We start from the raw sequence: 144179 nt of genomic DNA, 5'->3' as shown, positions 1-144179 counted from the left end.
TTTTAGTTCATATTCTTATCATTGTTGCTAGTTTTCATAATATTTTATTTTTGCACATTTAGTGATGCCAATAACATACTCAACTTTCTTATGCTTGAATGATGTTATGCATGTCATTTCGAAATATCCAACACCAAACACACTATATAGAATATGCTTATATCACTACAAGTCTCTTTGCTAATAGTGTTTAGGACAACCAAAATAACAATTTCTTCTCACTTGCTCACAATAAAAGAAAAAACAAAACAAAGGACTTTCATGTATGTTATCAAAGTGAACTAGCACCACAAATGTGGTGAGATTCTAGAAGTTTGAGCTCTAGTATCATAATAAGTGATCAAACATTGTTATACATGCCTCATAAACAACATCTTTTTTCAATCATGATCTATTGTTTGCATATTTTTAATAATATGAACAAAAATACCCATCCCAATATGCATAAAGCTCAATTACATACAAACTTGTTTATCAAATTTATGGTTTTTCTACATTTTCATGTATAGTGCATCATTTTTAACTAAGACCTAAGCTAGTACAATTAGTGCCTTTTAGAAATTGCAAGAGTCACACACACACACACACACACACACACACACACACACACACACACACACACACACACACACACACACACACACACACACACACACACACACACACACACACACACACACACACACACACACACACACACACACACACACACACACACACACACACACACACACACACACACACACACACACACACACACACACACACACACACACACACACACACACACACACACACACACACACACACACACCAACACACATATTTTTACGCACACACATAGACTTGTGTATGTTTATATATACATAAATGAATGCATGCACGTCTGGTTATTTATAGGATATATGCATTAATTTCACCTCAAATTTTAGTCCTTTCATAAGGTGAATTCACTAGGATCCATGACCTAAAAACAATAGTTTCTTATTGTCTAATGTATTGATGGGTCTTCATAATTAATGTTTTAAAAGATTTCCTATTGCTATTCTTTCCCTAAAAGCCTTAAAAACAAGCTGCTTTTTATCTATGGGGCTAGGGAGCCACAAAATGTCGACATTAGTTTGACTCATTGAACATTTTATGGGAGAGTCATGCAAGTTGCTATCCATTGGATGTTTGCTTTCACACTTGTTGTGTGTGTTTGTGAATATGTACAACTACATAAATTCTACATATTTGTGCACATGTCTATACATGTGTGCATGCATGCATGTGTGTGTGTATCTTGCATAATTGTCAAAACCATCAACATTTTATGCTCTTAAGGTCTTTCACAATCAAATCGATGCATCTCAAAGAGATATAGGGTATGAAATCTTGTTAATAATAGTTGCCTATTATTTGCATTCATGAATTGCTAAGTGAGTTCAGAGAGAGAGAGAGAGAGAGAGAGAGAGAGAGAGAGAGAGAGAGAGAGAGAGAGAGAGAGAGAGAGAGAGAGAGAGAGAGAGAGAGAGAGAGAGAGAGAGAGAGAGAATGGGGTCAAATTTGGAGCAATGGTTGAGAGTATCTTTAAAGGCAATGTGTGTGGCATGGACTCATGCTTGACAAATGTTTCCAAATGCTTGTAGAAATCCTTATGTTGTAGCTTATATCTCAAGGATATATCTCTTCTTATATGAACGTGTTTGATCAATATTCATATTTAAAAAAAAAAACATGCCATGAAGTTTTATCCCTCGTACATTAGCAAGTTAATGAATAATATTTTCATAAAGAATGGGTATCGACATTATTGGTGGGGAGAGAGAGAGAGAGAGAGAGAGAGAGAGAGAGAGAGAGAGAGAGAGAGAGCCCTTTGTGTGGTGTACAAGAGATTTTTGATCTACTCCATTTCAACCAAGTATTTCTACGTTTCTTTAGTTTTAGCACACAAGTTATGTATTTTAAAGTGGTGAAGAGTTTGTTTTAGGAGTAGTATAGAGTTTTTTCTAGTTTGAGGGCTTCATGATGGCCTATTGGCTATTTTCTAGTGTTTCATAGAGCTACAAGAGGCATTCTTTTTGCTTTCTTTGTTCCTTACATCTTTTTGATACCTTGTGCAAGGATCTTTCTACAAACCTCCAATTTACAAGACTGATGGTCTTGATGGTTCTAATGTTTATGGATTTTGTGGATTTTTAGAAAGTGGACACATTTACAATTCAAAGTGATGTTGTGACTCTAGACAACCATGAAGGTGTTATGTTTTTCTAGTTATTAGTTGAAGTTTCATTCAGAAGTCTAAGATGTTCACTATAGATTAAACTTTGGAGATACACACACATGCAACACACACATATATACATATGTTTGTTTGTTTGTGTGTGTGTGTGTGTGTGTGTGTGTGTGTGTGTGTGTGTGTGTGTGTGTGTGTGTGTGTGTGTGTTTATATGTACATATGGATATTTACTTGTCCATCTCTGTTTGAGCTTGGAAATTCATAGAAAGTTCTCTACTATTGGGAGTAGGCAACATTCCCTAGCAATTCAAGGTTATCTCCTTAGATTAATCTTGGATATTATTGAAAGAATTTGAAGTTTTTGGTTTTGTTTCATTCTTTGGATATGTTTTCTATTTAATTGACGTGTTGATATGCTTATATGGATAAACTATAGTTGTTGAGGTAGTTGCATGCCAATGATGAAGAGGTTGTATGCATACCTTAGTTGTAACCCTTGCATTGAGTGTGGATGTCTAGAGTCCTAATTACAATGATAGTCTTCTAAAATTGGTTTCACATGTGACAATGCATTGATGACTACTGATTCTTACAAGGTACAAAGAGCAATCTATTTGAAGCATTGGAGTTGTAGTAAATAAAGTTGTTTAGGTCTTGGAAAGAGCCTTAAAGGAGGCTCAATTTAGTTAAACAAGGGGTAAAAGTGAAAAGAATCAAAGGAGCATTCCATGCTTATCTTCAATTGTTTGAGATAACAACAAAGATGCCTACTTGGAAGACATTTTTTGGTATGAAATCATATCATGACGTAGAAAATTTTGTTTGATGCTTTGAGTGTGAATGTTGTAAACCCAAAATGACAAAGGCTGCAAGTCAAAGAAGAAGAAGCTAGTCAAATGTAGTCAAAGTAAAAGGTCAAAGGAATCAAGAAAAAAATGATTACTCAATGAAAAGAGTAGTCTCAAAGATGAAAGAGGCAAGAAGGAAGAGCCACCACATCTCAAAAAGTGACAATGTAAATTTTTAAAAATTTTGGGAAGAACTGTAGGCACTAAATTTTTCTAGGTAGGACACCTTGGTCAAATATCTATATCATGTTGAAATATTTTGGTAAAATTAAGAGTCAAGTTCACTGTGCACATCACATTTATCTCTTGAATTCAAAATTGAGCTCATGGACATATAGAAAAGTCCTAGAAAAAGATGTTGAACCATGAGAAAGTTAGTAAGTCTTTGTAGAAGCCAGTGACAAGCACTACTCTACCTACAAAGGCCTAAAGGGCATTCTAAATAGGTTGCATGAATGAATTAGAGAGGAAAAGGGACGAGGCCACCTATCCATTAACCCCTAGAGGGCATTGTAAAATAGGTTACATGAATGAATTAGAGAGAGGAAAGGGAATGAGGCCATCTAACCACCATTAACCCCCAAATATTTCAAGCTCAAACTGAAAAGAATCTTTGTGCATGTGCAACTTTGTGAGCCCTCGCTTCTCTATCTTCTTCTCCACCTCAGAGAGAGAGAGAGAGAGAGAGAGAGTGTGTGTGTGTGTGTGTGCACGCGCGCGCATGTGTGTGCGCACGGATGTGCACACATGCATGCATGTATGTGTGTGTGTGAGTGTGAAAGCTTGATTGAGAACTTGGATTGAAACATTTCCTCCCATTCTCTTGTGTTTATTCTCCTCACTTGATCCTCTACATTACACTTGGGAAGATCGTGAAGTCATTATCATTGCTTGAGTGAGAGAGAGGTTGAGAGGGAGTGATTGAGAGAGAGCTTAAGAGTGGAAATCCTTTTCCTCTTCTTCCCTCTATTCTTATCTTTCTTCATTCTCTTTGATTGTAGTGGCAAATGAAACTACAATGGTAGACATGTAAGTTTAAGTGAGTATATTACAACCTTTGAGCCTATATTTCTTTTTCTCATTCTTGGAATAGGGTGTAGGACTCATAGTTAATTCATAGTAAGGGTACAAGCCATCTATATGAGAGGTATTGTTGACCATCAGACGAACAAGGTGGAAATTTTGGAAAAGCTAAAGCAGAAGACAAAGGCCAAGGCAAAGTGAAATGGAAGACGAAGGCGCGACATGAAAAATATGGAAACACAAGAAGTGCAGAAAAGTCCTAAATAAAGGAAAAATGCACACAAGAAAAAGCGCAAGTCAATACTTTTGTAAAAAAGCACAAGGCGCACCATGATTTATTTTAAGATTGCCAAGCTCTCACCCGTGCAATTTGTAAAGGTAGATGGGCGGTAGAAAGAAAGCTAGGAAGATAGAAGGACAATGGGAAAAAGAGCCTAGGCCACGACCGGCCATGTAAAAAAGGGGATAAGGGGATGACCACCCAAAAGGGATTTAGGGTTTTGTATACAAAGTTGAAAAGTGAATGAGAAGCTCATTCTTGTGTGTGGCCAAAAGTGGCTCTCCTCCTCTTCTTCTTCTTCTTCTTCTTCTTCTTCTTCTTCTTCTTCTTCTTTCTTGCTTGAGCTTGTGCTTGAGAGAGGGAGTGTGAGAGTGTGAGGAAGTGAGTGTGTGAGGGCGAGGGACCGGGGAGGAGAAGCTCTCCTTCTTCTCCTCTCTTCTCTTCTCTTCTCTTCTCTTCTCTTCTCTTGCTCGCGGCTATGAAGCTTGGAGCATGGAGCTTGAGGATGGAGCTTTCTTGAAGCTTGCACTTGGATCGTGGAGCTATCGAAGTGCGTGGGAGAGGATGTAACTCGATTGGCATGGAGGTAAGCTCACTACACCCGTAGATATGGATGGCACATCGACAATGTGAGAGGTAGCCATTAGTGCTAGGCTTGGAACGCTTGAAACAATAAGTGGTCCGTGGGTCTTGGCGGTTGAGCGAAAGCTCCCACGGGTATCTTGAGCCATGAGAGAGTGGAAGCCCTTGAAAGAATAGTAGTTAGTTTTAACATTGTGTTGAGCCCTTGTGAGTACCCAAATTTTTTGTTTCATTGTTGGGAAAAAGGCAGTATCTACTCTCTTTTGGTTGCTCTATTTCACCATTGTGTATTGGGAATAGGAGACCATGCTTGCTTGAGGAAGATGGAGTGATTTGTTGCTTTCATCTCTTGAGAAGGCATAGCTAATTGAAAATACACATATTGTTACTTTAGGAAGGCCAAATTAGAAGGAAATTGGTTTGATGGAATAGAATGAGCAGAGATTAAAGATGAGATCAAAGTATATTAGATCTCTTTCACTTGTTAACAAACCCAAATAACCATAAAAATAACCAAACTGCAATCTAGTTTAGATCAATATAATGCATATGGGATTTTGGTTACTTGTATGGGTTGATAGAGCACATTGTCATATTAGCTTGAAGATCAAACATGGAAGCATAAATTCATGTATTTCATTGTACTATTTATTTTTTCTTCTATAATTAGTAGATAATGGTAGGATTTGCTTCTCATTCTTGTGGCAATGGTTGGAGCAAAGTTTGAATCTATGTTGCCACTACAAGTAGCAGCATGCAATACATGACCAACATGACTGAATTCTCACACTACTAGGTTGCAAAATTTAGGAGTAAATTCACATGACTATGTAAGGAGAATGCTATAATGGTTGAGACCATCGTCTTGAGTGGGGTGCATGATCATCTTGACCATTCACACATCACCTTAAGTGATTGGCATCCAATGCAAGTGTTTGGCTTCCACCAACATGAGTGCATGCTACACCATGCCACACCAAAATATGTTGGTTGTGCATTTTCTACCACTATGATAGACTAGGAATTAGAGGGCTTGTTGACCACCATCACCTCTTTTATGTTATGATTTTTCAGTGCTTTTTTCCTATACAAGACCCTTTGGACAACAAAAAACAATAAAATCTTAATGCCAAGTGATCACCGCATCTAACTTGAGTGTTTGTAAGAACACCTCCACCTTGAATATGCATCACCTCTACACAAAGTAATCGTAGTGTTTTACCTAGAGTATCCACCACCTCCACCATGAGGATCATTGATTCTTTATCTTGAGCATTCCATCACCTTGATTCTACTCCTTGAGTGGACTTTACCTCCATCTCGAGTGTGAATTACCTCTACCCTTAATATCCATCTTGAGTGTCGAAAAAGCATTATCATGACTAGCACATCATCATCTTGATGGGAAGGAAAAGGATCACCTTGATTGTAACAAAAAGATCCACCACAGCTCATGCAAAAAGCATAAGATCAAGACAAGTACTCCAAAAAGCTTTATCATGACCTCATCATGACTAGGGGAAAATAAAAAGGAACACCTTGACAATGATCCCCCCATGACAGCATAGAAGCTCCAAGTAACATGCCACAAAAGTGTGGCTTCTTTACATGGCTCCCCCTGTTATCTAGTGCTCTGCCATCAACAGACAAGTGGTGGTAGACAATAAAGTCCAAGGGTTTGAGCGAAAGTGCCTCAAATACAAGATGACTAGCATCTAAGTACAATGGGGGCTTGCACTCACATGTCAAAGCAGAAAAAAACATGGAAAGGGAACACTACATTGCAATTAGGAAATAAATAACCCATTGCTCTATACTAGAAAAATATTGTCAAAATCTTTGAATGCTTTTGTCACCTCCAATGTAGCACCTACTAGCTCCACATGTCTATATGGTGAATGATGCAACATCAAGACACAATGGCCATATTTCCATACTAGATACATGTGCATACCTCTTTATCCATCCTATAGAAGGACCTATGAAATAATATTGTGACAAATGAATACATGGCTCATTAAGCAACTTGCAAGAAGCATTTGAGAAACACAACACCTGTGGGTAGAGGATATTAAGACATACTTCAATTCCATGTATAATGCTCTAGATTTCTTTCACAACCAAAACATGACACATCATATAAGCCCACAATGGATAGTTTGTTCCATCCACCTTGTCCTCAACATCCAACATACAAAATACATTTTGCTAGCCATGGCCAATGACTATACTTAATGCGAAAGTTATATGTATAAACCAACCTATGTAGCCTACAAAGTAGATTGTAAGGGCCTTTACCTACAAAAATGATTGTTGTTAAAAATTTTGTATGAAAGGATGAAATATCCTATGTAATAGTGCCAATAATGCAAATAACAGCTAAAGTGGACCCAAATTAAAATTTCAGTGACATCAAAGCCATGGGCTAACTTGCAATATTTGTCAATATAAAAATGCTCATCAAATCTCATCCCAAAAGGAAATTAAGCAAAGAATGTTGGCAAATTTTCCCACTACATTGAACCACACTCTAATACCAATTGTTGGATTTATGGTTGAAGGAATACACACATAGAGCTTGGGAGCACACAATAGAAAGTGTATTGACTACTAGTAGATTTATAAGACCACTTATGCCCTAGAGTGTGAATAGGCATATCTACAAGGCTAGAGGAAAAAAAACCTTTTGGAAAGATAAAAGTGCCCCAACAGTCCTAAGTTGATTCACACACATCACTATCAAAATATGATAACATGTCTTTTGTCCTTCTTACAAGGTCAAATTCATTATAGCTCTTTCTCTACTCAGTGACCAATAGATAAGCCTTCCTTCTTAAGAGCAAGATGTAAGGCTAAATTCTTCACTTCTTAGAATATGGTTTAAATCACCTATTTTTTCTAATTCAATGGTCTATCTAGTCTACACTATGCTTGAGCTTGACAATACACAATTGGAGCTCTTTTCCAAACTTTCTAGAGTTAGTCCCCTTACTAGCACCAGCACATATCTCTTCCCATTGCCCTGAAAGGGAGCAAGCAAATGGAGACAAGGTTGATTAGAGATGCACTGAATGCGGAATCCCACACCTCTTTATTGATTGCCCTAGTCAAAAGCCATCCTCTAACTCGGCAAATAAGCCATCAGCCCCATTGGGGTTGTTTGGTATCGAGACACTTGATGGGGAGGCCACGCCTATCTCGTTGCATGTCATGACCCATGCATAGACAAAGTAGGCTAGCATATCATTGCCAAGGCCTAGCAACTTAGACACAACCTTAATTGGGAAAAGGAGCTATAGGAGAAGAAAGAAGAAACCAGATGCAAGGGAAAGTACCACAACGTTGCATGCAAGAAAGAAAGTGATGGATGCAGAAGCAAAAACGTCAGAAAGGCGGCTGAGAAGGAAAGTCCGAAGGTTGAGGAGTACCCCAACCCAAAGCACCAACTCGAAGCCACAAAAAAGGTGAAGGAGTGGGTGAAAGAAGCCTAGGAACACCTAAAAGATGCCCAACCCATATTGGAGGGCGAGATTGATGTTCTCTCAAGTATAAGCATGCCAGTGTCGCCTCCATGACCAAAATCGAGAGACGCGACTACACCACAAGCAATGCCACATAAACAAATCCTAAACGCTACAGGCTAGCAAATTAGCTAAGGCCATTGGCTGGGAAACACAAGGACAAGGAGAGTGGCGAGCAACTAGCAATCTCCTCACCTCACTAGTAACCACCCCCATGATGCTAAGCCTAGGAGATTTTCTTACGTAGCATTTGCCGTTGTGGCAAGAGCTGAAACAGTGGGTTGAAGGGTCAATGGAGCAAGTTGCTCTGCTAACTCGCACCAACCTGGTGATGAGACATAGATACCGAGTCTAACGCTACACTCAGTGCCAAAATCTTTACATGTTAATGCTTTTTGGGAGGGCACTGAAATACATGTTGTCTTGCCGGTCTTAGCCTTGGGCGATACCACAAGGAAAGGAATTGTAGACACCAGAGTGGGAGTTAGTGTGTTGAGCCATGTAGTGCTCCAGACCTAGGGTAACCCATCAATTGAGACAGCCAAGTTTAACGTCACACTGGCTAATGGGATGAAAGTGAAGCCATTTGTCATGTTAAAGAATTGACCGGTCAAGATCGCAAGAGTTCAATTCTCAATTGATTTTATAGTCATGAAGCGAGTGGATTATGACATCCTGCTAGGCCTACCCTGGATGTGTAATGCAAGATTCATATAGAACCGGGGAAATGGTTTGATCTTCCTAAGCGATCGAAAAAAAGCTGTAAGTGTAGAGATGGACACCTTGAAGACCACACCGGTCGACCTAGATGCCATCTCCACTATGCTGAAGGCTGACGGCGAGAATAAAAAATCTTATGGGCCATTGGCTAAGTATATCCCTTGTCGTGAGGACGAGCAGGACTAGATGCATATCCTTGCTACAATCGACCTGCCATTCTCGGACAATGAAGAATGCGAGCAAGCTGCTAGGGCAATTGGCAAGACTTGAGGAGAGTCCTCAGTGCCAATCTGCATGATGGCTCTCAGAGCGAGTAGAGAAGACCCAATCTTGTCATATTCCAAGTACCAGACAACAAGCGAGAGCTCCATGAAATCTTAGAGCACCTGACCAACAAGCTAGCTTGCAACCCCTCCGCAAACCTTAAAACACTTGAAGATCTCTTGAACAAACCTAAGTGGCAATGCACCAAAGTACACGACTTAAACTTAATGTACAATTGGGCCTTAGTCACCGATGAGAAGGATGAGACATATCAATACTTAGGAGATGACGAGTAGTCAGAAGAAAATAGCTCCAACAACAAATATAAGGAATGTTGTTCCTTCAACGACGAGAGTGAAGGGAAAATTGACATGATAGAATATGACACTGAGGGACATGTGATAGAGCAAAATAAAAGTAGACTCCAAACCATGCAAGAAAATGCCTTTAGAATCAAAAGAGGAGTCATGCACATGGATTGTGATTGCACCTAGTTGGAGCATGTAGGTGCAATAGACTTTGAGCAAGCAGGCCTAGCCCAACCAAGTGTCACCCCATTGCTCAGGACGGATTCACCATCAGAGCTACAACCACCAGGAGAGCCTCCCTCTTCTAGCAAAGATGGAGAGTTCTCGGTAATAGGCTTAGATAGTGATACCAAGATACCTCGACCTTCCAAGACTAGATGCACCAAGGGGGATTCACCTGTCCACCTCAGGTGTGGTAGATTAAAGGAGGAAAGAAGGAAGTAGCCTAAGGACGCATAGGCAGAGGAGCAAAGAACACCGCAAGACCTACCAAGGAAATTCACCAAGTTCAAGAAAGGCGATAGGGTAGTGATCTTGTTGGGAGCCAAATGCCAGGGACAAGCAAGTGAACTAATAGAAGGACCCGCCAAGGTCAAGGAGGTCAATTTAGCCAGGAAGGGGGAGACACCTCGACTTGTCTTTATAATCGATGACCTGACCAAGGAAGAGGAAGCAAGTCTCATTGCTCTCTTGCAAGAGTATATAGATGTCTTTGCTTGGTCCTTGGAGGAACTCAAAGGGGTAGATCCAAGTGTAGTGACTCACAATATACCCATGACACCCGATGCAACACCGATCAAGCAACGACCATATCCCATGAATCCAAAGCATGCCCACGCTATCAAGGAAGAAATTGATATGCTAATGAGAGTAGGATTCATCAATGAGATTGAGCACACAGACCGGGTCTCACCCATAGTCATCATACTAAAGAAGAATGGGAAGATCAGAGTCAGCATCAACTAAAAAAAGGTAAACACTACTACGAAGAGAGATAATTATCCATTGTCATACACCGAGCACATGCTTGAGAGAGTGGTTGGTAAAGAGGCCTACAGTTTCCTGGATAGCTTCTTGGGGTACAATCAAGTGCAAGTGCACCCTGACGGTAGGCATAAGACTACCTTTGCCACTAGGTGGGGAGTCTTTGCCTACATAGTCATGCCCTTCGAATTGACTAATGCACCAGCTACCTTCTAGAGGCTCATGTGTGCTATATTCAAGGATATGCTTAGGAAGGAGTCAGAGGTTTTCGTCGACGATTTGTGTGTTCACTCGACTTAGAAGGAGCATGTAGATACACTCCAAACTATCTTTGAATGACGTCAATTATATCATCTCTCGTTGAACCTCTTAAAGTGCCAGTTCTGGGTAAAGCATGCATGCATCTTAGGGCACGTGGTGTCAAAAAATGGCATTACCATTGACTTCTCGAAAGTCTGAATTATCAATGATCTTCCACCGTCAACAAGGGAGTGTAGTGCTTCCTAGGCCATGGGGTATTATCGACGGTTTGTGTTGAACTATGCATTGATTGCCAGACCTCTATACAAGCAGTTGATTATATTCGAATGGACTGAGAAATGCCAATGCATGTATGAGGAGTTGAAAAAGGCTCTAACTACTGCACCAATTCTATGAGCCCTAGACTAGGCAATCACTTTTCATATTCACATTGACACTTCTAAGTTTGATGTAGGAGCGATGCTATGCCAGCCTGGTGAACGCAACTTTAGACTATCTTGTGAGCTTTGCTAGCAAACAACTCACATACATGGAAATGAATTATTCGACAATGGAGAAAGAATGTTTAGCCATAGTATTTGCTGTAAAGAAGTTTCGGCATTATCTTTTGGCCCTTTACATATACAATTCCCATAGCATCTTAATACATTTGATGCATGAACCTTAGACTAGTCGTGAAAAAGAGGAATGTAAAACAATTCACTCCCAACATTTCCCCTCATGGTACAGACATTAGTATTGTCAACACTGCACACCATGCCTATTAAACCTTCATAAATTTCTTCTAGATATTTCCTTTCCCTAAATTGGAATTTTGATTTTTCTTTTTGTAACTCAATAATTTCTTCATCGCTTCATTTCCAATGCCTCATTTAATTCTTTGATTATCTTATTATGATTACCATGATATTCAAAAACAATAAAATGCATCCACTATAAATTATTGCAATAACATGCCTCCTCTCAACAAACACTCAATGCGTACTTGAAGACAACAAACATAGAATTACATTTGTGCAATACAAACCTTGTTTATCAATTAATCTAAAAGCACATCCTTAATGATGTTGCTATATGCCATCCATCTTCTATGTTTGGAAAAAGCATGGCATAAAATATTGGCTTGTATGAGTGATGCAAATTAGACATCGCTACGCCTTTTAACTTCTTTGTTGACCATCAAGACCTGCTTTACCTTGTTAATAAACCGTGTGCTACAGGATGCATAGCTCGATGGTTACTTCTATTTTTAGAATTCGACTTCTCCATGGTCGTGTGTAAAGGAAAGCACCATTATATGGTTGACCATATGTCTTGTATCCCCATGGGAGAAGCTGTTGGACAAGGCATTGCAAACGAACTACATGATGCCCATCTATTCAGTCTATCCAAGGCAAAAGATATATTTAGAGTTGATTTGATGCCTTATTGGGCAGATGACATAGTCCAGGTGCTTGAGCACGGATTCCCTAAACGACCAATAGAAAAAACCCGACTTCGGTGACTCATTATCAAAGTCCAACCTTATCAGTTGATAGCTGGCCAACTCTATCAGCTAGGGCATTATGGATTGCTACACAGATGTGTGTGCGAGCATGAAATGCACAACAGACTTGTAGAGGCACATGACGGAATAGTGGGAGGGCATTTCAACTGAGACATAACAGCCCGCAAGGTGCTATAGTCTCAGCTTTGATGGCGGAGGAGAAGCTCTCCATCATCTCCTCTCGTCTTCTCTTCTCTTCTCTTCTCTTGTCTTGCTCGCGGCAATGGAGCTTGGAGCATGGAGCTTGAGGATGGAGCTTGCTTGAAGCTTGCACTTGGATCGTGGAGCTACCAGAGTGTGCGGGAGAGGAGGTAACTCGAACGGCATGGAGGTAAGCTCACTACACCCATAGATATGGTTGGCGCATCGGCTATGTGAGAGGTGGCCATTAGTGCTCGGCTTGGAACGCTTGAAACAATAAGCCGTCCGTGGGTCTTGGCGGTTAAGCGAAAGCTCCCAATCCTAGGAAGAATCCTTCTCATGCTCAAGGGGGGAGGGGGTAAGGTAAAATCAAATAAGTAATGTGAATAAAATGTGCAAGGAAAACTAAAAAACCTTAGTCAATGCCCAAAATAGATAAAAAATTAATTTGTAAATTGAGGAAAACTGTCATGAAATCTTGGAATGAAGGGATTGCTTGAAGGAAAAGTCTACTAATGGGCCTAAGCATCTCAAGTCAGCAAGCATGAAGTCTTTCCTTCTACGAGTAATCCTTTTGAAAAGCACTGATGGTGAATATGGATTTATGACAGGCAACTATCATGGTAGGCCAAGAAAAGACTGACAGATTGCCTTTCTTAGAAGAGGAACAAACGAAATATGGCCTCTCAATGGAGACGAGGGCTTTCAATCAGTTTAAATTCCAGCATATCTTCAACCTAGAGGATGCAGCCATGCCGTGAGGCAGATTATTGAGCAGTGCAATTTGCAGAAATACATGGAAGTAGTGGGCAAAGGGGTGGATTACATCCATTGTGCAAAGTTCTTACAAACTTTTCACAAGAACCATAGCACTGTGACCGTGCAAGAGGGAGAAGAAACTCATTAGGTGCAGATTGAATCGACCCCAAAGTTGGTAGAAAGAATAGTGAGCCTAGAAAACAAAGTGGAGAGAAAGCCGAAGAGAGATGTATACGCCATGCTGGGGATGGACAAGGTGAAGGTCCACACCAACGATGGCATCATCTTGGCGGATATTCTGGATCCCGAAATCCAAGTCCGAGCCAAGATGGTGTATGCATTATTCTCTAGTCAGAGGTATAACGCAATCATGAACCACATTAATGTCATCACTGGATGAGGTGAACCTCAACAATTTTGTAAGAATGACCATCAAGTCCTTGGCAAAGGCTTTGGCAATAGGAGGATAGCCTACCAGAGGAGAGTCCGCTGCCACCAAGGCTAAAAGGAAAGCTTCATCTTCAAAGGCCTCAACCATTGGATTTGGTGGGGTCCTTACCGCCATCATCAGAGAAGCCTTGGGGCAAGGGCAGGGAAGAGGATAAGGAGCTGATGAGACACCAAGCATGTCGCCACCTCACCAAGAACAAGAGGCACAATCCAACAAAAGGACAATGAGCGAGGATGAAGAGGACATGGAACATGAAGAGCAGTCTAGCTGTGGAGAGGCTAAGAAGACAAATAAGAAAATTACACATGAACAAGAAGAGGAGAGGAGGAAAAAAGAAAAAGTGGACTTGCAAAAGACTCTCAGGGATTCCAAAAAGGCCAAGGCAGAAAGAAAGAGAAAGCAGGAAGAGGAGGAGGAGGAGGAGTTGAGAAGAAAGGAGGAGGAAGACATAGCCCTTGCAACACGTAGATCCATTGAGCAACAGTCCAAGTAGGACGAGCTGGAGCCCACAAGCCCACTTAGAGATGAAGGTCGAGCAGAACTCGTACCACCTGTAATGCAAGAAGGCAAGCGCAAGGCCCCAATCACCCCCATTCCTACTCTCTTGGTGCCCGCCCCTACCACCACCCACACCTAGTTCTATGACCCATGTGGATGCCAACAACCTAATGGCCTAGGTCCAATACTTTGTGAATAAGGAAATGAACCAAGGAGCAGGAGAAGGGACCCCTCTACCAAGAACCAAAAGACTGGCAGGTAGAGTAGACGCCAAGTCTAGACAAGATCCAAAGAATCAAAAGGTGGCAACCTCTACAACCTCCGTCCCCACAATAGAGATGCCACCTGCGGAGTACGATGAGTATGTCAAGGAGCTTCTCTCTCAACTAGAGAAAGCCAAGGAAGAGAACAAAATTGCAGTGGAAAAACTAGAAGCATAAAAGGAGGCCATGGCTGCATTTCAATTGGAGAAAACCTGCCAACTAGCCATGGCCCATGGGAGATCAGTGAGCTCAAAGAATAGCTATAGGCTAAAGACGAAGTACAAGATGAATGGTGGGCAAGATTGGACAAATAAATCGAAGCCATAGTGCACCTGCGAAGACACAATGAAGAGATCGTAGGGCTTTATGAGGACTTGCAAGCGGAAATGGAGAAGATTACTAAAGCCATGGAGGAACTAGAGGCACTGAGGGAGAAAAGAGCACGCAGATGAACAGCACCCTGCCACGGCACCAATCAAACCACGAACCGGCCAAGAGAGGTTGCAAGCACACTTGCTGGCCACAAAAACCTGCAAGAAAACTCTCCTTCTCACCAAGAATCCATGCTCTCCACACACACAAGAGGAAGACACACAAGAAATTGGAGAATTATTCCATCCTCATCCTCTGCCTTTTCCTCACTCTCCATTAAAAATGAGTATGAAGCACAAGAGAGGAAAGCAAGAACAAGAAGGCAAGTGTTGTGCCAAAATGGGAGAGAGGGAAATGAAGCGTGAGAGGAGAAGATAAAGGAAGAGAGAGGTTGTAATCATCTCAACCTCCCACCTCCCCAAATCACCCGACAAGCCTCTTCCTTTTCTTTTCTTGATATTATAAAATTGAATTGCATACATCTTGACTAAGGTCTCTTTAATTTTAGAATGAGACAAAAGGTGTTTGACCTTCCCTTTCCTTTCCATATTTTTAGATGTGAGCTTAAGGACCCACATTGTTACATTGCTTCATAAATGATTTTTGACAAAAATTACATTTGCAATGGATCATTTTACAAAACATGTTTCCATGACAAGCACATTTTGGTGCCTTTATTTGCATTGATTTCCTGGTCATCAGTAGATACGAAAAATAAGTGGAAATTTTGATACAAGAGGCAGCCTCAGTGCAGGAAGAGCAACAGAGAATGAAAAAAGAAATGGAAGATCAAGAACAGAGGTTGACATTTCTAGCTCAAAGGCAGGGGAAAGCCTCAAGGAGATGACAAAAAGGGCAAACGAATGGGCAGCGCATAATGAAAGACGAGTCAAAGCCTTGGCGTGTCGTCTGGCTCAGGTTGAAAAAGATAAGATACTAGCTAAAAGCGGAGTAGAGGCAGCCCAAGTGGGCTTCGAAACCCAACAATGTGCCTTCTCAATGCACTACTCGATGTCACCCGTACGGAGGAAAGGGAGGCTATTGAAACCATCAAGAAAAAGCTACAGATTGCATGCAAGGTCTTGAGAGTAAGCATACAGATGCCACCGCAACATCCTATGGGAGTCAGCTTGACCCTGGAAGAGCAACAGAGATACCTACTATTGGTAGGTCTAACCCCACAAGAAATAGATGCAATTGGGTTGGTGGAAGAAGTCCAATAGGAAACCTAGCAAGGAGATGAGGTTGGCCCAAGCTTTGAGATGGGGCCCCATGAAGAAGAGATAGCCCCACAGTCTCCTTCCCTACCACGGCCAGAAGAGCAACAACAATCGAACACATCCAAAGAAAGAAGGGCCACACAAGGAAAAAAGAAAACAGATAGTGAAGGAAGCAAGGAGAAGGTTGAATGCCAAACCGATACAAGTGCCACTGATGCCTGTTCCACCGAGCCAAGATACTTTCCCAACGAGCTTCCACGTTGATTTGGTGATCTAGGAACAACAAGGAACTTTCAGAAACCCCTTCGACTTGAACTTCTAGTTCCCCGCTAATTTTCACAGGGTTAAACAAATCAAGGTGGTGGAAGAAGTAATCAACATTAGAGGCACGCTCACGAAAAAATGGGTGGTGGAGAGAGAACAAAACCCCACCCTCCAGGGCACAAAGGATGCGGAATTTTGGCAAAATAAGGTTTTTGAGGTCCCGACATTAGTGCCAAGCTATGAGTGCCAGCCTACATGGAGAAGGTGTCTCTTGACACGTAAACATGGACACTTGGGTGGCTTTCTACAACACCCTGCCATTCAAATGCAAAAACCTGACATTCATGCCATACCCCCAAAGAATGAGAGTGGATTTTGACCCCAATGTGCATGGTTGATATGAATTCCCCGTAATCTACAATGCAAACTGTAGTAAGTCAGAGGAGGCCCTCATCTTCACCTCGAAAAATCTGTATGACTCTATAGTCCATTTTGTAGACGAATTCTCCTCGTGCCCCGACCTTACATTCATTACTATCCATAATTACCTTAGACTACTTAGAATACTACTTAGGCAAAATCCCACTCCACAAGAACACAACCTTTTGCCCCTCTCCTTTGATCCCAATGCCATAAATAGTTGCACCATGGCTTGATTGATAATGCGTGCTACTCTTCTCCCTTTGTTTTGTTTATCCCTTCTAGAAGATATGAATGATAGCCACTTTACACGTTGGAATCATCCATTTCTCTCTACCACCACTCTACAAGTCTGCCTGAACCTCAAAGGGTACTTGCAGAGTTGGCAATTTCTAAATAAGTCTATTAGGCCCCCTTCTCCACCCCACTACTTGAACGACGAAGCTTAGCTCTTGTCCTACCTATGTAATCAAAAGAAGAAGAAGAAGAAGAAGAAGAAGAAAGAAAAGAAAATGAACAAGGAAGAGACAAAAAAAAGAAGGAAAAAGAAAGAAAAGATAAGAAGTGAAGAAATCACAATGAGCAGTTTACCCCATATAGGCCATAGTCACTGCACCTAGGGGTTCTCAAGTTAGGTGCACCTGGCTTTTTCCCTAACCCCCTAGCCTCATTTTGATTCCCCACTTCACGTTGTCGGAGGGGTTTGCGTCGAAAGGTCGTATCCACCGGGAATCAAAGAGGTAGAAGGAAGTTGAGATAGGAGATGGAAGAGAAGAAAAAGAATAGACAAGAGGTAAACACGATAAAGACAAAGCACAATGAATCGAATCAATATGTATTGATAGAACCTGGAATCCCTTGTCTAGCACTACTCAGAAGCAATCTCCAAGCATTAGATCTCCTAGAGCTCCCTCGTAGACCAAAAACGTGGATCAAACAACAGCTTCCTCTCTGCTGCTCGAAACCCAAATCTGATGGCTCCATTGGCTTCGAAAGGGGGATAAAACTCCAAGACACCTAGTCTAGGATCTCCTAGTTCATCCCTTCTTCTTCTTCTTCCAGTTCAAAGTGTTGTTTTCAGGCTGTTAACTGCGATGGTGACGCATGTGATTTTTCCCATCTTTCTTTTTTATGAAAAATCCAAAATTGGTTGAAAAAGCAACTTGCTTTTTGCATGCCATCCTAATCTAGAAGCTTTCCTAACTTTTTAGTATTTTTACAATAAATAATACAAAAAATAGGCTAAAATTATCCAAAAATCTAGTATTTTTGGACCATCCATGCCACGGACACTAGCACTAATGAATCATATCACATTGACTCTCTACATCAATAAGAAAGTCGGATGATGATGCACTCCAGAGTTTTTCACACTGTGTCTACGTAGTGGCATGACAACGCTTAGGGCACATCAAGGGTAGGACATGCCTAGAGAGGTAACACTCGCCTATGGTTAAGACCTATTACCCTAAGCTACATCCACGGCACCTCCCTTATGCACAAATTGGGTCCTCAAGTAAGGGACAATACCCAAGCTTGTGGTCAACCCAACTCCCAGTTCCACTAGCACAAGCTTATTTCACACATGGCAAAGCAGGCACACCCCTAGGCAGTGCACCTTCTTTTCTTTTTAGGTACAAACAAAGGCTCCAAGCCCCTAACTTTAGAGGCCCCATCATCCATGTAATGCACTCATGGTCTCCACCACCTTAACCGGGTGATCTGTTTCTTCCCAAGACCAATTTTCCCAAGATTCCATCATCATTTACTCAACGTTCACCCTTTTAAATCATCAAACCTTCATAAACTCAAAACCACAAGTGTCATGGAGCTAGCACTCGTCTAGGAGAGGGGTCATCTTATGCAACAATCCCACCATGCAGACAAAATAAGGCAAAGGAAGATCAAGATAGCCCCAGTCAAAAAGTGAACGAAGAAGCTCATTTGGAACAGTGCAAGAGAAGGCAAGCTCAGAGACAGAGGGAGCTTCAACTACCTTGTCAAGGTCCTCTCAAGGATGAGTGAGGTCTTGTCAAGGATGAAAGGTGCTCTCTCAAGGATGGAGGTAAGCACCAGATATTCTAGAAAGGTTCTCTCAAGGATGAGGGAGAACCTCCCAATGCTCTTGTAAGGAAAGCATGAGGCGCAATGTAATTCATTTTATAAGGCATGCATGTTTCCTCCTGTGTAAAGTGGTGAGCTCTACACAGACATAGGTGAAGGGATAAGGCAACTTGACAGGAATGGGAAAAAGCCATATTAAGATCGCATCGTAGCAACTGTGGAGGGCAAGAAGATAGATCCGTCCACTTGCCATTCTCCAAGCAGGGATCCGTCCAACACGATATTCAATTTCAAGGACCGATCCATCCAACACCATCCCCCGCAAGGGCTTGTATACAAACTCAAAAAAAACCATTTGGCTACACCCATCCCACCTTCCAACCACTACACATTAATGCCATGGCATTGCCACTAAACTGTTGAGATTCAGCAATCACACTCATTAACAGCCTCTTTGTATGAAGCTTCAGGGCCAAGGACATGCAGGCTACACCCATCCCACCTTCCAACCACTACACATTAATGCCATGGCATTGCCACTAAACTGTTGAGATTCAGCAATCACACTCATTAACAGCCTCTTTGTATGAAGCTTCAGGGCCAAGGACATGCAGGCTTACCTATCCCATATGCACAGTGGTGCCTACTGCAGTTTCCTACTTTCCTATAAAGCATTGTACTTGCTTCCTTTTCTTAATGCAATGATAGTACTCTTTTCTTTTCAGTGAAGTGTCAGTGTCATTGTCCACATACACAAGATTGTGTTTATGAGTCCAAGTCTCAATCTTGGAACCTAATTCACTTGTGTAACAAACAGTGTCTTTGTCTTCTCCATCATGAGTCCACACTTCTCCTTCCATCCACCATAACTCACTGCCATGTCCTAGATCCCGCATCTTTCACATGGTATCAGAGCACAGACGGACATGGCACTACTCCTTCAGCTCCATTTCACTTTCATCTAGCTTAGCTTGAGCTCAGTCTAGCTCAAGACTTCATCTTCTACTCTTTTTTCTCACTACCCTGTTTGGCAGCCATAGCTAAACCTGCACCTACCTGCCTTTGAGCTCTTAGATCTCTTGAACCAGGCAATATCTCCCCAAGCTCTCTTCTGGAGGATTGTTCCTAAACTAGCTGAGCTTCCCTCTGTTGCATAACAATCCAACATTGGGCTCCTATAGCTCCAGCATTGTCATTCTTCTGTGTTTCTGTCCTGTGGCCACCATAGCCAGCCTGGACATACCTTTGATAGAGGGCTGAGATCTCCCTCTACAGGTCAAATCAGCCTATGACCTCTTCTTGGAAGATGTTCCCCAACACTAGGCGCAACTCCCTATCACAATAACTGATGACATTGTTGCTCTCTGGCCCCGGCATTACAGAAATCGACTGTGCCTGTCCTGAACTGTACCGATTCTGATCGAGTACTCTGCGTGCGCCGTACTGCCTGCGATTTGGACGATCTCCATGGGGCTTTGATAGCCCTTGACATAAGCTTCCTAGATATGTAAAAAGTTTTGAAAATGATCAAGTATTGAGGTCACAGCAGCTGAAAAACCAGGCCCCTGTCTCAGAAACCCTAATTCCACCATAGCCAAAATCTTCCAAGCTCATTTTTTCTCTCATTTTCTCACTCCTGCCACTAAACCAAGCTAAATCCCACTCTGACCCACTGTCCCAGCACCAAATCAAGGAGGGGAAGGACCTGAGAAGATTGAAGAACGACCCCGAACAAGAAGATTCAAACTCAACATTAGCACAGACATAGTGTGTTTTCACATTGTCATTACCTGTGTCTCTTGACACATTGTAATCTGCTCTTCCACTGATAAAATCTCAGAATTCTGGAGTTGATTTGTTGCTGATCTTGCAACCTTAACATGGGAAAAGACTCTCCAAATGCTCGATTCAAAAGAGTTGGGTTTCACACCTGGCAAACCCGCATCAAGCTCATCCTGATGAAGAAGGGTCTTTGGGCCATCACAAATGGCAAAGAGAAGAAACCTCGAGATGCGGACCTTGCAGTTACTTGGCAGAAGAATGATGACAAGGCACAAGCCATCATTAAACTGGAATTGGACGACAGCTATATCCATCATGTGGATGCCTGTGACACATCCCATGACACTTGGGACAATTTGGATACCTTGTTTGGTGCACAGTCAAAGTCATCTAAGTATGGTCTATTGATTGAATTTTTTCGACTTGATATGAAGCCTCATACATCCCTGGCATCCCATCTGAACTACATGGAAAGCCTGCTTACTCAACTTGCAGGGATAAAGCTAAAAATGGATAAAGATGTTTGTATTGGTGTCTTGTTAAAAAGTTCGCCTCCTCATTATGATAATGTATCAACCACTCTAACCAATATGCCTGATCCTCAACTTGTTGACATTAAAGCCTCTCTGCTAGAGGAAGAAAAGAAACTTAAAAGCAAAGAACAGCCTAGCACTTCAAAGGATGAACAAATGTTATATGTAAACAACAGATACAAAGGTAAAAAGGAACCACTCTTCTGTGACTTCTGCAAAAGGACCGGATACACTGAGAAGTTCTGTCATGCTAGAAAGAGGTCCCAAAAGGCCTATCTTGCAGCTGTGAAAGAAGAAGAAGACCATGGACCAAAAGATGAAGAAGAAGATGAAGATGAAGACCACCAGGATCAGAAGGACAAGACTCATCAGTCCTTCTACTCTCATTACTCTGATAGACTGTTTTAAAAGCCTTGTATTTCCTTGCCCTAATGCTTCTTGTCATAAGCTTTGTAAACTCCTCATGTAACTTGGCATTACAGTCCATGTACACTTTGTAAGGCCCCTGTTACAGCCTCTGGATGTCCATCATGTTTTGGTGCCCACAGTTAGCCTTTTCTGCGACAGCCTCTGGTGTCTACCATGTTTGTGGTGTGCCCACACTTTGCAGGTGGTTCTCATTACAGCCTCTACACACTTTGTGCCTTTCTAGTTGTGATTGAGGAGGGGTGTTGAGTTTCAGCAATCACACTCATTGACAGCCTCTTTGTATGAAGCTTCAAGGCCAAGGACATGCAGGCTTACCTATCCCATATGCACAGTGGTGCCTACTGTAGTTTCCTACTTTCCTATAAAGCATTGTACTTGCTTCCTTTTCTTAATGCAATGATAGTACTCTTTTCTTTTCAGTGAAGTGTCAGTGTCATTTTCCACATACACAAGATTGTGTTTATGAGTCCAAGTCTCAATCTTGGAACCTAATTCACTTGTGTAACAAACAGTGTCTTTGTCTTCTCCATCATGAGTCCACACTTCTCCTTCCATCCACCATAACTCACTACCATGTCCTAGATCCCGCATCTTTCACATAAACTAGGAGGGGGTAATGTTAACCTCAGTACAAGAAGAAAGCAGAAAAAGTGAAAAAGTGCAAGTTGGGTCACCTAAAAGAGGCGACCAAGGAGGGAATCAGATGCAATAGAAGAGGCATGATGGAGAATAACTAAAAGCACAAGGGCGGCCTCTAAAATCAAGTCAAAGGAAAAGTGCATTTTTAAACACTAGGTGCCCCCTAAAACTGTTGTAAAAGAGCGCTAGGCTCCCTCCTGTGCAAATTGTAAAAGATAGGTAGACATAGGTAAGAAAGAATGCAAATAGAAGGCACATAGAAGGAAATGGAAAAATGACCTTGCCACAATGGCCGATCATGTTAAAAAGGGGATAAGGGGATGACTGCCCAAAAGGGATTTAGGGTTTTGTATATAAATTTGAAAAGTGAATGAAGCTCATTCTTGGGTGTGTGGCAAAAGCAAACTCTTTTTCTTCTCTCCTTCTCTTCTCTTGCTTGCTTGTGAGTGCTTGAGGGAGGGAGTGTGAGTGAGTGAGGGAGTGAGGGAGTAAGTGTGTGAGAATGAGGGATCTTGGAGGTGAAGTCATCCATCATCTCCTCTCTTCTTCTTCTCTTCTCTCGTCTCGAGCATGGCTATGGAGGATGGAGCTTGGAGGAAGAGGCTTGAGGATGCTTGAGTTTGCATCACGAATCATGGAGCTACCAGAGTGCTTGAGAGAGAAAGAAACTCATTTAGGCATCAAGGTAAGCTCACTACACCTTGGTAGGATCAAAAGCGCGTCGGCTAGGTGAGAGATAGCAATAGGTGCTCGCTTGAAATGCTTGAAACAATAAGCGGTTCATGGGTCTTGGCAGTTGAGTGTGAGCTTGCCTCTACAAGGTAATACTTCTTTATGCGGTTATCATTGAAGAAGCCTATGTCCTCACCATCTAGGGTTTTGAGCTCAACATTACCAATTCAACTGATGGTGTAGACTTTAAAAGGCCCTAATCCCCTAAATTTCATCTTTTTTTTATGGCTTTTTACTCATTATAACAACATTGGGTTGCCCTAGTCGAAGTCTCAATGCTGGACGTGCTTGTCAAACCAACTCTTGCGTCATAATTTTTTGCAAATTAGCACATGGGTTGCTAGAAGTTAAGTATCTAGTAGGCATTCTAGCTCAACTAGGTATTTCATCATGTCTCCTTTCCATTTCATCTCTCTTGGATGGCCAATCTCAAGCTAGGGACAAACAATTCTACTAGTAGAATGGTTTCGGTTCCATAGGTCAGCTTAAATGGAGTGTGCCCCACAGCCATTTTATAGGCTATTTGATAGGCCCATAAAGCTACCATCAATTTGTTGTCCCAGTTGCTGCAAGAAGCAGAGACTACCTTGGTCAAGACACTAACTAAGATCTTGTTTGTGGACTCAGCTCAGTCGTTAGCTTAAGGGTAGTATGGTGAAGATTTCCTACGAATGTTTAAGAAGGTAGACATGAGGTGGCAATCACTTTGTTAATGAAGTGTATGTCTTGATCATTAACTAGTTCAATGGGGCAACCAAATCATGAGATTACTTGCTCCCACAGGAACTTGGCCGTGGTCTGAGTATCATTTTTTCTCATGCCTTGTGCATTTGCCCACTTTGTGAGGTAGTTTGTGGCGACCATGATGTACTTTGCCTGCAATTATTTTGCTGCAAGACTAATCGGCCCAATGAAATCAATCCCCGATTTTTCAAACGGCTATCTTGTGATGATTGGGGTGCGCTTCATCTTATCTTGCAAACTAGAACTTTGGTCCGTTGGCACTCATCACAGTGCTTCACAAATCATGCTACATCACAGAAAAGCGTGGGCCACCATAGTTGGGACTACAACACCTTGTATGCTATCGTATCTCTGTTGAAGTGTCCTCCTGCGATTCTATTGTGCACCTCTGCAAGTATGTTATGCATCTCATGTTCACATACACATCATCGTAGTAAGCCATCTTGTCCTAACCTATAGAGTTGACTGGCTATCAACTACTAGGGTTGTATCTTGAGGATAAGTCACCTAAGTCAGGCCTTCTCAATAGGTCTTTCGGGTAGTCCATGCTCTAGTACTTGGACTATGTCATCCACCTAGTATGGCATCAAGTTGGCTCTAAACATGTCCTTTTCGCTAGACATGTTAAAGAGATGCGCATATGATAAGTTGTCTATTATGCCTTGTTTAGCGACTTCTCCTGTGGGTATGCGAGACATGTGATCAACCATGTAGTGTTGCTTTCCTTTACATACCACCATGGGGAAGTCGAATTCTAAAAGCAAAAGTAACCATCGAGCAATGCATCCTATAGCACAAGGTTTATTTATAGGATAAAGCAAGGCCTGATGATCAACAAAGAAGATGAAAGGCATTGCCAAAAGATAACGTCAAAATTTCTTTACAGCAAGGACCATGGCCAACAACCCCTCTCTCTCAGTCATGGAATAGTTCATCTTGGTATTTGTGAGCTATCTGCTAGAAAAACTCATAGGATAGTCTAAGTTGTGTTCTCCAGGCTAACACAAAACAACTCCCATGGCAAACTTTGAGGTGACAATGTGTACGTGGAAGAGGTGTGGAAGGTGATGGTCCAGTCTGGGGCTCATAGAATGGGTGTAGTTGTCAAAGCCTTTTTAAACTCTTTTTATGGGTGTTGGCATTTCTCGGTCCATTTGAATATTATCAACAGTTTGTAGAGTGATTTAGGAATTAATGCATAATTCAACATGAATTGCCAATAGCATCCCATATGTCCTAGGAAGCACTGAACTCCCTTGTAGTTGGTTGGCTCTGGGAAATCGATAATAACCTTGACTTTGGAGAAGTCGGTGGCAATGCTGTTCTTGGACATCACGCGCCCTAAGATGCATCCATGTTTCACCCATAATTGGCACTTAAGGGGGTTCAATGAGAGACAATACAATCTGTGTCGTTCAAAGATTTCACAGAGTTTGTCTAGGTGTTCCCGCCAACTCAAGTGAACACACGGATTGTCAACGAATGATTCTAACTCTCTGCTAAGCATGCCCTTGAAGATAGCACACATAAGCCATTGGAACGTGGCTGGTGCATTTGTTAGCCTAAAAGGCATGACTATACAGGCGAAGATGCCCCATTTGGTAGCAAATGTGGTCTTATGCCTGTCATTGGGGTGGACTTACCCCTTATTGTAACCTGAGAGGCCGTCCAGGAAACTATCAGCTACTTTTCCAGCCACTCTCTTGAGCAAATGCTTAGTGTATGGTAGCGGATAGTTGTCTCTTTTCATAGTAGTGTTGACTATCTTATAATTGATACACACTCTGATTTTTTGGTTCTTCTTTAGGACGATTACAATGGGCAAAACCCAGTCCATGTGCTCAATTTCATAAATGAATTCTGCTCTCAACAGCTTGTCTATCTCCTCCTTGACTCCATGAGCATGCTTGGGATTCATAAGGTATGGTCCCTGCCTGATCGGTGTTGCATCTAGTGTCATGGGGATGTTATGAGTCACTATACTCAGATCTACTCCTTTCAGCTCGTAAAGGGAAGCAAATATGTCTATGTGCTCTCATAGTAACACAATGAGATTTGCTTCTTGCTGCTCAGTCAGGTCGTTAGCTATGAAGATCAGTCGAGAATTCTCCCCTTCTTTAGCCAAGTTCACCTCTTTGACCTTCGCAGGCCCTTCTACAGGTTCGTTTGCTTGTCGCCTCTTGGCACCCAACAAGATCACTACTCTATCACCTTTCTTAAATTTTGTGAATCACTTTGGTAGATCTTGCAATTTCTTCTACTCCTCAGCATTATACTCCATAGGTTGCCTCTTTCTTTCCTTCTTCACTCGTGTGCACCCTAGGAGGACTGGCAGGTTCCCCTTGGCATGTTTGGTCATGGTATCTCTAGGTTGCTATTTGAGCTTACTTCCAACTCAAAGTCAAACTCTCCATCTTCACTGGAAGAGGGAGTCTCTCTTAGTGGTCGTAGCTCCAAAGACGATTCTATCCTAAGTGGTTGTGCAACACTTGCTTGGATGAGCCCCACTCGTTCATAGTCAACCCCCCTATGCGCTCCAACCATGTGCAATTGCACTTCATCCGCGTGATTCCTCCCTTGATTCTAAAGGTGCTCTCTTCCCGCAGCTTCGAGTCTACTCATGCTTGCTCAATCTCGTGTCCATCAGTGTCATACTCTATCATGTCAATCTCTTCCTCGCTCTCTTCATTGGAGAAACAATAGTCCTTGTACTCATCATTCGAACTATCCTCGTCCGATTGCTTGTCATCTTCTAGGTTTCTACACTCCTCTTTCTTCTCATCTGTGGTCAAGGACCAATTGTACATCACGTTTAGATCATGTATCCTGGTCTATTTCTAGTTGGGTTCGTCCATGAGATCCTTGAGGGGTTTCCAATTACCAACTAGGTTGCCACCTGGCTTGTCCGTCAAGTACTCTAAGATCTCGTGGAGTTCTCACTTGTCATTTGGGACGTGGAATGTAACAGGGTTGGGTCGGCTACAAAAGCTTCCAGCCATCATGCACAAAGGTATTGAGGGCTCATTTGTGGGCATTTTGGATACCTTAGTGGTGTGCTCATATTCCTCTTCCTTGTCTAAGAATGGCAGATTGATTGTGGCTAACACATGCATCCAATCCCGCTCATTCTCGGGGCAAGGGATATACTTTGTTAGAAGCCTATGAGATTTCTTGACTTGAGCATCACCCTTTAGCATAGTGGAGATTGTATCCAGGTCGACTAAAATGGTCTTCTAGATATCCATCTCTACCCTTACTGCCTTTTTTCAATTTCCCAAGAAGATCATATCATTGCCCTAATCTTCTATGAGTCGTGTGTTTTGCATCCAGGGTCGGCCTAGTCGGATGTTGTAGTCTACCCCCTTCATGACAATGAAATCCACTGAAAATTGGGTTCCTACAATCTTTAATGACCAATTCTTCAACACTTCGAATGGTTAACTTTCATCCCATTGGCTAGTGTGACATTGAACCTAGCATTCTCGATAGGCGGGTTACCCCAAGCTTGGAGCACTGTGTGGCTAAGCACACTGACTCCTGCCCCAGTGTTTATGATTCCTTTCCTCATTGTGTCTCTTAGCACCAGGATGGGCAAGACCGCATGCATCTCAGTGCCTTCCCAGAAGGCATTAAAATGTAAGGACTTGGGTACTGAGTGCAGCATTAAGCTCAGTATCTAAGTCACTACATCAAGGTCGTGTAGGTTCACTGCCCCCTGCTCGATTGGTTCGTCCACCCATTGCTTCAACTCTTGCCACAGTGTTGGGTGTTTGCCTAAGCACGTCTCATAGGCACAAAGTCACAAGGGTTGACACTAGTGTCATAAGAAGGTTGCCAGTTTCCCTCTCCCCCCCTAACTCCATGCTTATTGGCCAATGATCTTGGCTAATTTGCTAGCCCGTGGCATCAAAGCTTTGTCTATATGGTACTATTCGTGGTGTAGATGTGTCTCTTGACATCACTCGAGTCGGCGAGACCGGTGTGCTCACACTAGAGAGCTCATTGATTTCATCTTCTACTATGGGCTCTGCATCCTTTAAGTGCTCGTGGGCTTCCCTCACCCACTCCTTGACCTTATCTATGGCTTTAAGCTTGCGCCTCAAGTTAGGGTACTCCCCACCTTAGCACTCCCTTTTTCTGCAGTCTTCATAGCGGACGTTTTTGCCTCTGCATCTATGACTCCCTTTCATGTGGGTAGTGTCATCACACTCTTCGTCTTGAGCATGACCTTTGCCTTAGTTCTCTTCTTCCTTCGCCTATGGCTCTTTTTTCCTATTGAGGCTGCATCTAGGTTCCTAGGGCCTAGTAGTGATATGCCTTCCTCAATGTTGGTGCAGACTTCAACAATGTCTCTACTTTCCTCATGGCTTTGGTATGCTTTTTGCCACATTGGAATTTATGTCCCTTCCATAATAATTAATACATCATTAGCCACGTGCACCAAATGTGGCATCTTTATGAGGTAAAAGTCATGCACCCCTAATAACCTTCTAAACTTTGAAACATTGGAACATGTATCTTGCATCTTATCAATCCCATCTACCTTCACTAACGAAGGCTTCCTGCAACACCATAGGGCCCACACATATGACCCATAATCAATACCTCTTCAACTCCAAACATAGGCTTTTGACCCAAAAGAGTCAAACTTCCTCTAAGCAAACCAAAATCTTTTCACAACACCTATACATTGCAATAAACTCTTTGTAGCCATGCTCATTCAACTCTTCAATCTTATCATCCTCTGCACAACCCTTTATTGGTACATTGTCTAAGAATGGCATAGTTTACTATGGTATGTAATCCCTTAAGACCTTGTTCATCGCATTCATCACATGCGCATAAACTTTGTTGCATCCTAAGGAAGAATACACATTTGTACCAATCCCAAGGGTATCTTCGTGGTAGTGATATCCATGCTCTCTACTACCAACTAGAACTCATCATACCCAAAGTATAAATCCCTCAAAGAATAAATCGCTCTACCAATGAATGCCTTAGCAGAATCATTGACCATAGGACCTACACCAACATTTCTAATTGCCACTTTATATACTCGATATATGTCTTATATAAATCTCAATGCACTATTATTCTTGGGCAGACTAAACCATCTATTTGAGTACAATGCTAATGATGTCTCCAAAATCTTCATCCATATCTTCTCATTTCACAACTCTATTAGTTTAGGAAAATAATTCAGTGGGACAAGAATTGGCCTAAATTCTGTGGAATATGTAGAATGATAAATATTACCATTAGAGCCACTACATTTGGATCCATGCAACCTACTTTAGCTAGTTGAAATGCAAAAGGCTTCCCATATGTGGATAACATCCACCAAAAACATTCCCTTTCTACAAGCAAAAGAAATGCATTGCAACCAAATTTTAGTTCTTTTAGTGTTTCAACAATAAATTTATAACCAATGCCCTTGGATCTCTGAAACTTAGCTAGTTGTCTAAACATGAACTCATATATCCATCACTATAAGACAATAATGGTATAGAAATAAGCTTGATCTTTTTGTCTAAAATCTTATACTTCATTTTCATAATTGCATTAATCTATTCTTTTAGCCATAAACCTTCCTCTTGAGCAAACTCTTCTATGATGTGGAACATGTCCAAAGAGCAAACCTATAGTGCATTATTTTCAACCATATTTTCAAAATTTATCATTGCAAAAATTTCAGCCATAGTGTCTACAAAATCTAACTCTTCATATAGGCCTAAAATGCTCTCATCTATAGCTAATAAACCATATTCTTTTAGCTCTTTTTCAACTTTACATATGTACACTCTTTTCGCTTTGCACATGGAATCCATCCTCCTAAAACATCTGAAACTATGTGTTATAAATTCAATAAAACTAGTAGAAAATACATCTTTTGTCGCATTAGGAGGTGAGACTTTTCTCTAGACAACATGATTGTAGCCTCGCATTAAAGCAATGCTTACTAAAATCCCGGTTTCAGCACTAAGAGGTGAGAGTTTCCTCTAGGCGGCACTATCGTAGCCTCACATTAAAGCAATGCCTGTTGAAATCTCGATTCCTTAAATTTCTTTGCATTTGGAGGCAACATAAAGACCCTTAATGTATCTCTATTTCTCAAATGGTTGACATATGCAATGAGATATTGAACAACCCTTTTCCCGTCTTTACTTTTGACTTTAGCATTAGACACCTTCATTTCCATATGAGCAAATGTGATATGTGGTTGTACCAAAATCACAGGATAAGTAAAAACTATCATGTACAAAAAAATGATGCTCCTCTTGTACATCACCAATGGTTATCTTAACATTTGGACATGCTATATGAAGATCTCCTTAGGAGTTGTTTACTACTTGCATTCTCCAACCATGGTCAATGTCAACCAGCCATGCATCACTTTCATATAAACTCTTGACAATTACACTAATCTCTAATCCATGGTCAAGTAATGTAATGGACGGAGTCTCAAGCTCCTCAACCTTAACCATTGTTTTTGTTGTTTCCCAAGCCCAATGGTTTTGATAATAATGAATTCTAGGAAAACATTCTAAAGGCTCATCATCAGTATGTTGCATCTCCCTGACTTCCTTTTGTGTAGTGTTGCAAATAACTGAATTTTTCCCCAACAGATCAATATTTTTATCCTCAACCAACTCATTTACAACATCATCCCTTTCCAAAATAGCACATGTATTTTTTCCATAATCAACCTTTATGCCATGCAAACCATGTTGCTCTTCCATTTGTAGCATAGCATTTGCCGGATCACAAAGAAACTATCCTTTCCCCTTTATAATGTCAATAACTTCATCATGAAACTCATGCTTTGCAATATAAGCACCCGGCCAAGAGTAAATTCCACCTTGCTATTGAGAATATGCTATTCAAGTACTTTCTTTATATCCATTGCAGTCTCAGTGTCAGACTCCAACTTGTAACTTGACTGTTTACCCTTTTTCTTCTCATCATGTTTCTTTTCTTGAGCTATATCTTCCATTACATACTGAGGAGTAGACTAAACTGAAGCCTTAGGTTACTTAGGATTTCTACATGTCACTCTTTTTTAAGTCCTTGTAGTATATTCACTCCTCTTTCTCTTATCCTCCACAATTCCATACATATTTTGCAACTTAGCCAAATAAGCATATAGTAGTGAGAAGGAATCAACTAGTGAGTCCCATCTTGTCATGTCATAAATGCTTGTATCTACATTATTTAATTCACTCCTTGATATTTTACATTCTCAATTGCATGCATTGCATGAGACCATACCTCAACTTTCTAACTAGTCATAACATTCCCATGGACTTTCTCTGTCTGCAATCCAAATGTGATAGTATGCACTACTACATATGCATTTCTAGCAACCATAACATCCAATGGTTTTTGCATTCCTCCTTTCCCAAAGTTCGAAGCAAGAGAAATACCTATTTTTTTGCATGAATTTTTCCATCCTTCCAAAATATCAAATACCTCTCTAATGCGTCGCAATACATATCACAATCATGCCTCTCATGTTGACGACTATCACACCATATACAATGATAAATGAAGCCCTCCTGAGGAGGCTTAGGGACTAGGGTTTGCCCCTTTTCATCCAACTTTGCAACCTTCAATTGTAGTCGTGCATCCCCTTCACTAACTCATCCATGACATCCTCTTTCATTGTAGATTTCAACCATGTTTTCCTATTATATATAGTAGCAAAAAAATCACCTTTATGTTACCCCAAAATCGCCCTAGAGTGGGCTCCTCATATACTTCAAGCATCTACTAATCCTTCGTTGATCCTTGTAACCAAATATTCAAGCTAAGAATCTACACATTCAAGCATTGCCACTGATTTGTAGCATTTAAGAAAATGAGTCGGGGGTATAGATGTCTGTTACTAAAAAGGTGACATTGTCTACATTATTATCTCAATACTAATGGATTTTACCTTAGGAAGTTCATTAGCCAAAACTAGATTAAGATGCCTTCCATCCTAATAGCAATACTATCAAGATGTCCATGGGGACTTGCACAAAAGCCTGTTTGACGATCCCAAGTTGGTGGACTTGCCCAAAAGCCCATTCAATGATCCTAAGTTGGCAATGACTAGGAAGGTTATGTGTGTTTTGCTCCACGAAATCAAAAGTAAATTTATACCTTTAAGACTTTTGCTTCAACTTGCAATTTAAGAACGTTGATTTATAAGAACATAAGCTTAAGTTTCATGTGTAAATTGTGTGAAGTTAGGATCACCACCAACATGCATACCTCCCTTCCATTTGTGATCAACTAGGCATAGTTTGATGTCTAAATGCTAGCAGTGAAGAGGGATAGAGCTAGACAGGTTGCTAAGCCCATATGCTAAGGGCATGCATTCTGAGAGAAGGCAACCTATTGGCAACCATTGTTGCAAGTAACTATTCCAATCACTTTTCACTCATTAAAGGGTACCTTGCACAAAGGGAGAATTCCAACTATGTTTTCTATTGTTTTTCTCTAATGTGATGAAATCTTAACAAGTAGTAAGATCAGAAATGGAAATAATTACATCACATGGATATTGCATTCAAAGCTAGTTAGCTCTATTCCTAGAAAGGGGTTGAGCCCTGACAACCTAAGGTGCATGCACAACTTTTAGAGCAGACCCATGATTTACCTATCTCTTATTTTATTTGTTAGCATTTCCCTTTAGGACACATGCTTAATACAATGACAAGGTGGTGTAAGTCCCGAAAAAATACTCACTATTAACTTCAATTAATCGGTCCACTTACCCTTGAAATGTGTGGATATTTTGTTTTTCGAGAAAGAAGAGTTCATTCTAGAAAATTAAAGAAAAAGGGCCTACACACACACACACACACACACACACACAAAGGGCACCCTTGTGTTGCATTATCATTATAGGAAAGTAGCTTTTTGTATTGGTCAGTAGAAGGGGAAGGAGGAGGCAACGAGTGTCCCAAGCATTGACAGCCCAACTCTACAAGAATTCATGCTTAGAGAGAAGGGTGGAAGCACGAGGCATGCCAAGTAGCATTACACAAGATGCTTAATAGAATAAGGATGCATTAGGAGATAATGTGGAGTTCACCGGTGCTATCAAGCAGGTGTGTCTACCACAATATTAATGCCATGTTGTTGTCCTCATGTGAAACATAGTAAGAAAAAGAAGCTAAAGAAGACTATGATGATGGTATGTGTTGTAGGGACTCTCTTGGAGTGCCTTAATTGTGTTCTAGATGTGTTGTCTGGCCTTTGTGAACATGCATGTGATGAACCATTGGATAGGGCTTCCCTTAAGGAAGATGATACCAAGGCTTTTTCAATGGCAATGGTAATTCGGGTGACCATGATGGTGGTGTGCACCTAGGGTAGTAGGTAGGAGGAGAAGAACAAGGAGAAGGGACAAAGGAAGTTGAAAGTAGGGGAAGACACTAAGGAAGAGATGTAGTAGCTTTGCAACAGTAAACAACACCTTATAGAGCTTAGCTTTGAAGCTGATTAAGATTAGTAGACTATCTTCTCTATCTCTCTTCCTTGAAGATACCTTTCATCATTAAAGGACTCCTTTCTCACCTTCATTAATAGCTTCATCTTGCTTCCAATTAATCAAAGTGGTTGCCTCCTCTCAAACATATAATATCCCCTTGTCTATTGGCCCCCACGGTGTCCTTTCCAACAATCACCCCTTTTACATAGTGTCATGCAACCACCTTGTGTCTTCTTCAGTCTTGAACTCTCAAATATATTTCTTAAGTAGTATAGAAAGATTTGTTGTTGCAATATTATCATGCATGATCCAACCATTTTGGTTAATAGGCTACTATGGCAAGGAGATGTAAGAAAAGGAAGTACGATATGTAGTGGAATGAATTTTTTGCAAGTTGCCTCCAGAAGGTTTCGACTTTTCCACCTTCCAGTGGTGGTGCATCTTCTTCAGGGGGAACTTCAAAAGAAGCTGTCTTCTACTCAAATGCTGGAAGAGGTGCAATTGTCCAACTCCATCAATTAGAAATACAAGGCACTTTATTCATTAGGAGAGCTAAATGATTGAGCAAGCTATTCCATTGTCAGCATCAAGGTTGAGGGAACTACTGCAAAATGTAAGATCTCTACGGATGTCATTCCCCATCATTTGGAAATGCATGGGTGCCTATTGGCTTCATCGGAAAGAAAATCATTGGCCTCGGTATAGTAAAGTCTCCCTAACCATGTAGTGGCAAGTGACCAAAATGTGGCCTATCCATCATACTCCTACGGTTCGAATTAGTTATTCTATCATAACCATCCCCAAGATTACCCCAATCATACTCACTTTGACTTTCTGTCAATTTGCCCCTAGCCACACCATGTCCTAGTAGTCCATCTTGGTTTTGTGGACCACTAATAGACAAGTAGCTAGACTATACCCTTCCAAATCGATCCCATGCCTCTAAACTGTAGCCAAAGAGCCCCTTCTCCTACTATAGACAATAGCATGGCTTCCAAATTCATCAACTACATTGTTAGTTCTCAATATGCACTTCCATGCTTCGGTATCCCTTTGACCCTCCTCAGAATTCAAAGATGATAACTTTTCTCCTTGGCCCAATTGAGGCTTTTGGAATCTTCTTCCATTAGCACCATCATTGTGAATGCCACTATCAATAGGCTATGGAGGAAATATGTGACTCAAAAGAAGAAACATATTTTTTCAAGCCACAAGAGTGGACACACACACACACTCTCTCTCTCTCTCTCTCTACTCTATCCTTTGCTTCTTCTTCTATCCTTCCTCATATTTTAGCTTCATGTTCATTATACTATCTTTGTTGCACATTGAATCCATCCCAATAATCTTTTTAATGATAGTCAATGGGTGTGATAGGGGTGCATAGTTCATTTTGTTGTGCCCACTAGAAAATCTAAGCACTTGCAAGTTTAGCAAATAAGGCAAGCTAATGATTCTACTAGAATAACTAATGTGTACTTTGCTAGTCTTGGTTTACCACAAGTACTTATTCATGAGATATTGAAGAGGCTACCCTATATTATAAGTAGCCTAGTGAGGCTACATTGCATGATTCCCAACAATGGAAGTAGCTACAATCTTTGCCCAAGCTCTTATTTGCTTATGTAGGCAATAGAAGATCTACATTGATACATAACCTCAAAGATAGTCCTTGGCTACACCATGGGAGTTGTTGGCTCTCTATGAGGCAAGTTGGGGGATTTTTGGTAGTGCCCAAGTTCTAGTCGGGGAGCTATGAAAAGTGTTTCTCAAGAGTTTTTATATGCATAGTTCAAGTAGTTGACGACATGCACCACAACCAGGAAGGATAAGGGAGTTGAACATGCAATAACTAGATAATAAAGAATATCATGGGACATATAAATTGACCTTCTAGTATGATGTTCATACAAATGCATTTGCATTTATTATACTTGACATTTTAGTTTATAAGTATATTTGAGCAGTCAACTTAAATACTAAGGTTGATGTTAATACATTAGTTACACATATGGTTAGATAGTTAGTTTTAATTAATGTAGTTTAAGTAAATAGTAGTGCAGTCAATAATATGAGTTTAGCTATTTGTAGTTCGTTTAGTTTAGTATAGTTTAGTTAGTTGGTTATTTGTTAACTAGTAGTTTAGTTAATGATATGAGTTTTTGCGAGTTACCTAATAGTTATTTATAATTAGTGCTTGATATTAATTTAGTTATAACTAGTTATTAGTGCAATTTAGTCATAGCAATGGTTTATGTTATCATGATTAGTTGGTTCATTACCATGATCGAAGGCTTAAATCTAGCAGACACAAGCACAAGTTGTAGTTGTTACATGTTATTTCTCAACTTTTACTATGCAAGGTCTTGGCAAGATTATTTCAACAACTGCTCTTACCCTAAAGGTTAACGAAGGTTTACCCATCTCTTCTTGTGATACGTAAAACAATTCAATCATGAAGCGTCAACTATGGATCTTCATGAAGATAGTTTGCAAGTTCAAAAATGACAATTGGTTACATGGGTCTCGAGTAGACCTGTCATGCCAAAAGAAATTTGCTCTTATTTCATGAGGTTGACTGTTTACTGACACTTTAATTGTATGTTCTACAAGGGTTTTGAGACAATAGGGCCTGACATTTGAGCTAAAGAAGGAAAAACAAAAAAAGGCAATGCTCTTGTACGCGATAGTGCACCCTTGTTTTAGCCGCTTGCGTAACTCTATAATTTGCATAACACTAGACGATTACGGGTGGCCATCAAAGGCAAAGACGAGAGCCGCTGGAGTGGGGGTGGATGGTGTGCCCAAGCTCCATTCTGGGCCCCACCCAAGGTCACTCAAAAGCGAGCACGTGTCCCTCCTCTCTTGTTCCACAGCCAATCAAAACGCACTCTATCGGCCTCCAGAAACAAAAAAACGAGATACATACTCTCTCTCTCTCTCTATCACTGTCTTCTCTCTGATTGTGTTCTGATGAAATCAAAATACTGGTCACGAATATCACATCCTGCGCAGGCCAGTGCAGCCATGGCCACCTTCTTCTTCTTCTTTTAGCGTGGCGAATTGGCTTGTGTATTTGCTTCTGACACACAGTAAGCGCGCATCCTATTCACATACGGCTAGCGATTCCTGCTGCCACGATCCCCGTCGAATCCTCTTCCTGTCTCCCGCAGGTTCGAGGTTTGGCTACGGCGGAGGTTTCTAGAAGCACTTGTAGTCGATCGTGTATTACGCACAGCTCAGCTGAGACATGTCAGAGAGCGGCGTAGATGCAAAGCTTGGCTATGGCGGGTGTTTCTAGAAGATCCTGCAGTTGATCGTGTATTACGTGCAGCTCAGCTGAGACATGACAGAGAGCGGCGGCAGCAATGCCGCCCGGAAACGCACATCACTTGCAGAAATAGAAGCAGGCCGCAGAAATCCAGCACGTTCCGTGTGCAATCCGGTCCCCCGATCTAACCCTGCCACACTGAACGAGGTACTTTTGGCTCTTCAAGAGACCAAGGAGGAGAGAGATGTCCGCATCAGAAACCTTTTCGATTTTTTTGACACATCACGGACAGGCTACTTGACTCATGCGAATATTGAGGAAGGCTTCCGTGCTTTAGCCATCCCTACACAGTATAAGTATGCCAAGGACTTGCTGGATGTGTGTGATGCCAACCATGATGGTCAAGTGGATTTTGAAGAGTTCCATCAGTATATGGATGATAAAGAGCTCGAGTTGTACAAAATATTCAGGGAGATAGATGTAAAGCATAACGGTTGCATTCTACCAGAGGAGCTACGTGATGCCTTATATCAAGCAGGTGCTATTTTGTTACTCTGTCTTTATCGTGGTTTGTCATGCATTTTTATCAAACATGTCATATATTGCTGTCATCTGTCATCCTGTAGATGATTGTGCATTTTGCTGCTTCTCGGTGCATTCTTAATGACAGTTTGTATTACATTTTGTATGACATCATTTCTCAGACTGTTGAAGTGCAATTCTGCTAATAGAAGGGGTCTATGAATGAAACATTTTCTTAGTATGGAAGGTTGGTCTTGTGATTCTGGTCAACTAATTGACTTGCAAATTAGGAGTTAAATGACCAAGTATGGAATTTAGTGGCAGCCTTCTCTGAAGTTAGTGTGAACCAATTCCTATGTGCATTGGTGGCTTTAAAAATTGTTAAGGCATTACTTTATTTTCCCCTCATGCTGCAACCACATTCATTCTTTGCATTCTTCCAAAGAGCTTCAGCCTTCAGCTTTCAGTTTCTGTTAAATTATGTTCAAGCCCTGCATATATCCAAGACAGTTAGTTTTAGCAAAGCGTTTTCCTATCTGACATCTAACCTTCCTAATCAACAATGAATATCAGAATCACTTTAGCTCAAAGCTTTGTTGGAAGTGTGGCGGGCTCAAGAGAGGTTCAGAGAGAAAGAGGGAGAGATCGTGTGTTTACATCACCAGGTCATCATGCATGTGCTTAGTAGCAAGACAATGTGAAGCATAAATAAGAGCAATGAGGGACAAACGGAAAGCAACTTGATAATGATGAAGATCACACAACAGCTATCACAAAACGCCCAACAGGTTGTAGCCAAGAGTGAAGCATTGACCAAGAGAGAGTGAACAATGTGTGTAGCACACATGTGGTGTGCCAGTAGACTCAATACGAGCACCTCACTACAGGAACCTTTAAAACACTTTATATAGAGTAGCATACATATTTGTATTGAACAATTTGTAGCACTCGTGTGGTGTGCCAATAGACTCAATACGAGCACCTCTCTACAGGAACCTTTAAAGCACTTTATAGAGTAGCATACATATTTGTATTACCCTTGCCTGATGCTTAGTAAATATTGAGTATAAAGAGACTACAAAGATACAAAGAAGTAAAAAAAATGCTAGAACCATGGATGCTTTAGTCCTATAGAAAATGGTTGTGTCTCGGAGACAGCACAAAGAAGACTCCTCAAGGATGAAGCATGGGATGAAAAACAACTCCCCATAGGTATTGGCTCACTAGGATAGTCCAAGCAAGAGTTGTTCCAAGCTCCAAGTTGAACATGGCAAGGACTAGACTAACGGATCACCTTCAAGCACCATAATTGGATTCCCTCAAGGAAATGAAACAAAAGATACACCCAAGAGATGCCAATCACGAAGCACTCTCAAGGTGAATGTCATATCCACCATAAGAGTGCTCACAAGTAGATGAATCCTCCAATGGTTGCTGAAGGGTTTGCTTTGATGACAAGCCCCTTTGAAGATATCCATTGGATGGAGCACTTGCATCCATAGCTTTTGGTGTAAAAGAGTGGGGATAGATGGGTAGGATACAGGGTTAGCATAGGAATATCCGGTTATGTTAATGGGGTATTCAAGGTGTTGAGAGACTGAATTAGGGCATCAGTTATCAATAATCAAGTCTCTCTTTACCCTTCCTTCTAGCTTTCATGGCTTCCTCTCCCTAACCTAGCCTACCTAACCACTAACTAACTAAGCTACTAACAGCTAACCTACTTACAACTAACTTACAATAACCTACTGGCCAACTTACAACTAAATAACTAATAACTAATCTACCTAACCACTAACTAACTAAGCTACTAACAACTAACATGCTCTCTCTCTCTCTCTCTCTCTCTCTCTCTCTCTCTCTTTCACAACTAAACCTCTTCTTGGCATTCTCTCTTCTTGTCTCTCTCTCTCCTCTCATTAGAGTTGGTATTAGAGCCTTGGTCTTTGGTCCCTCCTTCCTTCTCTTTCCTCATATCCAGTTATATTTTCCAAACCCCAACAACCCCCCCTCCCCCCCCCCCCCCCCCCCCCCCCCCACCCCAAACAAGTCAAAGAGGTACAGAAGGGACAGGAGCTGTAAGAAGCTTTAATGGAGTACCACAAGGTGCTGGCAGCCTTTATTAGAAATCTCATAGGAGCCATGGCCTAGTTGGAGGTACTCAAGTCAAATTTAGCAGCTCATTTTCAACATTGAGCATGTGTGGACATGATGGAGGATAGCTTATCCTCAACTCCAATCCCATGCTCATGGCGCCATGCACCTAATGTGGATGTAAGTCTTGAGCGACTATATAGCTGTTCTCTCGGATCTTCTTCATCTCTATATAGTATTACCAGAAGAAAATCTTGTGATGTGATGACTGAGGCAATCCTGGAGCTGTGCAGCCATTCTACATGAGGAGTTAGATGCTGGTCTACCTGCTCTAGATCTTCTTCATAAAATATCTTTCTAGGAGCTGCAGCCACGCGGTTTGGTCTTTCAATTTGGATCACTATATTTTTATGGTATCGGGCAGGGAAGGGTATCATTGGGCTTAGAGTCATCTTCATTCAGATCATTGAAACCTTTGTTAGCAGGCTTGAGCATGGATGTGCTAATTAGCTGATCATTTTCAAATGGGCTTGCAGCCTTCAGCTTTAATTTACTGACTAGCTCCCCATCGTCTTCATTCTCTTGCTCCGCACCCAGCTGCTGTTGCTTTTATTTCTGGGCGGATTTAGGAACTCTGCAATCGTACCAGATCAGGAATTGTGAATGTTTCTGTATGTTCCTAAAATTGTTCTAACTGTAGAGAGAGCTCTTGCTCTTGGGAGAGTAGCTTATGCCTTGGATGAAGAGATTCATCAAAAGGGATTGATTGGCTGCAATGCTGGCTATCGCACCAGAATCTGTGGTGCTACCTGTTGCACCAGAAAGAGTGTTTCTGTGAAATTTACCTTTGCTTTTGGCCCATGAATCTTCTGAGCAACAACATGATAGGCTTGGGCCACTTCTCCAACAATGTCAAATGTGCCCAGCCAATACTCTTGATCCTTTCTTTGGATCTTGTATTTCTGCTGCCCATTTCCTTTAATCCGACCATGCTAACAGAGATCAGGTTGCTCTCAATTGTTGTGTAATTAGTCGGATCCAAAAGCAGCCAGTAAGCTAGAAGTTCATTTCATTCAGCTTCCTCAAAAGAAGCTCCGAGTAACCATGTTGATCTCTACAACAAAGCCATTGGAAAGGCTGAATAAGGCATATTGAGAGAGGTAATTCCTAACAGCACAGATTCCAGACTGGCTGCTATTACTAGTGAGCACTCTTGCAGAGAAACTTACAGAATGTGAAGACAGAGGTGAGGTTGGAGATAGATGATCAACATTCATATCATTGCAGCTGTGGGAAGTGCTGAACTGGTTCAGTTAAACAAAAGTGTTGTGCCACCAAACGATTGATTTGGTGTGGAGAAGAACAAGCCTAATGCCTGGGCCTTACCAAACTAAGAAGTGAAAGAACTTGTGCCAACATTGAATAAGCTAGACCCTCCCCCAGAGCTAAACACAGAGGCAGGTGATCCAAATGTTGAGGATCCAGCTGCAAATCATGTTCATTATTCAGTGGGCAAACCAATGTAAAGCATTTGTGATCAGGAAACCGTGCATCGAGAATGGCAGGTCTGCAAAAATTCTTGAAATGCCCACTCTGAGTCAACCCAAGGGATTGGGAATGGATTGAGACACGCAGTGAGCCAGTGCTGGCTTGAACAGAAGAGAGCGTATCAGTTAGACTCCATTTTCTTCTCAAACAGTCTTGACAGATTGAGGCTTCAATTCAGCAAAACAAGTTCGAAGGCATTCAACAATGTTGGTTTCTTTAACTATTTTTTCTCTGTCACGAATTGGTCATTAGAGTCATTGAACAGAACACAGTGCTCCCATTTCCAGCCAAACAGGCAGCATCCTCATCCTCGGACTAGTGCTTTGAAGATCAACACCACCACTCTGGGTCCTCTGGTGTTGCATCTCAGAGCAGCTGCTGTTCTTGGCCACTCTCTTCGCCTTACTATTTTTCTTTGATTGTACTGACAGAAGGATCTTTAGAGCAGAGCAAGATGACTGAATGCATGAAGGAGCCACACAAAGTGGTATGATGTAGGCAGGCTCCAAGCAGATCAAACGAGAAGCTCTCTGAACTTCCAATTTATGAGAGGTCTTGCATGGCCACAATCCCATAAGATTTATCATGTCCATCCCCCTATTTTGAGCTGAACATAAGTGGGTTAGAGGTCCTGCTTGCAATGGCAATGACCAGAATCCAATGAGCTGAATACTGTGTTCCAGCAAAAAATAAAGCATGAAGCCACGTTGTGGCTATTTGTAGCATTTTTCCTCGTTCTTGGAAAGATATATCATTCTCATGAATTCTGCACCTTGCCTTCCCATAATGAAATTGGGAGCTACAGATTGTTTGGGGAAACAATCTTTTGGTCCAGCTCTGTAGATTTACAAACCTTGCTAAGTACAATCAATATGCCAGTTTGAACCAGGTCGTCAGCAAGCCTCATAATTTTCAAAGGCCGCAAGTGTCCCAAAGGTTGAAAAAGGAGTGATGAACCTCTTGCAGGTAATAATCCTGCCCTGAAGATGATTCTCTTCTATCCCTTCATCATCCACAAAATTGATGCTTTGCTTGTAGCTCTTAAGGGGGAGCCATTTGAGGAAACTATGTGGTCCACTACCTACGTGCAGAAGTTGATGGTGCTATTATTTAAAAGCAACCAACGATTGAATTACTGCACCAAAGCTCACTTACCAGCTTGTGGTACCACTCCATGATAATCAAGTGATTGAGAAGTTGAAACTGCAGGAAGTGCCATCTTTCGTGGTATTTTAGACATGAGCAGTGTTGCAGCAACTCCCTCTCCTAAGATGTGTTAGTGCTGTATGAGACAACAATGCTATTGTCTATGAGAGTGATGCAAACCCAGGTAGAGGTGTGTTAGATGTTGCTAAATCTGATGTGACCGCTGTTGTCACTAAGGAATCCCTAGTATTGAAGAGGGAGAGACTTGGCTGTAGCAAAGGTACTATATAACTCACAACAATTGTTACTAACAAGTGTTTGACCTGAATGAGGGGTGAAAATGCAAGTGTGGACAGCTTGAAATTCAGATTTGTAGATTTGTCTGCATGGCTATGAAACTGGAGATTGCTTGGAACATCGAGGAGTGGTAGCAGTAGTGAGCAACAACAAAATCAACTTAGTCATGGCTCCTCGTTCTTACTCCCTCTTGGCATCCCAAAATGAATGCATTGAATGCTACTCTATGGCGACGTGAAGCTCTCAGGGCTGCGAGAGACAGCCAACTAATTGAGCAACACAGTGAATTAATGTTTAAGATGGACCGAGTGATCTCAGCCATCTTAGCCACCAATACTCAAGCCAAGGCAACCAATGACAATTGCAACCCTTACAACTCAAGTTACTCAAATGGTAGCACTTAAAAGGATGGATCAGCACGATTATGAGCAACAGCATGGGCATTCTCATGGAAATTACGAGTACCATGATCATTGGTATGGGTCTAATGAGCAAAGGCAGCAGCTTGTGCCTACTTATGGTCAACATGCATATGATGATTGTGCATATTATGAGCAGCAACATGCATTTGCTGACTATGCACGTTCTTATGAGTTGCATTATGGTCACTGGAATGGACAACCATCTAGGTAGTCTTACGTACATGGGCAGCATCATGCAAATGCATATGAGTATGTACACGGTGAGCAACATCACCATCAGCAACGGAGTGCTCTATATCATTAGCCACTTGATCATTACTATGAGCAACATGAGCATCCTTATGAGCAACATGATGCCTCTAACGGACAATGCCATGATGAGGGCATCTCGCTGTAACTTCATGAGAAGGAGCCCCTTCAATCCAAGCCTCTTAACTTTGATGGCCCAGTAGTAGCCACGAATGTAGGGCTTATGGACATGCAATGCCTAGGGGTTGATGCAGTGAGTGTAGTGGTGATTGTAGCCTCATTTGCTCCAGTCCTACGTGGCACAGTGGTTCCTGATGAGTTTATGAACGAGTCAATGCATGCTATCGTGCAGGTCATTGCAGATCTTGTGCCACAATCAGTGCTTGAGGATGACACTATGAGTCACTTATATGATATAGTGGATGTATTGGATCATAATTATCCTTTTGACCTTGGTGGTAGTGTAGAGACCCATGCTTGTATGGATGAGCCTTATGCTTTTGATGCTTACCATGTAGGTTATCCATTTGATCGTGGGGGAAGGAATGGTTCGGAAAAGCCCTACCTTGATCAGCATTTCACTAGTGCAACCCCTACCCTTTTATTTCAAGGGTGCGATTTTGACTGAGGATTAGCTAACTTTGCCCTACTTTGAACTGCAGATAACTTACAGACAATACATTGTTTTAGAACAGTTTCTACCCTACATTAATGACAATCAAGTGTCACCTATGGGTTGAAAGTATGCTTCATGAGTTTCGTTTTGACATGTCACACGCCTCAATCGAAGCTACCCATAGAAAGTTATGACCAATTTTCTCCAGCAGACCTGTTTTGGACAGCATACTGTCCGCTGTTTGTCAGCCCCTAATTGTCAAGAATTGGTGGCCAAACTCATATGCTATCAACTTGCACATGTATGCATCCTATACACATTCGTTGTGCCCCAATTCCATATGAGATTGTACTTTCCCATACCTATATTATCCTTTGAAATGCTGAACAGAGTAGTACTCTGCAACCCCCCTCTCCTATGAGCCACACCCACCAATAAGTCCTCTTTTTGTTTTTGAGGGCAAAAACCTTTAGGGTTGGGATGGAATATAAAAGAGTGGGGATAGATGGGTAGGACATGAGGTTAGCATGGGAATACCTGGTTACACTGATGGGGTATTAAAAGTGTTGAAAGATCAAATTAGGGCATAAGTTATTATTAATAATCAAGTCTCTCTTTACCCTTTCTTCTAGCTTTCATGGCTTCCTCTCCTTCTTTCTCCTCTTCTTGGCATTCTCTCTTCTTCCTGTATTTTCTCTCTCCTCCTAGTCTATCTCTTTCCTATTCTTCCTCTTTCTCTCTCTTCTGCTCATTCTCTCTCTCCTCTCACCCTCCATTACGTATGGGAATAGGGAACAAGGAATAGAGAATAGGAATGAAGAACGCTATAGGAATGAGAAGGCTCCATTCAGGGAATGGGGAGGAAATGTGACATTAAAACATAGGAAAATCTAGGAATTTTTCACAATGCTGAAATAAGCACTTCACAAGTATTCAAATACACTCTAAAAGCATGCTCTAAAGATCACATTGTACTATTAAAAACAAAGTAAATGGTGTATTGTGCATGAAGACTAGTTGATGCTACAAAATGAGTGCATAGTACATAAAAAAGTCATAAAGGTAGAGAAACCTTGAAGGCTGAAGTATGTATCATGAAAGATCCAAGGCCCAAGTGGTAAGGCCAATGGTAGATACAAATGACAATGAACATACTAAATATGATAGATCATAAGACATAGATGGCAAGCTTGAGCCACAAGTTGCATTTGTCAAGCCTCAAGCCTCTAGGGCTGTTGGGCTCCTTCAAGATGTCCATAATAGCTTTCTCATCTCCCCCCTCATTTTTGGCCTCCACGATTGCCTTCTCAATTCCCTCCACACGCTCTCTCATACTTGCTCTTTCTCTTGCTCCATCTCTCATTGAGTAGGGCAAAGGGGCCAATAGAGTTTCATCTAACAATCTTCCATTGTAACTTTTTTGGCCTCATCTCCCACCTCATTTTTGGCCTCCACGATTGCCTTCTCAATTCCCTCCATAGGCTTTCTCATGCTTGCTCTTTCTCTGCATTCCACCATGTTACATGGGTGCATAGTGTCTACAAGGTGCAATGAATGCACAACAGGCTGAACCTATGAGTGGGAAGTGGAAATGAATAATGAACATGGGGTGAATAGAGAAGAAGGAGAAAAGAGAAACTCAATGAAATGAAGTAACAAAATTGACAAAAATTTGAATGATACAAGGTTGGTCTCAATAAGCCCCTACATGCACTATAGAGCATCGATGAGGGCAACTATAAATAAAACAAAATAGGAGAGGCAGCTATAAATAAGACAAAATGCTAAGGCTGCATGTTGGACCATTCTAAAATGTTTAAAATGCCTAATAAAACATAGTAAATGCTGCCCATGATTGAACTAATGTCCACCTTGCCTATGGAAAGGGGGACATTGCTCATGGGAAGAAATGCCTACCCAAAAATGAGGGAAAGAGGTTGGGAAGTGTTAAATGCAAGAGTGTACCTCCACTTAATGTGTTTGGGACAAATGAAATGACAGACAAATACATAGCCAAAGCTCCTAATGTCCTTGTTTGACTCAGATTGAGGCTCACAAGCAGGAGATGACCCATGATGCCTGGGCACAAAGTTTCATGTTTGGTAATGCATTTGCATCCCACGGTGCTTATGAGGCTCAACGAATGAGTGTTGGTCATGCAAATGCTTCTTTTGGAGTTGGTCATGATGCAAATACAAGAAATGTACCCTTTTTGCAATAGCTAATGTATAATAACTTGACACCCGAAAGGGCAACAAAAGACTATGATGAGGGTGGAAAAGGACTAATGTTTGAGTTCTTCAATGGTACACAAGATAGGCTAAAAGCTTTGACTTTCATTCAGCTGTTTGAATCGTCCTATTCAGGAGGCAACTTTGCCAAATCCTCTATGATGCAAAAGGCAACCACTTTCTCCAAGGTGAATGCATTGGAGTGGTGGTCCATGCTCCTAATGTAAGGTAGAGTATGGTCAACATGCATACAATTCAAGAAAATTTTGACATTGAATTGGTTGACTAGTATATTGGAGGTGAATAATATGTAGGCTAATTGTGAAATGTATTTCACTAGCACTAAAACACGAAATATCTAAAACGTTTCAGTGAAATGTGAAACACAAGTAAAATACATGACTAAATTTACATTTTTTAAATGGAAAATTATTATTATTTATTACTCTTTTGAGAGTTTTTAGATACTCTACATATAGGATAGACATCATTTGTTGACATGAAACAACTTGCATGGTATAAATATGTAAGTTGCAACTCTTTATTCGTAAAGAAATCTATCTCATATATATTATTCAATCGTTTTACTTGGCGTTTTGCTTGGGACTTGCTCAAAGGTGAAATGTTTCAATTTGAAATGCAACGTTTCAGAGATGAAACATTCCGGGGGAGAAACATTTCGCGGTTACCTTGACATTATGACAGCTTGAAACAAGCTTGATGCAACACAATAAAAAATTAAAAGGAGCAGTTCTGAAAATCACGCTGAAAAGAGGTCAAAACAGTAAGAAAAGGGATGCCCAATCACACAACATGGGGAATTAAGGGCTGCAAATAAATGCTTTGTTTGTGAACAGGAGAATCACATGGTCAAGAACTGTCCCAATAGACAACAAGTTTGAAAATCACAAAATCAAGGAGATCGCAAAGGAAAGAAAACTAAAACATCAATTGGATTGATGCAGATGTTGTTATTGATCAGCCCAATGATAGTACTACTGAGTTATATAGATCTTAGGTCAAAATCAATGATAGCCAACTTTATCTCCATGGACATGGTAGTCCATCTAGACCTCAAAGACGATGAGATGGGACCCATGGGAGAAGTTGGTATGGCGTACAAGGGCCATGCAAAGCCTATCACACCACTCATTGGGAAGCTTCGCTTGCAAATTCAAGGATAAGTGGACAACAAAGAGCTTTTCATCACATCTCTTGAGGGTTGTGATGTCTTGCTTGGTATACCTTGGTGCCATCATGTGCATGCAGTGATTGATTTGCATGCTAAAGTGATAACTATTCAGCATAAAGGCAAAGCCCATACCTTGGATGTCAAATTGAAAGGGAAATCTGTCCCTGTTGTATCAATTGCAACTATTTCTAAAGTAATGAAAAATCACCTTTCAATATACTTGGTTTTCACTTAGGATAAGGTTGATAATGAAAATGTTGGGAACATGTCCATGTTAGAGAAGCATTGCATTTCATTTCTAGAAATGTAAGCTAATTGCTTTCTCAGTCACTTCCAAGGCAGCTACCGCCTCAAAGGCCAAAAGATCATGGCATAGAGCTTATCCCTAGAAGTAGTCCTCCTAACAAGCCACCCTACAAGGTGAGTGTAGTCGAGTAGTAGGAGATAATGAGTCACACATGATTGCTAACACTCCTTAGATCTTGGATGTGGCGGATGTTATGTGCACGGCAAGTGCTCTTCAAGAGCAAGGAGGTCACTCTCGCAACTTATAAGAAAAGAACTGGAAAGATAAATTGAACTAGAACTTGATTGCGGGATAACTCGATTACAAGAGAATGCTTACAAGAGCTTGGCTTGATTACAAGACAAGGCTTGATACAAGACAAGGCTTGATACAAGACAAGACTAGAATAAGACAAGAATTGGAAGAGAACTTACGTCGCAGGAGCCTCACAATTGGTGTTGGCAAGACTGAAGGGCTTGTAGCCCATGACACATATTTATACTATAGCTTAGGGAGGTTAAGCAGAACACATGTCGTTACAACAAGATGCCACATGGCATGACATGCATATTGACACATGGCATGTTGACATCAGTGATGACATAAGCAATAATGCAGATATCTTTTAGAATGTTCTAGAATCTTCTAGAAACTTTATGGAACCATGGGCTGTCCCAACTTGCATATGAACCAAGGGTTGTCCTTGCTTGAGTGTTCGTTATATTTCCTCCCCTTCTAGCACCAAGTTCCATGAGGGGTGGCGGTATGCTTTTGAATAGGCCTTGGCTTGGTTGGGTATTGAAGATGAAATTTGCAAACCTTAATAGGAGCTCTTTGAAGATGTGAAGCTGGTTCCCATGTTCATTCACTCACATCATAATCCTTCTAACAGACAAGATACTGCAACTAGGATTTTGTCTACTTATATTCTTGGCGATCTTCGATTATGATTGGAGGCAATGGCTTTGGTACTCTTCTAGGGATATTGGATATGTGACATGGCTCCAAGACCGATACATGGAATATAGGATGGATTTTCATGGATTGGGAGAGTTGGAGACGATGATTGGATTTACTTGGCCAAGAATCTTGAAGGGCCTAAGGTGTTGTTACTCCAGTTTTTGGGAGGGTAAGGAAAGCGTAGATCACATCGAAGTATCCAAACTTGATCTCCAATTTTGTATGATGGATGTTGCATTCAAAGCTTATTTGCATTTCTTTTATATTTCTCTTGAGCTTGTTTGATTTTTGCTTGCAACTCTTTATGAATATCAAAGAGGTGTTGAGTTAAGTCTGTAGCAGCTAATTCTTCTCTTGTGATCTTACATGATAGTCTATCCTTGAATGGTGCTAACTGAGTGGAGGCATGGGAGGAATCATTGTATGCAAACTTAGTAAGGGGTAATAGATCCACCGAATTGTCTTGATGATAGTTGATTGTGCATCTAAGGCATTGCTTAAAGACTTGATTCACTCTTTTTATTTGTCTGTCACTCTGTGGGCGATTGGTTGAAGAAAGGTTCACTTGTACTCCCATAAGTTTAAAGAGGTTTCTCCAAAACCCAGACATAAACTAGGGACCTTGATCACAGACAATATCATCAGGTGACCCGTGGTGCCGATATACTTGTTTGAGGAAAAACCTTGATGTCCCTTCTTCATTGATACTCTTGGGTGTTGGGATAAATTGTGCCATTTTTGTGAATCGATCAACCACCACCAAGATAGAATTATAAAGACAATAACATGATGTGACATGCCTTGTTGTCTTATGACTTTGTGAGCTTTTGTGTACCTTTGTGACTAATTTGTGTCATGATCACTGTATCAATCTTGGGATAAGGTAGTGTAAAGAAATACTCTGACACAGAAACGCAAATAACAATCGTACGATAAAGCATAGATTGATAAAGGAACTGAGTTAGGGTTAGGGTAACTCAGAGACAATGAACACAGAAAATAACTGAAGTGGTATAACTGCTGAATATACAATGCTCATGCAGCAAACACACTATACAGTGAATGAATACTAAACCTCGAACTCTTGTATCTCAAGGATCAAGGCAGGGGTAATGAGCTGGAGAGTGTGTCGCACTCCGAACGGATCTTGAATTGCAGTAAGACAGCCTCCGGATGTTGAACACAAGCAAACATAGCAATGAGAAGCTAGATTTGATGCAGATAACAATGAGGAGAGAGAAAGACTAAAAACGCAGGCAAGACAGCTTGCAAGAGAGAGAAAGACTAAAAACGTAGGTAAGACAGCCTGCAGGAGAGAGAAAACTGCCAAACGCAGGCCGGACAGCTTGCAAGAGAGAGAAAACTGCCAAACGCAGGCCGGACAGCCTAGCGATAGACTGTAGAAGCTGGGCGACAGCTGGAGGAGAGAGTAAACTGCCAAACGCAGGCTGTAGATGACGTGGCAGGCAGTACGGTAGCAGGTCTGTGCAGGAACAACAGTCGCCTGGCTTGGATCAGCTCCAAACTGTGAGAAGAGGGCTAGAAATCAGGCGCCAGCTAATGTAGACAGCTTTGGCTAAGATGTCCTCTGTGAACAGTGTGGGCAGCAATCTGAAACATCTAAAATCTGCAAAAATGAGATTGAAGGATGAATGGAGGGCAGCATACGTATTTATAGAAAGTTTGGGCTCTCCCAAGTGGGTTTGTACTTATGGGACACAAAAACTTTCTAGGATCGCGTTTCTTTCAAATAAACAAGGTTTCTTCATCAATTAAGCAAGTTTTGGGGTTGTTTAAGTAAAGCTAATGCATTTTTAGCTCAACAGGTAGTTCAGCAATGAAGACCATGGATAAGGATGACCATGGCTTACTTGGAGGAGGTAATGGTTGAAGAAGGCCATGAGGTTGATGACGAGGGACTTTAGCTCAATTGCACGGATCACAAGAACGCACAAAGTCCTTGACTAGTTTCCACATTTATGGCCACCAAAAATCCCTCGAAATCAGCTCAATTATCTTGTTAATCCCAAAATGCCCTACTAAGGGGAGATCATGTCTCTTTTTGAGTATATTCACTTGCAAAGGACTGGAAGGAATATAGAGGAGTCCTTTATAATAGATCAGCCCATCAATATTGTGGAAATCCCTTTGAGTTTGTTCTTGGCCTTGATGAAATTGCCTCTTTGTGTCCTTGGTAAATGAGTCTTTTGTTATTTCCTTTTAACAAGAACTCAAAGTCTTTTGGGGCTTTGCTGATAATTGCCGTTAACTTTAGTTGCTTAGGTTTCAAGATTACTGAATTCTGTTGGTCATGGGCTGCTTCCCTCGCTTCAATGGATCAGCATGGATGAGAATGGTGTTGGGATGTAAAGGTCCTTTATTCACCTCGGTGTATTGTACACATGTATCATTATATTGTTTATGTGAATACACCCTTACGTACCCGAAGTATAAATACATTTTATTCTTTGTGTACCAACACATTGTTGGTACACTCAAATCAGATCGTACTCTCTCTGTCACTCTCACTCATTCACTTGCACACTTCTGCTCTAGCGCACTCTCAACAACTGGTATTAGAGCATAGGTTGTGCACGCTTCCCAAGACCAGCAGGTAGCAGGCGACTAGTAGGTAGGCTGTAGCTCAACAAGTCATGTGTGGAAGACCAGCGGGCAATCAAGCTTAAGACATGTAGGTGCAGTTGACATACGACACGGAGGTAGCAAACGAACAAGTCATAAGAAGATGCGTGCGGTGTCGCAGTGCATAGAGTTAAAGGTCACCACAGGGGTTTGGCAAGAAAACTAGACAAGATAGATAGAGATGTGTCTTCAAGAGATAAGCAGATTACATTGAATGTTTAAAGGTTTAAGAGGTACTTCACGGTCAATCATAGGGGTTTGAGAGAGAAGAATGTATGGGGGTTCAAAAGCTTAGACTCCGGAGATGGTAGAGATAAGAGAAGGGTTGAAGGTTTCAAGCCAAGTTCTTGAAGATGTTAATAGAGCTTCCAACTGCATGTTCTTAGAAAAGATCACAAGAGTATTATGTCATAAGTTCTAACTCAAATCAAGCTTGTTTTCTTGACTGTAAGAGCAATCACAAATCATAAAATCAAGTACAATATGGTGTCATGTATCATAAACAACTCTGCATCCCATCATTCATACATGATGCCATAGCATGAATCAACTTTGCATGATTACATTCAATGTAGACTGTTAGGGACAAAAGCTTATGAGTCAATTACAAGGCTTGTAGGGCAAAGAGACCTGCTTCAAGAGAGCTTCAAATTGAGTTTCTGATAAGGATAAGTTACCATAGCCAAGAAATAAGAGAAAAAGCTCCTCTTAATTTAACTCAAATCATCTATGAATGATTTACAAACATTGCCCTGCCATAGGGGCACATAATTCTTGTATATTTTGACAAGATGTCTTCTGTAGAGTAAGAAATGAATTAAAATAACACTATTATAGCTGATTCTCTGAATATGACTGAGGATATTGGCCCCAAATCAGCCCAAATATGTTCCGGAATTCACCTCTTATGATAGCATAAACTTCCCCTAACACGGTGTCGATGCGTTTGGTGTCGAAAGTCTACCACGGGGATAAGAGATAGCAGGGTGAAAGGAGATTCAGGGAGAGGAGTAGACGGAAGAGAAGGGGTTCGAAGAAATAGAAGATGTAGAACACAGAAAGAAATAGAAAATGTAGAAGAATACTAGTAGAGATGAAACCTGTCAGTTTATTTTTGCATTATGAGAAGATAAAACTATTGTAGACAAAAACGTGTATAAAATAATACCTTCCTCTATGCTGATCAGATTGCCAATCTGATGCTTCCATTGGCTTCGAAAGGAGGGTAATATATCAGCACACCTGGCCAGAATTCTGTCAGATCACTCCCTTTTCATCTCCCACTTCAGAGTGTTGTTCATTGACTGAAAACAGCGATTGCACGTCATGCGATTTCGCTAATCTTTCTTTTTACATAAAATCCTCTCAAAATAGCTGAATGTTACATGCTTTCTTTTACATGTTATCCTAATCTAGAAGTTGTCTACATTTTTATGAATTTTTACAAGAGATAATATCTAAAATATCAAAAATTGGCTAAAACTTGTCCAAAAATCTAATATTTTTGAACCACGGATACTAACACTAATGCCTAAAGTGGCATTGTCTCTCTAGATCTATAAGGAAGCCGCACTCTAGAGTTTTTCACACGATGTGCGTGTAGCGGCACGACATCCACCCCCTCCTAACCTGCACATCCTTTGGCATGTACCAAAGTCTTACGGATCTGTAGTGTCAGAAGAAGTATCTTCTGCTATGTCAATGTTTTCATCTTCTGCCTCTTCTTCTTCCTCTATGTCTTCATGCTTTTAAATTATATCAAAGTCTTCTAACTCATATGTTGAACTTTCTCTTCGTTTGAAGAGCTTGATTTTTTTTCCAGCTACGGGTATCTTCATGCTTGTCCCATCCAATTTAGCCAATGAATATGTGGCATTGTCATGAACAACCTTTACCACATACGGGCCAAACCAACGCTTTACCATCTTCCTAGAAGCAATGTATTGATTATCTAAGCTGCTGTCATAGACAAGCACCCAGTCATTTTCTTGGATAGCTCTTGGCCAAAGTCGATGTTGTCTATCAAATCTTCTTTTGTTTTTTAGTCTTGCTGTTTTTAACTTCTTAATAGCTGCTTGAACATCTTTAGGCCTTCTTTCTAGTTGCCATATACGCAAAGTCAGTAACTCTTCTCTACTGATGCCTTCCTCCCAAGGTAGAAGATTCCATGTGAGAATAGATTCTTCAATTGGCATAATTGGTTGTTGTCCATACATAAGTTCAGCTGGCATATAGCCAGTCATTGTACTATGAGTAGTCCGGTCAGCCCATAATGCAAAAGGTAGCATTTTAGGCCATTCTTTGATCTTTCCTCTACAAGACTTTGCTAGAGCTTTGAGAATAGGTTGATGTTCTCTCTCACTCTTTCCATTGCCTTTAGGATTATAGACTGATGTCAAAGCCAAGTTGATACCCAATTGAGCAAAGAAGTTGCGTGCCTCATCGGCATCCAATTCTCCTCTATGTGCGGTTACCTTGCCAACACAACCATATCTGCAAAATACTTCTTCAGGCAAAAATCGACAAACAGCTTGAGTGGTTTTGGTTGTTAAAGCTTTACCTTCAACTTGATTGGTTAGATATTCTCTTGCAAGTACTGAATACCGCATATTCCATATCCATGTAGGCATGGTTACAAGATCAATAATCCATCTATAATGTATAGACAAGGGATAAGTTGGTTGTAACCCATCTCGATGCTTGACCATAGAATACATCTGACACACATAACAGGTTTCAACAAAATGCTCTATATCTCGATACATGTTCTACCACCAGTATTTTTCTTTGACTTTAATAAAGGTTCTCCATATATCTCTATGGCTAGCCCACAAGCTTTCATGAAATTCCTTCATTACTTGTAGTTGCAACCTTTTATTACCTAAAACTTAGATAGGCGCTCCTTCTTCTTTGCGTGCTTTCATAGATGCCCATTTGTAAGAAAGAAGCCATAAGCTTTCCTCTTAATATGCTTGAACTCTTCATCAGTCCAAGTCTCTTTCTCTTCATTGTGCTCAAATATTGGCCGATCTTCAACCAATCCTCTTCGTAATCTTCTTCAAGGAAACGAACTAGAACTTGAGCAATGCAATGAGCATGCTGGCTTCTAGTTGACCACCCTTCTTTCATAGATAAATCTTTGATCTTTGTTACTGTATGCTGATTTACAGCAGTATCTTTTCCTATTCTTACTGTACTTAATGCTATACTATTAAAAAGATTAGCTTCACCTGCAAGATTTAGCTTTGGGTTTGTATATGCAGCAAGTGAAAAGGTACTTTCAGTAGCCATGGAATGAAATTCAGCAAGTATAGATTCTTTAGCTTCATCTTCTTTCATCAGCTCTTCTTAATTGTTATATCTTGCACGTGACAGCATGTCAGCAATTGTATTCGCCTTTTCTGCAATATGCTTTAATTCGGGGTTGAGAGATTTAATATATGCAATCCATCTTAGCATAGCAATATCGGGTGTAGAGTAGTTGGCAATCATGCCCAAGAGTGGAAGACAATCGGTTTCTACCACTATGGAAGCACCTATAAAGTATTCACGATCACACTTTAATGCTGTTACAACTCCCCACAATTCCCTTTTTACTTGTGCATACTTTCTTTGACGTTCATTGAGAACCTTTGCTCCAAAATGAATTGCATACCTTTTATCTTCAAGGTCTTCTTGGCCAACAGCCCATCCTATCCCAATGGGACTTGTATCCACAGTAAGGATGATGGGTTGACCATTTAAATAATTAGCCCTTTTGCGAGTAGGGGCTGAAATTAACAACTTCTTTAGTATGCGTATAGTGAGAGTATGCTCTTTCCCCCAAGAGAATCTTTAGTCTTTTCATAATAATTGATAGAGATTTTCGGCTACATGAGCAAAATGTGGTATCCATACGAGATAGAATACACATGCACCGAGAAACCTTCTCACCTCTGAAATATTTGTGCATTTTTCTTGCATTTTGCTGATGGCATCTATCTTGATTAGTGAAGGTTTACGTCCGTAGGGGCCACACAGATGTCCAACCACTAAAACTTCTTCTACTTCAAAATCGACTTAGCTTCAGAAAGGGTAAGATGTACCTCTTCTAGCCTTGTCAAAATCCTGTCACAATCATGAATATGGTTAACTACAAATGTCCTGCAGCCATCTTTGTCAAGCGCCTTATTCTTTTCATAGACTTCATATCCCTTGATAGGTACATCATCAAGAAATGGAAGAGTAAGTTGTGGAATAAAGTCCCTTAAGACTTTGTGCATGGCATTTATCATATGGGCTACGGAGTTTGTTGCACCTTGTGGTAGAGTGTACATGCGGACCAATCCAAGAGGTGTCTTCATTGTGGTAATATCTCGGCTTTCTAATGAAAGCTGAAATTGGTCATATCTTGAATATAGGTCGCCCATAGAATAAATTGCTCTACTTGCAAAAGCTTCAGCAAACTCATCAACAATTGGACCCGAACTAACATTTCGGATTGTGACACGATTAACAGGCTGTGGATCTTGAATGAATCTTAAGGATCCATTTTTCTTGGGCACGGTAAACCATCGATTTGAATAAGGTGTTGAAGAAGATTCTAAAATCTTCATTCTGATCTTCTCATTTAGAAGTTTCAATAATTTGGGCAAATGCACCTTTGGAACGGGAATGGGCTTGAGGTTCCAAGGCACATGTGGGACTATAAAAATGACCATAGGAGCCATAATATTTGGATCCACACAGCCTATTTCACTTGGCTGAAATGCAAAAGCTTTTCCATGTTTCATTAGCATTTGTATAAAAGAGTGTTTTTCGGCTGGCGAAAGGAAAGAATTTTCACCTATTTTGAGCTCTTTTATACTTTCAGATGTGAACTTGCTTGACGGGAGTTTGCACGTGGAATCACAGGCTTCAGATTTGTGCAAATTTGAGCCTGGAAATTTGGTGCTTTTTTCAGATTTGATGCTGTTTATACTTGACAGTGACATTTGTGTCAGAAATTGCAAACATTGTGCATGCTGACCTTAGTTACATTGGGGATTTTGCCAAATTTGTTGGAATTTTGCTCATTCGAGTAAAATTTCTTGACATTGGATCTGAAAAATTGGGGTTTTTCATGTATTGATGAAATTTTGCTTAGCTGGGTCAAATTGGCTGACTTTTACGCACTGTTGGACTTGGAAATTTGGGATTTTGTTCAGATTTTGGTAAATTTCTGCAATATTTGCCCGTGTGGTGGTTGGTTTATGTAAAAACAGCAGAGATTTATTTCTGGTTAGGCAAGAACAACAGTGTATTTGTTGGTTCAGCTTGTGCTCTTGCAGTTCAGTGCATTTACACTTGTGTTTGTGATAAAAATGGCAGTAACTTCTTCTAGTTATGACATTAAGAGTTTGATGGAAATCAAACGGTTTGATGGTCAGGCCTTTGACCATTGGAAAGATCGTATGCATGGCATATTGATCTTAAAGGATTGTGAGGATGCTTTGCAAGAAGATAAACCCGCACAAATGTCTGATACAGATTGGGTCAAAGTCAACAAAAAGGTTGTGGCTTATATAAAGATGGGTGTCACTGATGACATTTTGACATACATTAAGGGCTTAGATACTGGTCATGCAATATGGGAGAAGTTAAAAACTACCTATGAGATCACCACACTTGTTAATCACGTGTATTTAATGCGCAAGTTGGTACAAGCCTGCATTTGAGAACTTAGAGTGCATTTACTGGTATTTTAAATCAGCTCAAGGATGCAAATTTGGATTTTGATGATAAGTTGAGGGCGATCTTTTTGATCATAACACTGCCTGATTCCTGGGGGACCTTGGTGGTTTCTCTTAGTAATAATCCCAATCTCTCGTACGATGGTGTAAGGGGTTCAATCTTGAATGAAGAAATTAGACGTAAGTCTAGTGGAGAAGGCTTGCTGATTCAGCTTACAATGTTAGAGATAGGGCTGAAAAGAAAAATGCAAATGCTGAACAGAGAAGCAGAAGCGTGATGTTACTTGCTATTAGTGTGGTCGGAAGGGCCACAAGAAACCTGATTGCAGGTACTACAAGAAGAAACAAGAGAGAAAGAAGAATGCAAGAGACAAAAAGAACAAAGAGGATAAGATTGATGTATATGAGGCAGTGGAAGGCAAGGAAAAGCCCAATGTGGCCTCTAGTGTAGTCATAGATGAGCTCTCGAATGCAGAGGCTGATGTATTATGTGCAGTAGATTATGATGCCCTTGTATATTACATGCATGATATGCAGATTACCAAGGCTGATGTGATTGATGCACTTTTGTCAGTTGATAATGGTGTCATTCAGACTTGGATTGTAGACTTTGGTGCCTCTTTCCATGTAACTCCTTACTTGGAGTGTTTTACTATGTTCAATGCAAGCAATTATGGAAAAGTATATCTTGGAAATAACCATGCTTGTAGCATTGATGGGATAGGCAGTGTACACATGTCTTTGGATAATGGGCAAGAGCTTGTGTTGAAAGATGTTAGATATGTGCTTGGCATCAAGAAGAGTTTACTATCTGTTGGACAGCTTGACTTGCATGGTTATACTATATTGTTTGGTGGTGGTTTGTGGAAATTGAAAAAGGGTTCCATGTTGATTGCAAAAGGAACCAAGAAGGCACTTTGTATTGTTTGCACTGTAAAGCTTTGAATGGCAAGTTTCTTGCAGTTGCTGAAATTGGCTGTCATTTGGAGTTGTGGCATAAGAGATTAGGCCATATGAGCCAAAAAGGACTTGATGTCCTTACCTCTTTGAAGAGGGTTGATAGAAAAGGCTCTAAACTTGATTTTTGTAATGACTATCAGTTTGGAAAGCAAATGAAAAATTCATTTTACTCTGGTGTCTCCCGTAAGTCGAATATTTTGGACTTGGTGCATTTTGATGTATGTAGTATGCCCGTGAAATCGTTGGGTGGTGCTGCATATTTTGTCTCTTTTATTGATGATTGTTCTAGGAAGGTTTAGGTTTATTTGTTGGAAAAGAAAAGCGAAGTGTTTGCTGTTTTTAAAACATTTCATGCATTTGTGACCACTTAGACAGGTAGAAAACTGAAATGCTTGAGAATTGATAATGGGGGTGAGTTCACATCTACTGAGTTTAAGTCTTTTTGTGACTTGTATGGAATCAAGAGGGAGCTTATAGCTCCTTACAACCCTTCTTCAAATGGGGTGGTTGAAAGATACAATAGGACTTTATGTGAAAGAGTGCAGTGCATGTTGTCCACTGCTAATCTCCCTCATGAATTTTAAGGAGAGGCACTTAAAAGTGCGGTTCACATTTGTAGCCGCTCACCAAACAGGTCCTTAAATAATGGCATCCCTGAGGAGATTTGGTTTGGCAAATCGGCCTCATATGACCATTTACGAATATTTGTTGCTTTTGTGTATGTTAGAGATGGGCTGAGAAGTAAACTTGACCCGAAATCCACCAAAGGTATTTTCATGGGCTATGGTGATGAGGGTGAATTTGGCTATAGAGTGTGGTTACCATAGTCCAAGAAAATTGTTCGCATGCGTAATGTTGTGTTTAATGAGGCAAAGTTGCTGAAAAGTACTTTAGCCTCTGATGAAGACATGAAAAAGGTCAAATTTCAGAATTTATAGCCATCTATCACTTCAATTGAGGAGCCTCATGATGCTATACCACAGGCTGAAACTGATGATCAGCCAGTTATTTTTGAGCTAGATGATGATGGACAGTAAATAGAAGCACAAGAGGTCATGGACAGCAAGATAGATTTTCTGATTATGAAAATGCAGGTGTTGGAAATGAAAATGAAGGTGTTGTATAGCATGAACAGCATGCTGAAAATGGCTTATAGCAGCCAAGAAATGCTGAAAATAACATAGCCAAGAAATGCTGAAAATAACATACCTTCAGATGTAGACCCAATTCCCGAGAATGTAGATAATTGGGTATACAGGTCTACACACTTAAGAAGGCAACTGCATAGGTATGACTCCTCTCTGCTCTATGTGATGCTTACAGATGAGGATGAGCCTCTTACATATAAAGAGGCCAAGTCATGCAACTTCAGTAGTAAGTGGGAGCTAGCTATGTAGGAAGAGATTAAATTTCTGTATGCTAATGATACTTGGGATCTTGTGTCGTTGCCCAAAGGAAGAAAGCCTCTTCCAAACAAATGGGTTTACAAAGTGAAGACAGTTGATGGGAAACCCAAGTACAAGGCAAGACTGGTTGCCAAAGGGTATGCACAGAAGGAAGGGATTGATTTCCAAGAGGCCTTCTCACCTATTGTGAAGATGACCACTCTACATGTGCTTTTTGCTCTCACTGTTGTATTGGATTTAGAGCTGTACCAAATGGATGTGAAAACAACTTTTTTGCATGGTCACATTGATGAGGAGATCTACATGAAATAGCCCGAGGGGTTTGTAGTTCCTGGAAGAGCAGTTGGTGTGTAAACTAAAACGCAGCTTGTATGGGCTGAAACAAGCACCACGCCAGTGGTATAAAAAGTTTGACACTTTTATGCTCTCTCATGGGTTTACACACAGCTATGCAGATCATTGTTTGTACATGAAAAAGGATACAGATGGCAACCCCATCATCCTTGTTTTGTATGTGGATAATATGTTGCTAGTTGGGAAAAGAAAGATTAGCTTGGATGCTCTCAAAGATGAGCTGAAATCAGCTTTCTCCATGAAAGATTTAGGGAATGCATAGCATATATTGGGCATGAGGATTTGTAGGGATAGAACACAAAAATTGCTGTTCTTATCTCAAGAGAAGTACATTGAAAAGGTATTGGACAAATTTAGCATGGCTAAAGCTTAAGCTTAGTAAAGCCAATAGCCCAAAAGATGACATGGAAACCAATGCTATGAAGGGAGTCCCTTATGTATCAGCCTGTGGCTCTCTTATGTATGCTGTGGTCACTACTCGTCCAAACATTGCTCATGCAGTAGGAGTTGTCAGTATGTTTATGTCAAATCTGGCAAACCACACTGGGAGGCTGTCAAGTGTATTCTTCAATATCTGAAGGGTACACAAAAGTGTGTATTTTCTATGGTAGGGTGCACTTAGTCTACAGGGTTATTGTGATGCAGACATGGCAGGTGACTTGGACACTCGCAGGTTCACTAGCGGGTATGTCTTTACAGTTGCTGGTGGGGCCATTTTTTGGTGCTCTAGGTTGCAGAATATCGTAGCATTGAGTACTATTGAAGTTGAATACATATCAACTATTGAAGCTTCTAAGGAAGCTATATGGTTGAGCAGACTTGTAGAGGATCTCAACATGCCTATGAGTACTCCAGTGTTGGGATGTGATAGCCAGAGTGTTGTGTATGTGGCTAAGAATGCCATGTATCATTCACGCACAAAGCATATAGATGTGCGATATCACTTTATCAGATAGATTCTGGAAGATGGTCTAATCACATTGATCAAGACCAAAACACAGGATAGCCTTGCAGATGTTCTCACTAAACGTCTAAGCAAGGCTCAGCACGAGCATTGCATACGACTAGTGGGAGTTGGTTAAAGGTTCACTTTGGACCTTTAAGTGGGAGGTTGTTGGGATGTAAAGGTCCTTTATTCACCTTCGTGTATTGTACACATGTATTATTATATTGTACATGTGAATACACCCTTACGTGCCCTAAGTATAAATACATTTTATTCTTTGTATACCAACACATTGTTGGCATACCCAAATCAGGTCGTACTCTCTCTTTGTCACTCTCACTCACTCACTCACCTGCACACTTCTACTCCAACCCACTCTCAACAACTGGGTGTGAAATAAATGCTTGCTTTAATATTTGAAAAGCTTGTTCAACCTTTTGATCCTATACAAACTTGTCCTTTCCAATCAGGTTGGCTAGAGAGGCAACAATATTAGAGTAATCCTTGATAAGGATTTGATTAAAATTTGCAAATCCAAAAAAGCATTGAACATCTCGCATAAATGAAGAAGTCTCCCATTCTAGAATAGTTTATATATTCTTAGGGTCCATTGAAATTCCCTTTGTAGAAATAACGTACCCCAAAAACTCTAGCTTCAGTTTAATGGAAAGAACACTTTTCGAGCTTTGCATATAAGCCTAATTTTTGCAATTTATTTAAGAATATTTTGACATGATGCTCATGCTTCTCTTCATTCTTGGAAAAGATCAAGATGTCATCCAAATAGATCACAATAAAGTCGTCCAAGTATTCTTGAAAGATATCATTTATCAGATGTTAAAAAATATGTGGAGCATTTGTGAGGCCAAATGGCATGACAACATATTCAAAATGCCCATACCTTATGCAAAAAGCCATCTTCCATTCATTACCTTTCTTTATCTTGACAAGATTGTAAGTGCTACAAAGATCTATCTTGGTGAAGACTTTGGCTTTCCCAAGTCATTCAAGGAGTTCTGGAATCAAGGGAAGAGGGTAGCGATTCTTGATAGCAATCTTATTGAGCCCTCTATGATTCACACATACGGAGGGATCCATCTTTTTCTTGATGACGAATAGAATTGGAGCACCCGTTGGAGATTTGAATGATGTATGAATCCCTTGATAAGATTCTCATCAATATATTTCTTGAGTTCTGCTAATTTATCTTGGGATAGCTTATAGATGGGGCCAAAAGAAGGTTGAGCTCCTTCTTGTAAATCTATTACACAATCATAAGATTGGTGTTCCAGTAGCATATGTGTACTCTTCTTTTCAAACACATCCTTGAACTTTGCATATTGAGCTGGGAGTGTGTCTAGGCTTTCATCCTTTGGATTCTCCATTGAAATTGCATAAATCAAAAGGATGGATTATTCTTTGCTTGACACATGAACACCTTTGCCCCAATGCATATCGGTCGAGAATTTTTTCTTTTACTATTTTGCATTAGCCTTGGTTCAATCTTTCTAGACCTCCAATTGACGTCGGGGTTTTATAATTCTAACCAGTGTAGCTCAACAACGATGAGACTATTTGGGCAATGGATGATGAAGGCTATATTTGATATAAGACTCCTTAGGGTAACTTTTATGGGGTTGAGTCTCATACCTAACATCTCTCGAAGCAAGAGGTTGACTATCAATCACTTCTGCACCTACCGGCTTTGCTTTCCTTAGAAGCTGTATATCATGTTGCTTTTCAAAATTCTTGTCCATGAAGCATGCTGTGGCTCCAGAGTCTAACAAAGCTTGTCCAACTATTTGTCTTCCCTCCAAGTGAATCTTTATTGGTAACACAAAGCTAGATGCTGCCCCATCATTGCATGCATGCCCGTCTATCCTAAACCCATTGGATTGGCACTACCAAGATGGCCTTGCATTTGGGCATCCAATCCCATTGGTACCATTTACTTTTGCTCATCCCTAACCTTGGGTGCATCTTAAGGTTGTGGTGATTGTCCTTTGGAGGCTTCTTGTTGCCCAAAAGCCTTTGAAGATGACATCCTCTTCTTGCCGTTGCTGTCCTTTTTGGGAGAATTCAAAAATCTCTCAAATTGTGGATCTTTGGTCAATTGAACAATGATGTTAGCTGTTGCCTTCAATCGAGCCTTGAACTAGTTTTCATATTCTTCATCTCATTGTTGGTCATTAGCATCTTGTGGCCTTGAAGGACCTACTTCTTGGTCAACAACCAATTTTCTCATTGCTGTCCATGTTGTAAGCCCATTTAAAGATTAGGCATTGCCTTTTCCCTTTCATTATGTGCGTTTTTGGAATGAGATGCATCATCACTACTTGATCCCATCTCATTGTAAGATGACATACTTGTTGTTAATACTTAGCTGAATACAATTTCAGCACTTGAGCAAAACCTCTGGCGGCCTTCAATCAGGTTCCTTGGACCCACTAAGTCAAGGGATTTGATGGTATCGTGGGAATGGAACCATGAAACCAACCTTTCTCCTTAGATAGGATGGTGCTAACTTAATTTAACACTAATTACAGTAAGCAATTAATTCACATAAATTGAAATGCACACTTTGCCACTTTAATCTTGGACAATGGAGAGCCTATTGGCCCCAAAATTGGTGCCCCTTGCGGTATTTCTTTAGCTTTTATTGCAAATGGATGAAGTATAACTAAAATTTTGTGATCCCCTCTGCTAATTCAAGTGCTTCTTGCTGCCAAAACTGATCAACAAGCCTTCAAACCAATTTGCCCCTTGGTTTGCTTGGAGAATTGGCTTTCATCCTGCACCTTCTGAGACATATTTAGCACCAAATTAACATTGGTTGGTTGGCCTCTTGAATCTCCTTGAAATTCTTTAATTTCAACTGTTGGAATTCAAGTCCTAGGTTCTCAATTTTGAGCATGCATCCCGAGATGGTTGTCAAACCCTAATTTTTGCTGTAAGTTAGAGTTTGTAGTAGAGATTTTCCAATATCTCCATCTTTGATGACTCAAACTGTTGTAGAATGTCGAGGGGAGTTGACAAATGGCTGTAGGATGAGAGAGAATGTTAAAGAGAGAAATTTCAGACTTCCATTTCGAGAAAATGGATGAAATCAATCGTTGCCTTGTCTAGACAGCTATGAAAGCTGTCTCCACTAATGGAATACACTAAATATGATGTTATTTGCCTAAAACATCCTTCTAACTGCTGTCATCTATTATTGTAGTCTCTTTAGGGTATGTCATCGGCTCTTGGAGGGTCTCTTGTTGGATGGAAATGGCTTGTGAACTATTCTAGCAGCTATGGCAGCCTTCTCTCTATCTCTCTTAGCTTGCACAAGGCTGGATTTCTTTCCTACTTGGATGGGCAAGTTTTGTGAAGTGGCAGCCTTCTAATCCCATTTTCTAGTATTATCTAACTTACTAAATAAATTTCCAGAATTAAAACTCTAAAAAACAATTTAATAATTATTCTAGTGTCCAAAAAAAAAAATCCACCAGCTAATAATTAAATTTGCTAGGCCAATTTGTCTCCCAAGTGTCAGTGAGCAATTATTGAGCCATGCACTTGCATTAATTAATTAATTAATGCCTAGTATCTAACCTCACCACTGATATTAGTAGCCAATAAATTGGTCTAGGCCCAAATTTGATACCGGACTATGAAATAATTAACTTGCATATCACATGTGCAAGTTACATTAGTATATTTGATTAACTTTTAATCAAATGCTAAGCAAAGCAATAAAATTTCATGTCCTTGTGACAAGAAGACTTGCGGTCCTAATGCACAACTAAACACTAAAAAGAGATCTCAAGGAAGGTAGAAGAGATCTTCAAGTCTTTATTACAATATTGAAATAGAGATTTGTAGAATTATTGCCTCCACAAGCCCAAGCTTTGTATAGCACTTTGAGTCCATGAAGTCACCTAACTTTACTACCTAGGACAGCTTGTCACCTCGCCCTCCTAATGCACAACTAAACACTAAAAAGAGATCTCAAGGAAGGTAGAAGAGATCTTCAAGTCTTTATTACAATATTGAAATAGAGATTTGTAGAATTATTGCCTCCACAAGCCCAAGCTTTGTATAGCACTTTGAGTCCATGAAGTCACCTAACTTTACTACCTAGGACAGCTTGTCACCTCGCCCCAATCTATCTCAATTGGTCTTCACCTCAATCAAGCCATCAACACTCTGGCTTGCCTCGATCTCACGTGCACTCCAACACACAAGTAGACTCACTTGCTACTCCTCACAACTTAGCATGAAGAGAAGACGAAGAAGATGTAAAAGTAGAATGCCGCCAAGACAATCTCCACGATGATCCACCATGAATACCTGATTTAAAACTAAGAGTGGTTTTAAATAGCTCAAAACTCTTCAAATAAATTATAAAGTAGACCAAACTTGTAAAAGATTTACAAAGTTGGCTAAATAATTAAAGCCACTTTTTGAGCATTAAAATGACCATCTAGCTGTTGGGTGCAGAGGTCATTCACTACACTTCCCGTGTATATATTTACTCGTACATGTGATCGCACCCTTGTGGGTGTGAGTGTACCGTATTGTAAGTAAAAATATATTCTTGTATTCTTTTTGTGCACCACATTGCTACACACCCAACTCAAGTCTCCACTCTCTTTGCACTTTCTACTACTAAGCACACTCCATTCTCACTGCGCACACCACCTAGGCACTCTCGTTCCCCTTCAAACTGGTATCAGAACTTCAGCAATGGCGTGCGTGCTTCCTGAAGTCAAGGTGAGTTAGTTTCAGCTCATGCACGTGAAGAAAACAGGTTAGATCGTTAGTTTTCTGGCTGTGTTCACAGTTTGCAGCAGGCGATAGCCAAGCGGTAGTAGGGACAGGTCTGCACAGGCAGGCGACAGCCTGTAGGTGACAGCATGGCAGCAGGCGACAACTTTTGTGTGCAGGCGCAGGTCATGAGCATGCAGCGGCATCATCTCAGATCAGCACGACAGTTTTCGTCACGTTTTTGAGCAGGTGGCATTAGGTGCAAGTCATGCAACATTTCACGGCTGGTGACGGGCTGATTTGTCACGTTTCTTGGCAGAATTCGTAATTTTTTTTAATTTTTTTTTCTCCAAGCTGGCCCCCTCCTCATTGACGGGAGTTTGCGCGTATAAGCACAGTTCTCAGATTTGTGCAGATTTGAGCCCGAAATTTGGGGTTTTTCCCGGATTTAACACTATTCATGCAAAACAATGACATCAGACCCAGAAATTGCAGACATTGAGCGCATTTGCTCTGGAAAATTTGGGGTTTTTCAGGTACAAGTGAAATTTTGCTAAAATGAGCAATTTTACTGGAATTTGTGCATATTTGACCTTGAATTTGTTAGCAGTCATGTTTGTCATGCCTTGTCATCTCCTACCTGTGAGCCTCAGTCTGAGTCAGACGAGGACTTTAGGAGCTCTAACTTGTCTATCACTTGTTTTGACGGAGGAGGTAGCTCATTCTAGAGCACTCAATTTATTGCATTTCAGTGCATTTTCTCCTCCAGTCGGGATTTTATGTGCATTTCCTGGGGCAGTTTCTGCATTCTTCAGCCTGCCTCACCTGCTGGACATTGTCCACCCTTTCCGGGATTTTTCTGAGCATTCCTGGCATTTTTAGCAGCATTAAATGCTGGTCGGACATATTTATGGCCTCAAATTTCAGGTCGGCCAGTTTTTTGGATTTTTTGGCTATTTATAGCCATTTCCCACTTGGCAGTCAGTTATATTATCATCTTCCCTCCTTCTTTGGCAGGTGCACACTCCGACTCCGTTATCTTCCTCCGTCTTCGGTGCTGCCGTCATCATCAGCCTGATCTGGTGCCCTCACTGATGCTTCGGGCTGCGTGCAGGGACTGATCAGTCCATTTCAGTGTATTCAGCATTCATTACAGTCAGTGCAGATTTTCTTCCTTCATTTTCTGCTTTCTCTCTCTCTCCCTTTGTGTTCGTGTTTCTTCTTCCGTTGCGCACTCTCACATGGTATCATCGCCTAATTGAGAGCACAGAGGAGAGCTTCCATTGCAGAGGAGGACACCATCAAGTGCAGCCTTTCTTTCCTCCTTTCCAGCCCTTGGCGGTGCTGTCCAGGCTGAAATGCAGCCTTCCATACCTGCGTTTTGTTGTTTTGCAGCATCAGGAGGAGTAGGCGACAGTTTTCTAGGTGTTTGCAGCCTGCGTTTTTATCAAACGCAGCCAACAGGAGGTGGTCAACATCAGCAGAGGAGAAGGCGTCATCATCTGGAGGATAGGCGGCAATCTTCATCGACGGACTTCATCGACCTTGGCATTCCTCTTGCCACCCCAGGATCCGTTTCTCCCTTGGCCTTCCACCACATCCAGGATCTGAGAGGGGGTGTTAGCAGTCATGTTTGTCATGCCTTGTCATCTCCTGCCTGTGAGCCTCAGTCTGAGACAGACGAGGACTTTAGGAGCTCTGACTTGTCTATCACTTGTTTTGACGGAGGAGGTAGCTCATTCTAGAGCACTCAGTTTATTGCATTTCAGTGCATTTTCTCCTCCAATCGGGATTTTATGTGCATTTCTTGGGGCAGTTTCTGCATTCTTCAGCCTGCCTCACCTGCCGGACATTGTCCACCCTTTCCGAGTTTTTTCTGAGCATTCCTGGCTTTTTTTAGCAGCATTAAATGCTGGTCGGACATATTTATGGCCTCAAATTTCAGGTCGGCCAGTTTTTTGGGTTTTTTGGCTATTTATAGCCATTTCCCACTTGGCAGTCAGTTGTATTATCATCTTCCCTCCTTCTTTGGCAGGTGCACACTCTGACTCCGTCATCTTCCTCCGTCTTCGGTGCTGCCGTCATCATCAGCCTGATCTGGTGCCCTCACTGACGCTTCGGGCTGCGTGCAGGGACTGATCAGTCCATTTCAGTGTATTCAACATTCATTACAGTCAGTGCAGATTTTCTTCCTTCATTTTCTGCTTTCTCTCTTTCTCCCTCTGTGTTCGTGCTTCTTCTTCCGTTACGCACTCTCACAGAATTTTGGGGGTATTGCAGAATTTGTGAAATTTTTGCAACATTTGCCCACACTTGACACTTGGGATGACGTATTAATGCAATTGGGACAGATTTATTGCAAAAATTTTGGAATTTTTCACATCGGTGATGCATTTTGAGCTGATTTGTGCTTCGACAGTGAAATTGCAATAGATTCACTATTGAATGGGAGAAATTTGGACTTGGGATGTATCAAATGTTGTAAAAAGGCAGCTTCTCTTGGTATATGTATTATTGAATGCTCATTGTGTAGTTAAAGGGTGATACTACAGACAACACTTGGGTTATTGCATTTGGCATTATGGTGATGTATTATTGAAGTGGGAGCTGTCTTTTATGCATATGTATCAGATTTGGTTCATGTATATGTTGTAATTAGCCCTTGAGACTGAAATTGCAGCAAAATATTTGCTTCTTGGGCACTTTTCAAAGTGCAAGTTTGCGTACTTGCTGTTATATTCAGCAACCTTGCTATTGGCTAAAAGGATTCAACATTTTATTGTAGTTTTTTTTGAAAATGGCTGGCAGTGTATCTACATCTGACACAAAGAATCTTTTTGAGATTCGCAAATTTGACGACGATGGCTTTGATATTTGGAAAGATCATATGTAGGGTATACTTTGTTTGAAGGATTGTGATGATGCTTTGGCAGAACATAAGCTTGTTGCTTTGTCAGATGAGGATTGGGCTAAACTGAATAAGAAAGCCATTACTTCAAAATGGCAGTCATAGATGATATCTTGGTTGATATCAAGGGACTTACCATTGCACATGCAGTTTGGGAGAAACTCAAGGCTACGTATGAGAATACGACTCCTGTCAATTAGGTCCATCTCATGCAAAATTTGGTCAACTTGAAGTTTGATAAGTCTAAGCTTGACTTAGAGCATTTAAATGCATTCACTAGTATTTGAGTTAGTTACAAGATGTAGGCTTGTCGGTTTTTGATTCTAAGTTGAAAGCTATCTTCTTGCTTATGACTTTGCTAGATTCATGGGAAGCATTGGTTGTGTCATTGAGCAACAACCGCAACTTGACATTTGATGGTGTGCATGGCTCTATTCTCAATGAGGAGATTAGACACAAGGTAAGCGGGAAAACAATGGATCAACCTATAATGTAAAAGGATGGATTGAAAAGAGGTCAAATGCTGCAAATAAGCACAAAAATCGCAGCAAAAGCAAGTTAAAATAGCAAGATGTTACTTGCTATCAGTGTGGATGCAAAGGGCATAAAAGGCGCGACTGTAGGTACCATAAAAGGGAGCAAGAATGCAAGAAGTAGGCTAATGCAAAAGGCAAAAAAAAGAGAAGGATGGCAACTCTAGTCCTAAAGAAACAGAGAAGGCAAATGTCATGAGGACATGTATTTTTGCAATCTCACTTAACATGTGGATTAATTTTTAAATCAAATGGTTAAGTAAATGTTGCACATGTGAGGTGTAATTGGGATTAGAGTAAATTTACAAGCCCAGGACTCTAGGAAATCACGGGATGTCAAAGGTAAAAGTTGCTATAAGTTATGTGAGGGGATGGAATAGAATGGGGAAAGGCCGGGCGACAAAGGGTAACATATTATGTGTCCAATAGATGTGGCCTTAAGCTTCCAGAGGAAATGGTTGGTGCCATTCTACTTGTAGAGATTGGGGAAAACGGAGATGCTTACAGCTAGGGCAAGCATAGCAAAGTGGGGCTTCATACCATTTACCCACCATAGATGGCCGGGAGGTAGAAGTAGTAGAAGTTTCATCAGCAATATAGATGCTATGGACGAAAATGCAAAATACCTTCTTGATATATAGAGTCACCAGGTGGCTGTCCAGACAAAACCCGAATTTCCTCTGGCTGCAAAAGCAGCTGTCCATCAAAGTGCAGCTGCACTGCTGCCATCCAAGGAGGTATAACACAGGAACCAGCACCACCAACAGCATCTACCATGAATGTGAGGCTGAGATGCAGCAGAGAGAGGGGCATGTTACTGAAAATACAGGCATTGCCTGCTGAAACATAGCGAGAAGATGCTAGGATAGCAGAAAACGTAGCTGTCAGAGGTTCCAACAGCAGGACATGATGCCAGAACTGATGCCAAACAGGTCACCAAGGCTGGGCAATGTTCTCTTGAGAAGACTGAAGATGAGAGTGTTACTGACTGAAGTGAAGTCAGCTAGCTGCAAGGCTGTCAATTTAGATTTTTAACCTAACGTGACATGTGACCTAAACCAGTGGCACAAAACTTAATTGGGCCCCAAATAACATGGGTGGTCCCAGAAGGACAATGACCACAAAATGGACAAGTGGACCAGAATAACCTAAATGACCAGGATTGGATAGAGCTCCTTACGTTCCTCATTAACTCATTGCAGGGCTCACAACCAGGAGATGACCATACCACTAACGCCTACCATGTTTCTACTATCGAGGCATTATTTTTGTGACTTCTTGATGCGTTTATTAAAGTTAATAATTTCTTTATTTTTTGTTTTCATAATCCAATGGTTACCTTGTTTTATGATCCTGCATACCTGGGTTCAAATCTTGCTTTTCATTTTTTCTATTAGATGACCATGCAAGTGTAGGAAATGAACCAAAGATGTTGTGGTCACCATGCATTCAATCTACCAACTGAACTGCACTAATTTGGTCAGTGTAAGAAATGAACTCAAGATCTTGTGGTCACCATGCATTCAACCTATTAACTAAGCTATTCTAGTTTTACACTAAATAGTCAAAGTACTACAGCTTTTGGACACACAGATCTGGCTGGGTATTGTTTTTTGTTGCTTGGCTCACTGGTCTAGTTGGAAGCAGCCCACTGTTGCAGGTTCTTCTATACTATTGCACAGCTCCTTTAATGCATTCCTATGCTTGGGTTTCATGGACTTCATATTTTCTTGTGACTGGATAATTGGTGAAAGTTCTGCTATTCGGTACATAGGGAGATTATTATTCCTAATGTGACCATATATTATCAAGATTTTATTTCGACCTAAAACCTTTTGGAAAGAGGATCCCAAGTTGGTCTTTTCACTTTGAAATTCCTACTTTAACTGTATATGTTCGCCATTTTGCCTTGACCTCCCAAACTGATCCTGATATGTTTATCTTACCTTTGCCCAAAGTATATTGCTTGTCCTTTTCGGAGTTTATTTTATATGCCTCTAATAAGTGCCTCACACATTAATAATTCTTACACTAGTCCTTGGAATATAGAGTTTGTAAACCATAAATATGTAGCTGAAAGTACAACCAAATGCCATTATTTTAGAGGACTGATTAGTGCATTAGTATTTTGAGAATTGCAATGTCTTAGCTATATTCAGACAATAGGCTCATGCATGTATGTCTTGGTGTGGTCAGTATGCAGATTTCACACAATGATGTCAAGATCCACACTGAAATTTCAAAAATGAAGATGTCAATGTACGAAATTTGTATGAATGGTTTGGAAGAATCAAACAGGAGTTTTGAAAGAAATTAGATTCAAGGGTAACTTTAACACAATCTATACAGAAAACTGTGTTTAAACCAAAACTCAACATCCGAGGAAACACACAAAGAATCTAAAACTGCCAGAATAACTGCATGATTGTAGAATCAAGGTATGGCCCCAAATACACATTCAATACTGGCAGACAAACAGCCAAAATAAAAAGGAAAATTGGCATCTACATTCTTCACCTTCAGATGAAAATACTAGGTCCTGTGGTCAGATGTTTTGGTGACTTTTTTGATGCATATCTACAGTAGTCTGTGTGTGAACACACATAACTGGTCTTCACGGCAAATTCTGTAGCATAATTCTTAGGTTATATCAGTTTTATAAGCTACAATGTACAGCTTGTCATTGTTGCCTGAAACTCTTGCAGGTATTCAGCTCACTGATGAAGAGCTCACTCATTTTGTGGAGCGTATTGATAAGGATAATAATGGTGTGATCACATTTGAGGAGTGGAGGGACTTTTTGCTTTTATATCCCCATGCAGCTACTATCGCGAACATATATCAGTATTGGGAGAAGGTTTGCCTGGTGGATATAGGAGAGCAAGCAGTTATTCCAGAGGGTATCAGTCGCCATTTACATGCAACAAAGTACTTTATTGCTGGTGGAGTTGCGGGAGCTTTGTCCCGAACAGCAACAGCACCCTTGGATCGCCTCAAAGTGCTTTTACAGGTGCAAACAGACACTGGAAGGGGAAAATCTAGTGTTATTCCTGCCATTCACAAAATTTATAAAGAGGGTGGGATCTTGGGATTTTTTAGGGGTAATGGGATCAATGTATTGAAGGTAGCCCCTGAATCAGCCATCAAATTTTACACTTATGAGATGATGAAAGATATGGTGGTGCTGTTTGATGGCCTTGGAAGTAAGGAGGACATAAGTGCTACAGGCAGGCTGTTTGCAGGTGGGGTAGCAGGTGCTATAGCTCAGACTGCTGTGTACCCAATGGATCTAGTGAAGACTCGGCTGCAGACATGTGCTTGTGCTACTGATGGGAAGGCTCCTCCTTTGATGAAGTTATCCAGGGACATATGGCAGCAAGAGGGCCCTCGAGCATTTTATAGGGGCCTTTTACCATCACTTATTGGCATGATTCCTTATGCTGGGATTGACCTTGCTGCATACGAGTCGTTGAAAAATGCATCACGGCAGTTCTTGCCAAAGGAAAATGGTAATCCATTACACCACTAAGTTAGAAGCTTGGTTGCACAATATAGTCCTAAACTAATGTTTGCAGATTGACTTTCATGAGCTAGTTCCCTTTCCAGCTCATGTTGTGGATTGGGTTTATGTGGTTGTGATTACAAGGAGCACATGTGGCCTTACCTCGTGTGATTTGTTTGTCTTCCCTTGTGTGATTTGTTTGTAACTTGTTATCCACATAGCCAGTAGTAGTTGGAACCTCCTCATTGTGAAGCATGCCTTGAAGATTTCGGCTTGGCAGATGTGAAATATGGGGACATGGGCTAGGTGGCTATATGCAAAGGGCCATTGATGAAAAAGTTATTAAGACCAAACCAAAGCTAGGATGCTTGGATGTTTGCCTTGACTCTATTTTGTAGAGATGGCTAGAAACCTTAGCTTCTATCACCCCCTTGCAGGTGACTGCATGAAAGCAACAACAGTGCTGAATCTGCTTGATTTGAAAGTTTATGTCTTGCTTATGACCTACAACCAGAATCTAGAGAAGCAGCTTAGGGTGGGCCACATACCCGCAGCTCCCATTGTCACCAGCTTCATGGGAGCTCCCAATGGTCTTGGTTCGAATACCCTAGATCTCCTGGACTCCAACTCTTGATTGAACTTGTGGGTGATTTTTTCCTTTGATCTGAGAGAAATGACCCCCTTAGGCTATATTGCATGAAAGCTTTGCATGAAAGAAAACTGAAAACAAGCAACACTGCCTGATTCACTCAATTTACCATACTTACAAAGGGTGAAATACAGAATCAAAATGGAGAGAAAAAACAACTCTCCATATACAATGTTGCAACAGAATAGAACTAGATATGGGTGTGATAAACTGTCTATGTTTGTCAATGTACACAAGCTGATGAAATAGTGGGTTGCTTGTGGAGATATGCTAGGGTTTGCAAAAGAAATCACAAAGTGTATGATCACAGCTGAAACACAGCGAAGTCAAAGACTAACATAAAAATGCAAAATGCAAGACAAAGATAACTGAATAATGAACGAATAAATGGATGAAAATGTACAGAATGCTCAAGGCAAGAGGTGTCCAACAGCCGATGGCTCTTGTGGGAATGGACTGAGGGAGGTGTCGATGTGTGCCGATGGCTCTTGTGGGAGTGGACTGAGGGAGGTGTCGATGTGTGCAGTCCACTGGACGGATCCCACAACAGGCGATGGCTCTTGTGGGAGTGGACTGAGGGAGGTGTCGATGTGTGCAGTCCACTGGAGACGGAGCGCGAGTGCAGTAACCATCAGTTGGAGAGCAGATGCTGATGAAGTAAAGTGCTGAAAACGCAAAAAAAAAAAAGTGCCGTAGATGCAAATGCAGATCAGGCCAATGCTGAAAAATTTCTTAAGACAACAAACAGCAGCAAAGCAGCCAGTAGGGATTAAAATGCAGCAGTCCACGAAGTCCTAATGATTGAGGCAGCAGCTGGGAGCACTTGAATAGGGGATGCAACAGTCTATTCGAATAGAGGGCTGGAGTTATGATAACAACAGCTGGGACCAAATGGAGGTGTGGGCAGCCTTTGAATGATGGGATAGACTAGGATAACTTGCAAAACAAAGGATGTAGCAAGTCGCTGGGCAGCCTTCTGTTTATAGATGTGGATCCTCCCAAAGTTTGGGTGCTTGTTTAATGGACACAAAAACTTTGGTAATTTTTGAGTTTTGGGGGTGTTTAAATGACCTAAGATTTAATAAGAAATGCTCATTTTTTAGCTCCACACCTTCTCTTAGGCTCAAAATGGAAACCGGAAAGAAACTGCAAGCATAGCTCACCTTGTGTTTACCTTGAGACATCCCACCCTAAAGTAGTGAGGGCATTGGTCGATGGGTGCATGTCGGTTGCCCACAAATCTACCAAGATTGTAGAGGCAATGATTATCTTATCTCGGGAGTCCAAAGGCATCATAGGAAGAGTACTCGCTAGTTGCCTAGTGGCCTATTAGCACCTACAAAGGCAATGTTAAACCACTTTCAACTTTTTTTCTCCCCCTAATTGTGCCCATGAGGGAAAATAAAGGGATGTTTAGATCCAATATAAAAAAATAGAAGATTATCTCAACCATGTGTTTAGGGTTTTGGTGACAAAGGAAAGGGGTGAAGAGGTATGGAGGAGTGGTGGTAATAAAACCACCAGTGGAGATAGCTTAGAATTTCTTGAGAGGTGTTGCATAATAAGTTGCACAGACGAATGCAGGGATTCTCTACATCTTCTTTCCCCCCTTCTTCGTGCCTTGGTCACTTGGTCAGCATGGAGCCAACTCCCGAGATTAAGTATGGGCATATCCTTATGGTTCTCGGTACCACACAAAGTTTGACATTGCTCCTATGCATTGCATATTTTCATTATCTTTGTACTAGGGCACTTGGGTAAGTGAACAATTTTTCCACAAGGGACATTGTCCAAGTGGCACCTGTTGCATGAGCATTTTTCAACATGTAGCATTGCATCTCCACCTCACTCTTCTCGTGTTTCCCTTTTTGAGCTTGAGAGGGGGTGTTAAGAAACCCTTCACCCGCAGTTTACATTTTTGCGTTTTGCGTTTAGGGTTTGCAGTCCCAAAAAGGAGCACCATCCTAGACCGATTGTGCCTATTTATAGGCCACTCTCTCATTCATTCCTCACGGCTGATTCATTCAGTCCATCACCTTTTCTCTCTGGTCTCTTCACTGCCCTCACACCCCTTTAGGAGGACATTGTGGTTCATGGTTCGCGGCTGTCTTCATCATCTTCTTTGCTACGGCACCCTTGTTCCCTTGTATCACATTCACTCCATGATTTAGAACATCATTCCATTCATCAGAGTTTCTTCTCTCTTGTCTTCTCTTCTCCATGTTTGCCGAGCTCACTCCGTGTTCCTCCCCGCAAAACCTACTGTCTCGTTGATACGTCATTTTTTGACAACCATGCAAGAATGTAGCCTAACCGTAATTTGCAATCATAGCGATGACACACCTAACAATACTCATATGGGATGTAGGAGCAAATGTCTCCTCAAAATCTATGCCTTTTTTTAATGTATAGCCTTTTACTACCAAATGAGCCTTATACTTGTCTGTAGTACCATTAACCTTGCACTTGAGTTTAAAAACCCATTTCTCAACAAGATTCCAAGTATTGTTGGTGGCAATTGAATCCAACTCTTCTTGCATGGCCTTCATCCAATGTACATCTTGTTGGGCTTTTTCCAAGGAAGCATGCTCATCATCATCTAACAATGAGCTCATGAAATATTTTACTTTCATCCCATACACCCATGTATACGGTGAGGGATAATCCATACAATAGACAAAATAGAGATGACCCCCAAGTGCTCGTGTCCTCATGGGACCACAGACATCAGAGTGTATCAACTGCAATTTTTGGAAAGCCGAAAACCTATTTATTTTACCTAAGATACATCCTTCATATGCATGGGGAGGTGGAGTCTCCATAAGAGGTAAGGCATCCACCATCTGACAACATTGAAGTGTCATTCGATTGCCAAAAACTCATGTGACTAAAATGGACATGCCATAGCTTCGCATTCTGCATAGCGGACTTATGAGTCCTAATTGCTAGAGCATGCCTAGCAAGTGCAAAGCGTAATTAAGCTCTGTGTCTCTGATAATACACTTGTCATCCTCAAAGATGACATGAAATCCATGCTTATTGAAAGCTGAAATGGACAAGAGATTTTTAGTGATACCAAGCATAAACAATGCATGCCGAAGCATAAAGTCTAATCCATCTGCAACAGTTATCAACACCAAACAAATGCCACAGACATCGTAACTGGTGTTATTTTCACATGTAAAGTCATCCCTGCAAGGGATGAATGGGAAGATGTAAATAAACACTTCTGTGAAGTGATGTGTTTGGATGTCCCACCATCAAAGAACCAAGTATGCAACATTTCAGCAGCATTAAATGCAGAATTAGCCATGGAAGTGTCATAACTGCATGTCAAAAATGCAGAGTCCTCCTTCATTAAGTTAGCTGTAGCATCACCATAAGAAGATTTTGAGGTTCATGTCACTTGGATAGCTAAACTTGAGTTTTTTTCTTCTCTTTGTCCAACCTTTTCCTACATTCTTCAATGTAATGTCTAGGTTTCTTATAGTAGTGGCATTTTCCATTTTTCTTTGCATTTTCTATGTCTTGGGCAGCCTTGTTAGACGGCTGTCCCAAATAAGCTTTCGGTTGATTTTTGTAGGGACCGGTTAGGCACGGAGATCGAGACAGACTGTCGTTAGGCGCAGTGAGAGACAAAGAGAGTGAGAGAGAGTAGAGTAGAGAGTGAGCACGTTTTTAGGTACAATGACGAGTGTGTATCTTTAGGTTTTTAGATAGATATATATGTGTAAGTACAAGTGCTAAGGGTGTGTTCACACCCGAGCACATTTAAAAGGCACGAGGCCTTTATTCCCAACAACCTTCCACCTAAAGACAATGTGCCTTAAGAGGAGAAAAGAATCAACTAAGTCTAGGTATGTACAAAGCTGAAATACATATATCTATCCAACTCCCTAACTGCCATTATCTGTCGGCAATGAGCAAACTGCTCTGCTAGAAGACCCTTCGTGAGAAGGTCTGCAGGGCTATCATCTGTATGTACTTTGACAAGCCTAATGCTCTTGCTGTCAAGTACATCTCTAATGAAGTAGTACTTCACCTGTATGTGCTTTGTCTTTGCATGAAAGACAGGATTCCGTGCTAGCATGATAGTACTATGACTATCACAATGGAGAATAGGTAACTCTGTGATGCCAAGCTCTCCCACCAAACGTGAAAGCCATAAAGCCTCCTTGCATGCCTCAGTGGCAGCCACATACTCTGCCTCTGTAGTAGACAATGCAACACACTTTTGTAGCCTGGAGATCCAAGAGATTGCTTCTCCTGTGAAAGTAAACACATACCCAGAAGTGGACTTCTTGCAATCCGCATGACCAGCATAGTCTGCATCCGTAAAGCCAACAACATATGGCTTCTGCTTTTCAAAGCAGATACACAACTCCTTTGTGCCTTTGAGGTATCTCATCATACCTTTCACTGCATTCCAATGCTTCTTGCTTGCGGTTGCTATGTATCTACTAACCACTTCCACTGCAAAGGCAATGTCAGGACGTGTAGCAACCATAGCATACATCAAACTGCCAACATCTGAAGCATATGGTATCTTGGCCATTTTAGCCTTCTCATCATTAGATGTAGGGCTGTCCTGTGCACTAAGTTTCACATATGGAGGCAATGGAATCCCCATTGTTTCCCCCCCCCTCCATATTGAAACGCTGCAAAACTTTGGAGATATATTCCTGCTGAGATAAATAGAGTAAGCCTTTTGATCTATCTTTGAGTATTCGCATGCCAAGAATGTGATTTGCATCACCAAGATCCTTCATGTCAAAGCTGCCATGAAGACTTTGCTTCAATGAATCCAAGGCATGAGTATTCTTGCCAGCAATCAGCATGTCATCAACATACAAAACCAAAATAATCAGGCTGCCATCTGCTGCCTTCTTGGTGTACAAGCAGTGATCCACTTGACTTCTATGAAAGTGTTGGGACTGCATGAATGTATCAAACTTATGATACCATTCTCTTGGTGCTTGTTTCAGCCCATACAAACTCCTTTTGAGTTTACATACCATTTTTTCCTTCCCTTGTTCAACAAAACTTTCAAGCTGTTGCATATATATGTCTTCATGCAGATCATGTAAATACACAGTCTTTACATCCATCTGTATGAGCTCCATATCCTCAACTGCAACTAAGCCCAAAATGGTTCTCAATGTAGTCATCTTGACTATAGGAGAGAAAATCTCATCGAAGTCAATTCCATGCTCCTGCTTGTACCCCTTTGCAACCAATCTTACTTTGTACTTTGGTGAGGAACCAGAAGTGACTTTCATCTTGTAAACCCATTTGCATGGAAGGGTTTTCTGTCCTTTAGGCAACTGCACAAAGTCCCAAGTGCCATTTTTTTCAAGAGATTCCATCTCTAAGAGCATGGCTTTATACCATTTCTTACTGTCCTGTTTGTCCATTGCTTCCTTGAAGCAAGACGGTTCACCACAGTTTGTCAACATGACATGATTAGCCACATTAATTGCACTAGGAACAAATTTGTTAGGTTGTCTAGTAACCTTAGATGATCTCCTAACCCAATGGTCATTGTTTGCTGGCTGTTCCTGCAAATTTCCATTTTCAGCATGCTCCTGGCATTTCAACCTGCAAATCAGCATTAACAGCTTGCTGTCCTGGCTGTTCCTGCACATGTAATGGCTCATTTTCATGGGCAATAGCTGGCCGATCATTTCCAGCATCATTTCCTGTATTTACAGGTTCATTTGCAGCAGGTATTTGTTGCTGTACAGGGGGCACATTTTGTTGTCCAAAATGTATTTCTTCCCGGAATACAACCCTACGGACCTCCTCAGTCTTTTCGGGCTATTTGTGCATGCGATCTTCCCGGAAGATAACGTCATTGCTGCGTATTACTTTCCTTTTCTCGGGATCCCACAATCTATACCCCATTTCACCCTCGTCATCATATTCTAGGAAAATGCATTTATAGGACTTTGGCTCAAGTTTGTTGCGTTTTTCTTTACAAATGTGCACAAAAACCTCACAACCAAACACTTTTAGATGAGCATATGAAGGTGGCTTGCCCGACCCTCAAAGACCCGTTTGGTGACCGATTAATTAAGTGAACGGCTGTCATAACAGCCTTTGCCCAAAAACCATGGGGTAATGCAGCATGAGATAACATCGTACGGACCTTATCCTGCATGGTCTGATTCATACGCTCTGCAACTCCATTTTGGGGCAGATTATGAGGGGCAGTGAGCTCTCTCTTTATCCCTTTGCTGTCACAAAATGCCTGAAAGGCCTTGGACACATATTCCCCACCATTGTCAGAGCGAAGACTCTTAAGTGTCTTATCTGTCTGATTTTCAGCCAATGCCAAGAATTTTTTAAACTTATCAAGCACTTCATCCTTGCTACGAATGGGATAAACCCATACCTTCCGTGTAGCATCATCAACAAAGGTGATAATATTTATTTTCCCCTAAAGATAATCCTGGCATTTGGCATACATCCGAATGTACTAACTCTAGAGGAGAAGATTTCAAAGAAAGAGACTTTTTATGAGACGTTTGTGCATGTTTTCCATAAATGCAATGATCACAATGCTCAAAATCAGCATAACGAATCCGAATATACTAATTCTAGAGGAGAAGATTTCAAAGAAAGAGACTTTTTATGAGACGTTTGTGCATGTTTTCCATAAATGCAATAATCACAATGCTCAAAATCAGCATAACGAAGGCAAGGCAAGTAACCCAAACGAGAAAGCACTTTCATTCCTATTTGACTCATGTGTCCCAACCGGCCATGCCACAAAGAAATACTTGGCTGCTCAGTCATGGCAACAACATGGTCACGCACACTAGATAGATGAAGTGGATACAAAGTATCACTCTTGCAACCTCTGGCAATGACTCTTGATTCCTTACAAATCTTCCATTTTCCATCACCAAAGGTGGTATGAAAACCATCATTATCTAGTTGCCTTGTGCTAATCAAGCTCTTCTTAAGCTGAGGTACATGCCGTACATGCTAAAGTGTAAAGATAGAGCCATGCTGAAACTGTAACTGCACATTGCCAATACCTGCAATCTCAAATGCATAGTTGTCCCCAAGATGGACAACACCATGTCGACCCCTTGTATAGGCAGAGAACCACTCATGATGAGGGGTGACATGAAAGGAAACACCTGAATCGAGAATCCAGGTATGCATGTCATCATTTGTACTTGCAAGTAAAGCATGTGCACCAAAGTGTGAAGAGACAAAGAGTACGTCACTCCCACTGTCACTGTCATGAGTGACTAAGTTCACCTCTTCAATTTTTACACTGCTCTTCTTAGGCTGACTGTCCTTCTCTTCCTTGCTATCATCTGTCTTCTTGCCTTTTCCTTTCTCTTTTTTCCATTTGTGGCAATCACGTTTAAAGTGACCCTTCTTGCCACAATGATAGCATTCAATATCTTTGCCACGTGATTTACTACGTCCCTTGCCATCATATTTGCCCTTTTGCTGTGATCTGCTCCTAGTATGCAAAGCACTGGAAGACTTACTGGATGCATTGTTCTGCCGATTCATCTCTTCCATAAGTAGAGGACTCTCTACATCAGCATACAAAAGGATTACATTAGAATTGCTCATAGTAGTCCTGAATGTATCCTAACTCTCTGGTAGAGTGCAAAGTAAGAAAGTAGCCTTAAATTCCTCATCAATTATGAACTTCAAGGCAACCAGTTGGCTGAAAATGGAGTTAAACTCACTCAAGTGAGTAGACATTGCTGTACCCTCTTTCTTACGCAAATCCATAAGCTTTTTCAGCCAATACACTTTGCTTGCAGCACTCTTTTGTGCATACAGTTCTTCCAGTCTAGTCCATATAGTAATCGGCTTTGCTTGCTTCTTTTGTAACATGATATTGTACCACTGCTTTTGCTAAACTGCAAAGTTATGTGCGCCTTCAAGCTTCTTTATGTACATCAGGCTACTGTTGTCATTGCTGCCAGCCATGATTTTCAGCCCAAATGTGACAAAAAAACCAGCAAATGCAGGCCCAAACTGTCACCCAAGTGACCAAGGTACAAACAAGTACCAATCAGCAATAAATGACTACGCAGAAGCACAGATTTCAGATCTGTAATTAAATTTTCAGAAGCACCAAACCATGTGCTACAGCATTATCCAACTGATTACAGCTGTTCCAAGGGCATATGCATTACATTACATGAGGAACCCCAAAATTTCAGCTGCAATTTCTGTTGTACATGTACCCACGGGCATAAAATTTGACACGAATGGTCAAAAGCCCCAAAATTTTGTGCTCAAAGCATCAAACACACATCTGCATTTTCTCTGTCATGCATAGAATAGTCCAATTTTGCCAAAATAGAGCAATTTCAGCAAAACCCCCAAATTTTACGGAGTGTTGATGTCCAAATTGCGTGGAATTCAACTTGCATGTACATAAAATGCCCAAATACTGCACAAATTTTGCCTAAATTGCAAAAGCACCAAATTGCACGGGGTCCAATGTGCCTCAATGTCGAGAAATTGGGTTGATTTCAGCCCAATTTGTGCATGTACATTAAAAGACCCAAATGTCGGGGACAAAATGTCACAAATTCTTGCAATTTCTGAGACAGATGTGCTTGTCCTGCATCAAATTCCCCAAATTTGGGATAAGCCCCAAATTTTTGGCCAAAGATTTGCCTTCTGAGCTTGTGCGCGCGAACACCCGGTAACGGGAAGTTAAAAATAAGTAGTTAAAAAAAAGACTGTTGACTTGCTACTTGTCGTCCGTGCAGCCCCCTCGTCACCCGTGCAGCCCGGCACCCTGTCCTTGTTTCGTGCGAGCTTGCGGTCATGTCACGCAACAGCAACCTCCTCGTTTGTCAGTGCTGCAGTCCTCAGTTGTTGACTCGTTGTCAGGCCTGAATCTCTCGTCGTCAGCTTGTCTGCAGCGTCGCCTTTTGCACGCTGTCAGACGTGACCAATCTGCCGCCTTTTTACCCGTGACCTATCTGCCGGTCGTCGCCCCACTCGCCAGTTGTCGCTAGCCGTGCAATGTTTGACGTCAGTGCTGCCACGCTACCACTCTACATCTCCTGACTCTCCACGTTGGGGCCAGGTGCACACTCTCCACGTTGGAGCCTTCTGCAGTTCACGACCTGCTTGGCCTGTCTTGATCGATCTCCAAGAGGTACGAATACCTCAACCGTAGCTTTGATACGAGTTTGTAGGGACCGGTTAGGCACGGAGATCGAGACAGATTGTCGTTAGGCGCAGTGAGAGACAGAGAGAGTGAGAGAGAGCAGAGTAGATACTAGAGAGTGAGCACGTTTTTAGGTACAATGACGAGTTATGTGTAAGCACAAGTGCTAAGGGTGTGTTCACACCCGAGCACATTTAAAAGACATGAGGCCTTTATTCCCAACAATTTTTCACATATTGCTTTCCTTTACCCTTGCCTTAATACATAGAGAGCATGGCTACATCTTTTGAACACATAGCAACATTCTTCGAAGTCAGTTCCTCTTGTAACAAGAGGCCCTTCAACTCCATGTAAGAGGTTGCTGCCCCAACAACCCCGTGCGCCCCCAAAAACGACAAATTCAGGGAGGTGTGGAATCCAAGATAAGACTTTGGAAGTGAATTTAGAGTGATATTCACCATCTCTTCATCCAAAATAATCTCATCAATATTTAGCAATTGCTCATGTAAGTCTTGTAAGTGTGTAAGGTGATTAGTCATGTTGTCATCCTCATCCATATATGCATTAGCTAATTTTTTTCATAAGTAAGAGATTCTAGCTTCATTCTAGGTTGTAAACATGCTTTCCAAGACATCCCACGCTGCTTTAGAGGTCTTGCATGACCGACTATGAGGTATAATCACTGTCTTGACATTGACTGACAAGGCAATCAATGATAAAGCCTGTGCGTCCTTTGAATCCCATCTCCTTTGATTTGCTGTAGAGGAGCGAGGGCAGCAACATCGGCAGCTGGCTGTCCTCTAGCACCACGCTGAGGTTTCTGAGGTGCAAACTCTCCCACTCTGTGCAAATCACCGGTGACATAGTCCCAAAGATCCCTCGTAAAACAAGTAGATTGCACACCATAAAACTCCACAAGGAGTAGTTGGTGCCATCCAGCTTGTTACGTATCCTCATGAGTGAGGACTCCCAGAATGTTGCTGTGATCTTTGTTTTCTTGATTTGCCATTGTGGCAAATAAATGCATACATTTAGCAACCAAACACTTCCAAGCTCTTTTGACACTGTACCGAGTGCCAAAATCCCAGCATGGGATAGTAATGCAAGCACAAAACTGTCAATTCCTTGAAAAGGGTGTCAACATTGTACAAATCAATACCCGATTTGCAATTTGCAGCAATTCAGCGGTGTATTGCTGCAGTTGTATCAAAATGCATGCCAAATACAGATTTCAGCAACTTAATGCTGGAAGTCCCCAATTTTATTGCAAATTTTCAAAATTTACAATTTTCTTTGGCAAATCTGACACAAACAGCAAGGTAATGCTGTTTCAGCACCTGTTCACTACGTTGGGATACGTGCCAAGCAAAAACCCTAAATTTCTCCAAAGAAATTTCAAGAAATTGAAGAAATTTTAAACATACAGCCTAAAATTTGATGAAATGTCACCTTGGGATGCACGCACACAATAACTAGCACTTTAGTGCTTGTCGAGATGCATGCCGGACCCAAAAATCAGAAAAGCCCCAAATTTCCCACACCATTGTTGGAGAAATTGTGCAGTGTTGGCAATTTCAGTGGACATTCACACATGGGAGCTCAAATTGGGCAAAAACCCCAACTTTCCTTGAAGAGATTTCAAGAAATTTCAGAAATTGGGCAAGTCAGTTGAAAACCCTCAAATTTCTTGTCACCAAGTGTGAGAAATTGAAAATTTCTTTGATATTCAAAATGAGACGAGCAATTCGGATGTGAAATTGCACAAATTTTAATAGCCGTATCAATGTTGGCAAGAGCAACACTACTCAATTGCACTTGAACATTATAGTCTAGCCCATTCAAAAAGTATTGCAACTAAGTAGCAGGTGGAACAGGAATATAGGCTTGCAACTTATGAAATACCTCCTTTAGTTTCTTGGCATACACATGGACATTCTCTAATGTGTGTTTTTTTAAAGCCTCCTGCTGCTAGTTGTCTAGATGAGGTTAGTGTCAATCTAGAGTATCTATGGCGTGGAAGTTCTCATAGTCTGTCAAAAGGTCACTGCCCTGAAGAGTGCCTCAGTAACTATAGGTATTGCCCCCTCTGCTCTGACATTGGGATGTGGGGTGGAGGGCTTACTCCTAATCATGCGTGCTATCATCATGATCAATGGCTGTTCCATGCTAACCCAACCATCATAATAATCCCTCTCTACTCCCATCTGATCAATGAGTGGGCTAAGACGCCTGTGGTACAAGCTGCAACCCCATATCTTTGCTCCATATAGTAATGTAGGTGTGACTAGGGTGTCAAACAACCAGAGTTTGGTGCAGGGCTCCTTGAATTCTATGTGAGCACATTGTCTCTCGAGTGCCCCTAGTGCTGCGTATCCACGTGCCAGACATGCCTTTGATGTCCCTCTCAACGAAAAACGTGGGCCAGAGAAGGTGACTCCCAAATAGACATATTCCCTTACATGCTCCAGTATGTCTTTCCCAAATGTGAGTTGGTACATAGATCTAGTCACCCATGCTACTGAAGTATTGAAAACCATGGTTTTGGTCTTCCCAAGGTTCATTGTGAGGTCTTTATTCTACAGAAGATGTGCAAAGCATCTAGATGGCACTGCAATCCCTCCGGTGAATTTGAAATGAGAACAATATCATCTGCATACAGTAATATCGGTATCAACACCCCTGCCAGGCTGGCTCTAACTCCTCCTCCTTGATCTATGTAATCAAACACTTCATCTATGTATAGACCAAACAATGTGGGTGAAAGTGGACATGCTTGTTTCACTCCTATGGTACTGTCAATCCTCTCTGATAGCCCCCTAGGTGCTCGTACATGACCTGCCACTGCCTCATATAATGCACAGACACCCCATCATATACCCTCCGCTACTCCAATGTCCTGCAATCTCTGCATGATGTGTATACGAGACACTATATCAAAAGCTTTGCGAAAGTCTACAAAGCAACAATAGATACTTTTGTATCGGGCTCGACCCTCCTCAATAATGGCTCTAAGTGTGAGAATATGGTCCAATGTGGTATATCCTCATCTGAAACCTGCTTGTCGTTGTGCTCTCTTGCCTTGGATTTTAGCCCACTCATTGACTTCATGGTCCAATATAGATCCATATATCTTGGCCAAAGTATGACCGATCATGATAGTCCTGTAGTTGCTAGGAATCAGGGGATCACCACTTTTAAATAGCGGAATTATAGTATTGTTTGACCAACTCATAGGGAAACCTTCACATATTGCTCTATTGAACATATGTACTAATATGTCACAAGCATGTGAGAAATGTTTTGCTACTAGTTCTGTGCCCTCCCATATTGTAATCTTTAAATTGCATCCCTAACCATTTTCCATGTGAAGAATGACCACTGTGTTGGCCTACAAGCTTGTGGGGGCTGCATAGGTGGCTGTCCTGGCAGGTCATACAGCTGTCTCCCATAGTCAAGCCAAGCTATCTTCCATGCGCTCTTGCTATCCCATCCCAAAAATAGCTGATATATCTCTGCTTCTACTTTCGCTAAGTAGTCTTGTTTCTTCTTCCGCACAAGGCGTTTGAAGAACGCCTTTGCTTGACGATGTGATTGAATGCCTAGCTTTGCTTCTCTCTGTAAGCGAGCTCGGGTGACTTTACACTCATCATCATACCAGCTATTTTGGGGAGCAGTAGATCGTATGGGTCTACATCAGGGCAAGGTGTGTGGGAATGCATACATGGCTGATCCATGTATGGCCTCTGCTAAATCCCTTGTACATTCTTTGAATGATCTACTCAAGTCCAATGTATGTAAACTGGTTTGCAGAGAACCACTGTAGAAGTGTGAGGTTTTTTCTGTAAAGTAGTATTTGGGATGTTTAGGGAGGCATGGTGTTTCATGTTTCATATGTACACAAGAGAGCATGAGTGTCAAAATAGCATGATCTGCTGCTATGCCAATTGGTCTCTTAGATATCTTAAAGTTTTGGATGTCTGGTATCAATGCTGGTGAGCCTATCAAGTAGCCGACAGTACTTGCCCCTCCTTTGTGATTCCAACATGCCAAATTGTCAGATCCTGGCCATTGTGGCAGACCATTAAAGATTGCTAGTCTATGTGCACTTCCCAAAGTCAATAGGTGTGTCCCATAGGTACTCACTTCTTTATCTTGGGCTCTCCTGCATAGGCCTATTTCATCTATGTCGATCTCTTTGAGAGAGAGAGAGAGAGAGAGAGAGAGAGAGAGAGAGAGAGCACTCAATCACAATGGTGATTAGTGTATGTACTCAACTAAAATGAATCAATGTACAAATGCTAAATGGTCCACAATGATAATGACCATACTAATGTGCTAGAATGCGCATAATGTCTTCAAACAGAAAACCCTAGGATTAACTATACTAAGTGACCTAAGAAACCCTAGCCCTAAATGTGCTAGGCATACTACAAACGGTCTTAACTGTTCTTAGTGATAGTGTAACTAGGAATCTCAAACCAGGGGAGAGATGGCTGAAATATGGAAGCTGGGAATCACAAATGTAGTCTGATCCAACGTGGTTGACGAGTGATGAAGGTAGCAAATGACCAAACACAGCAAGTATGGGTGCTAGCGATGGACAGCCTTGCTCATGAAGGCAGTGCTGCTGGGCCAACTGTGAAGGTGCATGTGGCTGTAAAATGCAGGCAGCAGGGTGCCAAAACAATAAGGCAGTAAGGGTAAATGGGCCCATGGATGGCCAGGAGCAATGGCAATGCAATACGGATGATGACACTGCTGTCCAGGATGCTGGTGCTGATGGTGGGAGGCAGGAGATGCAGTTTTAGCAGGCAGCAAGGTATGATGAGGATGGGGGTAACAAGTGATGGAGAGTTTGGACAAAGGGATAATGAGGTGGTCAACATTGACTTCCTTTTATAGAACTTAAAGAGCGTTTTGTCCTACAAAAGAGTCATGTGTCTCATCTTTTCTAACTAAATGATTTAAATAATGTCTTGGGGCTGTATGCGAGTTTAAGAGATAAAGTTTTGGGCAAATTATGTGGCTTAGCAAAAACAACATTGAGGTGACCTTGTGAAAACCCACGGCATAGTTAGCCCCAATTTACATTGTATTGTGTTTTGTGATTTAGGCACTTGGCTAGTTGAAAACCCAATTGGTGATTCGTCCAAGTGAAAACCCTTTTATTGTGTAAGGATTCTCCCTTTTATACAGCAGTCTCATGAGGTCCCTTGCTTTATCTTCTTCCATTATATTGGGGAGCCACCTCACTTATGCGATTGTTGAGACCCTTGTGAGTGGTTGTCTACTCCTTGGCTCCCTTAAAAAAAAAAAAACTTATCTTGTCATCTTCTTTGAGGTTTCCTTTTTTTGGACATAAATGTTCAACTAGGCTAAATTATTGGAAAATTTTTACTAATTGATTGCAACATAATTGGCCAATTTATTTTGACCTAGAATAGGTCAAAAAGGAAAAGATTAAATTGTTTATTTTATTTGAGTTTTGGTAGGCCAAAATTCCACAAGAACTCTAGAAATGAGACCACCACATTCATCACATAACACTGATAATTGGTCTTCAGTGTCATATCCTTTCCAAAGTCTAATGTACAGCCTATGCATGTAGATATTGGCTGCCAACACTGCTGCTGCCACATCATACCATCTTCCGTGACAACACTTTGCTTTTCACATTGCCTCTCTAGGCTGCCATGGCAAGCCTTACCTCATTTGCAACCCACTACAGCCCTTTGTGACACTTGTGTCTGTCATGTCATCTCCAAATGCCCACTGCTGCTACTGCTGTGACATTTCTTGGGCTGCCACAACCACATTTTGCTGTCCGTGCTGTCATGACAACCCCTACCTTGTCTATGAATGCTGCAGCTCTTGGCAATGCCTCTTGTTGTTGTCGTGTCATATCAAGACCTGAGTGCTTGTGCTGCTGCCACCTCAAAGCACAGCCTTCAGATTGCATTTCATCTCCAAACAAGTGGTGCTGCTGTTGCTGCCCAAAACACATCTTTGCTGCCGTCCATTGCAATTGCTCTAGGTCATCATCAACATTGCTTCAGCCATTACAGCTGCTGCTGCTTTCAGCACATTGTTGTTCTACACGAAAAAGCAGCTGTTTGCTGGCTGAGAGCTGCACCCTGCTGCTTATGCTAACATACTAGCATGTCACACAATAAGCGCAGTGCCTCTACATGACCAAATGCAGATTGTAGCTGCTTTCTTGATTGCTTCTACAGCCAAGCATAGATCTATTGTTCATTGGCATCTACTTTGCAGTCAAGTAGCCCTACCTATGAGTGGTGGTTTGCTATTCAAGTTTGGGATCCTTATGAGGATACACTCAGCCCTATTGTTTGTGGCATCTTGGACTTTACTGCTAGCACAGCATAGCTTAGTGCTTCTTTGAGCATCCGAGACCCCTATGCATGGAACAACATGGACCTCAGTCCCTGATCACTATGTGGCCTTTAAACTGCCTTTTACATTGAGCCTTTGCTCTTACTCTGTGGCTCCTATTCTACTGCATTGTATCTCTCTCAGGTTCTTGTACGGGTTCATTCATGTTCCTCATAATTGTATCTCTGCTTCATCGGCCTTCATTTGTTATTTGAGCTCATTTGATATTGTGCACTTGATCACAGCTCACTTGTTTCTTTCAGATACGGGATTAGCTTTCTTGTTCTTCTTGTGAAACTTTGGGATAAAGAGCTTCTTGTCTGTTGCTGCTCACTTTTTCTGTGTAGGGTCATATTCATATTAGATTTATTTATCCTTGTGTGTGAACACACATTAGTGTGCAAAAGTGCGGGTTTAGGTGTGAACACCTCTTATACCACTAAGGGTCAAAGGGTTAGCTACATAGCTTAGCCTATATATTCAGGCCGTGTCACTTGTACTTTCATCAACAACTATCACATCAATTTATTCAACTTGTGTACTTGCAAGAGTTCTCTCTCTCTTTTTTTTTGTAATTGGTAATTGTATTAATTACCAAAATACAAGTACAAGATTGCAGGATTACAAGATGTAGGATGACTCTAGTCCATCATGCATAGAAGATACAAAGTCATGGCAAAGGAACAAAGAAGATTGCTGTATTCCAAGGGACTAAATCATCTCTAACCGAGATATCAGCAAGGTCAAGCTGCCATTGGAGAAGACCCTTAGGTTTCACAACATGATGCTGAATGCCTGATGCGCCATTAAAAATGAACACATTGCGAGTGACCAAATACGCCAGCAGCCCCAAAATCTGAAAAAGTGAAACAGAATCTTCATGTGAGACCGAGGCGGACGATTGTACTTAGCTTTTCCAAAAACCCAGTCAAGTAGATGCATCCTTATGCCCACCATGGCATGCCAAATGTGCAAGAGAAGGATCTAAATCTTTTGAGCAAAAGGGCATGAAATGAATCTGTGATGGAAAGACTCCATTGCAATGGTATAGAAGAAACAATCCCCATTAGATATACCTTTGCGATGAAGGGCCAATGCAAGAGGGAGGCTTGTCTTATTGATCCATCCCTCCATTTGTCACTTTCCACCAAGCTTTAGATTTGTGCAATCCCCAAAGAGAATTGGCTTTGATGGTGATTTATGTGCGGTCTTTGACCATGAGATGATAGATTTGATTAATCATGATTCCATGATATCGAAGATATACTTGCTTGCATAGAATCCTTCTTCTAGAGCATAAGCGAAAATCGTAGGCGAGATCCTTCAAGGCAACATTGCTTCAAGGTAGCAATGGCAAGAAGTAGGTGAGCATAGCATGCATAATGGTTTGGGCTGCTTTTAGGTGCACATGGAATGGCCAAGCTTGGGTTTTCAATAGACAAAGTTGGCTTTCAATTTTTGAGATATCCATATCAACAAGACTTTTGGCTGCACATCAACCCCCAAGGGTTAACCAAGATGCCTTACAATGTCACAGTGCTGTACAAGCTTACCTTGCCATCCTAAATTTGGCAGATTGGAGGCTATGCAATCAAAAAGGGAAGATTTGGTAGCATTGATTCACAAGTGTGACACATTTCCTAACAATTCCCATATATCCAAGGTTGACTGAAGATTTGAAGAATCAGCTTTCAGAATCATGAAAGTATCTTTAGCTAGTGCCTGACTAACAAACTGTCGCTGTTACAAAGGTAGAGAAAAACCAGCTAACTTCCCTGTATCCACAAGATGCGATAGCATGGGAAGAATAGGGTGACTCACAAGTGCAAAGAAGAGTGGGCTGAGAGGACAACCCTGTCTGATGGATCGCGCAAGGGAAAAAGACTTGGTGACTCTACCATTTAGCATGACATGGGAGGTGACACCCATATCAATGGTATATATCAACCTTGATATGCGAGGTCCAAAACCCGTAACTTCCATGAGATCTGCAACAAAAGACCATTCCAAGAAGTCAAAGGCCTTTTTCTAGTCCAGTTGCACCAGAACCACCTCCTGCTATATGTGTTGTGCATAGTCTATGGCCATCTGTGCATTGAGGATATTATGAAGAATATCTCAGCCCTTTAATAAACTTGTATTGGTGAGGATGAACAAGATTAGGCAAGTGTTTATGGAAATAGTTTGCCAATACCTTTGTGAAGATCTTATACATAGAGCCTATCAATGAAATGGGTCTCCACTGGGTAAGTTTAGACGGGGAAGGGACTTTGGGAATGAGCTTGATCAGCCCTTCTTTCCATGATAAAGGCGTGTTGCCGGATGCCCAAATTTGTTGGCACATGGCAGCCAAAGGTTTTGCCAAAAGAGATGCATAGGTGCCAAATAATTCATTGGTGATGCCATCCCATCCGAGGCTTTTATCATTTGGCATGTGCAATAAGACGTCCATAACTTCATCCTCACAGATATCAGCTTCTAGGAAATCTTGCATGTCATGGGGAACTTGATTTCTGACCAAGGCATAAAAGGGCGCACAGGCTTGTGCAACTTGTGAAGAAGACATTTGTCGCGAACCCAAAAGGTTTGCGAAGTATTTCCTGCACGTACTTGCCATTGAAGAGTTCCGTGCGTGCCCCCCTCCCCGCAACGCATAGCTTAGCTTATATATTTCAAGCCCTATCACTTGTACTTTCATCAACAACTATCACATCAATCTCTTCAGCTTGTTGTGTACTTGCAAGAGCTTTCTCTCTCTCTCTCTCTCTCTCTCTTTCACTCCCCAACACACACACACACACACACACACACACACAAAAACATCACAAAAAGAAAATAAAAAAAATCATGGAGCTTCACCCTCCATAGCCTGCTAGTCACATGCAAGCTCCATACCCAACAGTGGTATTAGAGCAAGATCACCATTTTAGCCCGTCACATCTCTAGCATTGCCACTCTATTAGTTAGTTTGCTATTGGGAGCTGCTTGTCCTTCTGAGTGCAAGAAGAAGAAGAAGAAGAGGATCTTTTACATGTTCCTATCACCTGTTTTGTCTTGTCCTGGCAACGCTTGGCCTTTGTCCTATCAACGTCGGCTATAGATATGCGCTGCCTTGGCCAATGCCTCAAGTCTGCGACACTTTCATTTACCCGCTTACAGTAGATCTGCAGCTGCTCCTCAAACTTCAAACCATCGTCCCTACTTGATGATGCTTCCAATTGCTCGTTGACTTGCAAATGTGACCCGATACGCATCTAACACTTGCGATAGTTTGGCGTGCAAGTTTTTGTCTTTGACATCAGTGTTGGTCTAATAGTTGTGATAGTTTGCCATGTAAGTGTTCGTCTCTTTGATATCACAGTTAGCCCATCTTAGCCACATCATCTAGTGTCACACCTGCCAAAATAATGTTTTATTATTAAAACCTTGATCTAGGAAGGTTTTAAACTTTCTAGATCAAGGATTTAATAATAAACCATGTCATCCAGTGCTACGCCTGCCAATATAATGTTTTATTAAAACCTTGATCTAGGAAGGTTTTAAACTTTACTTAAGGGGCTATTTACATGGAATTGGGGATTTCAAAAATTTTATCAAAATTTCTTTAATTTTGTCAATAAAATTTGGGTTTTTTTTGCACTAGCCATTAAACCTCATCTCAAAACACTTGAATTTACTTAAATCTTATCCCCATTCTCTCTTTCTCTTAAAATTTCTCAAAATTTTATCACAAAACTTGGGCATTTTTTAATGTGAGACCTCTCCATGGCATCTACGATCGAGATGTGAAGATATGGTATCATAAGTGAAAAATTCTCGGGCATCAGGTTCTCCATCTGGAAGACAAAGATTCAGCTCATACTTATGTGAGAATGTGCACAGAGGGTTGTATCCACTAATGAGCTAGAGCACGTTCGAGGTGACCCACAACTTCATCGGGTTGGGTCTCTTTTACAACCTTCTTCGTCACCTTGATCTCACAAAAACGGCACAAAAGAGTTATAGAATAGCCTTCAAGTCACATTTGGGGGAGAGACTAATAATTTCAAATTATTTTTTTAAGATGCAATTGATTAGTATCTCCTACAATCCTTCGGAGACTCTTAAGTAGCATCTTGATCTTTTAAGTCTCCTTGGCCAACAACTGATAACTCTCAATAGTTGTCTAGATGATGACGATAAAAAGGCTATACTTCTTAATAGCTTGATGAAAGAAGCACAATTCCATGAAACTGTGATAGCTCTCTAGGTGGTTGGAGAGATGAAATATGAAGAAATTGGTGCTATCCTTTTGGATTACAAAAGGCACAACAAAGATATTGACATAGCACCGACAGTCTTCTACACCAAGAAACAACTGTCCAAGTGTCGGTACTGAAAGTGTATTGGTCAAACTATTGACCAATGCTACAAGAAAAAGGACAAGCAGCAAGACAAGCAACACGCTTAATATACGATTGCTAATACCTTATCAAATAGTTATCTTGATGAGCCACCTACTACACTTGACAAGGCCCTTAATGTATCTATTCAATCATTGTCTCTTGATAATGATGAACCCTATTAGTATGCATTTTGAAAATAATGTGTTTTGGCATCGACCATTAACCATGCCAATGCACGTGTTAAGACCTTTTCAAACACATCCATTTACTGTGTGGGGGGCTCTGCCTGGATTTTCCTTTGTGATTCTATTAGGAGCTACATTTTAGGGGGGATTGTAACCACTACCTATGTGACCTCTGCATTGATCCCGAAAGCTATACCCATGTATCTGACCTCTAGTCATGTGCCCAATGCCTCTGAGCCATGCAGACTTTTGATCAGCCTTTGAGCCATGCACACGCACCTCTAAACCATGTTCTTACTTTGGGTCCTTGAGCTTCTTAATAGGCCATGTCATCCTCATGTTACACCTCTCTCATTTATGCATCTTCTTTTCCAAAATCATTGTATGGGATTAGACACTACCTCTTCTAGGTAAGACCTTTCCTTTTTCCTTTTCCCCATGTTTCGTGTCACGAGTTCTTAGTTACTCATGACCCGAAGGGGGGTTTGCTAGATTTATTCATTCTCATGTGTGAACACACATTATTGTGTGTAAAAGTGTGTGTCTAGGTGTGAACACCTCTTACACCACGCATTAAATAAGGGTCAAAGGGTTAGCTATATAACTTAGCCTATATAATCAGGCCTTGTCACTTGTACTTTCACCAACAACTATTATATCAATCTATTTAGCTTGTTGTGTACTTGCAAGAGCTCTCTTTTTGTCTTTCCAAACTTGCAAGTGAGCCTTTTTTTCTTCATTGTTTTTGTCGATTGGTAATTGATGTTTGATTTGGCTGGTACATGTGATTGAGACTTACTGGGACATTTCAGTGCCCTGATACTTTGTCTTCCTGTTTATCATTCTTTCTTCCCAAAGGAGGTTTTTCAGCTGAAATCAGTTGACCTTATTTCTTCAACGCAAACTTCACTTCTAGTGCTTAAAAATTCATTTCTGCCATAACATGTTATAAGATCTGCATATTCCAGGCATACTGCTGATATTTTTGTTTTTTAAGGAAAACTAGACCGGCAAGCTGCGCTTTTTCAAATGTTTTGAATTATAATTGTGTTCAACATTTTCCATGTGCATAGTGTTTCAAGTGAAAATATAGAGCTTTTGCAAGCCAACAATTTGATAGCTTCAAGGGAGTTCTTATACTAGTATGCATAATTGAAAAAGGTTCCTTGTTATTGCATACTGTTTCATTCAATACTGAATTGTTTTGTTACGGTACCAGAGCCAGGGCCTTTAATCCAATTGTGTTGTGGAATGTTCTCTGGTGCGCTCGGAGCAACCTGTGTTTATCCACTTCAACTTGTCAGAACAAGGTTAGTAAGGTGGTTTAACTTTTCTGCATGCATGGAGCCACTGTGGTAGACCATTTTAGCTTGTTTGAACGAGGTTTCTTGACAAACAGTTTTAAACTTCTCTGCAAGTGCATGCACACGTGCGTGGGCTCATGTATTGTTGCTGATGCAGGTTGCAAGCGCAGCAAATGAATCATCCATCCAGGTATAAAGGAATGATGGATGTCTTTATCAGGACTTGGAGAGAAGAAGGTCTTCATGCCTTTTATAAGGGCCTTCTACCAAATCTACTAAAAGTCATACCAGCTGCTAGCATCACCTATATTGCATATGAGGAAATGAAGAAGCAGCTTTCCATATGATAGAACCAGGGAGGCCAAGCTCCAAAATTGGTCTAAATATTCAACAAATAATGTGTGTATCATTGACAAGATTTGTGTATAGCTGGGGGACATCAGAGAGCTTGTTCCCAAACTCCAACAGCTTCCATCTCAAGGCTTCTGCAGGCTGATTGTGCAAAAGAAGTAGAACATCCAGGCAATTGTCAGTTTATACCATCTCAAATATGCCGGCATCGGTCTATTTAAGTTTCAAGTGTCTTGGCTGGAATAATGCCCCTGATCAAGTCTTGAGCGAAGATTTAGAGTAGCATAGACACGAATTATATCGGCTCACAAGATGGCAGTTTTCTGCTCAGCTCAGTCTCTCATGTTCTTATTTAGTCCCTGTTAACGTAATCCTGTCTAAGGGGCAATAATTTTTTCTGGAGCAACAACTGGTTGTTTCCTTCATAACTGTGCGTACGAGACACACATGCATGTCTTACAGGATGGAGGTTCAAACTTCTTTCCTCAGACAAATTGTTGTCAGGTAAGCTTTGGACCATGGATGCTTCCGGCATGTGTTCAACACACACATTTTCTCTACGCATGGTACACACTATCTTATTTGCCTAACATTAGATGAATATTTAACGGATGGTGCACCTGAATGCGACCAATATGCATGTACTTTGAGCTCCCATTCTCCATGTGATCTGCAAACATGGTATTTGTACTTTGATGCTGAAAATAGAAATCCTTATTATCTCAACAATGATAACTGATTGGGTGCTTGCAGTATGCACTGACTTTTTTGACGTTCATGCCTAACAATGTGTCGCAACTACCCAAAGAAGAGAATATTACTGTCATGATGAGAGAAAAAAGGGGGAGAGGAATTTACCTTTATGTTATTTAATGAATGTATTTGTACTTTGATGCTGAAAATATAAATCCTTATTATCTCAACAATGATAACTAATTGGGTGCTTGCAGTATGCACTGACTTTATGACGTTCATGCCTAGCAATGTTTAGCAACTACCCAAAGAAGAGAATATTACTGTCATGATGAGAGAAAATAGAGGGAGAGGAATATACCTTTATGTTATTTAATGAATGCAACCATCTGTGTATAAAGGCTTAGCCAGGCATGGAAGCTAACCAAGTTTTATTCACGATGAATTTCACTTGCATCAAGATATGCCTTACTAGATTCATAATATCAGTATTCCCAAGAAGACAATTACATAATGTAGTGGGCTTGGATTTTCGTTTGTATTACTTTACTAAATCTTCAAACATAATTATTAAAATTTGCACACATCTTAACAAGTTCTTTAAAACAGTAGATGCAAGTATAAATCAGCAATGTTTGTTAGGAGCTTAATATAATTGTGTTGTCAAAAACAAATGCAAAGAAGACATTGTCTTCTTGTTTATTTGGGCCAGAAGGACTAGTGACGAGGGAGCCACTAAACTCCTATCGACACGCTGCTGCCCTCGCCCCCCTCATCGCTACCCCGTCAATCCCCCCCTGTTGATTGGCGTCGCGTCCCCTATCCCTCTTGCCTGTAGCGTGCCATCGCGTTGTTCCCCCCGTCTCAGCATCAAGCTGTGCCATCCATCCTCGCCACCACGTTGCCCCCTGCATCCTCGTCATTTCGATGGCCTCCCTGCCCTGTGGCCCTTGCGGCCTCCCTCCATTGTGCTGCCTCTTGTGCCCACCCCCCCTTTTGACTGGCGTCGTGCCCCCCATCCCTCTCACCCCTGCAGCGTGCCATCGCGTTGCTCCCCTTGTCTCAGTGTCAAGCTGCGCCACCCATCTTCGCTACCATGATGCCCCCCTTTGCCCTTCTCGTCATTTCATTGGCCCCCCCGCCCTCTAGCCCCTGCTGCCTCTCTCCATGGTGCCGCCTCTCGTGCATTCTGCGAGTGTCCCCCAATCAAACACCTTGCGCATCATTCTCTCTGAGGAACAGCTCTGAGCCGTCCGTGCCACAAAGATGGAGTTGAAAGAAACAACAATCTTTGGTTAGGTCGTTGGACACTCCCCATTGAGGGCATAGCTGTGGGATTGACTCCACTCCACGTTGCGCACTGGCACAACGCAGATTGTGGAGGCAGTCCTCATGGGCCGAGGGATCTTCATGGTTGGACTCTCCTCTGCGGACGCAGCTCGTGAGTTAGTAGAGAGCTCGCCCTATGTCTCCACGAAGGGGGTAATTTACATGGTTCCTTGGTATAGCGGCTTCATAGTGGAGACATTTGTGCTCCACAACAGATTTCTCAGATACCCAGTCACCTTACTTTTCCTCGAATTGGCGGTAGAGTACTGCCAATTAGTGGAGGACTTTGAATGGCTCTTTGGCACAGTCCTTCCTACCTCCTTCACAAATGCAATGACAATTGTAGGAGTCCCAAAGGTAGGAGTGACCGTGAAAGACAGAAAGAATATATCAAAGTTCATGGAGATTGAGACAGGAGGTTACTTTTTTAGGTAGTAGGTCATTGTGACTGGGCAACCAGGGCAGTGCTTGCACTACTACGACTTTGCGCATTAGGCAACAAATTATACGCGTTTTGGAGCCAAGGCGGCTTCGTCGATAGACCCGTAGCTGGACACTGACGGCTTCACACGGGTCCAGTGACGACAGAGAGGGAGACAACAGGGGAAGCCGCAACTAGCTCCTCAAACGCAGTCTCGACAATAGGGAGCAGGAGGGCGAGCGACGCCCCCTCGGCAGAGCACTCCGTAGCCCCCCCTGCTCGCCCCGCCCGGTAGGACCGCAGTCCCCCACATCCACATGCTCCTTGCATCAGCAGTTTTTTCCCTCCCACACAACCACCAGTATATTTGTCCCTGCCACTCGTTACACTTTATCGAGACAGGCATAGCTGTTGCCATAGGAGTTCTTTCGTAGTGGCCCCCATGGTCCTACTTAAGAATTGCGGAGTGCGGAGAGTTCCCACTACCTCTAGAGGTGGGGATTTTTGTGGTTCGTAAGTCCAGGAGGGGCAAGGCTCATCTACTAGCACCACCAGATGGACCAAACTACACTTTTTCCTTCAGTCCTCTCACTCAGGGTATTGGACGACGACACAGATAGAGGAGTTGAAGAGTCAAGTGGCGGACCACATCTCCCAGTGGATGGGAAAATGACTAATACTGTTTGTACAGTAGTGGCTTGGTTGCATGATGGATATCAACTGGTGGGCTGGTGTCGAGGTCCCACACTTGAGCATTATGTTTTGAGCCCCTCCATAGTGGAGAGCTCCGAGGAATGTGATCGAGTGGCCTCTGGCACAGGCGGTCCGTTTCTACCAGTGTATAGAGTCACGACTCAGCATGGCTGATAGATGCATTGATAGTACCACATGGAGCATCTATCACCCCTATGGTCTGGTTGAGGGCCACCATGGAGGATTGGAGTTCGCCGTCCAGACTTGTGGCAAAGCGTACTTGCATGCCCCATAGTTTCTCCTTCTCATTAGCAGCCTCCACATCGAACAGATGCCTATTTGGTCAGTCAGGTTTCCCCATGAGCTTACACCTTGCATCCTGAAATGTGAATAGTCTCCACTACAGTGGGACATGTGGTTTCCGAAAGTTGATTGTTTGGCAGGAGCTGCAGCTTGCCCTTGCCGGACGAATCGATATCTTACTTCTATAGGAGCACAAGCTCACTCCCACCTAGGCCCAGCGGGTAGGGAAGGTACTCCCGGGCAGCTGGCACACTTTTTGGAAGCACGCCATAGGTGCCCACGATAGGAGTGGAGGTGTATGCACCTCTATTGGCTCGAGTCTTACCGTCTGTGTTCGGGACCACGAGACGATAGTGGCAATAAGGGTTCTATGGATCAGATTGGATATTGGGGACTTGTGCCTTGGAGTCCTCAATGTCTATGCCCATACGGAGGTTAGGGCATACAACAGGTTCTGGGTGGAGATTGTAGATGGAATCCCAGATGTGGACTCTTGTTGGAGGATACCTCAACAACTTGGAGGCTTTGGAGGACCAGTAGGAGGGCAGAGGCAGAAAATACAAGAGCATGGCTGGGGAGGAGGAGGAGGCATGGGAGGTCTTACTACTGGCAGTAGGAGCATGCGATGCCCGGAGAGACCCTATCTTCCACAGGAGGGAGAGGTCGTTGGACTTCTCTTGGGGACAAAGGCAGCTAGGTGGAGTCCTGCTGGAGCGGTTGGACAGGTTTTAGGTGGGAGAGGGGTGGCTTATGGAGGACAGATTGGGCAGTTGACGGGGTCGACGGGCATCACGCTGTCCGATCATTGCTCGGTTCTCCTGACACTTGATCCCCCAGCATCTGCCCTAGACACACGATCTTGTCGGATTCCTGACTCGATCTATAGGAGGAAGGAGGTGACGAGACAGATAGAGAAGGTTTGGACTAGGGAGTGGGGCATGAGGGATCGGATCACAGAGGTTGCAGAGGTCCTAGCCAAGTTGAGCAGTATCTACCAAGAGGCAGCCATACAGGCCAGGCATTAGAGCTGGGAGGAGAGAGCACTCTGGCGGGACCTTGCAGTCACGGAGAGATTATTACAGGAGGCACCAAGGGATCCCACCCTCCACGCGTAGGTGTGCGCGCGAGCAACCATTGTTGTCATAGAGGACATGCACTCAGATTTCTCTTTCGGCACCTCAATAGCTTTCTGGGCGCGGAAGGGGGACACGATGTGCAAGGAGTTTTTCCAGGTGCACCAGTCTTGCACCTCAGGAGAGCAGATACTCAGACTTCGAGATCAGTATGGAAGGACATGTTCTAGCACAAACGAGGTGATGGAGATTGCCACCAACTACTATAGACGCCTTTTTCAGCAGGAGACAACCTCAGCTAGAGGACAATGATGTAGACAGTAGGTTTGGGATCACATCGCGTCCCTCGTCATAGAGAAGATGGGACGCTTCCTCCTAGACCCCTTCATAGAAAAGGAACTAGAGGAGGCTTTCCATACATAGGACATGCAGAAATGCTTGGGAGAGGATGGCCTCTCTAAGGTCTTCTTCATTACCTACTAGGAAGTGGTGAAGGATCCCCTATTGATGGCCTTCTAGGAGATTTTTACTTCACGACAGATGCCAGGGAGTCTTTCGGCATGCCTTATCAGTCTTCTCCCGAAAGGGGGAGACCGGTTGGAGCTTTCCCAGTAGTGGAGACCAATCACCTTATTGTCAGTGGCCTATAAGGCACTGGCAAAGATGATTGGTAGGCGACTACGCCCCGTACTTCCAGACATCATCCATGTTACATAGACGAGCTTTGTCCAAGATAGGAGCATCCTAGACAATGTATTCACCTTCTTTGAGGTGACAAAGTGGGCTTAGCACAATCGGCAGAGACTGGCCATACTACTCTTGGATTTCGAGAAAGCTTATGACAGGGTGGACTTGGATTTCCTAGAGGGTACCACGGTGAGGTTGGGTTTTCCTCATGCTTGGATTTGAGGGGTCTCCGCACTTTACAGATTGGCCACTAGCAGGGTTCTCATAGGTGGTAGGCGAGGGGAGGAGTTTCGGCTGCAAAGATCGGTCTGGCAGGGTTGCCCCCTGGCCCCATACCTATTCTTGCTCTTTGTAGAGGCGATATCTCACTTCCTCAGGTCACACGTGAGTGGATTACACAGCCAACTTCTAGTGAGAGAGGAGTCTGAGTTGTTAGACTTGAGTATGCAAATGATACATCACTCTACATAGAGGACGACGAGTTGATGCTGGAGAGAGTGAGGCTGGCTTTTTTTGATTAATATAATTAGCCATATTTTACTTGCAAAAAAAAGGACTAGTGATGAGGAACATGCATACTTACAAGTTCTTTTTGTCGATGATGCTAGATTTAGATAGAGTTGTGCTCAATTTGCACTTAATAACTTTGATTTTCTATGTAATGGAACCACTTTCGAACACACTTACACGCACACTCACAATCTACAAGTGGCAACGCACACACACAATCTACAAGTGGCAATGGAGGTTGAGAGAGAGAGAGAGAGAGAGAGAGAGAGAGAGAGAGAGAGAGAGAGAGAGAGAGAGAGAGAGAGAGAGAGAGAGAGGGAGGGAGGGAGGGAGGGAGGGAGGGAGGGAGGGAGGGAGGGAGTTATATTAACGTCTACGGATAGCCAAGGTGGCCTATGAGACCAAAACGTTACATACAGAAGGTTTGGGAAACTTTCCAAGTCCCAGTAAAGCTACCATCTAATGTTGTGATAAACTAATTGAGTAGGCATAAGGTGGTATATAGACTGGGTACAATTCATATGTGTTCCAAGTATGGTGTGGAACTACTCATGGAGCTTGGTCATCCTAAAATGTCCCGCATGGGTCTATCTAATATCGAGAAGCTGAATCGGTGGGGTAGGGTCTATTGGTGGCGGCGTAGTATCCCTTGTATCCTTGACATGTGCCTCCTGCGGGGGCGGGGGCCGGGGCCGGGGCCGGTTGGGCGTGGGCATTGCGCTTTGATTCTTGCCATGGCTATGGCTAGGGTGGTCCCCTATGGACAGGAGGTCAGTGGGGTTGGTGGGGGACTCAAGGGTGGGGATGGTAGTTGGCTCTCCGTAGAATTTTGTGAGCAGGTGTTGGGCGGCTCCCGTCTGTGCTCCGAGGTTCGGAGCATGTGGTCTCTGTGGCGCCGTATTTCTAGCAAGAAGAGCCCTGAGGCATCTCTAGTCCTTGAAATCCATCACTCCGGAGAGTGGCCCGAATCCTTCTCCGAATAGGCAGTGGAAGCATCCCCGGATCTCATAGTACGCTGGGCACCTGCATATGTAGTGTTCTTCTGTCTCCGGCTCGAGTTGGTAGATTTGGCAGATCTGATCTTCTAGGGGGAGGGGGTGGGTCCCATATCTACCTATCTCGACCCGTAGCTGGTGTGAAGATGTACAGATCTGTCCGATGGCGCTTCTAACTCCATGGGACAAGTGTGTGTCCATGTAGCTTGGGCGGGTAATGAAGCCGTCCGGATATATGTGCAGGAAGTGCTCCCGGTAGAAAGCCTTCTTTGTCCCTAGGTCTTCTGTAGGAGTCACCCATGTCTTGGCCATGTGTAGTTGAATGATGTCCATTCTGATGATACAATTCACCTCCTCCCACCAAGTGGGGGCAATCTAGGCTGTATTGTAGTGGGGGGAGGTGGTCCATGTGTAGGCCATGTAGCCGTAGCCAGGTCTCTGTTCGGGCATACCAACATTCATTGTCCCCTTGCAGTGCTAGTTGTTTGGACGACTCCAACACGAGTTTGGGGTATTGATGCCGGGGCAAGTTCCATAGTCGGTGCAAGAAGGCCACTGTTTGGAAGAGGGCCTTAGCTACGATGGGCGGTTCCCCCATCTCTGCTATGATGATCTCGTGTGGCACAGAGGGCTTGATTTTGATCATCCATGAGATCATAAGTACCAGGGGTCTCTCCATCTGCTCCCATCCCTCATAGGTGGCCTCCTCCTGAGGTAGTGGCTGGTCCTATGCGGCCCTCCTCATGTGGTAGAGACTGGATCCCCATATGGGAGACCCGTACAAGAGTGCTGGTGTGATGAGTGTCAAATAGTCAGAGCTTTGTATGGGACTCTTGGCATTGTATGTGGGCGCATTGGTTTTCCATGGATTTGAGGGTTGCATAGCCTCGCGTCAATCTATCTTTGCTACCTTTCTCAAAGTGAATCTCAGTCCTAAAAATGTAATCCCCAGATAGACATATCTTTGGACCATTTCCACAGTTTCCCTACCGTATGTGAAGGGGGGTACTGACCGTTGAATCCATTGGGTCGAAGTGTTGAACACCATGACCTTGGTCTTCCCCAAGTTCACAGTGAGGTCTTTATCCTGGCAGAAGGCCCGTAATGCCTTCAATTGGTGCTGTAGCCCTTCGGGCATGTTGGAGATGAGAACTATGTCGTCCGCATATAGTAAGATGGGTATCAGTATCCCTCCTAGGCTAGATCCCTCCCCTCCCAATCTATCCATGTACTCCGATATTTCATCAATGTAGAGATCAAATAAAGTAGGTGAGAGTGGGTATCCCTGTTTAACTCCAATGGTGCTAGTTATCTCCTTTGACAGCTCCCCCGGTGTTTGGGCGGGACCTTTGGTATCCCCCAACACATTTTGGGCGGGACCTCCAGTTCTTGTAGTCTCTGCATGAGCCTGGCTCGTGGTACCATGTCAAAGGCCTTGCAGAAGTCCACGAAGCAGTAGTATACCCACCTCCCGTGTGCCCTGCCCTCCTCTATAATGGCTCTAGGTGTGAGGATATGGTCAAGAGTGGAGTACCCTCTCTTGAACCCTGCTTGTCCAGTCGCCTGGTGCTGGTGTTGCTTCGCCCACTTGCTTAGCTAAAGGTCCAGGATGGATCGATAGAGCTTGGCTAGTACATGGCCAACCATGACTGTTTGGTAGTTTGTGGGGGCCATGGGATCTCTAGCCTTCAGGATAGGTATTATGGTGTTGGCCGACTAGCTGGTAGGGAAGCCCTCACCTAAGGCTTTGTTGAACATGTGGGCTAGAAGGGGTGCAAGTACGTCCTAGGCATAGGTCAAGTGCTCTGCTACCAAGCCTTCATGGTCCTGGGCTCGGCCATTTCGTAGTCCGTCAATGGTGTCCCAAACCTGCTCTGTTTTAAAGAATGTAGATGACTCAGGTCTGCTCCTTGGTAGTCGGGGCAGCGAGGGCTGCTCGGGTATTTGGTACAATGAGGTTGCATATGCATGCCATGTGTCCGGGGAGGTAATGGGTGTCTGAGCATGGGGCTCTTGGGATTCCTTCCACGCCTCCTTGCTGTCCTATCCCAAGAATAGCTAGTAGAATTCGCATTCCACTTTGGATAGGTAGGCTTGTTTCTTCCTTCCTACAAGGTGGCAGAAGATCAAGCATGCGTGTTTGTGAGTGTGTACTCCCTGTGCTTCGTCCTGTTGAAGATGGAGTAGGGTTTCCCTACACTCTGCGTCGTACCGGCTATTCCGTGGGACATTCTTTTCCGGAGGGGAGGGATGGGGGGGTGTGTGGGGGAAGTACTTGGCTGTCGAGGTGTGGAGTGTTCTCGCTAGTTTTGCTGTGATCTCCAAGGGTGAGTAGGGGTTCATTTCCTATAGGCTCCAATAGAGGTGGTCGGAAGAAGTGCTCGCACTTAACCTGGTGAAGTGGTACCTAGGGAATGGGGAAGCTTGCTGGGGGGGTTAGGTCATGTCTATAGGCGATGTCAAACTGCAGGTAGGCATGGTCGGCGGCCACTACGAGCGAGTGGGGTGATATTCTGAAGGACTGGATGTCAGGGATAAGTGATAGGGGCCCGAGTATGTAATCCATTGTGCTTGCTCCCAATTTTCTCATTTGTTGCAATTAGCTGCATGCTTATGTGGGAAGCATGTGAGGGTGTCCAAGCCGGCGCGCCATCTCTCCAACCCGTTGAGGATGAATAATCGATGCGCGCCCCCTAGCACTAGTAGGTGGTCGCCATACTCGGTGCATTCAGCTATATCTTGTGATGTATGGTTGAGCCCTATCTCCTTCGGTGCTATCTCTTTGTATATGTGGTCTTTGCTCTCGAAGAAGGGAGTTTGTCTTTGTGCTGTGTGGGCATTTAAGTCTCTGGCCAACATGACATCCCCCAAGTTGGAGTAGTGCATGATGTCCTCGTACAGTGGTAGGTATGGTGACTCCCCCTTCTGTGGCGCGTATGGGGAGTGTGCTGGGGGGAAGTAGCACACCGCCATGTAGATGTCTCGAGGGCGATTTGTGTGTATTCGGATCCACATGAACCGGGCCTCCTCATCTTTCTGCATGACTTGCACCATGGGCTGTAACTCCTCCTTGTATAGCTTTGCGACTCCTTCGGACCCTCGGGTCCCTCCTTTTGTTCGAGATCTAGGGCGGCATGCCGTCTCCCATATGTATCCCCTCACTTCGGGTAGGTATGTGCATGGGCTTTGGTGGGTTTTTGTGTATAGGATGATATCCTTGTCGGTGAAGGTCTCTTGGAATAGTAGTCATGCGTCTGTTTTCATAGCTTCGTTGCAGTTCCATACTGCAAACCTCAGGTGGGTCTCATAGGCCGCGCCCCGTCATTGGCGTTTATTTGTGATGATGACTTGGCCGTCTTGGTATACTGCCCATTTCCCCACTTTGCATGCTTCCAGGATTTGTGGCATGCATTCCTTATGGTATGCCACCTGTGTGGGTGTGTGAGGTCATTCTCTAGATAGACCTTTTCCCCTTTTAGAGAGGAAGACTTGTCGGGATTTTAGGTTGGTGAATTTCAGGATGAGAGGTTGGCTTTTGGTGAGGTCTTTCCCTACGCACCATGCATTTGCCACTATTATGGGTTCCTCAACTCCTAGCTTTTCACATATCTTCTTGGCGTCTACAAAGGGGCTGTCTCCCTCTATCCATCCTACCACCCGGATGTGGAGCGCTCTAAGTTTTCTTCTTTTCTCCTCCTCCAATGCTGCATTCACAGATTCCTCCTTCTTTGTTGGTGCCTTCTTCGCTACTTCAATCCACTTGCAGTTCTTGGCCACCTCGGCTCGTGCTTGTTTCACTATGTTTGCCCATGTGTTGAGCTCCTTTGTCATGTGTGTCTTCAGCTCGTAGATCTCAGTTTGCACTTTTGTAGACATTTTTTTACTAATTTCCCCTTCCTCCTTCTTGAGGAGGTCAAGCTAGTTTCAGTAGTCATCAAGCTCGTGCCTTAGCTCTTCAATCACCCTATTTCTCTCTTGGAGGGACCTTTTAATGTCCACCTTCCAAGAGGTGAAGTGTGCTGTGATCTCCGTGTAGATTTCGTTCTTCCATTCTTGCACTTTTGAGCTTATTTCCTCCTTGATTTGGTGTGTGGTTTTCACGCACATTGTTGCCACGATTTCCCTGATGTTGCCGATGTTCTGGTTGTGCATCTTGCATACGTCTCGGAGGGCCTCCATGCTTTTCTTTGCGTGGTAGTCTGTCATCTTGTCGATGTTGCTCTAGATCGTCGAGTATTTTTCATTTTTCTCCCCTCTTGTGCGGTTGCTTGGCGACGGTGATGCTTTGCTTGAGCTCATCCTATGAGTCTGCTCGTCTTGCCTAGCGGGTTGGGGTGATGGGCTATTTGGCCCCATTGCGGGTGGGTGGTGGGTTGATCGGGCAGTGGCGGGAGATGGCGGGGTGCTGGTTGGGGACTTGGAGATGGTGTGATCAATCGGGCAGTGGCGGGAGATGGCGGGGTGCTGGCTGGACCTGGAGATGGTGTGACTGGTCGGGAGGGTGATGAGTCTAGGTGTAGGGGTAGTGGGCCGGGAGGCTTGTGGCTGGGGATAGGCCTGAAGGGGGTTTGGGGGGGGGGAGGGTGGCGGGCCTTTGTTAGGCAACGGTGGGACTTGTTTGAGTCGCGGGGTAGGGGGGGTGGTGGTTCGAGTCCCTGTGGCGGTCCGATTCAGTGGGCGAGGGGATGGTTCGAGTGATGGGCGTGGGCGGCTGGTGCTTGGCGTTCGACTGGGCCCTCTAGGTGTTCGAATGGTCCTCGTGATGTGGGTCGGACGAGTGGTTCGAGTGTCGGGTGTGACGTGGCCCTACTTTTTGTGGTTCGGACAACGATGGGTGGTCGGCAACATGCCTAAGGGATGGCGCGGCGGCCTCCGAGAGAGAGAGAGAGAGAGAGAGAGAGAGAGAGAGAGAGAGAGAGAGAGAGAGAGAGAGAGAGAGAGAGAGAGAGTCTTGCAAATTGTCTTGGTGGCTTTGTACCATCTCAACTCGCTGGATGTGATCATGTGGACAAATAACTAGTTTTTGAAGGGAAAAGAACCGGTTCATAAATAGGTACATCTTGCTAGATTGTAATAAAGTGCTTTGCATTGATGTGAGGATGAAGAACAAACCAACTTGGGAGCTTGTGATAAAAGACTAGGGGTCGCCAAGCACTAAGTTTGGTTCTAATTTTATGGCCTTGAGTGGTTAGACCATGTGATGCTTTTGCTCATCTTGCCTTTGAAAAGGGAGGGGAAGTGATTACGTGTTGGAATTGGGAATCTACTTCAAATACATATGATTGTGGGTAAAATGCATTTGTACTATTGGCTTGTTTTTTGGTTGAAGAGTTGCTAGCTACATTGGAGACAAAGGCAAAGGAAAGACAATAATAGTCTTATATCTAAGTTTGTCTCTCTATTCCTTATGAAAATCATCACTTGGAATGTTTAGAGCATTTGTTGTTGATGTAAACATAACATGTGTGGAGAGTGTTGTATGTGAATCCTTGGGATGTCTTATGCACAGTTAGGTATAAAATTTATAAAGAAGTAGGAATGATAGTACATTGTCATGACTTAAAATAATTTTATGCTAGGGTTCCATCAATGGGCTACTTGGGTGTGTTAACGATTGTACATGAGAAATTGTAGCTAGTCTTGGCCAAATGGGATGGTTTGATAGAATCCTTGCGATTGAGATTACATGTCAGTATGAAGTTATGTTGCTAGTTGGCACATATGCATCAAATGATGGTACACATTGTTGTGATTTGTGGCATTAGTTATAATCATGCCTTCAGCTTGGCAAGCCTAATTTGTTGGTCGTTGATGTTAACATGTGTGAATCCTTCTTAGCCTACATTTAGACATTCCCATATTTGTGCATGATGATTCTTTATTGCCAAACATGTTAGATATTGTGGTTCAATAGTATTGTGTCCTTTGCGATCATTTTCCTTTAGAATTTACAATGCTCACACAACCTATGTACCTCTTCCATTTGGTCATTTGGGCAAGATGATATTGTGTTTTGACTCCTCATCTCTTGAACATCATGTCTTTGATTCTCATATGAGGCAACTTCTAGATGACCTCCCCAGTGCTAGAGTTATGATATTGGACGTGATGCGCAAAGAGTGGCTAGATAAACATGGGATCCACCCATGCTATGTTTTGAGGGTAGAGATTGGTAGAAATTTGACACTCCAAATGATGATGTTGTGCTTTATGCATCTTTGCACTTGATAACTTTAAACATTCTTGGTTGCAATCCTATAATATGTTAAGTGTGCATATTTGACTAAGACTTGATAGTAATGCTAGACACATAAGTTTTATCGCAATCAATTGCTTCTTTTGCTATGGAAAATGGTGTGCGGGTTGCAAATCTCCTTGAATCAGATGATTATAGATCCATAGAATGTTATGAATATTTGTAGAGATTACTTTATTGATTTACTTGGGCCTCATGTGTATACCTTTGAGAGTTGTGATTTCTTGGTTTTTTTAAAAATGATTTGGTCAAGAATTGGGTTGCTCCCCACATACTTGTGTTGTCAGAATCAAATATTAGTGAAGCTTAGGTGGATGTAATTCTTATCTATATGTCCGAGGACAACATCCTTGGCTAGGATGGCCCAACAAGTGAATTCTTTGTAAAGTATGTTGATGTGCTTGTGCCACCTTTGACCTTTTTGTTAAGAAGCCTAAGAAATAGGGATTATGCCTCATTCTAAGTGCCCTTGCCTTCCTCTCTCAAATATTGGTGGCCTATTTTGTTGATGGGTAGTATGCATAAGAAATTTTCCAAAGGACTTGACTAATATATTGCATAAACATATCTTGATGATAGTGCACCCTATATTCAATATAGATTCATCAAAGGGAAACATACTTTTCACACTATTCTCAATGTATAGATGAAATGTATTATGCATAATATACAAATCAAGAGATAGTAACGTTTCAAATGGACTTGGAGAAAGATTTTGTACTAGCCCTTTATGGTCCAATTATACAAAAGATGGGTTTTGGACCCAAAATCTTAAATTTCCTCTAGTCTATTCGTAAGACTCACACACTCACACGTGAGCGCGTGCACGCGCACACGCACACACACACGTGCGCGTGCGCGCGCACACGCACGCACGCACGCACGCACGCACGCACGCACGCACACACACACACACACACACACACACACACACACACACACACACACACACACACACACACACACACACGAAATGATCTATTAAATTTCGCAAAAGGCCCGCATGACATAAAAACATAGGTTGCAACCATCTATAAAATTATGCAACTATTTGGGAAAGTGAAAAGAAGCTTATATGTTAATACTAAAATCCTAGCTAGTATTATTATAAGTGGTAAAGGTGTCCAACTATCTAGGCTCTATATCAAGATAAAAACTATATGAACTAGACCTAGGAAGGCCATCAAGATACATATAATCTCAAGAAATTTCCCATCGATTGCTATTACGTAGCCTCAATTTCATTCAATACAGGGGAAAGAACCTAGGAGTCCTCATTTTGATTCTTGCTATAATATGTTGTATCCTTTTATGCATGTGCCAAAGATGCATCATTCGTGACCTAAATGTTTGGATTGGCCAAGTGAAACTACTTAACCAATATCCCTTGATCAAATTTAAGTTGAGCTTGTATGGGGGACTCCCAACTCCTCCCAATTGTAGATTTAGACTACACTGAGGCTTCTTGAGTAATTAAAAAATCTTTGAGTTGTCTTAGGATAGCTGCTTGTATAATGGCACTCTACCTCGTAGGATGGTCTCTCTACACAAGAAAGGGGCTAAGACATCTCTAATTTGTGTGGTTCATGACACTTGATAGCTACCCAAAATTGTCCCTTTCAATGGACACAATCTTAGATCTCATAGTAGGTAGAGGATTGATAGATATAGTGCTTCTCTTTGTTGTTGATGTGAAGAGTGCAAAATGACTAAGTTATTTAAATGTCCAAACACTATATAAATGAGATATCTCAACCTCTAGTTGGTGTGAACTCCAAAAAGAAAGAATAGCCTATGAGATAAGGAAATGAGTACATTTGATCATGTTAACTCGAGAATAATAATGGAAATAAGAAATAGCTAACTATGCTGATGCTTACAATCCTAAGGATTTCAAGCAGAGGATAGTATCATGTACAAAATGATAACTTGATGGTTTAAGTCCATCTTAAAAAAAGCAATGAAATCTCCCTTTGATTTCATAATATAGGGTGCATCTACAAACAAAGTGATCCTTAGACTCAACCTCATGATGACATAGTTGGAAAATGTGTGTATCCTTGGACATGTGTGTATCAATCCTTAGCTAGTGTAATGGTGTCTGCATCTATCCAATATTAGCAATATGTATCCCATGGGTGAAGTGTACATGCATATATGCTGGAATCACAATGAATCCCTTTGCTGACACATGAAGAAATGGCATCGATATTATTCTATCTTTATGCTAGGTGGCTTTGGGGGGACTACACTCATTTACATGACTCTTGACAATATCTAACTCGATAACTCTTTTCCACTTTATATGATTTAGGTATGGGCCATGCCATCTTTTTTTATGACCTATATCAATCTTGACAATATTTGACCTGATAACTTAGTTCCACTTTGTATGAGTGAGATATAAGTATGGGAAATCCAAAATTTACTATAGCACTAGAAGTGCATCCATATGTAATCCATGTGTCCTCATCCATGATTACATCTTTGCATACCAACAACATATCTCTCCATACTTTACTAATTGTCTAGAGGAAGTCAATGCCAATTGTGGATATCTATACCTTTGGAGCTCCCATATCCTCTTTAAGCAAGTCACCAAGTAAAATACGACCTCCATAACACATGTGCTCCTACTATCTCAGCTCTAATAATCTCATGGGGCCTCTCAGTACCCTTCCGTGCCTTCTTGGAGAAATTACATAGTGCATTGAACACAATCTAAGCAATGATTAGAGAATACATAAAAAATATGAGGAGAATAGAAACCTCTTTAATTTCAAATGAATTGATACAAAATGGCTATATCCACTCGTGCATTTCTATTGTAAAGCTTAGATGGCGATCCAGATAAATGATAGACAAAGAGCTTAAGGCTAGTTGAAAGAGCTTAGATGGCGATCTAGACAGATGATAGCAAAGAGCTTAAGGCTACCTGGAAGAATTCTGACTGGATGAAAGATAGATTGATGATGGTTTTGGAGGAGTCTTCCTTTTATACCCAAGGATGGTAGTCTAGTTGGCTGGTTCAATCATATTATGAACCTTCCTAGGTTGGCCATGGAATATTCCCTTTTCTATCCTCCATGCATTGTGCCTTGAGTGGCTACCAACATAACTACTCTATCTAACCCAAAGGCTAGATCCACAAAGATCACATTTTTTCCATCTAGTCATATAGACCTTATTTGATATACAAGTCTCAAGACCCTCACATATGGCTCTCCTCATAATGGGGGCCTTCCAACTTAGAGTACCATGGATCATTGGTGGCATCTTACAAGGGTGGGTCATTGAGCATATTTAACACCCTACCTTATTGTCCACCTACAGGTTAGCTACATCCTTGGCCCAACATCGAGTCTCTAAAGATGAACTTGAAGCATGTCCCTCATAAGAGCTCTGGTGAATATATTTTCTCCATTTTCCGTTATTGGATAGTAGACAAGCTCTAATATCCCATCCTTGATCAAGTCACATACATAGTAATATTGGATCTCAATGTGTTTGATGTGCATGAAAAATTGGATTTTTGGCAATGGTGATGTAACTCTAATTGTCACATCTTGGCATTTTTGGATCCTCATCCTATACTTCCATATAACATAAGAATCTCAACCATATTGCTTCACATGTAGCAAAACAAACAACCTTGTACTTTACTTCGGTAGAAGACAATGCCATAGTTGGTTGCTTCTTATTGATCAAGAAGAATATTCCTCAACCTAAAGAGAAACAATACCCAAAAACCAATCTGTGGAATCATTGTTACCTGCCCAATATGAGTCATAGTTCCCCACAAGAGCACTTTCGAAAGTGTATGCGATATCATAGTCAAGAGTTCCCTTGAGGTATTTGAGCACCTGCATCATCCTAGCTTTCCAATGACTCTCTCATGGTTTGTTTGAGAACCTTCTCAAGACACTAACAACAAAACTAATATCTAGCCTAGTGTTGCACAAGTAGATGAGGATGCCAACCAATTTCTTGTACCTCCCAATGTCTACTAGTGCTGATGTATCCTCAATGGATAACTTCACATTGATCTCCATAGGTGTAGCTATCTCCTTACACTCCATCATGCCAAATGATTTTAAGATCTCCCATGTATACTTCTTTTGAGAGTTGAAGATTTTGCTAGAGGCTCTTGCCAGACTTCAATCCCCAAACAATAGTGCAACAAGCCCAAGTTTGTCATTTCAAACTCAAAACTCAAAGCCTTTCGAGTCATCATATCTTCATGCTCACCTATAATAAGACGGTCATCTACATACATGACACTTAAGTATAGACTTTTTATCATCCTTGTAAACATACAAGTTAGCATTTGAGGCACATCTTTTGAAATTCAAGCTTAGAAAGAATTTATCTATCTGCAGGTACCATGTTGTAGGGGCTTGTTTTAGCCCATACAATGCCTTCTTTAGCTTACAAACTTCATTCTCAAAAGGGGGGCCTTAAATCTTGGTGGCTGAACCACATACACATTCTCCTTGAGGTTACCATTCAAGAATGTTGATTTAACATCCATTTGGTAAACTAGGCACTTCTTATGAGCAGACACTACAAGTATTGTGTGAATAGTGGTAATTCTAGCACTTGGAACAAATGATTCTTGAAAATCAAACCCTTCAAACTATGAAAAACCCTATGTAACTAATCTCTCTTTGTAATTTTCTAAGTTTCCATCTTCCTTGTACTTGACCTTTCGGACCCACTTGGTACTAATAATCATCCTCTTTTTTTGTCAATCCACTAGCTCCCTAGTATCATTCTTCATTATGTTGTCATACTTAGCTTATATAGCTACTCTCCATATTGGATCAACAAGTGCTTCTTTCAAGTCTGTTGATAACTCTTGGGATATGTTCATAGTGGATTATTTCTTTGTTGGATGACAAAGTCGAAAAACTTATATTCTCCTCCTCCATTGTATGTGGTTGTTCGTTGAATACCACACGACAACTTGCTATGATCTTCTGCGCCTCTTGTCATACAATATGTAAGCCTTTTTCTCATCACTATAATCTAAGAAGATACATTTTGTGCTTTTTTGGTTTTAATTTATTTCTCTTATTCTTTGGAACATATGCATAACATTCACATCCAAAAAATTTAAACTTTAAGAAAAATGATTTTTTACCACAGTAGGCCTCATCGGACTTGTGCTCTTAAGAGCCTTTGTGTACCTTTGATTGAGAATGTAGCTTATAGTATTAACAACTTCTACCCAAAATTGGTTAGGCAATCCCTTGCCCTTAAGCACATACCTTGCCATTTTAACAATGGTGCAATTTCGGTGTTCAACAACATCATTCTACCGAGGTATATGAGGCATCATCAATTGATGCTTAGTCCCTTTGCTCTTGCAAAAGTCTTCAAACTCCTTTGAGTTGAACTCTCCACCACCATTTGTTCTAAACTTCTTTATACTTTGCCCTATTTCACTCTCAATAAGTTTTAGCCATTCTTTAAACTTACCAAATTGAGCCTTACATGAAGAAAGTACACCCACATCTTCCTAATGAAGTTATTGACGATCAACATAAAATAAGAAGATCCTCCCAAGGCTTGTGTAGGCATTTTACAGCACAAGTCAGAAGCCTTTGATTTGTTCATGCTTTCTTGTGGAAATGCCTTTCTTTGTTGCTTACACATCATATAATATTCATATGGTTTCTTCATTTTAGTTACTGTAGGCAGTTTGAGCAATCATACCTTGCTTATCCATCTACTTTAATATTGCAAAATCAATGTGACCAAATATTTCATGTCAAAGTTTACTTGTGCCCACACCAATGGTGGCTGTAAGAGCACTAAGCTCATGCACGTTGTTCCTACTTTCTCCTTTGTCAACAAGTTTGCTAGCACTATCAATAAATTTTGCACATATCTTAATGAATCTCACCTCATGGCCAATATCAATTATAGAAGCAATTGATAGAAGATTTCTCTTAATCTCTAAAACATACAACATATTTGAAAGATTTTTGAGTTCACCATTTACAACAATAAAGAAAATAGTGCTTGTGCCCTCAGCATGCCATTTTGCATCATTTCGAACTGTCACAATAATGGATTCTTGCAGAGGCTTCATAGAACTATATATCTTTCTTGTTGGTTATGTGATGGAAAGCCCCACTATCCAATAATCTTAAGTCAGTGGTAGATATTTTTTGCGACGAGGAATACACTTTCTCAATAGTCACCATGAATAACTCCAACTCTACTACAGTCATATTGGTTGTTCCCTTCCCTTTAGTCTTCATAGTGCCATTATTTTCATCTACCTTGTTGACACGACAATCTGCAATTGCATGTCCTTTCTTCTTGTAGTGACAAGCAAGGTTAAGGCAATGGTTGCAATGGTATATATCCAGCTTTAAACACTTCTAGACAAGGTATGCTCTTGATGAGAGGGCTATAGTTTGGCGAGCTTTGAGAATCTCCTTTTAGCATGGTGGAGATGGCATCTAGGTTGATGGATGTGGTGTTTCACATGTCCATCTCTATTTTGAGTACCTTCATGTGATTTTTGAAGAGCATTATGTCGTTGGCCTAGTTCTCAATAGCATGATTGTTCCTTATCCAAGGTTTGCCTGGGAAAATATTATAATGGAATTCCTTCATGATAATGAAGTTGATTGAGGATTGGATACTCTCCTTGAAATTTTTTCTTACCACCCTTCTTCTTTTTGTCACAATTGGTAGAGAAACTACCTTTATCTTTTGCGTTGGTGGAGGATGCAACATCTCCACTATTGCAACCTTCTTGAGCTTTAAGCTGCAACTCCTCCTCCATTAGTAGTGCACAAAATTTCTCAAACATCAAAGTTTGGAGCCTCACTTGAGTATTTAGGGTAGTTACTAGTTCATTAAACTTTGTGAAAAAATTTGAAGACACCTTTGATCTAGCTCCTCACTAGTCCTTTGTATCTCAATGCCAACCATCTGGTCGCATAGATTCTTGATTCGAGTGATGAACACTTTAGTTGTCTCTCCTTTAGCAAACTTCTCTACTACTAGTTGATTCTCCATGTTCTAAATCCTTGTTTGATTTCATGTTTTGTACTGACTCCTTAGTACATTCCAAGCCTTTGACGCCTTGGTTGTATGTTAAATCAATGCCAAAACACTATTAGAACATCTTGCAACTAAGGTATAGAATGCATTTGCATTTCTTCATTTCCAAGCTGGTAGAAGATTTACATTTAGAGGAATCATAAAACTAGAATTTGATGGGTTGTGGTTCTGGGTCAGTCCCCAACATTGTCTCGAGAAGCTCATAAGAATAAAGGATAGTTGTAATTTTAAACTTTCACAAAGTGTAGTTTGTAAAATCTAACTTGCCTTCCCTGAAGATTGGTGGATGAATCCTCAATGTTTGAATTGTTAGTACAATAGCAATACCAGTTGATGCACTAGCACCGCTATCTGATGCATCCTAAGCTAGTGGCTAGTGGCCCTCTAAGCTCTGATACCATGTAGAAATTACATGGTGCAGTAGATAAGAATTTGAGCAAGAAGTAGAGAGTACATAATAAATATGAGAAGAATAGAAATTGCTTTAAGTTCAAACAAACTGATACAAAGATGGCTCTATATTGACCCGTGCACTTCCACTGTGAAGCTTAGATTCAAACATATGATAGGTGAAGCGCTTAAGACTACTAGTTGGAAGAAATCTGACTAGGTAAAAGATAGATTGATGATAGCTTTGGAGTGGTCTTCTTTTTATAGCTCAAGAAGGTAGTCTACTCGACCTATCCAACCATATTATGAACCTTCCCTAATGGAGTGGTCTTCTTTTTATAGCTCAAGAAGGTAGTCTACTCGACCTATCCAACCATATTATGAACCTTCCCTAATTGGCCAAGAAATATTTCCTTTACCGTTGAGTTGGGGATGCTGCCCTCGGTGTCTCAAGGGGGCCACTAGCCTTCCGAGATCCCCTAGCTACTAGGGGCCACTTCTGTAGCCCTCAGATCCTAAAATACCGATCTTGCATAACTACCACACCTTGCAACTCCTTGAATTAGGCCTTGAGTTGCTACCAACGTAACTACTCTATCTAACCCAAAGGCTAAATCCACAAAGGTCATCTTTTTAGCATCCGATCACATAGACCTCATTTGATATACAAGTCTCAAGATCCAACCTATGTCCATTCTCACACATGGCTTCTCCTCATAATGGGAGCCTTACAACTTAGAGCACCATGGATCCTTGGTTGGCACCTAACGAGGGTGGGTCATTGAGAAAATCTAACACTTCCATGCATTTTTACAAAGATCTTGGGTCCATATAGGGGATCTCTATAACAAGGTTGTTAACCATATATAAAAAAAACCATATTTTTTTCAGGGTTTCTTGCAACTCAATATAAGCACATTTTACCTCAAATACTTCTAGTATTACACAACCTCTTCCAAGTTGGTAGCTATTGCATCTTGCAATGAAGATACAAGTTCTATGATATGACCCCCAGGTGTAGTTAGGATCTAGCATACTCAACCATATCCCTTATAAGAGTAAAATAATTCCTTGCTCATCTTACCTAATCTTGTTTGGTATTCAATACCATAATCTTGGTCTTCTCAAGGTTTAAAGTAAATCCTCTATCTCGTGAAAAACTATTGCTATCTATCCATGTGTCTCCACAAGCCCTTAGAAGATTTTGCAATCAATACCACATCATCCATATACAATAAGATGGGTATTTATATGGCTACCAAGTCTCCCTAATCTATCCATAGTATCCAAGAGTTCATCGATGTTTTTAGGAAAAAAAGTAGGTGAAAACAATAATATTTGAGAGCTTATTGACATAAAAAACTAGTGGAGTAGGTGAAAGTGGAGATACTTGCTTGAGCCTATGATAGAGACCATCATATTGGAAAGCCCTCATAGAGCACATACACTCCTTGATATCACTCACTCATTCAAGGCATTGAGAGGAAAGTGATGGTGAGATGCAAAGTCAAAGCTATGGAGTGCAAGACGATGAAAGAAACAAAAAGCACACAATGCATTTTGATGGGTACTTAGTTACCCTTATTCTTCATTATCTTCACTCATATATGCTTGCACAATGTGTGTTAGTACAAGGGGTGCCTGCTTGGCCATTGACCTTTATCTCAACAACCTTTCACTTAAAGGCCAATGCATCTTTAAGGTCATAAAAGAGTGAAGATGCTATTCAATGCCAATTAGCACTATGTAGTGTGCAAAAATGTGCTTGGAAGATAAACTCTTTGTGAGAAGTCCTATAGGGTTATCATCTGTATGAACCTTGACAGGCTCAATGCATTGGTCCTCAAGCACCTTCCTAATGAAGTAATACTTTATCTCAATGTGCTTTGTCTTTGCATGAAAGATAGGATTTTGCGTCAATTGGATGACATTTTAACTATCACAATGCAATGTAGGCACCTCTCTTGCAATGCCAGATCTCCCAATAGATGAATAAGACATATAGATTCCTTGCATGCCTCAATGGTTGCAACAACATACTTAAAATCAGTGGTAGTAGAGTAATATATGGCTAAAATCAAGAGACGCATGAGGTTGCAACAACCTATAAATATAAAGACAAAACTAGAAAAACATGTCATAGATCTCCTAGAGTCTACATTACTTGCAAAATTAGCATTTGAATACCCGAGGTTAGATGCATCCTTCCTTGCACAGCATATGCACATAGCTCTAGTGACATTCAAGTTTCTCATGATGCTCTTTATTTATTTTTAATTCTTTTTGAAATGGTTTGCCATATACTTCCACCATTGCATATGCAATGTTTGGACATGTAGCAACCATAGCATACGTCAAGCTACCAACTGTGGATGCATAAGGAACCTTGGCCATTTTAGACATCTTCTTATCTAACTTATGGTTGTCCTCTTGGCTAAGTTTCAAATTCAGAGGTAAAAATAGAATACTAATAGCCTTCCCCCTCTCCATATTGAAATGGTCTATTACTTTTCTAATGTGCTCTTTTCAAGATAAATAGGGTATCATCTTATCTCTATCTTGCATAATGCACATGTAAAAAATGTGACTAGTATTCCCCAAGTCCTTTTTCTTAAAAGTTTCATGGAATCTTCTCTTCAATGCATCCATATCCATGATTTAATTTTGAACAAGTATTATGGCATCCACATAAAGGATCAACATCATAAGGCTACCATTCATAGCCTTCTATATGTGTAAATAGTAATTAGTCTCACTCCTACCATACCCTCACTCCTACCATACCCTTACAATCTCATGAAGGCATTGAACTTTCTATGATACCTCTCCATGGGAGCCTATTTCAAACCATATTAGCTCTTGTGGAGCTTGCATACTAACTATTCCTTGCCTTCCACAATAATAGAGCCCTCTGGCAAGTGCATTTAGATATCCTCATGCAAATCAACATTAAGAAAGTAGTTTTACCATCCATATGCACAAGCTCCATATCTTCCTTGGCAAACCAATACAAGTACCATATAGGGTGGTCATCTTGACTGCTCTAGTAAGAATATCTTATCAAATTCAATGCCCTTATCTTCCTTGAACTTGGCTAATCTTACCTCGTACTTTGGCAATGCATGAGATGGAACTTGTAGATCCATTTTCATGGTAGTGCATGCTTGCTATAAGGCAAAGGAAGCAACTACCATGGAGCACTCTTTACCAATGAGTCCCTTTAACTACAGAACCTTCATCTAGTTATGCTTGTCATCACTAATCATAGCATGAGCATCGAAAGAATGCTCACCACAATCTATAATCATGATATAGTGAAGAGATGGTGTCTCTCTCTAGTGGGAAAGGGCAAGAAGTGAGTTTTTTTGGCCAACCCCTCTATTCTTGTTCCACATAGTTCACTTATTCCACCCTTAGATGTACCCACCTCCAGTTCTACTTCCACCACCACCACCATCACTGTCGTCGCCGCCACCGCCGCCACCGCCATCATTAGCTCCACCACTATCCTTGTACCACCATTATGCTAGCCCCACCACCTTTACTCTCTATCTCTCTCTTTCCTCCCCCCTCTCTCTATATAAGTAGCTCATTCTCTTCGTCTCTCTCTCTCTCCTCTCATACAATATGCACATTCTCAATCTCTCGCTCTCACACACTCTCAGTCACTCTTTCTATGTTTTTCCATTCTCTCTCTCTCTCTCTCTTTCAAAAAATCTCATTCGCCACACACACACACACACACACACACACACACACACACTCTCTCTCTCTCTCTCTCTCTCTCTCTCTCTCTCTCTCTCTCTCTCTCTCTCTCTCTCTCTCTCTCTCTCTCTCTCTCTCTCTCTCTCTCTCTCTCTCTCTCTTTGTCTATCTTAAATTATGCCATATATCACACCATCACCACCACCTATCATTCTCTCTCTCTCTCTCCCCTTTTTTTCTCTCTCTACTCAAATAGTTCTCTCTCTCTACTCAAATAGTTCTCTCTCTCTCTCTCTCTCTCTCTCTCAACCCAAAAATAATTCATGCTCATATATGTGTACATATGTATGTGCGCATATTAGGACTTCCAATATACATTCTCCTACATTAATAGCTTTGGACCTTTATCAGAATACACACACACACACACACATCCTCTCTCTCTCTCTCTCTCTCTCTCTCCAACTTGTGATCAAATTCCTCTATTTAAAAGTTTTTGGCCTAAGCACAATTAGACTCAAAAGTCACATTTTGATTATAATTTCAATAGTATAAATTTTTTAAATTCTTTGATAAGGTCTTTATTTTTCAAAATACACAATGCAAAGACAACAGCCACTATATGTTATGTTAATTGTTAGTTTTCTATGTTAGGAGAAAAAATATTCCAAAAGAGAGGACTATTTTTTGTTCATAAGGTCCAAACATTTCAATATAGTTCATTCACAAAGTTTTAATCTACTATATCTCATACTAAAATATATCATAAATACACACATAATATGATATTCTTAGCTAGTAATTATTCTTTATCTCTTCTCTCTCATTAAACATTATTTTAAAACTTTTCTCTTTCTTTTCTCTCATTCTCTCTTTACTCTTTTGAGTCCTAATGACTCTAGCGAGAGAGAGAGAGAGAGAGAGAGAGAGAGAGAGAGAGAGAAATAAGGGCCACACACACACATACACACATACACACATACACACACACACACACATAAGAAGAGAGGTACATACACACATACACTACTTAATTTATTTTAGTCAATAACTTATTTATTAATTATTTTTAAGTTAGTTACTAAACAAAAATATAAAGAGATAGGAGGTTAGAGATAGAGATGAATTAGAGAAGGAGAAAGTGAGAGAAACGAGAGAGAGAGAGAGAGAGAGAGAGAGAGAGAGAGAGAGAGAGAGAGAGAGAGAGAGAGAGAGAGAGAGAGAGAGAGAGAGAGAGAGAGAGAGAGAGAGAGAGAGAGAGAGAGAGAGAGAGAGAGAGAGAGAGAGAGAGAGAGAGAGAGAGAATGTGTGTGTGTGTGTATGTGCCTCCTCCGACAGACCTGGAGGAGTCCTCTTAGTAGTCGACTGAAATTCATATCCATACACATCACCATCCAGTCTCCTCATGGGAAACCTAGGACTTAGTTGAACATGGGAATCTTAGTTCTACTTCACAGCAGAAGCGTGGACAAGTCACCCATAACAGCAATCTAATGCCCACCTAAGAAAGACCACTTTGTAATCAATCAAAGGCAGGAGTGAGGTTAACACTGCACTTAGTTCAAAGAGAGCGAGAAACGGGGGAGAGTGTAACTCGATCCCCCTACCCATAAGGTAAAATCTTAGCTCTGGCCCCCTAAAAAAATGTTAAACCTGGTAATTAATCCTATCGATATTGGGAGGGTCACGATTTAATTAGCTCTATCTAGTGTTTGACTTATTGGGTCCACTTAGCCATAGGCATTCGATCGTCAGGATTGAAGCCTCCCACTTTTCTCGATTGGGTTTGTTTTAGTTTTCTAATTAGCAAAGCATATTACCATGCTATTTGTACATATAAAAAACAATTTCCTTTTATTGCTCAGTTAAACTGGATACGTTAAACTCAATCTTTAGCACATAACAACAATTCGAAAATCAAATACTTTATTTCATAATAACAACCAAAACCATCACTTCGCAGAGTGGTACAAAATCGTCTTTCCGCAAAAAGACATTATCCACCAGCCTAGGATAGGACCTTCCAATCTCATAGGATTGGGATATATGTGATCGCACTCTGTTTGCGGTCAACAAGGAATTTACTGGCTCAGAGCCCCTCTAAGCTTCCTTGAGCTTCAAGAGTCGTCCTACATAGTACGGACACTATTCACTCGGCCCTTTGTCCTCTCAGGTGCTCAAGTGATCAAAAACCAAAAACACCTACCTCTCTCGGGAGCATAGGACCCCACTTGTAGGTGAGTTTTTCCACACTCCACAGAGTGTTAGGGAGCATTGGGTTGGGGACCCCAATGTCTTGAACCACCACAATCCACAACTCGTCTGGTTGTTACAAGCACGAAATCATAAGAGACATAATTCATCATTCACAAATCCAAAATATAAATAATTGCATGTAAAGGAGAGTATAACGTATATTATCTATCAACACATAAGTTCATAACCTACTATTATTTGCTAGTATCCACATGCTCAATGCCCTCTATGTTCTAAATCATAGAATTTGTGAGCTTATCAATAAGCTCCATTGTTGCACCTTTCTTATCTATAAGGCGAAGGATCTTTAGAATTGTGCACATATCTTTAAAATAGTCTTTTTTGTAAAAAAGTAATCCCCAAAATGATACTAGGTACTTGCATTGCTTTATCAATATGACAGTCTCCTCTCTTGATCCAATCTTCACTTATAACCATGAGTCTCAAGTGATTATAGCACTTTCAATTATTAAGTTAGTGAGCATAACAAACATGTAAATAAAGCGTGTTTGAGTTGGCTTTATGGATATAGTCCTTCATGAAGACAAAACCATGTACAGAAGACACCATGACATTAATGATGGGTCTACGATGAGGATCAAATTATCCATCACGTAAAATGATGCATCTATATTTCTTTCACTTATCTCTACTATCATGCAACTTTCTATGACAAAATGTAACATCTATATTTCTTTCACTTCTCTAATATCATGCAAATTTTTATTACAAAATGATGCATTCATATTTCTTTCACTTATCTTTAATATCAAGCAACTCTCTATCAATGTATTTGACTTTACCATTACATTCATTTGTACAAAGTATATAATAAAATGGGGGCTTATAGCTGGCCAAATTTCCCAATTGCTTTGATCATGTTCAAAAAGTATGGACTTATCACTTTTCAATGAGGAATGCCATTAGTATAAAAGAGCATGTGAAGGGAAACATTAGCATTATCTCTTGATTGCATGCTTAATAAAGAATTCTCTAAATGTCATTGTGATGTGTTCAGTTTTTTTTTTGAGTTTGGTGGATAAATACCACATGGAGTGGAAGCACTTACACATGTAGCTCTGACATTAGGGGTATTTATATGGTCACTTGCAATGCTTCCCTTACCATGTGAACTCTCTCCCAAGTTAATCATAGACTTATCAATAATTGCACAAGGGTCTACAAACCCTACTTTCACAAGTAATGTAAAGAACCTTTAAAAATTTCATAAATTTTAAACTTCTAATCAAAGGTTTCATAAATTTGAAACTTTTAATCAAGAAATTGAAAGTTTAGTAGTAATAGAAAATAGCAGAGATTCCAAAAAGGTCGAATGAAACTGTTATAAATCGTAAAGAGGTTCTATTAAAAGCCATTATAGATAAGGACCTTCGAGTCAGAGTATATGTATTCCATCACCTCCACCTATAATAGAGCCATGACCATTCCAAACAAAGTTTCCAAGTGGTTATTGAAAGGTATCATAATAGGGATATTGTCAATTAGGATTCAAATTCCCTCTTACTTGAATGTGTAACTGAGTCCTTAATGAAGGAAAATAAAGTCCTGAAAAATCCCAATAAAAAACTCAATCATATAGAGATGCACAACATTATCAACTATGATAATGTACTAATGCAAGTCATCGCAATCATAAGAAGAGTTTCAAAGAATAAGAGAAAATCAATCTTACGGCCTTGGCAATACTTTTAAAAATGTCCTGCAAAAGTTCCTCAATGAGATGGTGATCATCATAGATATATTTTACTCTTCCCATATCATGCCCCGATTACGATGAACTTTTCTTTTTCCTGATAGTACTTCAATATCAACTTGTTCAAGGACAAGTGCAAGAATGAGCAAAGTGTCTTCGAGCTCCTTGAGGCATGGTATGATAGTTTTATCCTACTTTTGGGCCATTTTTTCTACCATGTCCATAAGTGACCATTTGATCAACTTGTGTTTCAGAGTTGGAGGAGGCTTGGGTGGTGTGTTTATCATGTTGTGAGCTTTGATATTGAACAATAGATTGAGTTCACTAACTGATTATATGTATTCAGTGTTGTGGGATTATTAGAGGCTAGTCTCTTAGAGAAGAAGAGGGAACTATCAGGGGCTTATCTAGTTGTTATTGGCTTGACAACAGTTGAGGTTGACTACTGTGGTGGATACTTGCCTACATTGGATATAGTAGATTCCATCTTAGCTTCCTTGGGAAAGCTATAGGGTGCATAACTCTCCTTTAGTAGAATGGATGGTGTCCTTTTGGAATCTAGTTCATGAGATTGAGCAATTGTGTTGGGGTTGATGTTGCTTTGTATCTTGTTTTTGGATTAGTGCTTTATTGGCTGACACCTTCTTTGTTTGATTAGCATGGATTGTGGATGAGTGCATGTGAGAAGCAATATTTTCGAGTGAGCTTTTTTTGGCAACCTCCAATTTTATTCCACATAGTCCACTTGGTCCTCTTTTTCTTTTGGGCATATATTAAGCACCATTGTTGCTTCTCCACTACCACCACCACCACCACCACCAGCACTAATACTGCCATTGCCACTACCACATCTTACTCTCCTTCTCCTTTACAGACCTACAACAAATTCTCCTCTCTCTCTCTTTCTCTCTCTCTCTCTCTCTCTCATATGTGGGAGCAACCACTGACATCTCACTCCCCTCAATAATCTCTCTCTCTCTCTCTCTCTCTCTCTCTCTCTCTCTCTCTCTCTCTCTCTCTCTCTCTCTCTCTCTCTCTCTCTCTCTCTCTCTCTCTCTCTCTCTCTCTCTCTCTCTCTTCAGGGAACTTGTGAATTTCTTTTCATCGGATAGGGGTTGTCGGTAACTCCTTGGAAATAAAAATTCACAGGTTGCCTTCTTCATCTCTTTGAGGGGACTTGATGATTCTTTAAAAATTGGGAATGGGTTGCCAATAGCCTCCTATTTGGTGAAATTTTTCTTCAGAGGGGACTTGTGAATTTTTTTCATCGAGAAGAGGTTGCCAGCGGCCCCTTGTTCAACGAAAAAAAATTTCACATGTCCCCTCAAAGAAATGACGAAGGAGACTTATGATTTTTTTTTCAACGGAAAAAATTCAAAGAAAATCACATAATCTCTCTCTCTCTCTCTCTCTCTCTCGTTCGTCTCACTTTCTCCTTTGCCTTCATTCGTCTCTATATTTCTTTCTCCCTCTCTCTTTATATATATTTTTAGTATAACATGAAAACGACTAGCAACTAATTACTAACTAAGCAATAAATTAAGTAGTGTATGTGTGTATGCATCTCTCTATGTGTGTATATGTGTGTGTTTGTGCATGGCCCTTATCTTCATTTCTCGCTATGTGTATCTCTAGCAACTCTCTCTCTCTCTCTCTCTCTCCAAAGACATTAGGACTCAGAGTCAAGAGAGAACACACACACACACACACACACACGCACACACACACACACACACACACACACACACACATTTATATATTTAATGAGAGAGAAGAGGAGGGAAAATTTTAAAATGATGTTTGATGAGAGAGAGAAGAGATGAAAAATAATTACTAGCTAAGAATATCATATTATGTGTGTATTTATGATATATTTTAATGTGAGACATAGTAGATTGAGACTTTGTGAATGAACTATATTATAATGTTTAGACCTTATGGAAAAAAAGTAGCCATCTCTAGAGAACTAATAACTAACATAATATATAATTGTTATTGTTTTAGCATTGTGTATTTGAAAAAATAAAGACCTTATCAAATATTTTTCTACTATTAAAATAATAATCAAAATGTGACTTTTTAAGCTAATTCTACTTAGGTAAAAAACTTTTAAATAGAGAAATTTAATCACGAGAGAGAGAGAGAGAGAGAGAGAGAGAGAGAGAGAGAGAGAGAGAGAGAGAGAGAGAGAGAGAGAGAGAGAGAGAGAGAGAGAGAGAGAGAGAGAGAGAGAGAGAGAGAGAGAGAGAGAGAGAGAGAGAGAGAGAGAGAGTGTGTGTGTATTTTGATGAAGGTCCAAAGCTATTAATGTAGGAGAAGCCTAAAGGTAGTATTGTAGCATTATTTTAAGAGAGAGAGAGAGAGAGAGAGAGAGAGAGAGAGAGAGAGAGAGAGAGAGAGAGAGAGAGAGAGAGAGAGAGAGAGAGAGAGAGAGAGAGAGAGAGAGAGAGAGAGAGAGAGAGAGAGAGAGAGAGAGAGAGAGAGAGATGGTGGTGATGGTGAGATAGGTAGCCTAATTACACACACACACACATAATGAGAGGCAAAGGATGTTGTTTGAGAGAGAGAGAGAGAGAGAGAGAGGGAGTGTGTGTGTGTGTTGTGAGAGGAGAGAAAGAGAGAGATATGGAGAGAATGAGCTAGTTACAGGAGGGTGAGAGAGTGTGACGATAGTGGTGAAGGTAGTTGTGGTGAAATTGAAAGTGGAGGTGGATACATCTAAGAGTGGAATAAGTATACTATGTGGAACAAGAATAGAGGGGTTGCCAAAAACAGCTCACTCAAATAACTCATTTTTTGCCCTTCCCTTGGATACTTGTGTATCTTGACTCACTTTCTTCTTTCTATATAATCATAGTATTTTAAGTTGTTGGTTTCTTGAGATTGGCCTATTAAGACTCCATTTTGAGTTCCATAGTATTCTTTACCAATGGTGCAGTCTTGGGTTCATATTTAGCTTTTTGGCTATTAAGATGGGATACAACTTGTGCTAAATATGGAAGTGTAATTGGTGCAAATACTAGGGGTTAACTAAATCCATCTATATCCAACATAGTAGCTGTGAGCATGTATTAGGGCATTAGAAACCTATCATGATATTAAGCTTACATCCCACAAGATAGGTACCCACAGCTCTCTAAACAATTAGCAACAACATGATCTAGATATTTTTGGTGCTCTCAAATGGGTACATGGATGAATTTGCATTGTCTGCAAATTGGCAAATGTTAAATATGCTCAATGCCCCACCCTCATAAGGTGCCACCAATGATCCATGGTGCTCTAAGTTGTAAGGCTCCCATGGTGGGTCTTGAGACTTGTATGTCAGATGAGGTCTATGTGATTGGATGGCAAAAAGGTGATCTTTGTGGATCTAGCCTTTGGGTCAGATAGAGAAGTTATACTGGTAGGAACTTGAGACACAATGCATCGAGTTGCGGGTGGTATAGGAGTTATCAGGGGCCTCTATTTTGGGGTCCGAGGGCCGCGGAAGTAACCCTTGGAGACCCTTGATGGGGGTCGGGGGGTAGCACCCTTGACTCAATGGTAAAGGAAATATTCATTGGCCGACTAGGGAAGGTTCATAATATGGTTAGATATGCCGACCAGGCCACCTTCCTTGGGCTATAAAAGGAAGACCCTTCTAAAGGTATCATCAATCTATCTTTCACCCAATCAAAGTTCTTCCAGCTATCCTAAGCTCTTTCCCTATCATCTGTCTGGATCACCATCTAAGCTTCACAGTGGGGAAGTGCATGGGTAGACAGAGCCATATTTGTATCAGTTTGTTTGAATTTAAAACAGTTTATGTTAATCTCATATTTACTATGTGTTCTCTACTCCCCTTGCTCAGATTTTGTCCACATTGTGTTGTGTAATTTCTATATGGTATCAGAGTCTAGGGGGCTTTGAGGAGTGAAGAGTATGCGAGAGGCAAGTCCTTCAACAACGATGAGGAGAAATGTCATTAGCTACATCAATTAGCAATACTGGCACATCAAGTGGTAGTGGTGCTACCAAAAATTTGGAGCTTCTGGTGCTACCAGAAAGGTGGTGGTGGTGGTGGTGGTGCTACTAGAAATCACAACTATCCTTGATTCTTATGAGCTTCTGGATACGGTGCCGGGGATTGACCCAGAACCACAACCAACCCCCGATCCATCAAATTTGAGTGTTATGATTCCTCTAAATGCAAATATTCTATGAGCTTGAAAATGAAGAAATGCAGATGCACTACGTGCCTTAGTTACAAGTTGTTTTGACAGTGTTTTGACCTTGATTCAACATACTACCAATGCATTAGAGACTTGGAACGTATTGAGGAGTCAGTGCGAAATGCAAAATAAGACAAGGATTCAAAACTTAGAGAGTCATCTAGGAGTAGAGAAGTTTGCTAAAGGAGAGACGGCTGAAGCATTTATCACTCAGATTAAGCATTTGTGCGATCAGATGGCTAGCACTGGATTACAGAAGGCTCGTGAGGAGCTAGCTCAGAGGTGTCTTCGAATTTGTGCATCAAAGTTTGATGGATTGGTAACTGCCCTATACACTCAGGTGAGACCTCAAGCTTTGATGTTTGAGGAATTTTGTGCACTAGTAATGGAGGAGAAGTTGAGGCTTAAAGCTCGAGAAGGTAGCAACAGTGGAGATGTTGCATTCTCTAAGAAAGATGGTTTCTCTACCACAACAATGACAAAAAGAAGAAGGGTGGTAAGAAAAAGTTTCAATGAGAGTGCTTCTACTGCAAGAAGAAAGCACATGCAATTACGGATTGTCGTGTTAAGAAGGCAAATGAAAAGAATGGCACCGTAAAAACTAAAAGAAAGGAGATTGTCAATACAATTGAAGCAGAGTTGGAGTATTCATGGCGACCATTGTTTGAGGAAATGTGTACCTCGATGTAAGAAATATCTAACACTGACTCATGGGTATTGAATAGTGGTACCTCCTACCAATAAGAAATGTCTATATAGTTCTATGAAGCCTCTACGAGAATCCATCACTGTGATGGTTGGGAATGATGTAAAATTCCCTGCTCAGGGAACATATACAATTTCTTTTGTTATTACAAATGGTGAACTCAAGAATCTTTCAAATGTGTTGTATGTTCTAGCGATTAATAGAAATATTATATTATTTGCTTCTATAATCGATCGCCATGAGGTCAAGTTCACTAAGATAGGTGCAAAAACTATCGACTGTGTTGGTAAAGTTGTCTGCAAAGGAGAAAGAAGAAACAACCTATATGACCTAAGTGCTCTTATGACCACCACTGGTGTGGGCACAAGTAAACTTTGGCATGAAAGATTTGGTCATATTATTTTTGCAGTGTTAGAGGAGATGCATAAGCAAGGTATGGTCACTCATTTATGTGTAGTAACTAAAATGAAGGAATCCTGTGAAGCTTGTATTATGAGAAAGCAACAGAGAGAAAGATGTTTCTACAAGAAAGCAACAACAAAGTGAAGGCTCCTCTAGAGTTGGTGCATACTGACTTATGCGATAAAATACCTACAAAAGCCTTGGGAGGATCTTATTTTATGTTGATGATTGATGACTACATTAAGATGTGGGTATACTTCCTTCATGATATGGCTCAAGATTTTGGCAAGTTTAAAGTATGGCTAAAACTTGTTGAGAAGGAAAGAGGGCAAAGTGTGAAGAAGTTTAGAACATATGGTAGTGGTGAGTTTAACTCAAAGGACTTTGAAGACTTTTGCAAGGGCAAAGGGACTAAGTACAATTGACGATGCCTCATATACCTCAGCAGAATGGCATTGTTGAGCACCGAAATCGAACAATTGTGGAAATGGAAACATGTACGCTTAAGGGCAAGGGATTTCCTAACTAGTTTTGGGCAGAAGCTATTAATATTGCACTCTACATTCTCAATCTAAGTTATACAAAGGCTCTGAAGGGCAAAACTCCCCAGGGGGACCTATTTTGGTAAGAAACCATCTATCTCACATTTTGAGTGAAGATTAGGTATAGAATTAGGAGAAGAGTATGGTTGAGTGAATGTGGTGAGTTTTGGATAAAGAAAAATAGAAAGAAATGATAATATGAAGGGTTCTAAGTGATACCAGATAGACAAAGATAATGGTAATGTAATGTAGTGGTATGATAAAGTCATGTGCAAGGAGTTAGGAGTGGACATTGAGAAGTAGTGATAAGGAAATGAGGGATTGAAGTAGCGAGGACCTTGATGTAAACTTGAGAACATAGTAAGGTAGCCGAATGTGCATGATGGAGCCAACAGAGTGTGGAGTTGCATGAGATCAATAGATATAGACATACAATTGAAGTAGATTTTAAACGATTTGGATGTGGTTATGTTCCTAAGAAGGTGACAATTTTGAGCGGATAGAGACAATGGAAAATAAGGACCGATTATTAGACTTGAGAAAAGAGTTGAATTTAGATAATAAATGGAGACAGAAATGTAAGGAGGTCGGAGAATCCTTGGAGATGTAAGAGTGGTGGAAGTAATATACCTAGTGAGGGAGTTGATTGGGTAATTTCCAGTGGGTAATTTCCAGGACCTTCCATGAGATTACCAATAGGAGTGTTTAGGTTGTCAATTTAAAAACTGACGAGGTCTTGGCATCCTTTCGTCATTAGAGTGCCATCCAAAGATGCTATAGAACTTGATATACTAAAGAGGCCATCCAAAGATGCTATAGAACTTGATGTACTAGAGAGGCCATGGATAATGCCTTCTCGAGCCTTGGGATGTTGGGTATGAAGGGCATCCCCTTCTTCAGTAGTTATGTTGGCTAATAAAGCATTAAAATATCCCCCCTTGGTACGAGAAAATGTGAGTAGTATAAATAAGTTACCATCATTTTTTGTATTGAGCTAACATGGAAAGAGGGTACATGCATTATGTAATGAGGACATAATTGGGAAGTGCCATCAATGGAATAGTCATGAGAGATGGAATGGTTGTGCATGATATGGGGAATGTGTGTATGTGAAGGATCTTGATCTGGTAAAGGATCCGAGTTATCGATCAAGGTATTTTCTAGATATACAAGTGGACAAAATTTGAGCAAGGAGTAGAGAACACACAATAAATATGAGAAGAATAGAGATTTCTTAATTTTAAGCGAACTATACAAAGATGGCTCTATCCAGTCATGTGTTTCCACTCTAAAGCTTAGATACTGATCTAGATAGATGATAGACCGAGCTTAGGATAGTTGGAAGAACTTTGAATGGGTAAAAGATAGATTACTGATGGCTTTGGAGGGGTGTTCCTTTTATAGCCTAGGAAGGTAGTTTGGTCAGCATAACTGACTATATTATAAACCTTCCCTAGTCGGCCAAGGAATATTTTCTTTGACATTGAGTCGGGGGGGGGGGGGGGGGGGGGGCGGCATTGCCCCCGAATCCCTGTTAGGTAGGCCCTTGGCTGGTGCGCAGATCGGATGCTGTATGCTCGCGTAGTGAATGCCGGAAGGTCCCCAAGAACAATGGAACTCTACTTTTTGCACAAATTACAAGGTAAAAAGCATGAACGACAAGAGCAAGAGACCAATTGGGTGCAATCTCCCCCCATGCCTTGTGTGAGCGCTCCACAAAGCATGTATTTTATGTATTATTCCTCTTCATGCTCAAATAATAGCCCAAATTACAAAATAGCAAGCTTTTAGCTTTTGAGTTTGCTTTTACACAAAAATAGGAATAAAGCTAATGGATGGTGCCCAAAGAGTCTAGCACGCCCAATACAATGTCCAAATAGAAATAACATAACAGTGCGCCCATGCGCATACAAAATAATAATAAATAATCGATGCCTCAATAAATAGGCATGATAAAATATAGGCGTGGCGCCTATCAAAATATAATCCATAAATCGAATACTCGCTATCCTCCAATGCTTTCCTCCGCCACTGCTGCTATCTCTACACATCAACTGAAGCATTCACAATCGTTAGTAAAATAATACAATTAAATCGACAAAAGTGAATACCTAGCAGTCTTCAGCTACATAAATAAATCAACTGGTTAGAAATAAATCCTAACCTTAATTTATTACGAGTGCGCACTCTAAACTCATAAACGTTTATTAATTTAATATGCATTTTGTGGAATCACCCGCTATGGAATCACCCATGTACACACTAAATTAATAAAACGCCCGAAAAGGACATGTGTCCCCATCAACTTTTCGCACAAAGAATCCACTTTGTGTATGAGCCCCGGTCATCAAAGTTTATGGAATCCACCGTAAAACCTCACGGAATCCACCGTGGCACGAAATCCACCGTGAAATATGCCTCCTGGCATCATACCCCCGGGGTGGGATAGCAATTGACCTCAATTGCTATTAGCTCAATGTGGAGCTAACAGAGTGGGGAAAGCATTTAAGTCTCTAGCGTGCATCCATTGTGCTTCCTCTACAGGATGGTTCTTAAATTTAACTAGATATCTAGAATATCTTCGGCCAGTTCTAGTGGTCATAAAGTCAGTGTCTATGATAGCTTCGGGTTCAAGTATTTCAGTCTCTTCCTCTAATAAAGGTGGGTTTTCATAAACAGGGTGTACAGGTAATTGGCCTCTAAATGGTCTCAATAAACTAATGTGAAATGTGTTGTGAATTTTTCAACGAGGTGGTAATTCTAACTTGAATGCATTGTCATTAATTTTATGAATGATCCTAAATGGTCCATAGAATCTAGTGGCTAATTTCACAACTGGATGTCTATCTACACTTTGTAGTCTACGTTTTTCTATTCTCAACCAAACATAGTCATCAACTTTGAAATTCATTACTTGTTTTTTCTTGTTGGCTTGTTTGGTATATGATTGCTGGGCTTTGGCAATCATATCTTTAACCTCATCAAAAATAGTATTATGCATACTAGCAATATCATCAGCACTTTGAATTCTATTTGACAAAGATGCAACAGGTGTAGATAATCTATATCCATAAATCACTTCAAACGGTGCTTTCTTTGTAGATGTGTGTGGTGTATTGTTATATGCAAACTGTAATAAATGCAAATGTGTGTCCCATGTTTGTAGTTTAGAGATAGTATATGCACGTAAAAGATCTAGAATTGTGCTGTTAGTGGCTTCTGTTTGTCCATTAGTTTCTGGATGAAATGCAGATGAGAAATCAATCTTGGTGCCTAGGTTAGCAAATAGAGTAATCCAAAAGTTGTTACAAAATCTAGAATCACGATCTGAAATAATAACTTTTGGCAATCCATGGTTAGTGAAAACAGTTTTCAAAAACAATTGTGCTGCTTGTGATGCTGTTAAAGTTTTTTTACATGGAATGAAATATGCTTGTTTACTAAATCTATCTACTACTATCCAAATCATATCATAGTTAGATTTAGTATTAGGTAAACTAGTAATGAAATCCATAGAAATTTGTTCCCAAGGTTTAGATGGAATAGACAAAGGCATAAGTAATCCATACTGTTTACCATGATGTCTCTTAACTCTTTGACAATCAAACATTCAGAAACAAAGTTAGATACATCAATGTCCATATGCGGCCAATAAAAATCTTCAGTTAACATACGTAAGGTAGATATGATACCTCTGTGACCTTGATATGGGGGACAATGAATCTCATTCAAAACAAAAGATCGGAATGGAATTGTAACACACAATCTCTTTTCATAAAACATAAATCCATCATTATATGACAATGAATCAATAGGAATCAAATTATTTTGAACTAATTTATTCCAATCACCATGAAAAGTAATATCCTGATGATAAGTATCTTTCATAGCAATCAAAGAATCAAAAGATATAACAAAAATATTATGAATGGCAGGTCTTCTACTCAATGCATCAGCCACTACATTTTCTTTTCCAGGTTGGTATTGAATGATAGGATGAAAACTTTGGATAAAGGATGCCCATTTGATATGACGGGAGATTTGGGGTTGGCTAAGTAAATGTCTAATACTTTGCTGATCGGTCTTAATCATGAATTCTGAACCCATTAAGTAGTGTTTACACTGTCTTAATGCTTGTACAACTGCTAATAGTTCTTTGTCATATGTGGAATATTTCAGTTTAGAAGGTTTCAGCTTACAACTAGAGTAGGCTATAGGATGATTGTCTTGCATAAGTACAGCTCCTATTCCTGATCCACTAGCATCGGTCACTACTAGAAAGAATGGTCTATTAAAATCAGGCAACTGTAGGACAAGGGCATGGGTTAATGTATGTTTCAATAAGTCAAAGGATTTCTGTTGATTTTCGGACCAATGATAGACAATACCTTTCTTCAGAAGTTTGGTTAATGGTAATGCAAGTAATGAAAAATTAAGTATAAACTTCTTATCGAAACTAGCAAGACCAAGGAACGAGCGTAACTCATGCACGTTTTTAGGTACAGGCCAATTTAATATTGCATCTATTTTCTTAGGATCAACTTTAATTCCATCAGATGATATAATATGACCTAAATACTCAATTTCTGTTTTAAAGAATTCACTCTTTTCAAGGTTTGCATACAATTGATTTTCTTTTAATAACTGAAAAACCAATGACAAATGCTCATAATGTTCTTTCTCATTTTTGACTAAACACCAAAATATCATCAAAGAAGACAATTACACAATACTGATATTTCAGAAATATACGGTTCATCATTCTACTAAACGTAGCAGGTGCATTAGTCAATCCAAATGGCATCACTAAAAATTCGTAATGATCAAACTGTGTCCTAAATGCAGTCTTGAATATGTCTGATGTATCTAGTCTCACCTGATGATAACCAGACTTAAGGTCTATTTTGCTAAATATAGCAGATCCTTGCAGTTTGTCCATAAGGTCATCAACTCTAGGAATGGGATACCTATTCTTTACAGTGATCTTATTTAAAGCTCGATAGTCAATGCACATATGATAGGTATTATTCTTTTTCTTGACTAACAGAACAGGTGCACCAAATGGAGAACTACTAGGTCTAATCAATCCTCTATTTAGTAATTCCTCAACTTGACTCTGAATTTCTTTTTGCTCTATCTGGTTATGCCTATATGGTGCTTTGCAAGGTGGTTGTGTGCCGGGGATCAAATCTATCTTATGGTCTTCTGGACGTGAAGGAGGTAAACCAGGTGGTAGGTCTTCTGCAAAACAGTCCTTAAAATATGCAAGAAATTCTTTATGCCTAGAGTGCATATGACTTTCTTTTACTTGCAATTCATTCACCCAAATGAGATAAGATTTACTACTTTTGCGTAATGCACGTTTAGCTTGAGTATGCGAAAGCAGTGGAAAAACATTAGATGCATGCATACCATATAATGTAAAAGGTTTTCCTTGAAAATTAATATTCATTGAGTGTGTGGAATAATCTATATCTGGGTTATGCTGGTGACGCCAAGGCATACCTAAAATAATGTCACTCGACTGTAATGGAACAACTAGGAAATTTCTTCTTTCAGTGTATTGACCAATTTGAATCTCTAAGTTATGCACTTCCTGTGTACCATTATACCTAGTGCCTAAGAATGCAGCTTTGATGTGATAATGCGTAGGTACAGTCTGTAACTTCAATTCCTTTACTAATTTAGCTGAAATAAAATCATGAGTGCTACCGTCATCATGTAAAATAATCTTTTCCTTTCCATGCACCAAACATTTCATAGTCAATAAAGAATGTGAAGTTGGCATACCTGGCAAAGTATCCGAAGTAGTAGTAGTGTCGTCCTCATCTTTTGTGAAATCAGGCATATCTTCATGTTCATCTTCGTCCATTGCTCCAAGGTAGTTGATATGGGCAGGTGGCTTCTTCGAATGACAATTTGCTGCTAGATGTCCAGGCTGGTGGCATTTATAGCATACTATTGGCTTGGCTTTGGTTACATTTTTTGCAATGGCGGGAAGTCTAGGGACATTAGGATTTGGTTGTGGAATAGCCTTAGGGTTTGGATTGACATTAGATGGTAATGCAAGTGGTTTTGCCCAATTTTTGCGGAAAGATGATGAAGAGAAACGACCTAGATTAAATCTTCTAAAGTTGGAATTGAATTGCTTAGATCCATAATTACCATTGGTTTGGAATTGCTGTGGACGCCTGTCTCTACCTCGTAGCTTATCTTCAGTGTCGTGAGCTAGTGAAATGGCGTCTTCAAGAGTAGCAGGCTTGAACATGTTAACTTCAGCGTAGTAATGCCCAAGGAGTCCAGACATATACTTGCGCTTGTGTGTCACTTCAGGTACGTCTTCAAGCATGCGTAGCTGGAGTAGTGCATTCCAAAAACGCTCTGTGTACTGAGGAATAGGCTCGCGATCCCATTGCTGAAGAAGATCCCATTGCTTAATAGCTTTCTCATGAAATTGTGGAGGAAGGAAATTCTACATGAACTTCTTCTTGAAATCCTCCAAGTAGCAGGACAATCTATACTCTTGCGTACTACAGTCCACCAAAGAGATGCTCTGTCTACTAAATAATTAGTGACACACTTGATTTTATCTTTTTCTGCATAGGTTTCCTCATGGAAATAGTCATCAAACTGACTAATGAATGCTAGAACACTTTTTCCTTCTCGTATGCCATTGAAAGTACGGAATTTGAAACTTCTTTTACTTATCTTTGATTCCTTGCGGATGGTTTGAGCTTCAAGAGTTGCGTCGATGGTACGTCGAATAAGATCTTCAGCTTGAGGTTCTTCTTTGTCGGTAGACGCTCTTTGTAAATTTGCCAGTTGAGCTTGCAATGCTTGCCTAGCCCTTCGTTCTTCTTCCAATTGCATCATGATTAAGTCCAGCTTTTGCTCCATCGTAGGTTCAGGTAAGTCACCTTCAGCCATAAGATCATCCATATGTGGTTCCGTCATCCTGCAAAACTCAAAAGACCTTTCTCACTCAAAATCAAGCTAGTGGGATGAGCGTAGCTCAAGTTCAGGAATACAAGGCTTATGTATTTTTTGGTATAGCTTTCACAATCTTTAGAAAATCTGCGTTTTATCCTTCTTTGTATGCTGAAAATGCTTCAGCAAACCTGCGTATGGGTAAAGTACCTTCCAATGAACAACTTTGCAGTTCGGAGTTTCTGCGCAGGAGCAGTCCTTCTAGGAGTTTTGAGCACAAGTCAGTTTTGACTCCAATTAACTTGTCTGACTTGCAGAGTTGCAGACTTGCAGAACTTAGTCAATTTACAGAACTTGCAGAACTTGACCTGCTTTACGGGACTTGCAGAACTTCAGCTTAATGGATTTGCTAAACTTGATTGGTTGAATAGCTTTAGGTGACTTAGGGGATTAAGAAGCTTTATGCTTCTTGATCCGTCGTCAATTTTGAGGACATGAATATGTCCTCGATGGAAAAATCGGCGCCCAGAACGTCCTCACGTCCTTCATCACGATTCGATTTTCTTTGAAGCTTAAGTTCAATTAACTAAGCTTTAAAACTTTGAAGGTTTAAGCTTTTAAGCTTTTGAAAATATGGAGCTTATCTCTGTGTAACCACGACTTGATGAAGGAGATGTAGGAGTGGTCCTCCGCCTCTGCAGCCCGGTCCTTCGCGATCCAATGACGGAAACAGGGGTTCTTGATCGCCAGAAGTCTGCCTGTATCGACGGTTCGCGACAAGATTGACCGTAGAGCCCGATCGTTCCAGGAGCTCCGCCTTCGCACGAGATGGGTAGCGATTGGAAGCTCTTGATCTCAGCTTTGCTCTGATACCACTGGTGCGCAGATCGGATGCTGTATGCTCGCGTAGTGAATGCCGGAAGGTCCCAAGAGCAATGAAACTCTACTTTTTGCACAAATTACAAGGTAAAAAGCATGAACGATAAGAGCAAGAGACTAATTGGGTGTAATCTCCCCCCATGCCTTGTGTGAGCGCTCCACAAAGCATGTATTTTATGTATTATTCCTCTTCATGCTCAAATAATAGCCCAAATTACAAAATAGCAAGCTTTTAGCTTTTGAGTTTGCTCTTACACAAAAATAGGAATAAAGCTAATGGACGGTGCCCAAAGAGTCTGGCACGCCCAATACAATGTCCAAATAGAAATAACATAACCGTGCGCCCATGCGCATACAAAATAATAATAAATAATCGATGCCTCAATAAATAGGCATGACAAAATATAGGCGTGGCGCCTATCAAAATATAATCCATAAATCGAATACTCGCTATCCTCCAATGCTTTCCTCCGCCACTGCTGCTATCTCTACACATCAACTGAAGCATTCACAATCGTTAGTAAAATAATACAATTAAATCGACAAAAGTGAATACCTAGCAGTCTTCAGCTACATAAATAAATCAACTGGTTAGAAATAAATCCTAACCTTAATTTATTACAAGTGCGCACTCTAAACTCATAAACGTTTATTAATTTAATATGCATTTTGCGGAATCACCCGCTATGGAATCACCCATGTACACACTAAATTAATAAGACGCCCGAAAAGAACAGGCGTCCCCATCAACTTCTCGCACAAAGAATCCACTTTGTGTATGAGCCCCAGTCATCAAAGTTTACGGAATCCACCGTAAAACCTCACGGAATCCACCGTGGCACGGAATCCACCGTGAAATATGCCTCCTGGCATCATTGGCCCTCTAGAGACCCCCCCTAGCTAGGGGCCGCTTCTTGGTGACGAGACCCCAAAATAGGGGCCCTTGATAACTCCCACACCCCGCAACTCGGTGCATTGTGCCTCGAGTTGCTACCAGCATAACTACTCTATCTAACCCAATGGCTAGATTCCCAAAGGCCACATTTTTGCCATCTGATCATATAGACCTCATCTAACATACAAGTCAAGACCCACCCAATGTTTGTGCTTACACATGGATTTTCCTCATAATGGGGGCCTTATAAATTAGAGCACCATGGATCATTAGTGGCACCTTATGAGGGTAGCATATCTAACACCCTTACTCAATGTCTAGCTACAGCAAGTGAACTACATTGTCGGTGAGTCTTTGAACATGAATTCGAAGGAGATTCTTCATGAGAGATTTGGTGAAGTTATCTACTCCATTCTCCTCTGTTGGATAGTAGACTAGATCTATATCCCATCCTTGATCAAGTCATGCACATAGTGATACTGGATCTCAATATGTTTGATGCATGCATGAAATACTGGATTTTTGGCAATGGCCATGCAACTTTGATTGTTACATCTTAGCACTGTTGGATCTTTGGAGCCCCAAGAGGAACACCAAGAAAACAAGTAATCTACTGCAAGAAAATCTTTCTTGTATCATCAATAAACATCTTTTTCAAATTTGGTGTAACCACAATAGGAAAAGAACACCAAGAACAAGAAATCTTCATGCAGCTTCATAGAAACAATTATCTTATAGCTTTAACTTTAACAAAATTGATTATGTTCTTTATATTCTTCATAGAATTTATCAAGAGACCACAAATACATAAGAGAATACGCTAATTTGAATGGAAATCATCACATAGTATTCTTCTTCAAAGGTTCCATAGCTTTCTCTCACAATCTCTCACTCATAGATACATGGTTTTGCATAGTTTTGGCTCTCTCTCTCTCTCTCTCTCTCTCTCTCTCTCTCTCTCTCTCTCTCTCTCTCTCTCTCTCTCTCTCTCTCTCAATAATACAATGATATAATCAAGAATAATCATTCATAACCCCTCTTTGGTCATGGCTACCCCTCCCAAGAGGTGTGTCCCTTCGTAGCCTAATAGTATCACTACCACTTCAGTCTTTACTTTGAGTCTTCAGCTGACGACCAAGACAACCGATAAGGACTTCGACTGACTGCCATGTCACCCACACCATGTAACACTTCATTGAAAAGGGGAATGTGCAATGTGAGGGGAAATGAAAATTTAATTGTGTGTTCCTTTTACAAATTAATTATCAAAGGGTGAATTTTTATTAGGTGATAAACCTTAATAAAAAACGACGGTTTAGTTTATCCATTAAAAAATTATTAACTTGTACGGTACTTATTAACGTTCTCGGGACTCTGTGTCTCTAAATGCAAGTTCGTTGTTACAAATTAATGTGTGTAGCACTTTTTTATTTAGTGCGTGCACTTTTGACGGTGAGTTTATTTTATTATAAATTAATAAGGTGTGTTTGGCACATGAAGCAACAAGTGATACGTGAACAACTAGTTCTTTTTATTTAATTAAGAAGATGTGTTTAGCGTGAATGCATGTGGAAAATGTGGTCAACTAGTTCCCTTTTAACAATTAATCGTGATATTTGGTACAAAAAGGAAAATAACGATGAACGGGGTACTTAGAGAACGGTGTGTATGCAAATGAATTTTGAATGCGCAATCAACTAATGTGATGCAACTACAATAGAATCCAGAAATAAAATCCAACGAGCTAGAAAATTTTGCCAACTATAAGCTAAACACACCAAACACCATAGCGAATAATTTTCAATAAATTTTGATGTGTTTTTTCTGTCATATTTTCATTCAATTATTTCCATGAGATATCTTGAATTTGGTTTTACTATATATGTTTCGGTTTGTTTGTGTGGTTTTGTGGTTGTCATTGTTATTAAAAAAAAACAAATAAATAAAATCCCATGGATGGGTATTGAATAATTGTTACCTTTTGCCCTAGTTTATAGTATGTGAAATTTTTTGGTTGTCGCTCGTTTTCATTTTTGCCAATTTGGGGTTTTTTTTGTTTACTTTTCTTTTTTCTTAACCGGTTTTGATATGGATGTGTGATTAGAATATCTCTTTTGTTCATTTGACAAAATGTAGGTTGAAAGCTATAAGCACAAAGGTCCAATAGATTTTTTAGATTTAAAAAAAAAATTCTAGCCATTTTTTGAATTTGAAAAAGAAAATTTCAAGAATTCACATGTTTAATGAGGGTTTGTCATTCAAATAAATGGTTCCCAATTATTTTTACAATTTCAGTGCATGTGAATGATCCAAAATTATAAGGGAAGTTGGAATGATTTTCTAGAAAATTTTGGGAATTTGTCTTGATTTTTAAAATAATGTTTCAAGAAAATTTTGTAAATTTCCATGAAATTGAAGGTTTTTAATTAATTCATTTTTTATTTTTGATTTGCATGTTCAATTGAGAAAAATTCTTAAAATTTAAAAAAAGTGTAAAATTGTATCAACACTTTTTTCAAAAAAAACATATCTATTTAGAATTTTTATGAAATTTTAATCAATCTTAATGTGTTTTTAGGATTTTTCACTTTTGGAGATTTAAATTCGGGAATATGTACTCGAAAATGGGTTGCATGTTAACTTTGCGTAAACAACAGCTAGCCAAGTAGTCTACACGCCTCATAGATCAGATCGCACATGTGTCCTCACGCATGAATGCCTGCTAGCACCACAAACACGCTCATGAGGTCCAAAACCTTGCATGCGAACAAGACCTTATGAGATACAACATGTGCATGATAGGGGAGAAGAGTGGGTGGTCATGCGCGAAAGGAAGAAATGAAAAAATGGGTGGTGTGGGTTTTTAAAAAAAGTAGTAGTATTAGTATGTGTGTGGTGTTTTTTAAATTAATTAATTAATTATTTTTTAAAAATAGGGAGAATTAGGGGCGATGGCTACCTTTAGGGTGGGTGGGTAGCCTATTGGGGGGGGGTGGGGGGCAGGAGGGTTAGGGTGGGGTAGAGGGGTGGGCACCAGGGATGCGGGCGACAGTACGTGGGGGGTAGGAGGTCCGAGGACTGGGTGTAGTGGAGACGTGGGCAGCAACTGTGCAGGTTTGGTGAGGGACAAGTCCGGTGTGATGGGGCTACTCCATGGTGGCGCGGTGGGGCATCTCTAGCGGTAGCCCATGTAGGGTGGTGGCGACGCGAATGGGGAAGTCAGCGGGCAGCGATCTCTAGCAGTGGTGGTTGGCGACTCTGGCGGTTGGCTCCCACACGTGGCGCTGTGGAAGGATAGGAAAGGAGGAGGGAGGGAGGTGAGGTGAGGAAGAAGAGGGGAGGAATGAGGGAGATGTAAGGAGGAGGAGATGGGGAAGAGGAAGGAGAAGAAGAGGAGGGGGGAGGCGGAGATGGGGAGGAGGAAGGAGAGGAGGAGGGTAGAGAAGAGGAGGGGAGGGAGATATGGAGGAGAAGAAAGAAAAGAAGAGGACGCAGGCTAGAGGAAGAGAAAGGGAGAGAGAAAAGAAGAAGAGAGAGGAGAGAGAGGAGAGAGATGAGGGAAGAGGGGGTGTCAGTTGGGGTGGGAAAGGGTTTTTTTAAATTTTAATTTTTAAAATTTATGTAATATATGTTTTTTCGTAAAAAAAAATGAAGATCCCCCCTCGTCTCACACATGAATGTAGGGGGGAATTTTGTGACGATGGAGTCGACATGCCGGATGGGCATATGGTGGCGGAAGAACGACGTCACCGACATGTCGAAGCATGGAAAAGCATGAAAATGTGGATGTTCATGCGAAAACACATGAAAAAGGACAGAGAAAAGGAAAAAGAAGTCGGAGGATGAGAGAAAGAGGGCGGAATAGTGAAATGGGATGTCTAAGGACAATTAAGGGCATTCACATAGGAAAAAGGAGAAAACCAGGCTTGCAAACACACACACGAATTAATATCGAAAAATCCATCGATCAAAACATAGGGTAGACAAAACAAAAAATATTTGGATGATACGGGGGACGTGCTTGTCACATCAGATTGCAATGCCGATAGGTATAAGACCTGTTTGCATGGGAAAAATGGAAAAAACACCTAGAAATGAGAATATAAATTAACATGAAAAAATCCGACAGTCAAAACAAAGAAGAATAAAAACAAAAAATGGTTGTAAGGAAGTAACTAACAAGATAGGTAAGATAGAACACAGCTGAGGGGATAGGAGGGTACATTCGCATGGAAAAAACTATTAAAATACAAACGAAAACGGAGTCAAAAATTAATACGAGAAAATCCATGTAACGGAATGGAGTGCAATGAAAATAAAAAATGTCAGGGAAACTTCTAGGGGCTGTCAGGTTAGAACACATTTTTGGTGACATGAAGGGGCATTTACATGGAAAAAAGGAGAAAATCGAGCACAAAAACACATGAAAAAATTAATAACATAAAATCGAGGGGTCGGAACATGATGGAGAAAAAAAGAAAAAGTGTGCTGAGGAGCAAGGCAAACAAGGTTATTGAATCAAAGTTGAATTTTGAGGTGATAAGGGCATGTTCACATGGAAAAAGAGCAAAAAACGACCATAAGAATACTCAAAAATACGTAAAAATTTAACAAATGACCAACTGTGCATTGGAATGATGAGTAGTAAAAAGAAAACATGTCAAGAGGAAGATGTAGGTGGGGATGTTATAGCAGATTACTGTTCCGAAGTGAGAAAGGCACATTCACATGGAAACATGATAAATGGACAAAAATTTCTTTAAAAATGAATAACTCAAGAATCGTGGCTCAAAACAAGGGGCAATAAAAAGCAAGAGTGGCCAGTTCAAAGGGATAAATAGGGCCGTAAGGTCATATTTTAATTGTAGTGAATATAGGATATGTTCACATGGAAAAGCACAAAATAAAGGATAAAGCCAAGCGAATAAGGAACGGCCCCAAGATAGGGTGAGAGTAGGACAGGTGGGTGGGGAAGGGACCCCATTAGGACAAGAATAGGACATGGTATACATGAATGATCAGATAGAGATGTTTCCATGAAGGTATATCAAAGAGATGCATAGGGATGTGTTCCCACACTTAAGACCTTAATAGATTGGATTAACTAATCAACAAAAGTGCCTAACACTTGACCATGACTCATACCCATACATCCCCACACTTAAAACATGACCGACTCTTGTTAATAAAAGGGATAGAGTTAGACAAACTTGGCCCGATTTGTAGATGGTCGAGGTGAACCATCACTGTCATGTGAAGGCTTGTAGTTATTGACAAGAGATACCATGGCTTGCCATATTCCACATGTCCAACATGGTAGGGACCATGCAACAACACCCAGGGAGGTAGCTTTGTCGATGAAGAGCTGGTTAAGTTATCCATGGCGAGGTATACAACACTCAATTTCGACATTTACTCATGTTGGAATGATAGATCAATCACTCGCCCCATAACTCATGTCACTCGAAGATAATGATTGAAATCCCTATCTCACACTAGATTTAGAAATCAGCAAGAGGGATGGTTCATAGGGAGTATGCCAGTCTGCATAGTTGATGGTGCATCGGTGTATCCTAATACATTTGGCATAGGTGCAAGAAGGAAGGAAGGTGAGGGAGCCTTGTCGTGTAGTGCACAAAATAGAGTGAGGTGTGTATTGATGATGGAGGAGGCCCATCCCGTGTGTGCATAGGGAAACGAGAACGTACTTGACTTCAATTGTCATAACGTCCCTCAATTGTCATCTCTTAGTTGACGAGGGGAAAATCAATTGCACTTAGCCCCCCCTCTATCTCACATTCTGTGATGATTACAAGAGGGCAACCTACTTCCTCACACCCATTAATGTAAGTCTCACTGTCTCTTGTGCGAGGTTGTATGCCTTGTGCACAATTGATGGTGCAACAGTGCATCCTGCCCACCCAGTGCTGGCATACGGGGCGAGAAGGAAGGCTAAGGAGCCTTATAGTGCCATGCACAAAAACAATATGTGCTTTGTGCATTGAGAGGCCCATCCTGTGCGTGCAACACTCCATTTGCACATTCTCAACTCTCATTTGAATATAAAGGGCATGGATTGGTCACTTACCCCACCCTCTATCTCGTGCTCTGTTGATGATTATAGAGGGCAACCCATACTCACAACCCCATCCGGTTAGGATGAAAGCTTGCATTGCTCAAGGTATATAGATGAAGATCGGCTTCGTCTAGTTGATAATTTCAACTTGGATTGGCATACCTCAGGAGATAGCCAACAAGTTTGATATTTGGATCGCACATTGGAAATATCATTTGTTGTAGAAGTCAGAGGCACTGATGAAGTTATAGGATGTAGCACACCAAGGGAGGCGGCTTTGGAATTGCTTCTAGAAGAGTTTTGCTAGTGATTCAATGATCTTGGACCATGGGGTATTACCACCTTGTCCACAGCCAACTTCTTATCCAAGGGTGTGTGCCACCTTTTCTTGGAACGAGACCTGTTATGACATGGAATTTCTTTATTTTCTCACATAATAGTTTTGATTTTCTTTTCTTTTTTTTATAAAAAAATCCCAAGTGTGTCTCCATCTTTTCTCAAAGAATAGGTCGGCATGATAGGGACCGAAGTCCTTTTCTTCCATGACTGATAAATTTTTATATTTTTTTTCTTCTTTTGAAAGAGGAGAATAGTAGTAGGAACACCATGTATTAGAACCATCCACACCACCTCTATTGGATCAGACGGGAAGGAAGTAAAGGAGGGGTGGAAGGTAGCTGTGAGCGGTTAGAAGAATGAGGCCACCTCATCAGGATAAGCAAGAGGACTATCAAGAGCAATAGGTAAAGCCTTACCGACCGATGTGCAAGGAATGAAGGGGCTATTGGCAATGATTATCAGGATCCCTAGGGAGAGTAATACTTCTTAAGGTAATAGCCATTAATTAGGAAATGATCATCAGAAAGATTGACTCTCTGCACTTGGACGGAGCCATTAGGGTGGACGACAAGTACCTTATATGGGTTAAATCCATCGGTGTTGAAGCTTTCTTGGAAACTTGCTAAACCTCAAATCATAAGCCATGACTAAGTCACCTTCCTTAAACTCCTTCTACTTGATGAAGCTATCATGATAGGCCTTTCTTTGAGCTTGCGTGGCTTCCATGCATTATAGGGCCATCCCTACAAGTCTCATCCA

At 41.2% G+C, this 144179-nt stretch overlaps 1 protein-coding gene across 1 annotated transcript; it reads left to right on the top strand.

The window, feature by feature from the left end:
* Positions 1–36265: 36265 nt before the first annotated feature.
* Positions 36266–95177, top strand: LOC148029838 (calcium-dependent mitochondrial ATP-magnesium/phosphate carrier protein 3-like). The gene is made up of 4 exons (XM_087686157.1): positions 36266–37159; positions 71103–71906; positions 93897–93987; positions 94139–95177. Exons 1-4 carry the CDS (start codon positions 36697–36699, stop codon positions 94326–94328), a joined length of 1548 nt encoding a protein of 515 aa, XP_087542283.1. The 5' UTR covers positions 36266–36696; the 3' UTR covers positions 94329–95177.
* The last annotated feature ends 49002 nt before the right edge of the window (positions 95178–144179 follow it).

The sequence above is a fragment of the Lygodium microphyllum genome, chromosome 10 (genome assembly GCF_053477565.2).
Source record: "Lygodium microphyllum isolate KBCC chromosome 10, Lygodium_microphyllum_v1.1.10, whole genome shotgun sequence".
NCBI lineage: Eukaryota > Viridiplantae > Streptophyta > Polypodiopsida > Schizaeales > Lygodiaceae > Lygodium > Lygodium microphyllum.
This window is presented reverse-complemented; position numbering and strand designations above follow the sequence as displayed.

Coding starts and splice junctions, on each gene's coding strand:
- LOC148029838 (XM_087686157.1), top strand. CDS start 36,697: ATGACAGAGAGCGGCGGCAGCAATGCCGCCCGGAAACGCACATCACTT. Junction 71,907..93,896: donor GTTCTTGCCAAAGGAAAATG/GTAATCCATTAC, acceptor TTACGGTACCAG/AGCCAGGGCCTTTAATCCAA. Junction 93,988..94,138: donor CTTCAACTTGTCAGAACAAG/GTTAGTAAGGTG, acceptor TTGCTGATGCAG/GTTGCAAGCGCAGCAAATGA.